Source organism: Sturnus vulgaris, chromosome 7 (genome assembly GCF_052056855.1).
Source record: "Sturnus vulgaris isolate bStuVul1 chromosome 7, bStuVul1.hap1, whole genome shotgun sequence".
Taxonomy (NCBI): Eukaryota; Metazoa; Chordata; class Aves; order Passeriformes; family Sturnidae; genus Sturnus; species Sturnus vulgaris.
Window position 1 is genome coordinate 3,073,245 of NC_142249.1, and position 144,179 is coordinate 3,217,423.

Below are 144,179 nucleotides of genomic sequence, written 5' to 3' on the forward strand. Positions count from 1 at the left end.
TGCTGCCCAGGCCACAGTTCTGTGTCTGAGACGGCCCTGAGACAGAGCTCTGACCCCACAGAGCTGCTATGGCCATGTGGAAGACGATCATGTCCTCGAGCAGGACTGTGGAGCCAGTGCTGGAGATACTCCTGGATGTGCTGGGGGACTGGCCAGAGCACAGCACATACACCTCTGATGGGGACAGAACGTGTGTCTTTGCCCTGGCTGTGAGTTTCTGGAACTCGCCTTTGCTCACCCCAAGGCCGCCTCTCCAGCAGCTCTCCACCCTCCTTCCCCCACTGCATCTCCCTGCCTCAGGCACTGCGCTGAATCCTGGCCTAGGGGCACCTTCAGGGTCATCAGGCCCGGTGCTCCCCCTGCATCTCCCCTGGCCTCTCCGTGCCACGCTCGGGCCCTGCCGCACCGACACCTGGGCACTGAGCGCTGTCTCGGGGTGCTTTGTCCTTTGCAGGCAACTCTGGTGATGTGGAAGATCCTCCAGGTGCCCTGCTGGCCAGATATACTGGTGATGTATTTCCCCTGTCTGTTTGTCCACCTGCTCTTCCAAGTGTTCTTCAGCACTCTGGATACACCAGAGGAGGTCGATAACTTCTGGAAGGGATGCCAGGAAGAACATGGCCTTGCCACCAGCCCCAACAGGTTCTCCATGCCAGTCCTTCTGTCCCTGACACATCCCCTGTCAAGGAGCCAGTGCTCCCAGTGTGACCTGAGCTTTGCTCTGCACACAGGTTTGCAGTGCAGACCCTGAAGTCTCTGCTCTGCTTTCTCCAGTGTGAGGATGTGGTGATGGCAATGGAGCGCAAGCGTGGCTGGGACACGCTGCTCTGTGTTGACACCCACCACTATGCCGTGGGTCTGTTGGCCAGGTGAGATTCCCTGCTCTCCACTGCCCCCAGCATTTGTGTTCTGTGCCCGGGGTGTGCCACACAGTCCCTGTGGTCATGGGCCAGAGGGCCTTGTCACTGAGAGATGGCCAATCAGACTGCAAATGGCTAGGAGAGGAGGTGCTCAGGAGCAGCCACCTTCCAATGGCCCAGCTCCCCTTGTATCATGGTGGGGAAAGAGCAGAGAGATTTACCCCCCAACTCAGGAACCTGGTTTCTTTTTCGGCCTGCTAGGGAGATGCGTCATGCTTCTATGTGGTTGTGTTCCAGTATTGCACTCCACCTACTCCAGGTGCTCACCATACAGGAAACATGCTGGGATCTGCCTGCCATGGCATTTCTTGTGGAGGTGAGCCTGATGGCCAGCGCTGCCTCACTGAGCTGCCTCCCAGCTCTCTGCCCTCTCATCACCACAGCTGCCTGGGACGGTGCCCGTGCCCCGTGCTGCTGTCTGGGCCCAGCCCTGTGCAGTTCTGGGCTCTTGCTGGCCGGGTCCCCTGTCATTGCCCTCTGCCTTTCAGGTCCTCAGGTGCCTGGACCCCCGTGAATGTGGTGGCAGTGTTGTAAAGGTCACATCAAGGTACCTGCAGAGCGAGTGCAGGGAGAAGCGTTGCCTGGCACTCAGGGCCCTTCTTGAGCTCATTGATGATCCCTCCATGGTGAGAAGGGGGCAGTGGCTGAAGCTGCACTGGGGAAAGCAGCCCCTTGGGCTTCGGGTGCTGGAGCAGCTGCTCCCAGCTCTCCTGCCTCCCTGTTCAGCTGCCCGAGTGCTTCAGGACAGGCCTTTGGCCTCTGCGGCCTGAGGCAGCAGGGTGGCGTTTCACAGACTTGTGTTCTGCATAGGCCGAAAAAATGTTCAGCCTGACTGAAGGCCTCATGGACCTACTGTGGGACAAGGATGCAGAGATAGTTGGGATGACACTCATCACCATCAACTTTATATTCATGCACAAATATTTCCTGATACCAAGCTCCATTGCACTGCAATTGGCTGAGGCGCTCTTGCCTTTCCTTGACGCGGTAAGGCTCTGTGCCCCAGGCCATGGCCCCTGGGTGCTTCTCAGAAGCTTGGTGCCCTATGGATTTTAAGGTGGGTGCTGGAATGGGCCTGGATCAGCCAAAGCTGAGGATTTTTTTTCCTTCCTTTCATACAGGATGATAGCCAGGTGCAGCTGCTCTCCATAAGGCTCTTCAAAGATATGCTGGAATATTTCATGGAAGAGAGAGAAAAGCTTTTGGAGAATCCAGTGCAGCAGAGTCTCCTCCCTCTCTTCTTCCACTGCCATGATGAGAATCTGCATGTGGCACAGGTGAGGACTGGTGGGCTGCTGGTGTCTCCCTGGGAGGGGGCTCGGCTGCCTCCTGCCCTGGCACCTCCCAGGCTACAGCCTCCTCCCAGGCTTGGCACAGGGACACGGCTCCTGTGCCCTGAGCTGCGGTGCCATCTGCACATCTCTGCTGCTCTCCAGGCCTCTCGGGAAACCCTGCTTTGTGTGGTCAAATTCCTGAAGAACAGGGATCTCAAAAAGCTGGTGAAGGAGGAGAAACTCTGGAAGTTCGCCGAGTGCCTGGTAAGGAGTGTCTGGAAGCGCCAGGCTCAGCCTGGAGAAGCCCCTGAGAGCGGTGCTCACTGTGTGCGCTTGGCAGCTGTGGCCCTGCCCAGGGCTGCACGCAGGAGCCGCACGGGCTCTTCTCCAGGCTCCTGTGGGCCCGAGCCGGGTGCCCACGGAGCCCCGGCCCAGCGGCTGCTGGCCGCGCCTCAGGGCTGTGCGGGCAGGGGAGGCCGGGGCCGGCCAAAGCGGGGAACGCCTGGCAAAGGGGCACAAAGCCCGGCCCGACCCTTCCCTCCCGCCGCTCTCTCCAGCTGGCAGACGACAGGAGCCGAGCGGCCGAGCACCTGCGCCAGGCCCTGCCGTACGTGCAGAGCCCACAGGAGCCCCTGCGAGAGGCGGCCATCAGGTTCATGGGTGAGCCCGGGCTCCCTCCCCGCCCCGCCCCGTCCCGCCGCAGCTCGGCCCCAGCCCCGCCTGCTGCCCCGGCAGCGGCATCCGGGCCCGGCGCCGTGGAGCCCCGGCTGCCCTCGGGGCTGCTGCCGCCCTGTCGCAGCCGTGCCCTTGGGCGTCAGGATGCGGCCAGGGCCCGGGCTGAGCCCTGCCGGGCCACGAGGGCGTGTGGCCACAGGGCTGGCAGCGCCGCTGGCAGGGAGCTGTGCCGCTGGCCAGAGGCATGACAGGCTATATGTACCCAGGGATCGCCGGACGGAGCTTTCGGAGGCAGCAGGAAGAGCTGCAGCTCATCTACAGAGGTGAGTGAGGGCAGCGGGCTGTCAGCGGGGGCTGGCAGGAGCAGCTGCAAGCCCTGGCCCGGCTGCGGAGGGCTCTGCTCCCTGTGCGGGCGGGGGTCGGCGTGGGCAGAGCACACCGAGATTTCAGGGGCACGTGGGGGATTTGTGGCCAGCAGCTTCGGGCTGATCCCAGTGGTCCCTGCTCCCTCCTGGCCATGGCAAGAGCGGGCTGGGTTGCCCCTGGCACGGGGGTCTCGTCATGTCCCCGCAGATCAAGGATCTGGCCATGGCTCTTTTCCTTTCTCTTCCAGCCCTGGATGACATGGCAGATGACATCAGCCTTGCCGTCGGAAGCCTGGCACTTCAAACTTCCTACATTCTTAGGGCAGTAGAGCAGCCTCGGATCTCCATGTTCCAGAGGCTGCAAGCTCAGCTCCGCCGGGCATGGAAGACGCGGCCTCGTCTGTCGAGCGTCGGCCGTCTGCGCTGCTGGAGCTCTGCAGAGAACTGATCTGGGAAGCTCTGTCTGCTGGGGCCACCTGAGCCAGCGAGAATTTTCTTTTTTGTCAAAATGGTTTTTTTTCTTTTTTATTGTTTTACTTCAGAAATATAGGATATGTTAGAATAGACAGACTCCCAGGAGCTTTCTTTTCCTGCCCAGGGTCTGCATGGCTACAGGGAAGAGGGGGAATAGGTGCTTGTGCTCAGCAAGCTGCGCAGCCGTGTAGTGTTGAAGGGAGAATGGCCAGAAGCCCCTTGGCCTTTGGTGGTTGTGCTGAATCCTTTGTGCTGGTGACAGAGCGGGTGGGCAGGGGCTGGAGCTTCAAGGATCCCTGCGAGACCGGTGCCTGGAGATGGCCACGACCCCTGTCCCAGCCAGGAACCGCCATCGGTGTCCTCCTGCTCAGGTGTTGCTGGCTGGATTACTGAGAGTTCCTGTGGTGTCTCTTGATCGGGCTTTTCTGGAGCTCCTGTGGGGCTGCAGTGCTGCTGCTGGGCAGGTTGGCCTGGCTGGGGGAGACCCTGAGGGGACAGGCACTGGGAGGCCATGAAGGGATGAGGGGCTGTGGAGGCCCGATGGGACCAGGCAGTGGGAAGGCACGAGGTGTACATGTGAGGGAGTGGGTGGCAGGAGGCTACAAGGTTACAGGAGGCACCTGAGGGACTGTGGTGGGGAGCCCTAAGGAAATGGGTGTCAGAGGCCATATATAGCCCCTGGGCAGCTGCCTTGTTCCTGTAACCTGTCTGCTCTGGTGCTTTCCCAAGGTATTTCACTCAGCAGGCTCTTTAAGGGGCTCCCTATAACCGGGAGTGTCACCCTGATGCTGGCCTTTCTGAGCTGCGGGCCCAGTCTGAGTTGTGGCACTGGGCGTGTGCCCACCCTGTCCTGGGCACTGGAGTCCCCTCCGCCTCAGGCCATGAGCTCGACTGCCTGGGTGCTGAGTCTTGTTCCTGTTGTCATGACGGAGGCCAAGATCCTTGGCTTTAGGCACGACTGAGTGAGACGAGCAGCGCCTTCGAGCCCAAGGGAGAACCCTGCAGAAAGGCCCTGTGGGCAAAGGGCTTTGCTGGCATTGCCAGGGCAGGCACACAGAGAGTGTGGTGAGCACCTTCAGGGTGCCACGGCTGGCTTGGGGCTGGGCGACCTCCCTGTGCGCAGGGCTGTCTCTCTGCTGTGCTGTCGTTGGCCTTTTGCTGTCGTGCTCCTCTGGCTGCCAGGAGACAAGGGCAGCCCTATAAGGAGAGTGCAAGCCCCTGTCTCCAAATCCTGAAGGGGGAAATGGAGCTTGGTTTAGAGGTTGGGGGTGATTTTAATTTCTGCATGAAGGTCCATGAATATGCAACAGGTGGATGCATTTAAGAAAATGTTCTCTGAGTTAAGGTGTGCTCTTGGCAGAATGCCAAGCACTGGGCCCTTGTAACCTTTGGCTTTATTGTCTGTTATTGTCTTTTATTAAACTTGTTAAAATCTACCAGGAAACTGGACCTCGTTTTTCACAATCAGGAGCCAGCCCAGAGCTTCCCAGGCCCCTCTGCAGGTTTGGTCACATCCATTCTGATCTGGCTCCCACAGCTTTACCCGAGCCCCTTGCAGTGCCCAGTTCCCTAAGGCAGAAGGGGATCCCAGGATACCATGGAAATAGTTCTGATCTGTGCTTCCTTCTAGATTGGGAACCTGACTTGGATTATTTGGAATTGCTGGTGAATGGTGCTTTGAAGATCGTCTGAGATGCTGGAGGCAAGTTCTCAATGTGCCTTTCCTGATAGAATATGCAGTGTCACTGAGGCAAGAGCTCCCTCATGTGCCATTTCCCTTAAGATCACCTCAAGGTTGAAGCATAGTGGAATCGTTGCCCTGCTCGCTTTTTGAGCCCTGATGATCCCACAGGATTGCTGTCAGTGGGAGGAAGGAGCATTTAACTGTCAATCCTCTTCCCATGTGCAATGCCAGTGTCTCCTTCCATGTGCTCTGTGCAGCCAGGGAGAAGAGCAGAGAGGGAAGGGAAGGGCCCAGGGCTGTGCCCCGGGGCTGTGCCTTGCTGGGCTCCTTTGCTGGCCCCAGTCTTGGGGGTTGAATTTTCCCCTTTTCTTTCTGTGGAATTTTTCCCGTTGTTATGCTAAGTATTTGGAGCTACACGCAGAAGGTCGGATAGCTAAGTTAACAGTTTCTCTCGAAGGGGGGACGAGAAGGGGCAGTAGCGGAAAAGGAGAGGTGGGGTAGGGGCTGTTCTCTGCCTCTCTCGCGGGTCTGGCTCGGAGGACGGTCGCTAGAAACTCAGCTCTGCCACGCTGACGCCGGGAGCTGCCTTCCTTGGCTGTGCGATTTCGCAACCTCCCTGCTTGGACGCTGTCCCGCATCTCCTACTGACTGCAGCACATCCTTTTGAAGCATCAGGACTGACACTGCCCTGCGACCTGTGAGCAGCGTCTCCCCTCCGCTCTTCCCATCTGGGATACAGAGGCCGTTCACCGCAGCGCCCCTCCAGCCACGTGGGATCACCGCATCTCCTCCCTGCTCACCAGGGGCTGGCAGGCAGCACCAGAACTGTAACTGGACCTCAGAGGAAAGGTGTCCACAACCGAGAGAACTGTTTGCTGGGTTTTCTGCTCGGTTGTTGTAGATCTCGCAGTTATTGTTGTTGTGTTTTGTTTCCCTGGTTACATATATATATATATCAGTTAAGAACTGTTATTCCTACCCCCATATCTTCGCCTGAGAATCTTTTAATTTCAAAATCGTAGTAGAGTGATGGGGGGTTATACTCTCCTTATCAAAAAAAAAAACAGGCCCCTGTCTCTTTTGGCAGATACCTGTCTTTCAAACCAAGACACCCAGGCAGCCTGAGGATTTCCTGTGGTGCTGGGAGTTGTTCTGTCCTGCCTTTCTTTGCCAATGAACCTGTTGGGGAAGGTGATCTGGCTTCCCAACCCTCGTTCAGGAATGAGTCTTTGGGAGATGGTGAGGCTAGGTCAAGGCGTTACCCCTGTGACAGCTGCCAGCTCAGAGCCCAAACGTCGGCCAGCAGTGCAGAGATGACAGAAGCCTCTGTGGCTGTTGAGTTACAGGTGTGTCTGCAGGGAGGATTTCTCCAACTCCTCTGCTGGTTGCTGCACACAAGCCCGGCTCCCATGGCAGGGGTGAGTTGTATGTCCCTGCTGACCCCACAGGCTGAGCACTGCTTTTGTGGGATCCGTTTCTGGGAAATGGAATTTTGTTGCTCTAAGGTCCTCCAAGAGGAAGGAACAAAGCTTCAGAACACAAGAAACTTCATGATTTATCCAAACTCAGGCAGCAAAAGCTGAAGGAAATGCGGCAGGGAAGACAAGGTGGGTGCATTTCCCTCAGCCTTCTCCTGACACTCAGCAGCCAGGGGCTTTCTCTGCACATCTGGACACATTGTGCCTGGCACAGCAGGAAGCCTCACTGCCCTGCTGCTGCTGTCACACCCTGCAGGGCTGTTTCCCAGCCTGGCCTGGCTGCAGCTTCTCCCCAGCCTCTGCAGGAAGGCATTTGGCATCAGCTGCCAGGGAGCCCAAAGTGCCCCACGGGCCATGCACACCCTGAGATCCCTGCCATTTCCCGGTCTCAGGGTAGGTCAGGAGAAGTGCTGCTTTGGACAAGAGAGAGCCCTGTCATAGCCCCAAGAGCCTGGGCCTTTTCCTCATCCTTATCCATGTCTTTGGCAAGTATTGCCTCCTGACGAGGCCAATTCCCTGATATGTAATGGTTTCATCAGATGCAGCTCTACCTCTTCCTTTCTCAAGGAATGGACAGAGAGGCTCTATGGAAGGAGGCATTTCCAGAAGGAAAGGAGGCAATGCCAGGCACGGGCACAGGCAGAGGAGGTAATTGCTGTGTCAGGCTCAGCCCTGGGCAGGGCTGTGTGGCAGCAGCTCTTCTCCCAGGGCCTGCCCTTGCATGGCCTGGCAGCAGCCAAAGCTGGAGGCGCTTTGGCTTCGAGGCCTCTGGAGCTCGTTCCCAGCCCCTGGGATACGGGAGTGGTGCACCAAGGTCCCTCCTGCTGCAGCTGCTCCTGGAGCTGCCCTGAGTGCCCAGAGGCCCAAGGCACAGGAGCAGCCCCGAGTGGGAGCCCTGCTGAGAGCCCAGGGCTCCCGACTGGGCAGGGGCTGCACTGGGTCCTGACAGGGCCTGACTCTGTCCCCTTGGGCTGGGGGAGCTGTCACGGGGCTGGGAGGGTCAGGGTTAGGGTTAGGGTTAGGGTTAGGGTTAGGGTTAGGGCTAGGGTTAGGGTTGCTGCTAGTGGCTGCTGAGGGATGGGTTTGGCCGTGTCCCTGGAAGGAGCAACTCCCCAAGCAGCTGCGCTGCCCCTGGGCTTTCCTCCCGGCCTTCTGGGCTTTGTTGTGTGGCACTGCCTGTGCCATGGGATGCCAAGGTGCCTGCAGGACCCAGCTGTGGGGGAAACAGAGAACGTCGTGGCCTTATCCAGCGAGCTGCCAGCTGAGCAGTGGAGCACAGCACAGGCTCACGGTCCCCATTGCTCCCACACATGCAGCCGGCACCTCAACACGTCTTCCTGATTCCCAGAAGGACATTGGAAAGGGTTTCTGTCAGGGAACACGCTGTTAGGTAGAGATAATGACAGGCCTCTTTGTTTTGGAGCTTGTCTTCATTTTGTGTGTCAGAATCTGGTATTGCTGGAAGAGAAAACAGTGAGTGTTTTGTTGCTCTCCCCCTCACACAGCTTCATTTGATGGCTGCTTGTAGAAAGGAAACATTCCTAGTGAGGCTGCTGTGGAGTTGTGGATGGTCAATGGTTGTCCGTATAACTCTGCTGAGGGTTCTGCTGCAGCCTAGTGCTTTAATTGGCCTCTTAATTGCTGGGCCTTGTCCGGGGGAGCCTACTGGGGCTGCAGCCAGTGCTGGCTCCCACTGAGGCTGCGTGGCCAAGAGCAGCCCCAGGAGCAGCGGGCAGAGACAAAGCAAGGTGGGGAGGAGAAAGAGCAGGGTCCAGGTTGCCCTTGGAAGGCAGATGCGCTCTGGGGCCCGCTCCTGGCCAGGGACCCTGCCCAGAGCCATGCCTTGCTCGCCGGGGCCCTGAGGGGCAGCTGTGCAGCTGGGCCAAGGTGTGCCAGCAGCTCCAGCCGTGCTGGGGAGCCTCGCCAGCTCTGGGCTCTGCTGTGCAGGAGGTTCCCTGTGTGCCAGTGGCAGCTGGGGCCTCAGACACTCCTCTCTCCACAGGAGCACTTCTCCCCCTTCTCAAGACCGGCCGACAACTTCAGTCTGGACAGACTGGATCTGTCATCTTGCATCTCCATGCACGTGTTCGTTTTCCATACCACAATTGCAATACCAGCTAAATGCTGTGTACAAGCTGCCACCAGCATGCTGAACAGGTCCCTCTGTCCCCAAAGGGACTGGCCCCACTCTCCAACCAGGGCAGGAAGTGGGGCCTTCCAGCCAAGACAGTGCTTGAGTCCAGCATCACCTTTGGGCTTCAGCTCTGGGGTCTGAGCGGTACCAGCAGCACTGGTGGAGCTCCTTGTCTGGCACAGCCAGGGCTGGGCAGGCAGCAGCTGGGCATGGGGCTCCTGATACATACAGACACCTCATGTTATCTTTGTTTTTCATTTTGAAACATTTAGGAATGTTTTTCATTTCCAGCAATTAAAAAGAGTTTTCATAGAACATAAATCTGAAATGTTTATTTCCCTTTCCCCCAACAGTCCTGTATTTGTCAAAGTAGTTTTACAGTTATGGAAACTGCGATAATTAATAAAAGTTTTGTGTTAATCACAAAAGTATTGGGGTTTGTATAAACCAGAATACTAAGCTCTGAAGTGAAGCATGGACACTAGATAAAGGAAATTATACGATTAAATAATTCTGTTTTAAATCACCATGTTATGTTATGTTATGTTATGTTTGTTATGTTATGTTATGTTATGTTATGTTATGTTATGTTATGTTATGTTATGTTTTCCAAGTAAGTTGAATCTACTACCAGCTTACAATAACAGACTTCCTGATAGTCTTTCCTGCCTCTGTTTGATCAATGCTGCCTATCTCAAGGACCAGACTTCCAGAACTTCGCTGGTGGTTATCTACAAGGACCAGATGATTATCTGTGAAACTGACTATCGCCAGAGACTTTGTGAATTTCTATAAGGATGTTTATTCGACCACCACTGCTTACCTAGCAAAATTATGACAGCTAAAATACAAAAATTATTGATTACGGAGAGAAACCATAGCATAAGAAAAGGCTGCAGGCCGGGGTTCGGTGGAGCATGGAGTGGGCAGTGACCCCTCACGTTCTCCAGGGCTGCATTGCTCGACCTATATCAAATAAAGCAATCTAAATTTTGCTGAATATTGAGACTTTTTTTCTCATTTATAACAAAACCTAGACTCTTTGGACTCTTCTGCAATAAATAATAAAATTGCATTAATTCTTAATGTTTACTCTTGCACAGGCTGGGCAAGGCCGGCACAGCCCAGAGGAATTATCCCAAACAGGCTCAGGGCACTCGGGTACTGAGCACTCCTGCTGGGGTCCCTCCATGGGAGACACCGCCCAAAAGCTGGGAGGGGCTGCAAGGGGTAACCATGGTGGGGAAAGGGCAGAGGGGGAGAGCAAGGCTCCAGTGTGTCCTGAGAGGGCCTGACTCTGTCCCCTTGGGCTGGGGGAGCTGTCACGGGGCTGGGCGGGTCAGGGCTGGCAGTGGCTGATCAGGGATGGGTTTGGATGGGTCCATGGAAGGAGTGACTGCCTAAGCAGTTGTGCTGCCCCTGGGCTCTCCTGCTGGCCTTCCGGGCTTTGTTGGGTGGCACAGCCTGTGCCAAGGGGTGCCAAGGTGCCTGCAGGTGCCAGCTGTGGTGGAAACAGAGAACGTCCTGGCTGTATCCACCAAGCTTCCAGCTCATCAGTGGAGCACAGCAAGGACTCATGCTCCCCACTGATGCTGGAGTCATGCACAGTGAGATAGGAACACATGCTCTAAATCCAATTTGATGGATGTTGACAACTCTTCCATGTTGTCATCACAACACAGCAGATGCCAGAGGAAGTTGATAACTTCTGGAGGGTGTGCTGGTAGGATCACCACCTTCCCAGCAAGCCCAACAGGTTCCGGCCCTCCTGTCCTTCCCATGCCCTCGTGACCAGCGCCAGTGCTCCCAGTGTGACCTGGGCTTTGCTCTGCACACAGGTTTGCAGTGCAGACCATGAAGGCTCTGCTCTTCTGTCTGCAGTATGACCCTGAGGTGATGGCCATGGAGCGCAAGCGTGGCTGGGACACGCTGCTCTGTGCTGACACCCAGCACTATGCCGTGGCTCTGCTAGACAGGTGAGACCCCCCCATTTCCCCTCTGCCCCCAACATTTGTGCTCAATGCCCGGGGTGCCCCACACAGTCCCTGTGGTCATGGGCCAGAGGGCCTTGTCACCGATGGACGGCCAAGCAGACTGGAAAAGGCTGGCAGAGGAGGTGTCCAGAAGGAACTGCCTCTCAAAGTGCCCACATGACCTCCAGGGATGCTGGGGAAAGACTGGATCTCGGTGAGTCAGTGCTGGGAGTGGTTTGCTTGCCCACCTCAGTGCCTTGGTGCCTTTTCACCCCCACCAGGGAGATGCGCCATATCTCCCTCTCCTTCTGATCTGGGATTTCCCCACCACCTGCTTGGGTGGCTCAGTAAGGAAGAGCCACACTGGGATATGCCCTTCCTGGCATTCCTTGTGGAGGTGAGCCTGATGGCCAGCGCTGACTCGCTGAGCTCCCTCCCAGCTCTCTGTCCTCTCGTCGCCACAGCTGCCTGGGACACTGCCCGTGCCTTGTGCTGCTCTCTGAGCCCAGCCCTGTGCGGTTCTGGGGTCCTGCCGACTGGATCCCCCTTTCACTACCCTGTGCCTTTCAGGTGCTGAACTGCTTGGATTTCACTAAATGTGGTGACAGCATCCTTGAGATCATGTCAAGGCACCTGCAGAACAAGTGCAGGGAGAGACGTCGTCTGGCGCTCAGAGGCCTTGTGGTGCTCAGCAAGGATCCCTCGATGGTGAGAAGGGGGCAGGGCTGAAGCTGTACTGGGGAAAGCTGCCCCTTGGGCTGCCTGGGCTTCAGGAGCTGCAGCAGATGCTCCCAGCTCTCCTGCCTCACCTCCCTGAGTTCTTCGGGACAGACCTTTGGCCTCTGGGCCCTGCAGCAGCAGGGTGAGGTTGCAGTGCCAGCGCGGTGTTGGTGCTGCAGCCGCTCATGGCTTCACAGCACAGCACAGCCTTGTGTTCCACACAGGCCAGAAAAATGTGCAGCCTGTCTCCAAGTCTTTTGGAGCTGCTGGGTGATGCAGATGGAGAGGTGATTGGCATGACCGTCCGTGTGTTCACTAATGTGCTCCAGGACAAAGACATCCTGATATCCAGCACCACACCCCCAAGCTGGCCAAGGCACTCCTGGAGCTCTTTGACCACGTAAGGTTCTGCGCCCCGAGCCACAGGCATTGGGTGCTTCCCAGAAATTTGTGCCCTCTGCGTTTTAAGGCCTTTGCCTTGGTGGGCCTGGAGTAGTAGGTGCTTAAGTTTTTCTCTTTCCTCTAGCACAACAGCCAAGTGCAGCTGCTCTCCATTCACCTCTTCTGTAAAGTGATGGAATTGGTAGTGGATGAGGGAAAAAAGTGCCTGAAGACAATTGTTCACAAGAGCCTGTACCCACTTCTAATCTACTGCCATGATGAGAACCTGCACCTGGCAAAGATGAGGATTTGTGTGATGCTGGTGGATCACTGGGAGGGGCTCACCTGCCTCCTGCCCTGGCACCTCCAAGGCTGCAGCCTCCTCCCAGCCTCGGCACAGGGACGCGATGGTCCTGTGCCCTGAACTGCGGTGCCATCTGCACATCTCTGCTACTCTCCAGGCCTCTCCGGAAACGCTTCTTTAACCTGACTGCAGCATTGGCCTGGCACATGAGTGGCCTAACAGCACCTGAGGTACCGTCAAGGTGACACCACTGATCAATTGCCTCTGGTCTAGGGACAAGGACACAAGACTGAGGCAGGAGAATGTATCCAAAGAAAGCCAAAGCCAGCAGCTCTCCTGAAAATCAGCTTGGGCCAGGCTGGGGCTGGGCAAGGCCGTGGCCCACAGGCTCATCTGCTGAGGCCACCTTTGCACACACTGCCCACAGCCAGCCAGGGAGGAGGAGAGTTCTGGGGCTGTGGGGAACCTCTGCTCACAAGCAGTGAACACCCATCCTCCCTCACACAAACTGCCTCAGCTGAAAATTCCCCACCCGGGAAGGCCACATCCATGGCACATTCCCATGAAGGACACCTGAGGAGGTGCCAGAATCCATCCAACGGCCCCAAAGCCCTGCCCAGACTCACTGCTGAGGCCTTGCAGCAGAGCACTGCTCCTGATGCAAAGGGATGCAGCAGAGCCAGAGGCTGCTGCCAGAGCCTGTGTCAGACTTGTCCCTGCCAGGGGAGGTACCTGGGCCTTCCCACTTGGCCCAAATGTGTATGGACCCCCAGAACTCTGTGTTTGTGGGGGACCCAGAGCACCAAGAAGAAAGAGATGTAGAGCATCCACAGGAAGCCATTGGGATCCACCAAGTGGTGAGGTTTTCCAATGAATCTTTCTCTGTCACTCTCTTGCTCTCCCCCTACCTCTATTCCATTTCTGTTTTTCTCTCTTTGTCATTTTGTCTCTCTCTCATTTACTGTTCAATAAAACTATTGACTTTGGCACATGGTCTCATTTGCACTGTAATGGAGGCAGAGCCATTTCTGATCATTTTAATCAGTGGATCAGAACAAGGGGCTAGAAGCCCTCCAGTCTGGCTGCTGCTCCATGCCTTTTCCACGGGGTTGGGCTGGTGAAGGGGTGCTGGGCTGTCCTGGTTTAGGGCAAATATGGGGGAAAACCTTCGGACGGAGCCCCCAGAAAGCAAACCCCCATGACTCCTCCCCCCACCACCAGGTTCGGGAAGAATCTCCTCAGAGAGGAGTGGAAAAAAAACCTGAAAACCTGTGTATTTAACAAACTAAACACTCCTTGGCACAAAGAAACAACACCAGATGATGGAAAACTCTTTCACAGCTCTGAATGGATGACAAACTCAGAAAGTCTCTCCTGCGCGTCGTCACTCAGTTACCGGTCTCTGGCATTGGGGGATGGCTGCTACACATCACAAAATGCAGACTCCCGGTGTTTCTTGGTGTTTCCCAGGTCCCCGTCTGGAACAGGTTCTGATGGTATTCAGGAAAGGGAGAGGAAAAAAAAAAAACAAAAACAGTCCAGGGAAAAAAAAGGACTGCCTAGCTGAACTAACTAATGAGCAAAAGCAAGGGCAAAAGCAAAAAAAGTAGGAACAAAAGGAAGCAAGCAAGAAAGCAAGCACGCGAGCAAGCCTCTCCTAAACAGAGACCATGGAGGAGGTGAGCTGACTGATAACGAGACAAAACAAACCTTCACTTTCAGATTCAGTCCTGAAAGCACAGAACATAATACCAAGCACAAACAGAACACACAATTGGGGATACAAGCACCATAACATCACCCTAGGACACCTTCTAAGTGTGACCTGAGGCATTCCCAACTCAAACAAATAAAGCCAAAGAAGTTGTCAACATTTTGTTAAACAACATAAGGCCCGGTTCAGAGTGCTTCTCGACATCTCCTCCCATCGAGTACCACATTCCCTAGCAAATATTGCACTGGACTTTTGCAACAATCTCCAAATCAACTGGCACCTACACATGCTGTATAGGCCCAGGCCAGCGACCAGGTGGAAAAGATGAATTATCTGATACAACAACAGATGGTTAAAACTGGACAAGAGGCCAACACACCTTGGCCCCAGAACCCACCTTTGGCTTTACTATGGATTTGAGTAAGATCAAGAACAAAAGACAAGCTGAATGCCTTCGAAATACTGTGTAGAATACCAGAGAAGCACAACTATCAAGGGGAAGCTACTGTACAAGTGGAGGAGGGGTATCTCCAGGACTATGTGGTCCAACTAACACAACAGCTGCAGAAAGCTAATCAACACATTTTGAGCACATGAGCAAGAGGACGCTCCTCTCCCCAAATCCAGCCTAGGGACCAGATATACGTAAAATCCCCTGAGGGAAACTGTCTTATGCCAAAATGGAAAGAACTCTATTTAGTACTTTTAATCACTTATACAGCCTTTAAAGCTGAAAGCATTAATCTCTTGGATACTTTATTCCAGAATCAAAAGGCTTCTGCAAAAGGCAAGGGGAGTCCAAAACTAGACCTGAGAAAGAACAGGAGAAACCAAGCTGTGTTTCACATGATCATCGTCTTCCTGATGCTTCTTATCAGAATTCAAGCCACACTTGATGACTGTCACTACCATCAAGATCTTCTTGGCCTGCAAGATCCTGGTGGATGGAACACTCAAAAATATTCAGGATCTAATGGGCTAAAAGGGATTAAAAAGGTAAAAAGGCTTGACGTCATTTTACGGATTAATGACAAGCAGTTGAAGATTGAGGAAAACCTGACTCCATGCCTGCCTTTCTTGTCCCACCTGAAAGTAAGATCTCTATGGCTTGTATATTTGAAACTCACAAATCCCTTGTAGATAAGATTACTACAGTGACCATGTGCGTCTGTGACCCTTGAACAAGTAGTGTGTGCATTCATTTTCATGTGATTTCTATCAGGATTTTTGCACTAAGCAAATAAAAATGGAAGGCTATAACCTAGTGCAAGATAGTCCTCTTCTTCTGTGACACATAGGTGGGGAGACCATCGTCATGTAGAGATATAGTAACTGAGCCCACCAGGAATCCCACCCAACAAATATTGTTTCCAAGAGCCAACTCTTGTGCAACTAGAATAATAAATCGTACTGGTCGTCTGCTTAATACATGGAACAGATCTCATAGAGGATGTGCGTTTGAGAATTGAATGTCATTCTTGGGGTATCGCAGGTCATCAGGGATATTAACCAATCAACTTGGAGGGGTAGCCAGGAACATCACCATCCTATGAGGGTATATCATGCCCAATTCCATGACCACGTGATGGTGACCCAGATATGCATGGAATCCTGATAGCACAACTACGTCCTTTGATGGGCTGAGCTACTCAGAATACTCAACTATTTGTACTGGGAACTTTCGTAAAGTAAGTAGCCTTTGTAATACTACCAGGGGCCAGTGTAAGGTTCCTGAAGGTATCAGAAATGGTTGCCTAAAGGCAGGCAATGTATCTGAGGAAACCACAGTTCCATGCCTTGGGTACTCGACAAAGAGCCAACCTTGTCCCATCCCCCAGCATGGGAGCCTTGCCCTGTTTGTCCCCAGCCGGCCCAGCCTGGGCACTTTGGCAGTGTCCCTACCCTCCTGCTGAGGCTTCTGCTGCAGGCTGGGGAAAGGCTTTGGGAAAGCACCAGAGCAGACAGGTTACACGAACAAGCCTGGGGGCTGCTTATGGCCTCTGACACCCAATTCCTCAGGGCTTCCCACCACAGTCCCTCAGGTGCCTCCTGTCCCCTTGTAGCCTCCTGCCACCGAATCCCACACAAATCCCCCTCGTGCCTTCCCACAGCCTTGTCCCATCAGGGTCTCCTCAGTCCCTCATCCCTTCATGGCCTCCCAGTGCCCTGTCCCCTCAGGGTCTCCCCCAGCCAGGCCAACCTGCCCAGCTCCAGAGGAACCCGATCAAGAGGCACCACGGAGCCCTCAGCAATCCAGCCAGCAACACCCGGGCAGGAGGACACCGATGGCGGTTCCTGGCAGGGACAGGGGTCGTGGCCATCTCCAGGCACCGGTCTCGCAGGGATCCCTGCAGCTCCAGCCCCTGCCCACCCGCTCTGTCACCAGCACAAAGGCTTCAGCACAACCACCAAAGGCCAAGGGGCTTCTGGCCATTTTCCTTGTAACACCGCATGCCTGGGCAGCTTGCAGAGCACAGGCACCCTTTCCCCCTCTTCCCCGATGCCATGCGGACCCTGGGCAGCAAAAGAAAGCTCCAGGGAGTCTGTTTATTATAACACATCCTATATTTATATAATAGAGTAAAACAGAAAGGAGAACAAACTGAAAGAAAATTCTCTGCTCATTCAGGTGGCCCCACCAGACACAGCCTACATACTCAGCTCTCTGCAGAGCTCCAGCAGCACAGCCAGGCACTGCCGCACAGACAACGCCGTCTCTTGCATGCCCTGCGGAATCGGTCTTGCAGCCTCCGCAATATGGAGTACGGAGCTCTCTGTAATGCACGCAGGACAAACGCTGTTTCACTTGCGAGGTTTCTAATGGCAGGGTTACTGTCATCTGCCGTGTCATCCAGAGCTGCAAGAGTGTGGAACAGAGCCACGGTAAGATCCCGGATCTGTGGGGACACCACGAGACCCCCGTGCCAGGGCTATCCCAGCCAGCTCCAGCCATGGCCAGGAGGGACCAGGGACCACTGGGATCAGCCCGAAGCTGATGGCCACAAATCCCCCACGTGCCCCTGAAATCTCGGTGTGCTCTGCCCACGCCGACCCCCGCCCGCACAGGGAGCAGAGCCCTCCGCAGCCGGGCCAGGGCTTGCAGCTGCTCCTGCCAGCCCCTGCTGACAGCCCGCTGCCCTCACTCACCCTCACAGATGAGCTGCAGCTCTTCCTTCTTCCCCCTCAGGTGCGGCCCGGCCATCCCTGGGAACGAGAGAGCCTGTCACAGCTCTGCCCAGCGGCAGAGCTCCCTGCCAGCGGCGCTGCCAGCCCTGTGGCCACACGCCCTCGTGGCCCGGCAGGGCTCAGCCCGGGCCCTGGCCGCATCCTGACGCCCAAGGGCACGGCTGCGACAGGGCGGCAGCAGCCCCGAGGGCAGCCGGGGCTCCACGGCGCCGGGCCCGGATGCCGCTGCCGGGGCAGCAGGCGGGGCTGGGGCCGAGCTGCGGCGGGACGGGGCGGGGCGGGGAGGGAGCCCGGGCTCACCCATGAACCTGATGGCCGCCTCTCGCAGGGGCTCCTGTGGGCTCTGCACGTACGGCAGGGCCTGGCGCAGGTGCTCGGCCGCTCGGCTCCTGTCGTCTGCCAGCTGGAGAGAGCGGCAGGAGGGAAGGGTCGGGCCGGGCTTTGTGCCCCTTTGCCAGGCGTTCCCCGCTTTGGCCGGCCCCGGCCTCCCCTGCCCGCACAGCCCTGAGGCGCGGCCAGCAGCCGCTGGGCCGGGGCTCCGTGGGCACCCGGCTCGGGCCCACAGGAGCCTGGAGAAGAGCCCGTGCGGCTCCTGCGTGCAGCCCTGGGCAGGGCCACAGCTGCCAAGCGCACACAGTGAGCACCGCGCTCAGGGGGCTTCTCCAGGCTGAGCCTGGCGCTTCCAGGCCCTCCTTACCAGGCACTCGCCAAATCTCCACGTCTTATCCACCTGCAGCATCTGTTCAATATCCCTCCTCTTCAGGAATCTTGCTGAACAATGCAGCGTTTCCCGAGAGGCCTGGAGAGTAGCAGAGATGTGCAGATGGCACCGCAGTTCAGGGCACAGGACCCGTGTCCCTGTGCCAAGGCTGGGAGGAGGCTGCAGCCCGGGAGGTGCCAGATCTGGAGGCAGCCGAGCCCCCTCCCAGGGGGACGCCAGCAGCCCACGAGTCCTCACCTCTGCCACTTGCGGATTCTCATCATGGCAGTGGAAAGAGAGTGGGACCAGACTCTGGCGCACATGTGGCTTCAGGGCCCTTCTTTCCTCTTCCACTAGTAAATCCATTATCTCTTGAAAGACAAGCATGGAACATAGTTGCACCTGGCTATCATCCTGTATGAAAGGAAGGAGAAGAAGCCTAAGCATTGGTTCTTTCAGGCCCACCTGGGCACCGGCATAGAAATGCACAGGGCACCAAGTGTCCAGGCTGCACCCAGTGGCTGTGGCTGGGGGCCCAGAGCCTTACATTGTCAAAGAGTTGCAGGAGCGCCTCAGCCAGCTGCAGGGCGATGGGGCTGGGTATGGGGACACCGTTATAGAGAAACAAATATCTGAGTAGAACGACAGCCATCCTGACCACGTCGCTATCATTTTCTTGCAGGAGCTGCACAAGACTTTCAGTCAGGCTCCATATTTTTTTTGCCTGTATGGAACACAAGTGTGTGAAAGGCCAGCCTGCTGCCACAGGGTCTAGAGGCCAAAGGCCTGTCCTAAAGAACTAGAGAGCTGGGAGCAGCTGCCTCAGCACCCGAAGCACAGCCATGCCCAAGCGACTGCATTCCCCAGCCTCACGCTGCTGGCAGGGCTTCAGCAACTGCCCCCTTCTCACCATGGGGGGATTCTTGCTGAGCACTACGAGGCCTCTGAGGGCCAGGCGACGCCTCTCCCTGCACTCGCTCTGCAGGTTTTTTGACATGATCTCAAGGAGGATGGCCCCATATTCAGTCACGTCCAAGCACTCAAGGACCTGAAAGGCACAGGGCAGTGACAGGGGACTGGGCCGGCAGGAGCCTGTAACCACATAGGGCTGGGCCCAGACAGCAGCACGGGGCACAGGCACCATCCCAGGCAACTGTGGCTACGAAAGGGCACAGAGCTGGCCATCAGGCTCACCTCCACAAAGAATGCCAGGGCATAGAAATCCCAGAATGGCATCTCCATGCTGATCAGCCTGAGCAGGTACAATGCAATCCCAGAACACAAGGGTATGGATGAATGGTGCATTACCCTGAAAGGAGGAAAAAGGAACCAAGGCCTGAGCCAGGGGGACAAACCTCTCCCAGGACTGACTCACACAGTTCTCGTCTTTGCCCACCATCCTGCAAGGGGGCCTGGGCCATTTGGGAGGTGGCTGCTTTTGGGGACCCTCCTCTCCCAGCCTTTTCCAGGCTGCTTGAGCATCCCACAGTGACAAGGCCCTCTGGTCCATGACCACAGGTACAGGTGTGAAGCAGACCAGGCACAGAGCACAAATGCTGGGGGCAGTGAGGAGAAGGGGATCTCACCTGGCCAGCAGACCCACGGCATAGTGCTGGGTGTCAACACAGAGCAGGGTGTCCCAGCCACGCCTGCGTTCCATTTCCATGACTACAGTCTCATACTGCATTTGGCAGAGCAGAGACTTCAGGGTCTGCACTGCAAATCTGTGTGCAGAGCAAAGCTCAGGTCATGCTGGGAGCACTGGCTCCATGCCTGAGGACATGGCAGGGACAGATGGACTGGCATGGAGAACCTGTTGGGGCTGGCGGCAAGGCCGTGCTCTTCCTGGCATCCCTTCCAGAAGGTGTCGACCTCCTCTGGCATATCCCGAGTATGGAAGAACACTTGGAAGAGCAGGTGGACAAATAGGCGGGTGAAATACACCGTCACTATATGTGGGCAGCTGGGCTGCTGGAGGATCTTCCACATCACCAGAGTTGCCTGCAAAGGACAAAGCACCCCGAGACAGCGCTCAGTGCCCAGGTGTCAGTGCGGCAGGGCCCGAGCGTGGCACGGAGAGGCCAGGGGAGATGCAGGGGGAGCACCGGGCCTGGTGCCCATGAAGCTGCCCCTAGGCCAGGATTCAGTGCAATGCCTGAGGCAGGGAGATGCAGTGGGGGAAGGAGGGTGGAGAGCTGCTGGAGAGGCGGCTTTGGAGTGAGCAAAGGCCACTTCCAGAAACTCACAGCCAGGGCAAAGACACGCATTCTGTCCCCATCAGAGGTGCATGTGCTGTGCTCTGGCCAGTTCCCCATCACATCGAGGAGTGTCAGCTGTGCCAGCTCCGAGGTCCTGCTCGAGGACATGATCGTCTTCCACATGGTCATAGCAGCTCTGTGGGGTCAGAGCTCTGTCTCAGGGCAGTCTCAGACACAGAACTGTGGCCTGGGCAGCAGTGGGGAGCTGAGCTGGCTGCCAGCTCTGCCTCTGCCCACTGCCCCTCGCTGGTGGCACCCAGGCAGCCCAGCCCTGTGGGGACAGGCCCCTGAGGGGCAGGGAGGGAGCATGGCAGCAGGCTCAGGGGCTGACATGCCAGGGCTGAGAAAGGGAGCAGCCAGAGGGCCCTGGAACTCTCTGTTGCTCAGACACCTGGAACAGGTTGTACAGGGTGATGGGCTGGTGAGCCCTGAGCCCTCTGGGCTGGTGAGCCCCATACCTGTCACACGATGGGGCCACATCCAGGAGAGTCACCACCACATCAGCAGGCTGTGCCTCAGTGAGATCCAGCAGGGTCTTCTCCATCCTGTGGTCAGCAGACTCATTGGTCATGAGCCACTGGTGGATGTACCTCACCATGCCAGGCACCTGCAGGAGGCACAGATAGACTTAGAAAGCTGCTAGAGGGAGTAATGTCCCCAGCTCCCGAGAGAAATGCTTCCCTTCCCACCACACTGGAATGGCCTCAAAGGCTTACAGTGACCAACATAGCCCAGTGGCTGGAGAGCCAAGCAATTCATAGGAGGATCAAACCCTGCCCACAGGCTGCTTACTTGCTTTGGAGTGGAAAAACTCTCTTCTACAAGCATATCCATCAGGGCAGCACTGGTGTTGGTGGTGTAGATGTCACAGTTTTCCATGGACCCAATGCCCACGGCGCTTGTCTCTTCCTGCCAAATGCATTTAATGAAATTGCAAGTCCAGCAGGAGAACAAAGGGCACGAATCGAGAGCTGTTCCATGGAGTGCTCCAAGCATGGTGCTTGGCTGAGCAGTGACAGCAGGCCCAGCCCAGCTGGGGATGGCTGCAGGTACCTGTGCTGTCCTGCGGAAGAGGCCACCAGTGGGTTCCTGCTTTTGTGTCGGCTCCATGGCTGCACCTGGCAAAGAGCGAGCAGAGCCAGAGCTGAGGGGCTGCGGGAGAGGCTGGAAAACACAGCCCAGCCCTTCATTCCCCAGGCAGGGACAGCCCCAAGATACCCCAGGGGATGGAGCTGGGCCACTATAAGCTGTCTGCCCGGCTTCCTCTTCCATCCTGTCCATGGGCATGTCCACAGTGGGTGGGGTGGGATGGGATGGGATGGGATGGGATGGGATGGGATGGGATGGGATGGGATGGGATGAGGTCAAGCTGTCTGCAGGCACCAGCCCTGAGGCCCAGATCTGCCACTCACCCTGCTGTTCTGGCTGCAGTGTCACCACCTGTTCTGTCTCCTGTGCTGAGGCAGCTCCAGGACTTTCTTCCTCCACATTCCCCCAGGCCAGCTTGGTCATTCTTGGGGTTCTCTGCTCCATGTCAGTGACTGGATTGATGGCTAATGGCAGGAGAGTTGCCTCAGAAAACCATGAGTCAGCAAGTCCTGCAGTCGTGCCTGCAAGGCACCTGCAACACAAATCTTCTGGGAAGGCCACAGGACAGCAGGTCCTGCACTCTGGTCTCAAAGGTTCTTACCAGAAGGACGAGAGACTCCTCGTCAGGGATCGTGATCAGCAAATCCCTCAGTCTGGTCTCAAGGTCACCTGCAGGAATCACTCTTCGGAAAAGCTCTGGTCAGGCACGAATGAGTGTGCTGTGCAGGGGCTCCTCACAGCACAGCTCTGGTGCGTCCTGTCCCGCAGTGTGCTCCGAGCACTGTGGTGTGGCCGTGGCACCACCAGCTCCTATGTCACCACATGTCACAAAGGGTCCTTGGACACCCTGTTCCGTTCCGTTCCGTTCCATGGTAACCATGTGTCACAAAGGGCCCTTGCACACGCTGCCACCTGGCCTGGGGCTGGCCCCAGCTCAGCCAAAGTGGCCCAGGTTGGAAGAAATCCCTTGGCCCAAGTGTCTAAGACATCCTGACAGGATCCTTAGGAACAGCTTAAGCCATCAGCAAACGCTGCCCTGCTCTGCAGGCTCAGGGCAGCAGAAGGAGCCCCGAGGGCTTCTGACACAGCTGTAATGGGAAGGGCACAGGGCCTTCCACAGAAGCTGGCTCAGCCTCCTTGGGACACGTCCCAGCTGGTGGCCAACTGAAAGACAGGTGTCTGCTAGAGAAGGCAGGTCCCTCCCTTGGAATGAGGCTGTAAACCCCCTCCTTCCAAATTCTTATAGTTTTCCCATTAAGAGGCTCTCAGGCAAATATATGAGGATAGGAACAACAGTTCTTTACTATTATGTATAACAAGGCAAACAAACAATAACAACTATGGAATTCGTAACAAACAGAACCAGAGACCCTTTGACATCCTTCTCGGCTGAGCCGGGAAAGGATGGAGGAGAGCTTTGCTTGCCTGGCTCCAAGCAGGGCAGGGAGAGGTGGTCTCAGGATTCCCAGGCACACAAGCAGATGCTGATAGATCCCTCTTTTAGTGAGGTAGGGTGATAATAAGGTCCCAGGTCAGTGGCTGCTCTCACGAGCAGTGGCTCACCACACAGAAGAAGCAGAAGAACAACAACAACAACAACAAGAGGAACAAGAAAAAGACAAGGAACAAGAAAAAGAAGAGGAACAAGAACAAGAACGTCTGGGCTGGGTTATGGCGAATCCCATTCCCCATGCAGCAGCAGCTCCGAGCGTCCTCCTCTGAAGCTGCAGAGCAAGAGAGCTCGCAGCTGCACCAGCCCTACTTTTCCTGCCCAAGATCCCACGGTATCTCTGTTCCCCCAAGAGAAATTCCCAGATGCGAGATAATGCAACCAGTTGCCCTCCTTCCCCCTGGGCTTTGCCACTTCTTTGTTTTCTTAGTTACTCATCAGTGCCAAGTAGTCAGTGTTTCTTAAGAGCTTATGGCCAAAATTCTATAGGAAAGAAAGAAAGAAAAAAGAAAAGAAACCTAACTGCCAAAACCATCCTAAACCCACGGGTGTGACACAGAGAAGGAACGTGTGGGTCAGGGCATGAATGCTGCTCTGACCCCTGGGGCCCTGCCAGCACTGAAATAAGCAGCTGTGGCAGAGTCCCAGCTCAAGCAGAGCTGCCACCCCTCTGAGCCTTGGCAGCGCTGGTGCCCGGCTCCTGCCCCAGAGACCTGTGCCCCTGGGGGCTTCTGTGCCAGAGGGAGCCAAAGCCCATGTGCACTGGGGGCTGTGCTCCTTCCTACAGGGGCTATTGGCAGGAGCACCTGGAGCAACTGCTGGCAACACTTGGCATCTGTCAGCAGGCAGAAGCTGTCCGTCCTGAAATTATTTTTTTCGGGGAAGGGATTGGCAGGAGCACCAGAACACCATCAGCTGCTGATGCACCAGGAAGGTTGCAGCTGGTGTTAATTCTCAGGGACTCGTTTCCACTATGTCTGTCAAGAAGACAGTTTTCTCACATTGGCTAAGTGACATTGACCCACTCAGTTGTGTTACTGGAAAAGTTGCCAAGATTTGCTCCAGAGTGGTTCAGCCCTGTGTATGCGACTGACTCGTTGATAGGCAGTAATTGGAGAAGGGGCTTGCCCAAGGAAGATCCTGCCTGTCTACACTGAGCACTAGTGCTGTGTAAGCTACAGGGCTTTAAATCTGACCAATTGCTTGATGGCACCCCTGTTAAGGAAGGTTCCATTGTTGCACCTTTCCACAAAGCCAGCAATCCCTGAGTCCTGTATAATTAGCTGTGGTTCCTATTAGTGTTACATGGCTGATAACTTTGAAGGCCAGTGACAGTATAAGCAATGAAGAAGACAGTGAAATGCAATATGAATTTAATGGTTTTTGAGTGAATTTCAATTTTAGTCCATGATCCCCAACAGATTTGATTGTCCAAGGTTTAATTGGTGATTTCTTCACTGGGATGCAGTGAATCCAGGTAGGTCTTTCCTTTACTCAAACGGATGTAAAGGTAGTCAGGAGCACTTGGATGGATCCATCCCACTTTACTTGCAGAGGATCACCTGTAACATTCTTGACCTACACCCAGTCACCAGGATCAATTGTATGTAATTTATGATCTGGCTGCTTCGCTTGATTCTCAAACACAGTATTAAACATCTGGTGCAATTGGTTGTTTATAGCCATTAAATATTCATAGACATATTGATTACCAACTTGAGCCAAATTTTCATCATGAGTAACATTTAATCCATAAGGTCTGCCACAAAGCATTTGTCCTGGGGTACAATGCAAAAATGTGTATTCTATCACCATCTGTTAAAATGTAGGAGGGGTGGTGATCCTTATCTCTGTGGGAGATATCCTCTGCTGCTGTGCCATCTGATAAGATCGGGGGATGATCATCGTTATCTTTTCACAACCCATCCTTCCTCCAGAAGATATATTCCGTTAATGGGCCATTAAGTCCTATTGTGTGACTGATAAGATTACATCATCCCATTGGGAGATGCCCCAGCTGGGGCAGGAGCCAAGCCTTTCCTACCTAGATTAAAAACTGGGGTTTGGGACACGAAGGCAGACCTTTCCACTGGATCCCAGAGGAAAGTCGGATCATTTCCACATCATCGCTGGATCTTCTGAGGAAAACTGCACCCTCTACAGGAGCACTGCTTCAACGGAACCACATCCGTCATCCAGGAGGACTGCAGCCACCATTTATAGGGACTGCTACCAACACCCTGACTGACAGCGTGTCAGGTTATATTTCTGACTGTGTCGATGGTTGTTTCTTTTATATTATTGCATGTATTTTATTTTTTCTCTTTTCTCCTATTAAATTGTATTACTGACTTGGAGTCTCGAACTGGTTTTACTTTCAAACCAACACAGCATTTCAAATGAACTAACTTTTTCTTTAGACCTAGGTTTTCTTCTGAGTCTGGTAAGGGCAATAGGTAAAGCTTGATAGCAATATAAATTAATTTCTTGACATATTTTAGCTATCTGTTTTTTGATCATATGATTGAGGTTTTCTACTTGACCACTAGCTTGTGATCTGTAGGGTGTGTGAAGCTGCCCTTGGATTCCTAATGCTTTGCTGAGAGCTTGCACAATTTCTGCACAGAAATGTGATCCTCTGTCAGGGGATATTTCTCTGGGTGCACCAAATCAAGGTATGATCTCATTCAACAACACTTTTATCACTTCTCTAGCTTTATTTGTCCTACAAGGGAACGCAGATTCTGGCCACCCAGAGAAAGTATCAGTAAGTACCAGCAAATATCAAAACCCCCCTTTGTTGGGAGTTCAGAAAAGTCTGTCTGCCACAGGGCTCCAGGAAAAGCTCCTCCACTAATAACTCCTTGTTCTAGCCTAAATCCTATAGGGTTTGGATTATTCTTCAAACAAGTCACACATTGTGATGTTACTTCTTTAACAATGTCCTGCATGCCTGGGCCTGCAATTCATTTTTTAGGTGGTGTTGTAGGGATTCTGCTCCTCTTACAAGTCTTACCACGTACAGATTTCACATTATGACCATGAACTTTTCTGGTATTATTAGTTGACCTGTTGTCTAATTGTCCCCAACCATTTTCTAAAAGTTTCCTTTTCTTTTCATTAATCCATTTATAATCAGAAGGTTGGTGTTTTACAGGCTGCTTAGTTGATACTGCAGTGGGTATTAGAGCTGCCACAAGTGGTTCATTTCTTTTGGCAGCGATTCCAGCTGCATCATCTGCAAATTTCCTGCTGCCTTCCGGGAGGGTGTTACCTTTAGAGTGCCCTCAGCAATGTACAGTTGCCACTTGCAATGGGAGTTCCACCTCCCTGGGGAGCCGGAGGATTTCAGTGGCATATTTGACGCTCTTCTTTTGTGCAGTCAGGAGTCTTCTTTCCCTCCATATGGCTCTGTGGGTATGAACAATTGCCATAAGCACATCTCCCATCAGTCCAAACATTAACTTTCCTTCCTTTTGCCAGTTGTGATGCTCGAGTGAGGGCTCTCAGCTCAGCCCTTTGTGCTCAGGTTCCTGCTGGCAATGGGCTTGACTTGATGACCTCCGAGACTGTAGTCACAGGCTACCCCACCCTTCACACTCGCTGTCTCACAAACTGCTGCCATCAGTGAACCAGTTCATGGCAGCTGGGAGCAGCTGTTCCTTTAGATTTGGCTGGCTGGAATACACAGCTTCCATGGTCTCTAGGCAATCGTGTACTACAGGTTCAGCTTCTGACTTCCTTTGCAGAAAAGAGGCTGGGTTAACGCTACTGCTCACTTGAATTTCAGTATCATCAGGTTCAGCCAAGACTGCTTGATATTTTAGGAGCCTTGAGGGAGACAGACATTGGGTCTCTTTTCTGATCTAAAACAGGTGACAGCGTGTGTGAGACTAAGACAGTCATCTTTTGTCCTGTTGTAAACTTCCTTGCTTCTTCAATGTTCATGATGGCTGCTGCTCCTGCCCTAAGGCAGGTGGGCCAGCCCTTGGGCACAGTATGGAGTTGTTTAGAAAAGCAGCCTACTGCCCTTTTGTAAGGCCCCAGGCATTGTGCCAGAACTGCTAAAGCTCTTCCCTGTCTCTCATGTGAGAATACCCAAAATAGCTTACTCACATCAGCGGCCCCAAAGCAAGGGCCCTCATGAGTTCACGCTTTGTTTCTTCAAAGGCCCTGTTCACTTCTGGGCTCCATATCAAGGTAGTTTTAGACATTTTCACCAATTCATAGAAAGGTTTCACAATCAATCCATTGCTCTATATCCCCAGTTGGCACCAACGTGTCATTCCAAGGACAGCACGGAGTTCTCTTATGGTTTGTGGTTGAGATGTCTGGGAAATTGCTTCCTTCTGGGCAGTTCTCAAGGACCGTTGTCACCTCCATGCCCTTTTCACATTTCTCCTCTAGGCCTGTGCAGTCTCTCGTTAACTGTTTCAGCAAGACCTGCTCTCCTGGAGCCTTCCTGAGGCTTCTCTCTTGCAGGTGCCTTCCAGGCATGACTGAAGGACATGCTGACTCAGAGCTTTTCCAAGGCATCTCTCCTGCCAGTAGCCATCAATCCAGGAACTGACATGGAGCAGAGACTCCCGAGAGTGCCCAAGCTAGCCTGGGTGACAGAGGAGGAAGAAAGCCCTGGAGCTGCCCCAGCACAGGAGACTGAAGAGGTGGTGCCGTTCCAGCCAGAACAGCAGGGTGAGTGGCAGAGCTGGGCCTCAGGGCTGGTGCCTGCATCCAGCTTGGCCCCATCCCATCCCATCCCATCCCATCCCATCCCATCCCATCCCATCCCATCCCATCCCATCCCAGGTGGTTCAAGGTTGAAATTGATAATCCAGGTTGGAGTTGAAGTCCAGTGTAGGAGTTGGTGGTCAAAGGTTGCATATGAATGTGCATAGTAAGATTTGAAGGTCCAGGGTTGTATTTCATGGGGAACGCTATGAATCCATGGAATAACTGTATTCCAGGTTCTAAGGATGTAGAATCCTCTTGCTGCCCTCCCAGATACCCACTTAAACTATGGAATTACAGCATTCCTGGCATTAGGAATTTAGAATTCTCCAGCTGCCCACATAAATTCCTCTGGAATAATGGTATAATGGGTGTTGGGAATCTTGAATCCTCCAGTTTCCTTTCAATACTCCCATGGAAAAATGGCATTCTAGTTGTCGAGAATTTGGCATCTCCAATAAAACGTCCCCAAATGACACGAAATTCCCAAGGAAAAACAGCATTCCAGGTGTCAGGAATTTAGAATATTCCAGTTGCCCAACCAAATCCCCATGGAAAAACAGCATTCCAGGTGTCAGGAATTGACAATTCTCCAGTTCTCCTCCTAATTTCCCCTGGAATAATGGCATTCCAGGTGTTGGGAATGAAAAATTCCCCCATACAGTTTCCCCAATTCCCACTCAATTCCCATGGAAAAACAGCATTCCAGGTTTCAGAATACTCCAGTTAGATGGCCATACTCGCATGGAATAGAGGCATTTTAGGCACTGAAAATTCAGAATCCTCCTGTTTTCCTCCCAGATTCCCACTAAAACCATGGAATTACAGCATTCCAAGAATTGGGAAATTAGAATAGTCCAGTGCCCCCCCTCAAATTCCCATGGAATAATCACAATTCAGGTGTTCTGGATTATGAATATTGAGGGTCCACTCTCAAATTCCCTCCAAACTGCCACAGAATACTGCCATTTCGGGAATTTGAGAATTTAAAATCTTCCACTTTGCCTTCCAAATTCCCAAAAAAAAACCATGGAAAAAGAGCAGTTCAAGCACTGGCAATTTCAACTCCTCCAGTCCCTCTCCCAAATTCCCAACAAACTCTAATGGAATAATGACATTTAGTGTGTTGGGAATTTAGAATGCAGCATCTCACCTCCCATATTCCCATGCAATATCTGCAGTCTGGGGTTGGGGATTTTCGAAACATCCATATGCCCACTTGAACACTCACGAAAACCTCGGAAAAACAGCATTCATGGTGTTGGGAATATGGTATCTGCCACTTGCACAATCCAATTCCCACCAAAACCATGGAATTACAGCACTCTGGGCATTGGGTGTTTGGAATCTTCCAGTTCCACTCCCAAATTCCAATGGAATAACAGCCTTCTAGGCTTCGGGAATTTGGAATCCTCTAGCTCCCTTCCAAAAAGCCCATGGGATAATGACATTCTGGGCAATGGGAATTGAGAATTTGCTAAATCCATTCCCAAATCCCTATGGAATAAGACAATTCTGGGTGTCAGATATTAGGAATCCTTCAGCTCGGCACCATAATCCCCATAGAATAACAGAATTCCAGGTGTTAGGTTTGAGCATTCTCCAGTTCCGCTTCAAATTACCCATCAAATCATGGCATTCCTGGTGCAGGCAATCTTGAGTCCTCCAGTTATCCTCCCAAATCCCCATGGAATAATGGCATTCTGGGTGTTGGGAATTAACAATCCCCCTAAAGCGTCCCGAAACCCCACCATATTAGCAAAGAAAAGCAACTTTCCAGATGTCTGCAATTTGGAATATTCCAGTTCGCCACCGATATTTCGATGGAACAACAGCATTCCAAGTGTCAGAAAATGAGAATCCTCCAGCTCCCCGAAAAAATTCACATGGAATCATGGCATTCTGCATGTCGGAACTTTAGAATCTCCCATACACCTTCCCAAATACCCACGAAATTCACAAGGCAGAACAGAATTCCAGGTATCAGGTATGGATTATCCGCCAGCTCTCAACATAATTCCCCATGGAATCATGGCATTCCTGGTGCAGGGAATCTTGACACCTCCAATTATCCTCCCAAATCCCCATAGAAAAACGGCATTCTGGGTGTTGGGAATTAACAATCCCCCATAAACCCACCCCAAATCCCACCACATTCCCAAAGAAAAGCAACTGTCCAGATGTCTGCAATTTGGAATATTCCAGTTCCCCACTCAAATTCCAATGAACAGCAAAATTCCAAGTGTCAGAAACTGAGAATCCTCCAGCTCCCCAAAAACGTCCCCACAGAATCATGGGATTCCAGGTGTGAGGAATTGAGAATGCCCCGTACAGGCTCCCAGATTCCCACCACATTCCCATGGAATAACAACATTCCAGATTTCAGGAACTGAGAATCATCCTCTTCCCCTCCCAAATTCCCATGGAAACATTGCATTCGGTTTTTCTGCAATTTGGAACCCCCCAGAAGCTGTCCCAAAATCCCACCAAATTCCCATGCAATAGCGGCATTCCAAGTATCAGGAATTTAGGATACCCCATTTCCGCATCCAAATTCCCATAGAATAACAGCCTTCCGGCTATCAGGAATTTTGAATCGTCCATACGATCTCCCAAATTCCCATGGAATAACGCATACCCAAGCATGGGGAATTGAGTTTCATCTAGTTCCATACCCCAATTCCCATGGAATAACAGCATTCTGGGAGCTGAGTTCTTGGAATCTGCCTGTTTCCCTCCCAAATGTTTAGGGAATAATGGCATTCTGGGCATTGGGAACGTTGAATCCTCATGTTGCCCTTGCAAATTCCCATGAAATAACCAATTTAATGAGTTGGGAATTTCGAATGCTCCAGTTCCTCGCCCAAATTCCAATCAACCTGTAACGAAATAATGACTCTATGTGTGTTGAGAATTTAGAATCCTCCACTTCCCCTTCCAAATTCCCAACCAAACCATGGAATAAGAGCAGTTCATTCATTGCTAATTTCACCTCCTCCTCTTCCTCTCCCAAATTTCCACCAAACTCTACAGTGATAACTGCATTATAAGGGTGGGAAATTTAGAATCCTCCACTTCCTCTTCCGTAATCCCATAGAATAGCTGCAGTCTGGGTTTGGGGATTTTCAAAACATCCATATGCCCACTTAAATTCCCACGAAAACCCCAGAAAAACAGAATTCATGGTCCTGGGAGTATGGTATCCGCCACTTCCACATTCCAATTCCCAGCAAAACCATGGAATTACAGCACTGTGGGAATTAGGAGTTTGGAATCCTCCAGTTCGATTCCCAAATTCCAATGGAATAACAGCCTTGCAGGCATGGGGATATTGGACTCCTCCAGTTCCCTTCCAAAAAACCCATGAAACAACGACATTCTGGGCATTGAGAATTGAGAATTTGCAAATTCCATTCCCAAATCCCCAGGGAATAAGACAATTCCGGGTGTCAGACATTTGGAATACTTCAGCTCCGCACCATAACCGCCGTGGAATAACAAAATTCCAGGTGTTAGGAATTGAGCATCCTCCAGTTCCCCTTCGAATTTCCCTTGGAATCATGGCATTCTGCGTGTCAGCACTTTAGAATCTCCCATACACCCTCCCAAATACCCCAAAATTCCCAAGGAAGAACAGAATTCCAGATATCAGGAATGGATTATCCACCAGCTCTCCACACAATTTCCCATGGAATCATGACATTCCGGGTGGTAGGAATTTTGACTCCTCCAGTTATCCTCCCAAATCCCCATGGAATAATGGCATTCTGGGTGTTGGGAATTTAACATGCCCATGAACCCACCCCAAATCCCACCACATTCCCAAAGAAAAGCAACTTTCCAGATGTCTGCAATTTTGGAATATTCCAGTTCGCCGCCCAAATTCCGATGGAACAACAGCATTCCAAATGTCAGAAATCCAGATTCCTCCAGCTTCCCGAAAAAGTCCCCGTGGAATCATGGGATTCCAGGTGTGAGGAATTGAGAATGCCCCGTACAGCCTCCCAGATTCCCACCGTATTCCCATAGAATAACAACATTCCAGATTTCAGGAACTGAGAATCATCCTCTTCCCCTCCCAAATTCCCATGGAAACATGGCATTCGGTTATTCCGGAATTTGGAACCCTCCATAACCTTTCCGAAAATCCCACCAAATTCCTATGCAATAGCAGCGTTCCGAGTGTCAGGAATTTAGGATACCCCATTTCCGCATCCAAATTCCCATAGAATAACGGCCTTCTGGCTATCAGGAATTTCAAATCGTCTATACGGTCTCCCATATTCCCATGGAATAACACATACCCAGGCATGGGGAATTGAGTTTCATCGAGTTCTCCACCTAAATTCCCATGGAATAACAGCATTCTGGGAGCTGAGTTCTTGGAAGCTGCCTGTTTCCCTCCCAAATATTTAGGGAATAATGGCATTCCGGGCATTGGGAAGGTAGAATTCTCATGTTCCCCTTGCAAATTCCCATGAAATAACCAATTTAATGTGTTGGGAATTTCGAATGCTCCACTTCCTCTTCCAAATTCCAATCAACCTGTAACAAAATAAATGGCACTATGTGTGTTGAGAATTTAGAATCCTCCACTTCCCCTTCCAAATTCCCAACAAAACCATGGAATAAGAGCAGTTCACTCATTGCTAATTTCAACTCCTCCTCTTCCTCTCCCAAATTTCCACCAAACTCGAATGGAAGAACGGCATTTTGTGTGTGCGAAATTTAGAATCCTCCACTTCCCCTTCCAAATTCCCATAGAATAGCTGCATTCCGGGTATGGGGATTTTCGAAACATCCATATGCCCACTTAAATTCCCACGAAAACCTCGGAAAAACAGCATTCATGGTCTTGGGAATATGGTATCCGCCACTTCCACTTTCCAATTCCCAGCAAAACCATGGAATTACAGCACTCTGGGAATTAGGAGTTTGGAATCCTCCAGTTCCGTTCCCAAATTCCAATGGAGTAACAGCCTTGCAGGCCTGGGGATATTGGAATCCTCTAGTTCCCTACCAAAAACCCCATGGAATAACGACATTCTGGGCATTGAGAATTTGCCCATTCCCTTCCCAGATCCCTAGGGAATAAGACAATTCCGGATGTCAGGTATTTTGAATCCTTCAATTCCGCACCCTAACCGCTGTGGAAAAACAAAATTCCAGGTGTCAGGAATTGAGCATCCTCCAGTCCCCCTACGAATTTCCCATGGAATCATGGCATTCTGGGTGTCGCACTTTAGAATCTCCCATACACCCTCCAAATATCCACCAAATTCACAAGGAATAACAGAATTCCATGTGTCAGGAATGGATTATCCACCAGCTCTCCACACAATTTCCTATGGAATCATGACATTCTGGGTGCTGGGATTCTTGACTCCTCCAGTTAACCTCCCAAATCCCCATGGAATAATGGCATTCTGGGTGTTGGGAATTTAACATGCCCATAAACCCACCCCAAATCCCACCACATTCCCAAAGAAAAGCAACTTTCCAGATGTCTGCAGTTTGGAATATTCCTGTTCTCCACTCAAATTCTGATGGAGTAACAGCATTCCAAGTGTCAGAAACTGAGAATCCTCCAGCTCTCCGAAAATATTCCCATGGAATCATGGGATTCCATGTGTGAGGAATTGAGAATGCCCCGTACAGGCTCCCAGATTCCCACCACATTCCCATGGAATAACAACATTCCAGATTTCAGGAACTGAGAATCATCCTCTTCCCCTCCCAAATTCCCATGGAAACATTGCATTCGGTTATTCCGGAATTTGGAACCCTCCATAACCTTTCCCAAAATCCCACCAAATTCCCATGCAATAGCGGCATTCTGAGTGTCGGGAATTTTGGATAGCCCATTTCCGCATCCATATTCCCACAGAATAATGGCATTCCGGCTATCAGGAATTTCAAATCGTCTATACGGTCTCCCATATTCCCATGGAATAACGCATACCCAAGCATGGGGAATTAAATTTCATCTAGTTCCATACCCCAATTCCCATGGAATAACAGCATTCTGGGAGCTGAGTTCTTGGAAGCTGCCTGTTTCCCTCCCAAATGCTTAGGGAATAATGGCATTCTGGGCATTGGGAACGTTGAATCCTCATGTTCCCCTTGCAAATTCCCACGAAATAACCACTTTTTACTCTGTTGGGAATTTTGAATGCTCCACTTCCTCTTCCAAATTCCAATCAACCTGTAACAAAATAAATGGCACTATGTGTGTTGAGAATTTAGAATCCTCCACTTCCCCTTCCAAATTCCCAACAAAACCATGGAATAAGAGCAGTTCACTCATTGCTAATTTCAACTCCTCCTCTTCCTCTCCCAAATTTCCACCAAACTCGAATGGAAGAACAGCATTTTGTGTGTGCGAAATTTAGAATCCTCCACTTCCCCTTTCAAATTCCCATAGAATAGCTGCATTCCGGGTATGGGGGATTTCGAAACATCCATATGCCCACTTAAATTCCCACGACAACCTCGGAAAAACAGCATTCATGGTCTTGGGAATATGGTATCCGCCACTTCCACTTTCCAATTCCCAGCAAAACCATGGAATTACAGCACTCTGGGAATTAGGAGTTTGGAATCCTCCAGTTCCGTTCCCAAATTCCAATGGAATAACAGCCTTGCAGGCATGGGGATATTGGAATCCTCTAGTTCCCTTCCAAAAAGCACATGGAATAATGATAGTCTGGGCATGGAGAATTGAGAATTTGCCCATTCCCTTCCCAGATCCCTAGGGAATAAGACACTTCTGGGTGTCACGTATTTCGAATCCTTCAAATCCGCACCATAATCGCCATGGAATAACAGAATTCCAGGTGTCAGGAATTGAGCATCCTCCAGTTCCCCTTGAATTTCCATTGGAATCATGGCATACCGGGTGGTGGGAATCTTGACTCCTCCACTTACCGTCCCAAATCCTCATGGAATAATGGCATTCTTGTTGTTGGGAATTTACAATCCCCCATTAAATGACCCAAAATCCCACCAAAACCCAAGGAAGAGGTACTTTTCAGACATCAGGAATTTGGAATATTCCAGTTCTCCAACCTTTTGCCCACAGAATTATCGCCTTCCGGTTATCAGAAATTTCAAATTGTCCATGTTTCCTCTCATATTCCCATGGAATAAGACATTTCCAAGCATGCAGTATTTAATATCTTCTAGTTCCCCACCAAATTCTCATGGAATAACAGGATTCTGGGTGCTGGGAATTTGGAATTTGCCAATTTCCCTCCAAAGTTCCCAAGGAATAGCAGCATTTCAGGTATTGGGAATCTATAATTGCCATGTTCCCCTACCAAATTCCCTTGGAATAAGTATTTCAGAGTATTGTGAATTTCAAATACTCCAATTCACCTCCCAAATTCCCAAGGAATAACAGCCTTCCAGGCATGTGGAATTTCGAACTGTCCATATGCCCTCCCAAATTCCCATGGAGTAAAACATTCCCAGGCATGGGGAATTTATAATCGTCTACTTCCTTACCCAAATTCCCCATGGAACAATGATATTCTGGGCATTGGATATTTAGAATTTGGCAGATCTCCTCCCAAATTCCCATGTAATAATGGCATTCTGGGTTTCAGGAATTTAGAATCCCCCCTACAACCTCCCAAATTCCCACCAAATTCCCATGAAATAGCACCATTCCCAGTGACAGGAAATTCGAATTCTTCACCAATTTCCCCATCGAATTTGCTTTGGTATAATGGCAATACTGGAGTAGGGAACTTTGCAACCTCCAATTCCCCTTACTAATACTCATGGAATAACAGCATTCCAGGCATTGAGAATTTAGAATCATCCTGCTTCCCTCCAACATTCCCACTAAAATGGTTGAATTACAGCATTCCAGGCAATGGGAATTTAGAATCCTCCGGCTCTCCTCCCAAATGACCATGGAATAACCACATTTAGTGTGTTGGGAATTTGGGATCCTCCACTTCCTCTTCCAAATTCCTACAAAAAACATGGAATAATGGCATTCCAGGTGTCAGGAATTTCTATATGCCCTGTCAAATTACCATGGAAGAACAGCTTTCCAACCATGGCGAATCTTGAATCCTCCACTTCCCCCCACCAAATTCCCATGGAATAATGGCTTTCCGGGTTTTTGGAATTCAGAATCCCCAATACATCCTCCAAAATTTGCACCAAATTTCTATGCAGTAGCAGCATTCCAGGTGTGAGGAATTTTGAAGACTCCAGTTCCTCACCAATTTGCTGAGAAATAATGGCATTCTCAGTGTTGGGAATTTTGAACCTTCCAATTCCCCTCACTAATTCCCATGGAATTACAGCATTCCTGGCATTGGGGATTTAGAATCTTCTAGCTATCCTCCTCAATTCCCACGAAAAACATGGAATTACACCATTCCTCTCAATGGGAATTTAGAATCCTCAAGTTCCAGTTCCAAATTCCCATGGAATAGCCACATTTCTGGAGTTGGGAGTTTCAAATACTCCATTTCCTGTCCCAAATTCCCACCAGAGTGCCACGAAATAATGATATTTTGTGTGTTGAGAATTTAGAATCCTCCACTTCCTCCTGCAAATTGCCAACAAAACCATGGAATAAGAGCAGTGCAGGCATTCAGAATTTTGAATCCTCCAGCGCCCCTCCCAAACTGTCACAGAATAGCTGCATTCCAGGTTTGGGGATTTTCGAGTTCTCCATACGACCTATTACACTCCCACAAAAATACTTGAAAAACCGTATTTGGGTGTTGGGAATACGGAATCCCCCCTTTTCACTCCCAAATTCCCACCAAAAGTATGGAATTACAGCATTCCGGGCACTGGGAATTTAGAACCCTGCAGTTCATCTCCCAAATTTCCATGGAATAATGGCATTTCAGGAGTCAGGAATTAGGAATAATCCATATGCCCCATAATTCCAATGGAAAACAGCCTACCGGGAATGGAGAACTTGGAATCCTCTAGTTCCCTTCCAAAAAACCCATGGAATAACGACATTCTGGGCATTGAGAATTGAGAATTTGCCAATTCCCTTCTCAAATTCCTAGGGAATAAGAGAATTCTGGGAGTCAAGAATTTGGAATCCTCCAGCTCCGCACCAAAATCTCCGTGGAATAACAGTATTCCAGGTGTCAGGAATTGAGAATCTTCCAGTTCCCCTTTGAATTTCCCCTGGAATAATGGCATTCCGGATTTGAAGAATTTACAGTCCCTCAAATGCCCCCTCAAATTCTTACCAAATTCCAACGGAAAACAGCATTCCAGGTGTCGGGAATTTTGAATACTCCAGTTCCCCACGGAAATTCCCATGGAATAAAGATATTCTAAGCATTGGGAATCTTGAATCCTCCATTTCTCCTCCCAATTTCTCATAGAATAATGGCATTCTGGCTGGTGGGAATTTACAATCTCCCATATGCCCTCAGAAATCTCCACCAAATTCCCATGGAATAAGTGAATTCCGGGTGTCAGGAATTTAGGATACTCCACTTTCCCACACAAATTCCCATGAAGGACATGCATTCTGGGTATCAGGATTTTCGAATCACCCATATGCCCTCCCAAATTCCCATGGAATAACACACTCCCAGGCATGGGGAATTTTAAATTGTCCATATGCCCTCCCATAATTCCAATGCAATAACAGCCTTCCAGGAATGGGGAATTTGGAATCCTCTAGTTCCCTTCCAAAAACCTCATGGAGTAGCAACATTCTGGACATTGGGAATTGAGAATTTGCCAGTTCCCTTCCCAAATTCCTAGGGAATGAGAGAATTCTGGGAGTCAAGAATTTGGAATCTTCCAGTTGTGCACCAAAATCCCCATGGAACAACAGAATTCCAAGTGTTAGGAATTGAGAATCCTCCATTTCTCCTCCCAATTTGCCATGGAATTATAGCATTCCGGGTTTGAAGAATTTACAGTCCCCCATATGCCCCCTCAAATTCCTACCAAATTCCTATGGAATAACAGCATTCCTGGTGACACAAAATTCGAATACTCCAGTTCCCCACCAAAATTCCCATGGAATAATGGCATTCTGGGTGTTAGGAATTTAGAATGTGCCAGATGCAGTCGCAAAATCACAGCAAATTCCCATGGAATAACTACATTCCTGTTTTCAGGAATTTAGACTATTCCATTTCCCCACACAAATTCCCATGGAATTATGGCATTTCTGCTGTTGGGAATTTTGAATCCTCCTGTTTCACTTCCAAATTCCCACCAAAACCAAATAAAGCACTAAACATTTACTCCCCAAAAAATCTACAAAGAAAAAATATTTAGAATCTTGTCAATTTTTTTTTTCAAATTTCAGTTGTTTGTTTGTTTTTTTAACATACTCAGAGTCTCCTACGATTTTATTTTATCATAAAGAGCACTAGACAAACAAAGCTTTATAACAAAAAGCCAGGCACTGATACATGGTAAAATTCTCATTTTTAATCTTTTTTTGGCGTTTCTTATCGTTTTTTTCTCTTCTTTTCACTGCAATTGCATCACAAGTAACAAGAATGAAAAAAGGCCACAATCCATCATCATTTTCACCATTTTATAGAAGTTTCTAAAAATATTGCAGAAGGAGGATGGGCAAAAGCAGCACTACACGAAAAGGAGACAACTTCCAGTCGCATCAGAAAGGAAAAGTGGGATTTTCATGGAAAAAAAAAATAAAATTTTAAACTCCAAAAAATTCCCAAATAAAACCAAAACTTTGGGCCCTTTCGGGCCCTGGTGCCCCGTTATACTGGAATTTCTGCTATTCCTCTCAGGAAAAATCCCAGGAATGATGCAGACGGTTGGTATTTCCTGGAAAAGAGGGTTTTATGGTTTCTTCCTTGGAATCCCGAGTGCTCTGATGCTGGCATATCCTGGCATTCTCACACCCCTCAGATAAACTTGCTCCAATTCCAGCTGTTTTCCTACCAAGTTTCAAATCCTCCAGCTGAATCCACCACCATATATGAGGAATTTCCTGCCAACTTCAAATGCGGGAAATTTGCTCATTCCCAGTTTCCAATTCTTGGCTCATCCAGGTAGAAATGGGCAATATTTTGGGGGTAAAATCTCAGTTCACCTGACTGCCTTGTCATGTGCCCCAGCAGAGGAGTCTTGTGCTCCTTGTCCCCAGCCAGCCCAGCCTGGGCACCTTGGGGATGTCCCCACCATCCTGCTGGGGGTGTCTCAGCCTCGAGGGATTTAGCTGCAGGGCTGGAAGAGGCTTGGGGGAAGCACCAGAGCAGCCGGATGTCAGGAAAAAGGCATCTGCCCGGGGGCTGCTTATGGAGCTGGATCAAGAGGCACCTCAGAGCCCTCAGCAATCCAGCCAGCAACACCCGGGCAGGAGGACACCGATGGTGGTTCCTGGCTGGGACAGGGGTCGTGGCCATCTCCAGGCACCGGTCTCACAGGGATCCCTGAAGCTCCGGCCCCTGCCCACCCGCTCTGTCACCAGCACAAAGGCTTCAGCACAACCACCAAAGGCCAAGGGGCTTCTGGCCATTTTCCCTGTAACACTGCATGCCTGGGCATCTTGCAGAGCACAAGCACCCTTTCCCCCTCTTCCCCGATGCCATGCAGGCCCTGATCAGCAAAAGAAGGATCCTGGCAGTCTGTGTATTATAACACATCCTATATTTCTAGACCAAAGTAAAACTAAAAGAAGAGAAGAACAGTCTTAAAGAAAAAGAAAATCCAACTGGCCCAGGTGGCCTCGGCAGACAGAGCCTCCCAGATCAGTTCTCTGCAGATGTCCAGCAGCACAGCCAGCCGAGATCTGACAGATGAGGCCGTGTCTTCCATGCCCTGCGGAACTGACCTTGCAGATTCTAGAAAATGAAATATTGAGTTCTCCGTATCTGCCTTGAGGATGTACCATGTTTGAATTGCCACGCTGCTGACGGCAGTGCTGCTCTCACATGCCACGACCTCCAGAGCTGGAAGAAGAGAGTCACGGTCAGATCCCAGATCTGTGGGGACATGACGAGACCCCCGTGCCAGGGCCATCTGAGACCGCTCTTGCCATGGCCAGGAGGGAGCAGGGACCACCGGGATCAGCCCGAAGCTGCTGGCCACAATTCCCCCACGTGCCCCTGAAATCTCGGTGTGCTCTGACCACGCCGACCCCCGTCCGCACAGGGAGCAGAGCCCTCCGCAGCCGAGCCAGGGCTTGCAGCTGCTCCTGCCAGCCCCTGCTGACAGCCCGCTGCCCTCACTCACCCTCACAGATGAGCTGCAGCTCTTCCTTCTTCCCCCTCAGGTGCGGCCCGGCCATCCCTGGGAACGAGAGAGCCTGTCACGGCTCTGCCCAGCGGCAGAGCTCCCTGCCAGCGGCGCTGCCAGCCCTGTGGCCACACGCCCTCGTGGCCCGGCAGGGCTCAGCCCGGGCCCTGGCCGCATCCTGACGCCCAAGGGCACGGCTGCGACACAGGGCGGCAGCAGCGCCGAGGGCAGCCGGGGCTCCACGGCGCCGGGCCCGGATGCCGCTGCCGGGGCAGCAGGCGGGGCTGGGGCCGAGCTGCGGCGGGACGGGGCGGGGAGGGAGCCCGGGCTCACCCATGAACCTGATGGCCGCCTCTCGCAGGGGCTCCTGTGGGCTCTGCACGTACGGCAGGGCCTGGCGCAGGTGCTCGGCCGCTCGGCTCCTGTCGTCTGCCAGCCGGAGAGAGCGGCGGGAGGGAAGGGTCGGGCCGGGCTTTGTGCCCCTTTGCCAGGCACTCCCCGCTTTGGCCGGCCCCGGCCTCCCCTGCCCGCACAGCCCTGAGGCGCGGCCAGCAGCCGCTGGGCCGGGGCTCCGTCGGCACCCGGCTCGGGCCCACAGGAGCCTGAAGAAGAGCCCGTGCGGCTCCTGCGTGCAGCCCTGGGCAGGGCCACAGCTGCCAAGCGCACACAGTGAGCACCGCGCTCAGGGGGCTTCTCCAGGCTGAGCCTGGCGCTTCCAGGCCCTTCTTGCCAGGCACTCGGCGAACTTCCAGAGTTTCTCCTCTTTCAGCAGCTTTTTGAGATCCGTGTTCTTCAGAAACTTGGCTGCGCAGAGCAGTGTTTCCCGAGAGGCCTGGAGAGCAGCAGAGATGTGCAGATGGCACCACAGCTCAGGGCACATCCCTGTGCCAAGGCTGGGAGGAGGCTGCACCCCGGGAGGTGCCAGAGCAGGAGGCAGCCGAGCCCCCTCCCAGGGAGACACCAGCAGCCCACCAGTCCTCACCTGTGCCACATGCAGATTCTCATCATGGCAGTGGAAGAAGAGTGGGAGGAGACTCTGCTGCACTGGATTCTCCAAAAGCTTTTCTCTCTTTTCCATGAAATATCCCAGCATATCTTGGAAGAGCCTTATGGAGAGCAACTGTACCTGGCTATCATCCTGTATGAAAGGAAGGAAAAAAACCCCTCAATTTTGGCTGATCCAGGCCCATTTCAGCACCTGCCTTAAAATCCATAGGGCACCAAGTTTCTGAGAAGCACCCAGGGGCCATGGCCTGGGGCACAGAGCCTTACAGTGTAAAAGAAAGGCAAGAATGTGCCTCAGCCAACTGCAGTGCGATGGGGCTTGGTATCAGGAAATATTTGTGCATGAATATAAAGTTGATGGTGATGAGTGTCATCCCAACTATCTCTGCATCCTTGTCCCACAGTAGGTCCATGAGGCCTTCAGTCAGGCTGAACATTTTTTTCGGCCTGTGCAGAACACAAGTCTGTGAAACGCCACCCTGCTGCCTCAGGCCGCAGAGGCCAAAGGCCTGTCCTGAAGCACTCGGGCAGCTGAACAGGGAGGCAGGAGAGCTGGGAGCAGCTGCTCCAGCACCCGAAGCCCAAGGGGCTGCTTTCCCCAGTGCAGCTTCAGCCACTGCCCCCTTCTCACCATGGAGGGATCATCAATGAGCTCAAGAAGGGCCCTGAGTGCCAGGCAACGCTTCTCCCTGCACTCGCTCTGCAGGTACCTTGATGAGACCTTTACAACACTGCCACCACATTCACGGGGGTCCAGGCACCTGAGGACCTGAAAGGCTCAGGGCAATGACAGGGGACCCTGCTGGCAGGAGCCCAGAACTGCACAGGGCTGGGCCCAGACAGCAGCATGGGGCACAGGCACGCCCACCTTTTCTGAACTCCTTTATTTTTCAAGGCTGCTTCCCAAGGAACTCTCTGAATAAGTCTCCTAAATAGGCCAAAGTCTGCCCTCCGGAAGTCTCATGTAAAAGTCTTATTGATGTTCCTCCTGATTTCACCAATATCCAAACTCTGTAACTTCATGATCACTGTGCCCCAAGCGGCCTCCAACCACCCCATCTCCCACCAGCCCATCTCTATTTACAAACAACAGATCTAACATAGTCCCTTCCCTGGTGGGCTGACTCACCAGGATAACAAGAAATTTTCCTCCAGACACTCTAAGAACTTCCTGGACTGCCTCTTTTCTGCTGTATTAAGTTCCCAGCAGATGTCTGGCAGCTTAAAGTCACCTACAAGAACAAGGGCTGATGATGCTGAAACATTCTCCAGCTGCTTATAGAATAAGTTGTCCGCCTCTCCTCCCTGGTTGGGTGGACGAAAACAGACTCCTAGTAGGATGTCAGCCTTAGTAGCCTTGCCCTGAATTCTTACCCATAGGCACTCGACTTGATCATCATTCATTTCAATACCCATGGCGTCAAAAGCCTCCCTAATATAAAGGGCCACCCCTCCACTTCTCCCTTTCCCTTTTTTTTTTTTTCTCTTCTGAAGAGCTTGTAGCCATCCAGTGCAGTGCTTCAGCTCTGTGATTCATCCCACCATGTTTCAGCGATGGCAGCTACATCATAGCTCTGCTCTTGCACCATGGCTTCCAGCTCTTCTTGTTTATTACCCATGCAGCGTGCATTGGGGTACATGCACCTCAGCTGGGCTACTGATTTCACCCCTAACTCAGGCTTACCACCCTTGGGCCTGCTTTCAGACAGCCCAGCTGCATCCCCTTCCTCCTTCAAACCTAGTTAAAAGCCCTCTCAACAAGGTCTGCAAGTTCATGAGCTAAAAGCCTTCTGCCCTTAAGTGAGAGATGGATCCCATCTGATTCCAGCAGGGCAGGTACTGTAAAAGTTGCCCCATGATCAAAAAATCCAAAATTTTGCCGATGACACCAACCCTTGATTGAGCCACTTGTTAATGATGTGAATTCTCCTGTTCCTTTCACTGTTTATCTCAGCCACCACGGGGACTGAGGAAAAGACTACCTGTGCCCCACTCCTATCAACCATTTGACCCAATGCCCTAAAGTCCCTTTTAATTGCCCTGACACTCCTCTTTTCAGTCTCATCACTGCCAGCCTGGACTATTGGCAGTGGGTAATAACCAGAGGGCTGAATCAGCCCACGAAGTCTCTCCGTGATATCCCATACCCAGGCCCCAGGGAGGCAGCAGACCTCCCTGTGGGATGGGTCTGGTCGACATATGGGGCCCTCAGTTCCCCTCAGAAGGGAGTCACCCACTACAACTACCCTTCTTTTCCTTTTCATGTCAGAGGTGGTGATCCCTTTGACAGATGAATCGTAATGGGGAGGCTCACTGTGCAGATAATTTTCTTCTAAATCATCTGAATCATCTGGCTGACTCTCTAAATCCAGGTCTTCATGCTTATTCTGGAGTGGCACCTGGCTAGGTGATGGGGGCCAGGAGGAATTTTTATTATTACCTCCCTGAGCAGGGAACCATTTCCAGTCCCCTTCATCTACCAGGTGCCCTTCTATTGCCTAACAGTGGGAGGCATAGGAGTCCTCTGACTCTTGTTGGACCCCTCTCAAAGATGGAAGGGCTGAACTCCACCAGTCTATTTCCCTTTCACTTTCCCTGATACTTCTTGTTCTTTCAACTTCCTCCCAAAGCTCGGCCACCAGTGAAAGGAGATCGTTCACCCGTTCACACCACAGGCAGGCTTCCTCCACAACACCCCCCTGAAACCACTGATAAACTCAAACATTCCACACAGGAATGGGTCCGTACAGACACATCCTTTTTTGAGGGTTCCACTTGGTTACATACACTTGTATTAACCGCAGTTTTTGATTGTGTGAAAACCATTACTAACAGAAACCCTAACCCCAACTAGCCAACAGAAACATTGCAGACAACACACAGGAAATCTTACTAGCAAGAAAACCCGCTCCCTGCCTGCTGGCCCTGCTGTGCACACTGCCTTGCCACGCCCCCAGAGATGTGCCACACTCCTGTCTGCCAGCTCCTGTTCCCCACGCTCCCCAGAGGCCTCTTAGAAGCAGCCACTCAAGGAGGAAGGAAGCCCCAACCCATTCCTGCCTGACTCACAAGTTATCCCTATCCTCTGCACTTCCCCACGTGTCTGCTTTGATGTTCACTGTGGAAATTCCCTTTTTTGTGGCCGTCCATTGCTGTGCTCAGCAGGGACACAGTTGTGATTGGAGATGAGCTGCCACAGCCAGACACGCAGCAACTGGAGCATAGAATGTCAGGTTGGGCAGATTCTTTATTTCCAGAATTCAAAACTGTCTGAAAAGCACAAGGAAGCATGACAGTATCTGTGTACATTCTAGTGGTCCTGGGAAACTCAGCTGCTGATGGTGGTTTTGTGCTACTGCCAATCCCTTCCATGACAAAAACTCATTCCTGGAGAGAGCAATATCATCAGACAGATACCAAGTGTTGCCAGCAGTTGCTCCAGGTGCTCCTGCCAACAGCCCCTGTAGGAAGGAGCACAGCCCCCAGTGCACGTGGGCTTTGGGTCCCTCTGGCAGAGAAGCCCCCTGGGACACAGGTCTCGGGGGCAGGAGCCGGGCACCAGCGCTGTGTGAGTTTAGGATGGCCACCCATGAGTTTAGGATAGCCACCAGCTGGGACGTGTCCCAAGGAGGCCAAGCCAGTTTCTCTGGAAGGCCCTGTGCCCTTCCCGCTGTGGCCGCGTTGGCAGCACTGGGGGCTCCTTCTGCTGCCCTGAGCCTGCAGAGCAGGGCAGCGTTTGCTGATGGTTTGAGCCCCTCCTAAATAGCCTGTTGGGCTGTCTTAGACATTTGGGGTGAGGGATTCCTGGCAACCTGGGCCACTTTAGGTGGGCTGGGGGTGTCCCCAGGGCAGGTGGCAGTGTGTGCAAGGGCCCTTTGTGACACAGTGCAGCATGGTCACCATGGAATAGAACGGTGTCAAAGGACCCTTTGTGACATGTGGTGACATAGGAGCAGGCGGTGACAAAGCCACACCACAGTGCTCGGAGCACGGAAGGGGAAAGGACGCGCCAGAGCTGTGCTGTGAGGAGCCCCTGCACAGCGCACTCGTTCGTGCCTGACCCGGAGCTTTTCCGAGGCTTTACTGCTGCAGGTGACCTCGTGGCAAGACTGCGGGACTTGGTGGCCCGTGGTCTTCCCGAGGACTTTCTTTTCCTGGTGCACTTGTGGCCAGACTGTGGGACTTTCTGACCTGAATCATTTGCGAGGAGTCTCCTGCCCTTGTGGCAGGAGCCCTCAAGACCAGAGCGCAGGACTTGCTGTCCTGCAGCTTTCCTGAGGCTCCTCTGTCGTGGGTGCCTTTAAGGCACAACTGCACGACTTGTTGCCTCACAACTTTCCCGAGGCATCTCTCTTGAAGGTGCCCTCAAGGCCAGACTCCGGCATGGCGGGCAGATTTCTCAGCCTGTTCAAAGTTTTCAGAGGGAAAAAAAAGAAAAGCCCTGGAGTTTCCCCAGCACAACAGCCTGAAGAGCTGGAGCCGTTTCAGCCAATGCAGGATGGTGAGTGGTAGAGCTGGGCCACAGGGCTGATGGCTGCTGCCAGCTTGCCCCCATCCCATCCCATCCCATCCCATCCCATCCCATCCCATCCCATCCCATCCCATCCCATCCCATCCCATCCCATCCCATCCCATCCCATCCCATCCCATCCCATCCCACCTACTGTGGACATGCCCATGGACAGGATGGAAGAGGGGCCGGGCAAACAGTTCACAGTGGCCATGCTCCATCCCCTGGGGCATCCCGGGGCTGTCCCTGCCTGGGGAATGCAGGGCTGGGCTGTGTTCTCCGGCCTCTCCTGCAGCCCCTCAGCTCTGGCTGTGCTCACTCCTTGCCAGGTGCAGCCATGGACCCAACACAAGAGCAGAAACCCACCCGTGGCCGCTTCCGCAGAACACTGAAGGTACCTGCAGCCATCCCCAGCTGGGCTGGGCCGGCTGCCACTGCTCAGCCCAGCACAGCACTTGGAGAATGCCATGGAACTTGCCTCTCTTCCCTGTCCTTTGTTCTCCTGCAGATGTTCTGCAAGTCTGTGCCAGTTGGGTGTAGAAAGACCAGCAGCACAGCAACAGAGAGCACAGCCGAGCCTGACTCCAGGCTGACCGAGCTCCAGGCAGAGCCCGATGTCAGCCCAGATTCGGCTGAGCGCTCAGACGACTCTGACACGGCAAGGAATGATGACAGGACAAAGGCTGACATGGCAGTGACTGAGGACGTGGCCATGACAAATGCTGACACCAGAGAGACTCAGGGCATCACAAATACTGACACCACTCCCACTCCCACTCCCACTCCCACTCTGAGCCAGGACCTCATAGTGGACTACTTCACGGACCCTTGCGTTTCTTCTCAGCAGCACGTAAGCAGCCTGAGGCCAGGGCTCGAGGCCTCACAGGATTGAGTGCCCACTCACGCCATGGTCACTGGGCTCCCTCCGTCTTTGAGGGAACCACAGTGTGGCAGAGAGGGAAGCACTTCTTGGGGGATGCTGGGGAGTTCCTCCCTTGGACAGCACTCCAAGCCTCCCCCACCCCCTCCAGGTGCCAGCCATGGTGAAAAGCATTCACCAGAGTCTCATGTCCAGTGCCACTGTGGGTGTCAGTCTGCGCACTGACATTCTGAGGCTGGCTGGAGAGCACCCTGCTGACGTGGTGCTGACCCTCCTGCACTGTGCCCCAACGTGTGACAGGTACTGGACCCACGTGCCTTGAGAGCTCAGGCCTCACCAGCCTTTAGGGCCCACCGCCCTGTACAGCCTGTCCAATGGGTTCTGCCAGACAGGCAGACAGGTCCAGCACCCTCAGGCCCCTCTGTCTCCTGAGACTGCACCATGCTCCCTGCCTGGCCCTCAGGGCACCGGGGCTCTGTCACCTGGGCCCCACAGCTGCACAGGGCACTCTACTGTGACTGAGACACCCCTGACACAGAGCTCCAATCTCACAGAGCTGCTGCAAGGATGTGGACAGCCATAGGCTCATCGGGACCAACAGTGGAGAAGGTGCTGCCAACTCTGCTGTGTGTGATGGAGGATTGGCCTCTGCACAGCATGTGCACCTCTGATGGAGACAAAAAAGATGTTTTTGCCCTGGCTGTGAGTTTCTGGAACTGGCCTTTGCCCGCCCCCAGGTCGCCTCTCCAGCAGCTCTCCATCCTCTCTGTGCCTCAGGCGCTGGGCTGAGACCTGGGCTAGGGACAGGCTCAGGAGGCACCAGGCCTGCTGCTCCCCGTGCCTCTGCCCTCGGGCCCTGCCCCATGGACAGCTCAGCACTGAGTGCTGTCTCGGGCTGCTTCTTTTGCAGGCAACTCTGGTGATCTGGCTAATTGTGCCTCAGTGCCCCAAGGCAATGATGATTTATTCCTCCCGCCTGTTTGTGGCTCTGCTCTCCCATATTGTCATCAGCACACAGCAGACACCAGAGGAAGTTGATAACTTCTGGAGAGCGTGCCGGGAGGATCACCGCCTTCCCATCCAGCCCAACAGGTCCTGGTCCTCCTGTCCTTCCCATGCCCTTGTGGCCCGTGCCAGTGCTCCCAGTGTGACCTGGGCTTTTCTCTCCACACAGGTTTGCAGTGCAGACCATGAAGGCTCTGCTCTTCTGTCTGCAGTATGACCCTGAGGTGATGGCCATGGAGCGCAAGCGTGGCTGGGACACGCTGCTCTGTGCTGACACCCAGCACTATGCCGTGGGTCTGCTGGCCAGGTGAGACCCCCATTTCCCCTCTTCCCCTGACATTTGTGCTCTGTGCCTGGTGTGCCCCACACAGTCCCTGTGGTCGTGGGCCAGAGGGCCTTGTCACCGAGGGATGGCCAAGCAGACTGGAAAAGGGTGGGAGAGGAGGTGTCCAGAGGGGCAGCTTCCCAAAGTGCCCACATCACATCCAGGGATACTGGGGAAAGACTGGATCTCTGTGAGACAGTCCTGAGAGAGGTTTGCCTGCCCACCTCAGTGTCTTGGTGCTTTCTCCTCCCACCAGGGAGATGCGCCGTGCCTCCCTCTTGTTGTGTTCTGGGATTGCCCGCCGCCTGCTTGGGCGGCTCAGCAGGGAAGAGCCACACTGGGATCTGCCCTTCCTGGCATTCCTTGTGGAGGTGAGCCTGATGGCCAGCGCTGCCTCGCTGAGGCTGCCTCCCAGCTCTCTGTCCTCTCGTCGCCACAGCTGCCTGGGACAGTACCCGTGCCCTGTGCTGATCTCTGAGCTCAGCCCTGTGCGGTTCCGGGCTCCTGCCAGCAGGATCCCCTTTCACTACCCCGTGCCTTTCAGGTGCTGGACTGCTTGGATTTCAATAAATGTGGTGACAGCATCCTTGAGATCATGTCAAGGCACCTGCAGAACAAGTGCAGGGAGAGACGTCGCTTGGCTCTCAGAGGCCTCGTGGTTCTCAGCAAGGATCCCTCGATGGTGAGAAGGGGGCAGGGCTGAAGCTGTGCTGGGGAAAGCTGCCCCTTGGGCTGCCTGGGCTTCAGGAGCTGCAGCAGATGCTCCCAGCTCTCCTGCCTCATCTCCCGGAGTTCTTCGGGACAGGCCTTTTGTCTCTGGGCCCTGTGGCAGCAGGGTGGGGTTGCAGTGCCAGCGTGGTGTTGGTGCTGCCACCGTTCATGGCTTCACAGCACAGCCTTGTGTTCCACATAGGCCAGAAAAATGTGCAGCCTGTCTCCAAGTCTTTTGGAGCTGCTGGGTGATGCAGATGGAGAGGTGGTTGCCATGACCCTCCGTGTGTTCACGAATGTCCTCCAGGACAAAACCATCCTGATATCCAGCACCACTGCCCCAAAGCTGGCCGAGGCACTCCTCGTGCTCTTTGACAACGTAAGGCTCTGTGTCCCCAGGCACTGGCACTGGATGCCCAGAAACATTTTGCCCCATTGATTCTGGGACCTTTGACCTGGTGAGCCTGGAGTAATTGCTCTTACAATCCTCTCTTCTTCTTATCTTCCAGGACAACAGCCATGTGCAGGTGCTTGCCCTTGACCTCTTCTTCAGGATGATGGAATTGGTAGTAGACAAGGGAAAAAAGGTGCTGATGAAGATTTTGAGCCAGAGCCTACTCCCACTGTTCTTCCACTGCCATGAGGAGCATGAGCACGTGGCGAAGGTGAGGTTTTGTGTGATGCTGGTGGATCTCTGGAAGGGGCTCGGCTGCCTCCTGCCCTGGCACCTCCCGAGCTGCAGCCTCCTCCCAGCCTTGGCACAGGGATGTGCCCTGAGCTGTGGTGCCATCTGCACATCTCTGGTGCTCTCCAGGCCTCTCGGGAAACACTGCTTCGTGTGCTCGACTTCCTGAAGAGAAGGAATCTCGAGAAGCTGCTGAAGAAGGAGCAGTTGTTGCAGTTTGCCGAGTGCCTGGTAAGGAGGGCCTGGAAGCGCCAGGCTCAGCCTGGAGAAGCCCCCTGAGCGCGGTGCTCACTGTGTGCGCTTGGCAGCTGTGGCCCTGCCCAGGGCTGCACGCAGGAGCCGCACGGGTTCTTCTCCAGGCTCCTGTGGGCCCGAGCCGGGTGCCGACGGAGCCCCGGCCCAGCGGCTGCTGGCCGCGCCTCAGGGCTGTGCGGGCAGGGGAGGCCGGGGCCGGCCAAAGCGGGGAGCGCCTGGCAAAGGGGCACAAAGCCCGGCCCGACCCTTCCCTCCCGCCGCTCTCTCCAGCTGGCAGACGACAGGAGCCGAGCGGCCGAGCACCTGCGCCAGGCCCTGCCGTACGTGCAGAGCCCACAGGAGTCCCTGCAAGTAGCTGCCATCAGGTTCATCGGTGAGTCCGGGCTCCCTCCCCGCCCCGTCCCGCCGCAGCTCGGCCCCAAGCCCCGCCTGCTGCCCCGGCAGCGGCGTCCGGGCCCGGCGCCGTGGAGCCCCGGCTGCCCTCGGCGCTGCTGCCGCCCTGTGTCGCAGCCGTGCCCTTGGGCGTCAGGATGCGGCCAGGGCCCGGGCTGAGCCCTGCCGGGCCACGAGGGCGTGTGGCCACAGGGCTGGCAGCGCCGCTGGCAGGGAGCTCTGCCGCTGGGCAGAGCTGTGACAGGCTCTGTGTTCCCAGGGATCGCTGGGCGGCACCTGAGGGGTCAGCCAGGAGACCTTGACATTCTCAGTGAGGGTGAGTGAGGGCAGCGGGCTGTCAACGAGGACTGGCAGGGGGAGCTGCAATCCCTGCCCCGGATGCGGCGGGCTTCGCTGCATGTGTGGACGGGGGGTGGCGTGGGCAGAGCTCAGAGAGATTTCAGGGACGCGGGCGGGGGGATTTGTGGCCAGCACCTTGCAGCTGACCCCGTTGGCCCCCCTTCTCTTTTGGCCATGGCAAGAGCTGGCTGGGATGGCCCTGTCAGGAAGTTCTCCTTGGATTCCCACAGATCCCGGCTCTGACTGTGGCTCTGTTCCTCTCTCTTCCAGCCCTTCAAGCCTTGAGGAGATACGGCCGCCCTTTCCAGACATCGTAGTGCAAGAGATATTCAATGAAAGACCAGCAGAACCATACTCATCTGCTGGCTCAGTAGAACCGGCGTCCCTTTAAGACCTCCAGATGCCGTGGAAGATGAGGCTCCCTTGAGACCAGAAGACACCAGCTGGAGCTCCAGGCACAGCTGATGATTAGCACAGCTGAGCCTGTGGGAAGCTCGCATGGCTTCAGCCTTCTCCCTGCCTGTAGAGAGCTCTCACCCTCCAGCCTTCAGATACTGCCCATCCTCTCTTCTTCCCTCCATTTCCACTATTCCTCCCTTTTGCCTGCTCCCTCCCTCCATCCCTCAGACCCTGCCCATCCCCTATTTCCTCCTCCAGCTCATCCCTGTGCTTCGCCTTCCATCAATAAACAGTTTGGCTTCTTCACTTTGCCTGCATCTCTGTGGAGATCAAGTGGCACAAATCCAGAGCCCTGGGACACACAGGCCCCTCCTGCCGTTCTCTTCCACGCCGTGTTTTGTGCAGAGACACACAGGAACGAGGGCAGAACATGCTGGAAAAGTCTCTGTGCTGAAGGTCCAGTTCCACAACACTCTGGAGTTAAAGGACTTGCTGAGCACCGTGAAGCCCCTGGGTTTTAGATGAGCCGCTCCACCTGCGTATGCTCTGAACGCAGCTGGGAGGGATTCCATGGCAAGCATGCACAGAGGGCAAAGGAGCTTGGAATGCTGGAAGGTTTCAAGAACAGCTTCCTGAAAGCACAGCAGTGCTCCATCACTGCACAGGGTCAGGAAGAGGGCAGAAGCAGAAACCGTCAGGGCTTATCAGGGAGCTTTGGGTGTGCCAAAGAGCAAATGAAGCAGCAGCACAGTGCCTGAGACTCGGACGCGTGACCATGCCAGTGTCCAGAGTGCTGTGAGGCAGTGCCGGGATCCTGGGTGCGGTTCTGGTCCCCACAAGTGAGGAATCGCAGCCCCTCCCTCAGAGCCAGTCAGAAAGGCAAGTGAGTGAGACCAGGAGGAGGGCACCCTTCCAGTCTCTCTTGGGCATGGCTGCAAAACAGCTCCTGCTTCTTCTCTGGGGAAGCACCAGAGCGGGCAGGTGTCAGAACAAGGTGGCTGCCTGGGGGCTGCCTATGGCCTCTGACACCCAGCTCCTCAGGGCTTCCCACCGCCCCAGCCTTTCGGGTGCCTCTTCTGCCCTTGTAGCCTCCTGGCACGACTCAAACATCCCCCTCGTGCATTCCCACTGCCTTGTCCCATCAGGGCCTCCACAGCCCCTCATGTCTTTGTGGATCCGTCCCCTCAGGGTCTCCCCCAGCCCGGCCAATCTGCCCGGCAGCAGTGCTGCAGCCTCACAGGAGCTCCAGAGGAGCCTGATCAAGAGGTACATCGGAGCCCTCAGCAATCCAGCCAGCAACACCCGGGCAGGAGGACACTGATGGCGGTTCCTGGCTGGGACAGGGGTTGTGACCATCTCCAGGCACCGGTCTCACAGGGATCCCCAAAGCTCCAGCCCCTGTCCACCCGCTCTGTCACCAGCACAAAGGCTTCAGCAGAACCACCAAAGGCCAAGGGGCTTCTGGCCATTTTCCCTTCAACACTACATGCCTGGGCAGCTTGCTGAGCACTAGCACCCTTCTCCCCCTCTTCCTCGATGCCCTGCAGACCCTGGACAGCAAAAGAAAGCTCCTGGGAATCTGTTTATCCTAACACATCGTATATTTCTATACTAAAGAAAAACAAAAAGCAGAAATGAACAGTCTTGAAGAAAAAGAAAATCCCCGCTGGCTCAGGTGGCCCCAGCAGACAGAGACTGTCAGATCAGCTCTCCACAGAGCTCCAGCAGCGCAGCCGGCCAAGGCCTGACAGACGAGACCGTGTATTCCATGCCCGGCGGAGCTGATCTCGCAGCCTCTGGAACATGGAGATCCGAGTCCACTCCACTGCCCTGAGGATACACCAGGTTTGAATTCCCAGATTTCCAGCCCACTATGGAAACACTGGCAGTCACCTCCAGGCTCCGAGTTGCACACAGCACCACGGTAAGTGCCGCGCAGAAGAGGTATACAGAGTGCAGCGAGGAGCTGGACGTGGCTTTCATGCAATAAGTAGAAGGTGAACCTAGGCACTGCCTCTTCAATCTGGCCCCGTCTGCTCTGGTAGCAACTTTTCCAAGTCGGCAGAGGGAGCTGCAAATATGTAGAATGGAGGGTAGCGAGACGCCGTGTGTTATGCACCCTTTCAGGGCTGCTGCCAGGGGGCTACTTTAAGAACGCCTTCTTCTTCCTCGCGTCCTTCTCGCTTCGCTCTAGCTGCATGGAGTACAGCACAGCGAAGGTGTGAGGAAGGGCACTGCCCCAGCTTTTGCCCTGGCCTGCCTGTGCTGCGCCTTTAGCTGCACACCAGAACAACGGCATTTCTTACCCGCAAGGCAAAAAAAGGCGTTAGTGTAGCCTCAGGAATGGCAAGTGCCTAGGCATTAAGTTGAGCGACCACGTATGAGGGAGTCTTTAGAGGTTTCCTCCCCCATGGCGCAGGTGTATTCTCATTCTCGTGCTGAACTGAAAAGTCCGGGCATGGCAAGACTGGCCTGCCTTGTGCAGAGACGAACACAAATGTGGGGCTATGATCCTCTGTGTTCGGAGCTCTGCTTCCGGGTGTGTGGGCCGCCATGAGCCCGCAGCAGCCGCCGAGGACAGTGTGGATTGTGGATGAGTCTGGGCTGGCCCCTCGCCCCCGCGTTGGTCTGACAGCGGCAGGAGTGGCGTCGGAGCGGCATCGCCTGAGGGCCCCATGGGGGGCGGGAAGAGAGCCGGGAGTGACTCCGAGCGACACCGGAAGCGATATCCGTAGGGCCCGGAAGGCCAGCGTTGCCATCGAGTTCGGCCGGTAGGAGGCGTCTAAGGTGCTTTCAAAGGTGGAGCTTCTTTGCTCTAGGACAGTCTGGGAGAGCTGAGGGTGTCCAATCTGGAGAACAGAAGGCTCCAGGGAGATCTTCGAGCCCCTTGCAGTGCCTGCTGGGGCTCCAGGATAGCTGGGAAGGGACTTTGGAAAAGGGTCTGGACTCGCAGGACAAGGGGGAATAGCTTCAAACTGCCAGAGGGCTGGGATAGATGGGATATTGGAAAGGAATTCTTCCTTGGGTGGATGCTGAGGCCTGGCACATGTTGCTCAAAGCGGCTGTGTAGGAGCCCCATGGCAGGAAGCGTCCAGGGCCAGGCTGGAGCGGACATGGAGCAACCTGGACTAGTGGAAAAGTGTCCCTGCCCGTGTCAGGATGTGGGAAGAAGATAATCTGTCCCTAAGGTCGCTTCCAGTCCAAACCATTCTGGGATTCTAGGATTCATGAAAGGCCCTTTTCCAAGTGAAGTGTTGTATCTCTTGGCTCCCAGCTTGTAGTTGCCAGTTCTTCTGGAAGCAGGCGTGGCAAAGCAGCTGTGATGAGCCATGGGTTCTCAATAGGACGAGTGTGATATATTTGCAGAGAGGAAGGCTGCAGACAGATCTTCAAGGTAAAACAAGCAAAGGATTGAATAAAAGCCAAAGGTTGGTTGTGTTAGTCAGTTTGCTAGCTGTTGAAATGGCCCCAGGTCATTTTCAACATTTCTAATTTGGATTTGTTTGAGTAAAAAATGAATGTGTTACCTCCAGCGTAGGCTCTCCAATGCATCTCCATGTGCTCCCATATCTTTGTTGTATATCGGGTTCTATTAACTGAAGACAGAATCATAACACAGTAGTAAAACATTTAGAGGTGTAGTTAGCCAGCTTCAGGAGTTTTCAACTCTGCTGTTGACTTTTCTGGTAACTGTAAGCAAGGCAACACAATCCAGTTACTCCACTTTTCCTCTCTGAGGAAAAGATGATCTTTTTTTTTTTTCCTCATTTTGAAAATAGCTTTGAATGAAGAGAGTTATGCACGTGGCATGTAGGATTCATTATTTTACCTTTCTCTTCTGCTGTCTTTCGCGTACTAGTCTTTTTAAAATTTTTTTGTTGCTGTTCTCCATTCAGTAGGTTTGAAAGACTTCTAATTGTTGAGATGATGGTTCTTTGAAGGCTCACTTAGCCCACCTTTTGGGTGAAGGAAAGAAGAAGACAAGGTCCTCTAAGAAGAGTAAAAAGCATACTTTCAAGAGACATTCAGAGATGTCTGCTGATGCCATGCAATTACCGTGTAATCAGCAGAAATGTGTTGGAAAAACACCCATCAGTGACTTCACAAGAAAGCCACACTCAAGACAGGTAAAGAACAGAAGCATAAAACCCCAAAGGTATGAAATGGACAGATTTTCATTGGGAATGAGCAACTCCTGAATTCTTGGTTCTAGAACTAGGGGCTTGTAATAAATAGACTGTCTCCTTGCCAAACGTAAATTTGGTGTCATGAACTGCTCACTGCCCGTTGAAGTGCTGGGCTAGTAGACTAATATTTGCCATGGCAGGCATATTGTATGGCTTTCCTGTTAAAAAGAAATTGGTTTTGCTCATGGCAATCTAGATATGTACCCAGTCTGACACCTATTTTTTAGGCTATATTTCCAAGTAAATGGCTTCCATGATGATGCAGTAAGTTTATGTCATGAACAGGAATGAAGTGATTGCATGCGTCCTTTTTTACCCTAAGCCAGCTGCTGAGTAATGAGACAGAGACTCTCACTGACGCCAAGGAGTGCCCGTGCTTTTGGGAAAAGCACCAGGCAGATAAAGCCTATTTCCACATTTCTTGCTAGCATCTCCTTCGAAGTTCATGGGTTTGTTCATCTTTTAGAGCTGTTCTAGATGTCTTTGTAGTTTACATGTACTAAATGTAGCAGGTATTGCTTTCATGCCGTCCTACTAGATTTGAAGTTGGGATCTACTCAGGCTTCAATGTCTCAGAAGAAGCAACGTCGATTCTTTGAATTCTACTCTTGAACGTGAGAATGCTACTTATGTAGTTAATGAATTAATTAAATCGAATTCACTTGAATGGAAAAATTGTCTTGTTCATGTAGATTTTAACTTGGGAAATTGATATTTGAGTTCTACTTTTCATTGTTGTTGCTTTTCTGTATTCTTTGATTGCACAGATAGCAGATATACTGACCAAGTATTGTGTGAAACTGGAGGAAATGTCCTTCCTCTTGGCAGCTGATGTTCACAAGCTCATTAACGCTAAGGCCATGGTAAATGTTTTACCTGGGGCAAGATAGCAGTCGGAATATTCCTAGAATGTCTTTCTTTCCCCAGATGAAATTCATTTTTTCTGCTTATCAATCACTGAAATATGGAAGAAATTTCGACTTGGCAGGGTATTGGTTATCATTTGTGTTCTTTTCTCCCCTCATTTTCTGTAGAAGAGACAATTTTGGGTTTGTTTTTGCATGTTGTATGCTGCTTCTACTTCTGGTTTTGTTTTTTAATACACAGAATATAAACAGAGCACTGCTGGATAATGAGAGGGCAAGTGCCAAGCTACTCTTGAATCGAATGCAATCAGAGCTTGAGAAAGAAAAATGGCATCAACTGAAATGGCAAGGGAGAGTCAAGGACTGGAAGCTCATGCAAAAGAAATGTGTAGCTCAGAGTTTCAGGTCAGAAATTTGGCAGTCTTCTTTTGGACAATGAGCAACACCAAGAGGCTAGTGTTCACTTTTGGTTTCTATCAAAGTAATACTTGATCATTTTTTCTTTCTATGTGATACCACGTATGATATCACATATATCATGTGATTCCATTCTACATATCTACTTTCCATCCTGCAGAGAATTTATGGCAAGTGGAGAAATACAGAATCCCCCAACTGTGAATATGGAAATGGAAAAGTTGATAAAGGAGCAGATGGTACTCAGTGAAGAGAGACTGAAGGTTTTGCAATATATCGGGTATGGCAAAAGAGGGTATAGCATAAAGGAAAACAATTGTTGCTGGAGTTAATGAAGGACTTGGCTACAAAATGCACTTTGCTTCCTGTCAATGTGTGATTGTTAAATGCAGCAGTAAGGCAGGGTCTACATCTATTTCTGTACAGCTCTTTTGAATGGAAAAAATGCATTCCTGATTTTCAGTGCCCCAGCTACACTTAATAGGTGGCGATCAGGCTCTAAAAATGGAGGAATGCAGAAGTAAATCTTGAAACATAGTAGAAATGGGCAAAGATGGGTGGAGAGCTAGAACTTGGTGTTTTTGTCAAGGCATTTTTTTCTCCATGGCGTGGGATTTTATTTGCGGAATAAATGAAGAGAGGAGTCTGGATAGAAATCTAACGTTGCTACGTTTGAATATCCATCCTGAACACAAGACACATTGGTGTGGGTGCAATGCATTACGATCTTTACAGGGAGGTTTTTTACGGTGGATGGAGGAACAAGGTAGATGACAGTTAGTTCCTTATCGGGCAGTAAACAATTGGCCTCGAACAACAACAATCTCAGGTTTATTTTCATTGCCAAGATGGCTGTAAATAAAAGAACGCCCAGTAGTATGGATATTCGGATTCATAATTTTATATTTGAAGTACTGACTGGTTTGTATTTTAGGATACCCGACTCTTGTTTCCTACTTTGATAGCACCTTGTTGCCTCCAACACGTGCCAAATCTGATGGAAACGAATGGTGCAGAACTCTGAAGAATTGAAACAAAAGTCTAGGTAGGTCGGGAAATCCTAAGAACAGTCTGGAATTCAAGCAATATTTTCTTTTCTCCTGGGCAACGATGAGGCAGACGGTTGCTTTGAGAGTGCATGTTTGCTCTATTCTTTGTTCTGTGTGTTCCCACATACCTTCTCAGTTGTTTGGAGGTGGCAGTAAGAGCCAAAGAAGCTGCCTGTGGCATGGCTTTCCTTTGGCCAGTACAAACACCTGTGCATGGGGAGATCTAGCAGGAACTGGCTCGGTTAGAATGAATCTGGGGGAAATCAAAAGTTAATTTTGACATGGATCCCTTCTCAGTCATACAAAAATACTCCTTTTTAACTCTTGGAGAAGAAGAGGGGAAGTATTGGAGATACTTCCTTTCTCTGTGTCCTTGCAGCATGCCTTCCCTCTCTGTGTCTGCCTTCTCTTGCTCCAGAGCACATCCTGTTGGGATGTTTGTAGCCTGTATGGTAGCAAAGAAGTTGGTAGTGATTTTAAGTACCTTGCTACTTTGAAGCATAATGATAAACAGCTGTGTATGAAAATGTCTTGATTTCTTTGGCTGGTAATGTCTGGTGTCTGTAGGCACTGCTGGCATCTGTTCCGTGTGCTGAGATTCAGCACATGGCCTCTGTCATGTTTCCATGTCACACTGCACTGTGAAAGATGGGAATTTTGACTGTGGTCTGTTCCGTATCATTCAGACAGCCCTAATGTGGAGTGCGTGGAGAAAATGAGCATCCAGTATGAGCTGGTCGAGGGCAAATGTCAGGAGAAAGGGCAGATGTGCAAGTTGAGTGCCACAGCTTTTGGCTGTGATAGCCGTGGTCCAATGTGTCATTAGAGTAAAGTGCGTCTGAGGATGCACCAGACACTGAGATAACAAGTGGAATTCCTTTTTAACCTCCGCCTTACTCTGTTCAAAAAGTAAGCCATCCGTTTGGTTTCACAGTAGTAGTTGGTATTTGTGCTTGAAATGTGGAAAAGCCGTAACAAATGCCAGTAATGAAGGGAGTGCTGTCCTACATGAATGTGGAAGATGCAAGGAGCCTCAGCCCTTGTGCTAAATCTGTCTTATCTTGGGAAAGAAATTCCACCTCTGCCTCAATTTCTCCCTTTGTGTCCAACCAGATGGTATTGTTTAGTAATCTAATATGGCATGTAGGAGGCTGAATCTATCTCTGTCCATCACAAGAAAAGAAACACTACGTTTAGCCAGGCTCTCTGAAAGCCACACAGTATTTCTTCTGTGCATGTCAATAATTTGTTCTTCTTTTCCTTCAGATGACCCTGTTGGATATGAACATTTGCAGAAGATGCTGAAGTTGTGCACTCCAACATACTTCAGATGACTGAGAAACGAAAATGTAGGTTTGAAGAAGAAGTGGAGCACGTGGATGTACGTTTCTTTTATTTGATGACATACATCTTCATCACTCCTTGGGATTAGTCTGTTCTTCCTGTGCTCCCACCTGCAATGCCTTCTGCGTGGTAGGCTATTGATGTCACCTTAGAAAGAGGTCCATAGTGTGACAAAACACTCCAGAGAAACAGTTTGGTGTGGAAGAGTTTCATGTGGAAGTGTTCCTAATTATTGTGTTTATTATTTGTAATAGAAATAGATTGTATTTTTATGATCATTTCTATCTGAAATACATATGATAGCGATGAATGACATATGGCCCAGTCTGCTTAAGATCAGACTTCAGGAATAGCTGGAAATGATCTCCCAAATGTCTTCCAATCTTTTCTATACATAAAAAAAGTCGGGCAGTTGTTTCTAAAGGGATAAATTATAGAAGGTGATTTGGTGCTTTATGGTGCCAGAATAAACAGAAGTTTTGAGAATCCGCATTCTTACCAGTTTACTTGGAGACTGATTTTTTTTTACTCTCCAGATAGAAGACGCCATGTTGGATACCAGTCGTAAAATTCCAGGCAGCCTTTTATCATGTTACATATCCTCTTACTCATTCATTTCACCTTCCAGCAGTTTAGAAAGAACTTGTTCACTTGAATGTTTTTCTTTGGAGTGATTTGAAGGAGACGGCTAAATGGCCGTAATCCAGGTAGAAACATAAAAACAAGGGTGTGCTATAAAGACAGGACTTCTTAATGCAAAGAGCCCTCTGAAATTCAAAATACCTGCTATAAAATGAAAAATGTAGTCTTTGACTTTTAGATGGGAATTTCTACTCTTCAGTTTCATTCTGTCAGGTGCATTTTTGCTAACTGCTTGATTCACGCTGAATGGACAGTCCTGTCTTATTGTTGGTATGGCAACAGCGATAGAGATCACTGCTGCTTTCTGTAGAAAGTGGCTGCAAGTTGCTATGACGAGATCTTGTGCAGGTCTAGAGTCTGATTGGATGTGAGGTTCTCATTGTTTCAGAACACCAACTTGGGGTGGCAGTGTCAGAGGTGTTCATTATCTAGGAAGATTTTCATAGGCGATGAGTTTTGCTGAGGTAGCTTTCTCTTCTGGGTGTAGAAGATATGTGCATAATTAACTTCCTTGAATCCTAAATAGTTGGGGAGATTTTAGTATCTACGAAACCATTTTACTAGCCTTTTTATGTGGCCTTAGATGATGAAAGTGATCTGGATACAATTTTAGAAAAAAGGCAAACGGTGAGCTGTGAGGAAGAGCTGAAGGAGTATTTGGAGAACACCCTTTCTTCTTGAGATCAAATTAGAACAAGGTATGAATTTTGTATGTTTTGTAAACTTAAAAGGTAGAGCATCTTTGAACATTGGTTGTACTACCTAGGCCTTGTTTTAATGCTGTTGTGTGAAGGTATGGAAAAAGAGTGCTTTTCACTTCATGTAAGAATATAGAATAATGTCCCTACTGAACAAGGTTAAGGCAAATAATGCCCACGGTTTAGGAATGGGACAAAGGAAGACTGCTATCATTCAAAAACCATAGCACATCAGTATTACTGTGCATACCATCACATCCATGCCTTATTCAGAAGGTAAAAGTAGTAGTGCAGATTCTTAGATCACTGGAATCAGAAGTTGGTCTGCACCATCATCTCTTCACTCATAGATTTGATCTCATTCAAAGTTCTAGGAACTCAGACGTTTAAGACAGCCAAGCACTGGCAACTTTAAAAACCATCTAAAAATGGGTACAATACCGCTCTCCTTCCTGAAGATCTTAGCAGCAGCTCTGAAGCCATAGAGGAAGCAGCACTGCTGCCCGAAACCCCAAGTAAAACACAAACTAACAGAGTGTCAGTTTATGCGGTGCTTTATTCAGGGCCCGGGGACCTGGGGACTCGCGTCCCAAGTCAGGATCCCACCGGTTCCCTTTTTAGAGGGTTTTTTATACCCTTTTTACAAATGGTTTATGTGCAGAAGTACACATTCTTCTATAGATACATTCACCTTGTAGATAGCATTTTGCGTCATAAATCTTACACGGTTGCTTATCTTAGGACTATAGTGTTCTCCCCCTCAATCTCTCTCTTACGCCACTGCCCACCACCAGTACTTTATTTATGATTATACTTTAACCTTATCACTAACGGTTCTGCATGCTCTCAGCACAGCACATTCCTAAGTTAGTTTCCCAGGGCCTACTCTTGGAACTGCAGTCTCCAAGCCTTAGCATTACTACTACTATTATGGTTTATACACTTTATATTCTAATATTCAGGATTTCTAGTCCATACGGTAACAGCACTGTTCACACACCCAGGAGGTCTTTCCTACCTGCTCGATCAGAGGCACATTAGAAGAGCAGTATGGACCTGAGGGGCAGATGCACATACCTTCACACACCTCGCAGTGGGACTGTGGTTAGAGCTGGAGGTTTGATACTCTTCCTAATAATTTGAGCCGTTAAAACAAGGCCAGAGGTAACAGACCAAGTGAAAATACAATGCCAGGTTGCGGAAAGAGAATGTTACCTATCTGAACACCTACATAAATTCCCCATCATTCTCTTTGTTTAGGAGACCAAGCCAATGTCCGTGTAAATGAAAACAAATGTGAATATTGATTTTTCTTGAATCAAGACTCAGCTTTATGTCCAAGTCAAAGGCAAATAAACCAGAAGGCTCCACTGAGCACAGTGCAGAACTAACATGGAAGACAGTCATTTGACCTCTTATGTAAGCAGTGTTGGAATGGTTCCCCATCCAAAAGGAAGGATGTCAAATGCTTCTTTGGAAATATTTTAACTTCTGTGCATTTCTTTCTTTGTAATGAACTAATCTCTAACAAGCTAGGACGTGATTGTGTTCAGTAGAAACAGATCAATGGCAACATTTAGCCTAAAGGTTTTATGAGATTGATCAGGAAGTTCGATTTAGATTTAAAGGCACTGTAATCATATTTAATTTTATTTCTCTCCGTACTTGAGTCTCTTAAACAGGGACCTTCAATTGGACAGGAACGGGACACTGAAGCAAATTGTAATGGATGACGTAATGGCTTACCCAGAAGCATTTTGTGGGAATTGATTTCTTCTAGGTATCCATCAGCCAGCATTTTAGTGTGAAGGGAATCTTCAAACAGGTAAAACAAAAATTCCCGTTGGTTTCAAACCTGACTGCTAGATTAATTTTTCACTTTGGAGAAAATTTTCATGACCTTTAAAATTCAGACTATATCAAGTATTGTTTCAGCCATTGAAGAAAGTGCTTTTGATAGAGATAGGAGAGGGAAACCAAAACATTTCTCAGAGCCACACTTTGAGCTCTGTCCTTGTTACAAACGGCACTTGAGCAAATTCATTTGCCTTTGGAACAGAAAACGACAAGGTAACAGGCTTATCATTACGGATTTGAGTGTTCCAGGTTCTTTAGATAGTAAGTGATCTATTCAAGATGATCTCTTACTGAAATAGATCCATTTTGAGAAAGGATATGGATTTCTTAGAAGAAAGCAAATCCCTATGTTAAAACGGTGTGGTGGGTGTTTTTTGTTGTTGTTTTGCTTTTAGAACTTGCAAGGCACAATCGACTTCATAGTTCGAGATGCAGGTAAGACCACGACATTCCAAACAGGTGTTTCTTTTTGGTTGTTTTTCAATCTGTCTATCTTTGGATTGTAACCAGTAGAACTGTGCTTGAACTGGAAAGAAGTAGCGGAGGTTTCAGAAGTGGAACATACGGTGGAACAGTAAGCTGAGAGCATTGTGCAAGGAGAGGAAAGAGGGGAAAATGGTAAGAGTTTCGTGAGTCGGAAGGGACCCCTAGGGATCGTCGAAGTCCAACTCCTGGCCCTGCACAGACACTCCAACAGTCCCACCCTCTGCATCCCTGAGAGCATTGGCCAAACGCTCCTGGATCTCTGGCAGCCTTGGGGCTGTGCCCATTGCCTGGAGAACCTATTCAGTGCCCGACCAGCCTCTGAGGAAAAAAACCTTTCCCTGATAGCCAGCCTAATCGTCCCCTGACACAGCTCCTGGCATTCCCTTGGCTCCTGTCCCTGGTCGCAGAGAGCAGAGAGCAAAGCTGTCCCTGTGCTGCCCTTGGGAGGAGCTGAGAGGTCCCAAGTGAGGTGTGAGCTCAGTGTCCTCTCTGCAGCTGAACCAAATGCCCTCAGCCACTCTTTGTATGGCTTTCCCTCCAGCCTCTTCGCTATCCCTGTGTCCCTCCTTTGGACATTTCTCCAATAGCCTGAGGTCTTTCTGACGCTGTGGCATCCAAAATTGCCCCCAGGGCTTGAAGAGAGCGCAGTCCCAGCCCAGAGCAGAGCGGGACAATCGCCTCTCTCGAGCGAGCGGTGCCAGAAGATAGGGACAGTTGTCAAAAAATCAGCTGGAGAAAGAAATCTAACAGAGAAACAGGTGATCTTGGCACAGGAAATGGAAGAAGCAGAGGAAGAAGAAGATGAGGAGAGGATTCCTTGTAAAAGTGAAGAAAATGAGCATGCAGAACAGGGACTAAGCATTATGCAGGTAAGTGAGCAAGAGAATAAGTTTGAAAGTGAAGGCAGTTTTGTCCAAAAGAAGGAGGAATAGGAAGTCTTTTTGCTGAGAATGAATAGAAAGGTTGTTTCCATTTAGTTTGTATACGAAGCGCACAGGGCTCTAGATCCTTTTGTGGGAAAATGGAGTGTGTAAAGTTGCCAATCATTTTGGAGCGAATTTGGAGGTTTTGGGGGTCCCAGGTGAATTGGGGGGGGGGGGGGGGGGCGGGGATTTGGGGATATCCAGGTGAGTTTTGAGGGTTCCCAGGTTGATTTTGGGGGAGAATTTGTGGAATTTTGGGAGATCCCGGGTAGTGAGGTTTGGGGTAAATTTGTGGAATGTGGGGAGTCCCAGTTGAATTTTAGGGGGAATTTGTGGAATTCTAGGGATCTCAGGGGAATTTTGGGGTGAATTTGGTGAATTTTAGGGTATACATGTGAATTTTAGGGTTCTCAGGTGAGTTTTGGGGATGCCAGGCGTATTTTGGGGTGAATTCTGTCGATTTTGGGGTATCCAGGTGAGCATTTGGGAGTCGTGGGAGAATTTTGGGATGACTTTGGGGGGATGCAGGTGGATTTTCCGGGGAATTTTAGTGATTTTTGGGAGTCCCAGATGGGTCTTGGAGTGAATTTGGTGGATTTGGGGGTATCTGGGCGGGTTTTGAGGGGGATTGGAGACATTTTGGGGTGAATTTGGGAGGTGTTGGGGGAACTGGGTCTTGGGGGTGATTTGAGGGATTTTGGGGGTTGCAGGTGGGATTTTGGGGTGAAGCCCTGGGATTTGGGGGTCCCCCGTGAATTTTGGGGTGAATTTGTGGAATTTTGGGAGTTGCCAGGTGAGTGCTGAGCATCCCAGGGGGGACTTCGGGGTGAATTTTGGGGATTTGGGGTTTCCCAGGTGAATTTCTGAGGTGAAAAGGTTCAAAAAGGTTTTTTTTGAAAACAAGTTAAAGCCAGAAGGTTATTGAACATCAATAGATGTGATGCAAGTAGGTAATATGCAGACAATACACAGCGAGACAAATCATGGGAAAAATACAGTGGTAACACATGAGTGTGTGAGGATGGGATCAGTATAGCTAAGGCTCAGTTGAAGCTGAATTTGGAAAAGCATGCCAAAACTAAGAATAATAAAGGCACCTACGGGTATTTCAGCAGGAAAAGGAAGATGGAAAGAAACCTATCACACCTCCCCTATTCCCCCCCCCCCCCCCACCCCCATAAGCCAGACAGGACTAGTGACAACAGACAAGGAGAAGGCTGAGGTACTCAACAAGTGTTGGTCTCAATTTTTACTGCCAGTCACTATTTCCACATCTCTCAGGTTATTGGACTGGTGGACTTGATTCTAACCCATAGTAGCAGGTCAGCTTTCAGACCACTTGAGGAACCTGAGCATGCAAGACCATGGGACCCACCCACAGGCATGTCAGGGCCCTGAGAGAACTGGCAGCTGTAGTTGCTAAGGTGCTTTCTCCATCATATTTGAGAAATCAAGGCAACCAGCTGAAGTCTCCAGACACTGTGTTGTATTGACTCCAGTCCTCTTGGTCTTTTTTGTAAATCTTAGAGCTCTGAGTCAATTTCTGCAGAGGATTCCCAATGCAGTTTCAAAAATGGAATCTTTGTTACTGGTCCTCATGTTGATCTTGGATATTTCCATTTTCTGCACTCCTTTATTTTCGAAACATTTGTAATGACTGAAAAGAAAGCTGAGACGAGGCATTATGCTCTTTCCAGTGATAGAAATGGAGCAGTATTCTTTTCAGACAAATATATTTTTGCTGTGTCTAAGCACATGTGCATACCTGTGTTTGATTTATGTGTCCAGGTTTTGGCAATGGGGCAGCCACAGGGCCGTCCTGTGACAATGGCCCAGGTGCTGCCCTGTCCCACTTTCTTCCAACTGGCTCCACTTCAGGATGTCCTCCCTGCTGAGAGAAGAGGCTGGGACAGCACCTTTAGAAATGTGACTTTCTGGGTTCTTTTTGTTTTGTTTTGTTATTTTTAAAGTTACTAAAATCCTTCACCCTGATTTTTTGATGTGTTGGGTTTGGGGTTTTTTTTCAGTTTTGGGTGGGGTTTTTTGTGGGCTTTTTTTGTCTCTTTGGGGATTATTGGTTGGGGTTTTTTGTGTGTTTGTTTGGTCTGCTTTTTTTGTTTGTTTGGTTTTTTATTACGGTTTTGTAGAGTTTTTTAAGCAAATTGATTGGAAAACTGAATAGTCCTCCATTATAGTCTCCTGGATTCACCTGAGACTCTTCCTAGGCATCTCCCTGATCCTTTTTGCAATGAGTCTCACATCATTCTCCTGAAGAAACTATCTGCTTATGGTTTGCATGGGTGGGCTGTTTGCTGGGTGACAAACTGGGTGATGGCCAGGCCCACAGAGTGGTGGGAAATAGAGTTCATCCAGCTGGTCTCCAAGGCTCAGTCTTGGGCCCAGTCCTGTTTAATATCTTGCTCAGTGATCTGGACAAGGGGACAGAGTACACGCCCAGGAAGTTCACAGATGATGCAAAGTTGGCTGGTAGTGTTTTTTTCTTCTGGAGGACAGCAGGCTCTGCTTCTTCTTCCTCCTGTTCTGAGGTTGCTGCTCCCTCTTCATCCCTCATTAAGTGTGCTGATTTTGTCACTTGGATGAGAAAACAAACAATTTTAGCAACAATACTAGTGGCAGGGTACAAGAAAGGAAGAGTTCACACGAATCCCCCCCCCCAACAACAGAAAATACCTGATGGCTCCTCTGCCCAGCTTACTGACTACACCGGAACCCATTGTCCCCCAAAGATACTCCCTTCTCCCTGCCCCCAGCCATGATGTGAGATGGAATAGAATAACTAAGATTAAGATTCTCCCTACGGAACTCCATCATACTTCGATTCTGGGAAAAAAAATTTCTTGAAGTTCTATCATTTCAGATAATTTGAATTTGCATACTAAAAAGTCTAGCCAGAAACTCATGACAATATTAATAGCCCATTCTAGAATGTCCGAGATGATAGACACTTCTTTCAAGAGAATGTGATACCTCACGTGACTTCTCCAGAATTTAAATGAACAGCAGGAGTAGTCTACAAGATTCTTGCTGCCATCTGGATTTCCTGGTATTTGGCTGGTCTATGTAAGCCAACCAGCTATTCAGCAGAGGGAATATTAGTGTGATACTTGATGGTATGTGAGATGGAACACAGTAATTTATGGCTTTTTGCATAGTGATGAAGCTGTAAAGAAAGCTCCATAATGCTCAGACAAGGAGGCTGCTGGACTTCAAGTAGCAAAGGCCCAAAACGAACCAGTGAAAAGGTGTCATTGAAAAAAAAAAAAAAGCCAGGTGGGGAGCAAAGTGATACTTAAGGGCAGTTTACTGAAAGAGGGAATCTAGTGAAAAAAAAAGTCCAAGAGTGAAGGAATAACAAGGAAAATGAAACTAAGGAAGGAACTCAATCTCAGCTAATCATTTCAGAAGCTAACAAGTTGTCATTGCAATGATGCATAAAGTGAGAAATAATAAATATGTCTGCACCAAAATCTGAAATATGAACTTTATTGCATTCTGTCTTTCACAGAATCATACAACAGTCTGTGATTAAAGATCATCTAGTCCAACTTCCTTGCCAGGTAGATCTTACAGTAGATCAAATTGCTCAAGACTAGCCAAACTGATAAGGAGCACTCTCAATGATGGGGCATCCACAACTTCTCTGGAACACCCCTTTGAGTGTCTCACCAGCTTCATTGTAGAAAAGTTTTTCCTTTTAGCCAATCTAAACCTAGTCTCAGTTTGAAAGCATGGCCCCTTGTCCTGTCTCTGCAAACCTTCCTCAAAAGTCTTTCTCCATTTGTCTTATGCCCTCTTTACATATTCAAAGGGCACAATACTGTCTCTCCAGAAACCTCTCTTCTCCAGGCTAAAAGATCCTACTTTTCACAAGAACTAGGTCATAAACTGAGATGGAAGACATCTCAGGAGATCAGATCATCCAACAGCTCAGTGTAAGAATAGCTCTGAAGTCAGATCAACTAGCTTAGGGCTGTGTCTGTTTGAATTTTGAAAATTAGCAGGACTTGAAATGCTTCAAGGAAGAGAACTCTGGGTGGCTCCAGAAACAGCCTGAGAAACTCGAGCAAACTCGAAACCTCAGAAACTACCACTGCTTTCTCTCCCTCAGCCCAAGCAGTCCCAAAGAAGAAGTGTTCCCAGCAGGCTGGGATAGCACACATATACACTACATATACGTGACAGGCATCGCCAGCAGCCACATCCTGCTCCTTTCTGTGGCTGGCAAGAGTGAGACTGGATGTTTACATGTGGGCAACCTGGGTCCCTCCAGCAGCTCAGACACTCAGCCTGCCCAGTGACCCCACTGAATTCCAGTATTCGCAGTGTCCCAAGGCCACAGCACTACTCCGCTTGCTGGCACAGACCATCACACGCCTCCTAAATCAGTCAGGACTCCCCTGGTCCCACAGCCAGCACCCCACTTGCCCTCCGCCAGGCCACTGCCATTGTTCACCAACTTCTCCACTTTGATCTTTGCTGGTGCTCTCAACACTGGCACACCCAGATGTTCTGCAGCTGTTGTCTCCTGGTGGAAAGGACTTGTAAAGCCATGTTTCCTAACAGGACTTCCACAACCTTTCAAAGCAACCTTTACTGGAGTATGAACAATCTCATTCAAATGTCAACCTTTCTTTTCCCATATGTGAAATCAGAATTTCCTTCTTCTGGGCATGCCCAAAACAAGGCACAAACTACATTGTGCCTTCTGTTTCACATGCTGAGTCGTTTGTAAACAATGCTAGGAGAATACCTGTTTTGATCCAAGCTAATCTCTGGCCCTTATAGTGCTTTCGGTAGTTAGTTTTGCTTTGCTATTTACTTGATGTCCCACTGAATTGTTGAATCATAAACAGACTACCTGCCTGTATAGCAGCATAGCAGTGATGAATAAATGCAAGAGAAGGAGCAAGGTGATTGTTTGCTAGACTCTTCCTAGAAACTGAGAAATCTGTTACTTAATGCTGACCACAGCAGATGGAGGAAGCATCCTACATGATGTCAAAGCAATGAAACTGTAATCACTTTTATGATTACAGTCAAGGCACTGCTTTTGCCACCATAAGTGGAATGCAGGGAATCTTAAAAGACGACACTCTAACTGTTGTCCATGCTCACTGAGAAAATAATGCTTTTACAGCAGAGCAGGTCTCACCGCAGCTAAATCATGGCTTCAACTGTACACCGCCTTCAAAAAAGCCCACAAAAACACAAATGAAAGGGAATCTCGGATTGTGACATCAGCTCACTTTGGATTCTTTCCAAATTCTCAATTCCATTTTCTTCCGAGCCAATTATCCCACCTAACCTGAGATATAATTTATGGATTTCCAACACATCTAGTTACCTTAGAATTAGATTGCCACTAGGCAAAAAGACAGAAACAAGCAGTTAATTTCAGACTGAAACCAAGGGTGTTTAGAACAGCAATACTTGGACGTAACTATTCTTAATAAAACCAAAACTTTTAGGACTTACCCATGTATTTTTGGAGGTGGAAAAAGTTTTACATCCAAAAGTCCCTAGGGAGCTCTCACTCAGTGCCTGGAGAGCCGCTGTCACTCGTCTTTCAAGGAATGATTCGTCACAGCAGAGGCAGCAGAGCACAAGATGGCCGACGAGAAGGGGCAGTGTAGAACTCTCTGTCTGTCTGTGTCTCTACTCAGTGTAGAACGTCTCTGTCCTGGCACATTTTCGTGTGCGATACTTCCCTCCGGGTCTTCGGTCCTTGCGAAGCTCTATGTACTGCGAGCGCTGCTACTTGCAGGTGAGAAGGACCATGGAGCTAGCGGCGAATTCGGAGAGCGCTGAGCACGAAGTCAAGAAGCGAGACGTGTCCCTGCAATGCGGTCCTAATAGCAGCTTCCTCGCAGCGGGGGCGAGCTCCGGCCACAAAGCATTCTCGTCCTGGCAACGGATCTCTGTGACGGGCGTAGGCGAAAAGCTTTCGTTTTCCATTCGAACTGCGAGAGAGGCAGACTGTTGCACGGAGCTCTGAGACCAAAGGTGCACGCCCTAGGCGGGCTTGGGCAGAAGCAGCGTTCTCGAGCTCTTGGCTGCCGGCACACTGCTGGCTGTGTGGCGCCCTTGCAGCGTCTTCTGGCCACCGGCAAGTGAAAGCGGCGTCAGGCGTGGGCGAGGGCGGTGAACGAAGCAGAACTAGTCCCGTGCCTGTGTGCACCACGTTACAGGCTACTAGGAGAGGAAGGTGGTTGACTCTCGCTTGCCTTCCCAAATGCCCTCAGCAGTCGGAAGGAGCAAGCTGAAGCACTGCTGCTTGTGCTGCTCCTTGGTTCCCTTGCAACCCGCTGTGGAAGCATTGGCGGTCGCTTCTAGGCGCCGAGTTGCACACAGCACCACGGTAAGTGCCGCGGAGAAGGGAAATACAGAGTGCAGCGAGGAGCCGGATGTGGCTTACATGCAGTAAGTAGAAGGTGAACCTAGGCACTGCCTCTTCAATCTGGCCGCCTCTGCTCTGGTAGCAACTTCTGGAAGTCGGCAAAGGGAGCTGCGAGTATGTAGAATGGAGGGCAGTGAGACGCCGTGTGTTATGCACCCTTTCAAGGGCTGCTGACAGGGGGCTACTTTAAGAACGCCTTCTTCTTCCTCCTGTCCCTCTCGCTTTGCTCTAGCTTCATGGGGTACAGCACAGCGAAGGTGTGAGGAAGGGCACTGCCCCAGCTTTTGCCGTGGCGTGCAACGGCTGTGTGCTGCTTTTCCAAGCAGCAAGAGCACTGAGAAGTGAAAGAAATTATGAAAGAGCTCTTTGGCTGCTCCTGTCCTATTCGCTGTACTGCGCTTGCAAGCGGCTTCGTTCCTCGCCTTCTGCCGTGTATGTGTGTTGAGAATTTAGAATCCTCCACTTCCCCTTCCATAACCCCATAGAATAGCTGCATTCCGGGTTTGGGGATTTTTAAAACATTCATATGCCCACTTAAATTCCCACGACAACCTCGGAAAAACAGCATTCATGGTGTCGGGAATATGGTATCCACCATTTGCACTATCCAATTCCCAGCAAAACCATGCAATTACAGCACTCTGGGCATTGGGAATTTGGAATCCTCCGGTTCCACTCCCAAATTCCAATAGAATAACAGCCTTGCAGGCATGGGGATATTGGAATCCTCGAGTTCCCTTCCAAAAAGCCCATGGAATAACGACATTCTGGGTATTGAGAATTGACAATTTGCCCATTTCCCTCCCAGATCCCTAGGGAGTAAGACACTTCCGGGTGTCACGTATTTCGAATCCTTCAAATCCGCACCATAACAGCCATGGAATAACAGAATTCCAGGTGTCAGGAATTGAGCATCCTCCACTTCCCCTTCGAATTTCCCATGGAATCATGGCATTCTGGGTGTTGGCACTTTAGAATCTCCCATACACCCTCCCAAATAACCACGAAATTCACAAGGAATAACAGAATTCCAGATATCAGGAATCTATTATCCGCCAGCTCTCCACACAGTTTCCCATGGAATCATGGCATTCCTGGTGCAGGGAATCTTGACTCCTCCAGTTACCCTCCCAAATCCCCATGGAAAAATGGCATTCTGGGTGTCGGGAATTTAACATGCCCATGAACCCACCCCAAATCCAAACACATTCCCAAAGAAGAGCAACTTTCCAGATGTCTGCAATTTGGAATATTCCAGTTCCCCACCCAAATTCCGATGGAACAACAGCATTCCAAGTGTCAGAAATCCAGAATCCTCCATCTCCCGGAAAAAGTTCTTGTGGAATCATGGGATTCCAGGTGTGAGGAATTGAGAATGCCCCGTACAGCGTCCCAGATTCCCACCACATTCCCATGGAATAACAACATTCCAGATTTCAGGAACTGAGAATCATCCTCTTCCCCACCCAAACTCCCATGGAAACATGGCATTCGGTTATCCGGCATTTGGAACCCGCCATAACCTTTTGCAAAATCCCACCAAATTCCCATGCAAAAGTGGCATTCCGAGTGTCAGGAATTTAGGATAGCCCATGTCCGCATCCAAATTCCCACAGAATAACGGCCTTCCGGCTATCAGGAATTTCAAATCATCCATACGTTCTCCCATATTCCCATGGAATAACACATTCCCAAGCATGGGGAATTGAGTTTCATCGAGTTCTCCAACCAACTTCCCATGGAATAACAGCATTCTGGGAGCGGAGGACTTGGAATCTGCCTGTTTCCCTCGCAAAAGTTTAAGGAATAACGGCATTCCGGGCATTGGGAATGTAGAATCCTCATGTTCCCCTTGCAAATTCCCATTAAATAACCATTTTAGTGTGTTGGGAATTTCAAATGCTCCACTTCCTCTCCCAAATTAAAATCAACCTGTAACGAAATAATGACACAATGGGTGTTGAGAATTTAGAATCCTCCACTTCCCCTTCCAAATTCCAAACAAAACCATGGAATAAGAGCAGTTCACTCATTGCTAATTTCAACTCCTCCTCTTCCTCTCCCAAATTTCCACCAAACTCGAATGGAAGAACGGCATTATAAGTGTGGGAAATTTAGAATCCTCCACTTCCCCTTCCATAATCCCATAGAATAGCTGCAGGCTGGTTTTGGGGATTTTTAAAACATTCATATGCCCACATAAATTCCCACGACAACCTAGGAAAAACAGCATTCATGGTGTTGGGAATATGGTATCCACCATTTGCACTATCCAATTCCCAGCAAAACCATGCAATTACAGCACTCTGGGAATTAGGGGTTTGGAATCCTCCGGTTCCACTCCCAAATTCCAATAGAATAACAGCCTTGCAGGCATGGGGATATTGGAATCCTTAACTTCCCTTCCAAAAACCCCATGAAATAACGGCATTCTGGGTATTGAGAATTTGCGAATTCCATTCCCAAATCCCCAGGAAATAAGACAATTCCGGGTGTCAGGCATTTGGAATACCTCAGCTCCGCACCATAACTGCCATGGAATAACAGAATTCCAGGTGTCAGGAATTGAGCATCCTCCAGTTCCCCTTCGAATTTCCCATGGAATCATGGCATTCTGGGTGTCAGCACTTTAGAATCTCCCATACACCCTCCCAAATAACCACGAAATTCACAAGGAATAACAGAATTCCAGATATCAGGAATGTATTCTCCGCCAGCTCTCCACGCAATTTCCCTTGGAATCATGGCATTCCAGGTGCAGGGAATCTTGACTCCTCCAGTTATCCTCCCAAATCCCCATAGAAAAATGGCATTCTGCGTGTTGGGAATTAACAATCCCCCAGAAACCCACCCCAAATCCCACCACATTCCCAAAGAAAAGCAACTTTCCAGATGTCTGCAATTTGAAATATTCCAGTTCCCCACTCAAATTCCGATGGAACAACAGCATCCCAAGTGTCAGGAATTGGGAATCCTCCAGCTCCCTGAAAAAAATTCCCATGGAATCATGGGATTCCAGGTGTGAGCAATTGAGAATGCCCCGTACAGCCTCCCAGATTCCCACCACATTCCCATGGAATAACAACATTCCAGATTTCAGGAACTGAGAATCATCCTCTTCCCCACCCAAATTCCCATGGAAACATGGCATTCGGTTATCCGGCATTTGGAACCCGCCATAACCTTTTGCAAAATCCCACCAAATTCCCATGCAATAGCGACATTCCGAGTGTCAGGAATTTAGGATAGCCCATGTGCGCATCCAAATTCCCACAGAATAACGGCCTTCCGGCTATCAGGAATTTCAAATCATCCTTACGGCCTCCCATATTCCCATGGAATAACACATTCCCAAGCATGGGGAATTGAGTTTCATCGAGTTCTCCAACCAAATTCCCATGGAATAACAGCATTCTGGGAGCTGAGTACTTGGAATCTGCCTGTTTACCTCCCAAATGTTTAAGGAATAACGGCATTCCGGGAATTGGGAATGTAGAATCCTCATGTTCCCCTTGCAAATTCCCATGAAATAACCATTTTAGTGCGTTGGGAATTTCAAATGCTCCACTTCCTCTCCCAAATTGAAATCAACCTGTAACGAAATAATGACACTATGTGTGTTGAGAATTTAGAATCCTCCACTTCCCCTTCCAAATTCCCAACAAAACCATGGAATAAGAGCAGTTCACTCATTGCTAATTTCAACTCCTCCTCTTCCTCTCCCAAATTTCCACCAAACTCGAATGGAAGAACGGCATTATAAGTGTGGGAAATTTAGAATCCTCCACTTCCCCTTCCATAATCCCATAGAATAGCTGCAGGCTGGTTTTGGGGATTTTTAAAACATTCATATGCCCACATAAATTCCCACGACAACCTCGGAAAAACAGCATTCATGGTGTTGGGAGTATGGTATCCGCCATTTGCACTATCCAATTCCCAGCAAAACCATGCAATTACAGCACTCTGGGAATTAGGGGTTTGGAATCCTCCAGTTCCATTCCCAAATTCCAATGGAATAACAGCCTTGCAGGCATGGGGATATTGGAATCCTCTAGTTCCCTGCCAAAAAACCCCATGAAATAACGGCATTCTGGGTATTGAGAATTTGCGAATTCCATTCCCAAATCCCCAGGAAATAAGACAATTCCGGGTGTCAGGCATTTGAAATACCTCAGCTCCGCACCATAACCACCGTGGAATAACAAAATTCCAGGTGTCAGGAATTGAGCATCCTCCAGTTTCCCTATGAATTTCCCATGGAATCATGGCATTCTGGCTGTTGGCACTTTAGAATCTCCCATACACCCTCTCAAATACCCAGGAAATTCACAAGGAATAACAGAATTCCAGATATCAGGAATGTATTATCCGCCAGCTCTCCACACAATTTACCATGGAATCATGGCAGTCCTGGTGCAGGGAATCTTGACTCCTCCAGTTATCCTCCCAAATCCCCATAGAAAAATGGCATTCTGCGTGTTGGGAATTAACAATCCCCCAGAAACCCACCCCAAATCCCACCACATTCCCAAAGAAAAGCAACTTTCCAGATGTCTGCAATTTGAAATATTCCAGTTCCCCACTCAAATTCCGATGGAACAACAGCATCCCTAGTGTCAGGAATTGGGAATCCTCCAGCTCCCTGAAAAAAATTCCCATGGAATCATGGGATTCCAGGTGTGAGCAATTGAGAATGCCCCGTACAGCCTCCCAGATTCCCACCACATTCCCATGGAATAACAACATTCCAGATTTCAGGAACTGAGAATCATCCTCTTCCCCTCCCAAATTCCCATGGAAACATTGCATTCGGTTTTTCCGCAATTTGGAACCCCCCAGAAGCTGTCCCAAAATCCCACCAAATTCCCATGCAATAGCGGCATTCCAAGTATCAGGACTTTAGGATACCCCATTTCCGCATCCAAATTCCCATAGAATAACGGCCTTCCGGCTATCAGGAATTTCGAATCGTCCATACGGTCTCCCAAATTCCCATGGAATAACGCATACCCAAGCATGGGGAATTGAGTTTCATCTAGTTCCATACCCCAATTCCCATGGAATAACAGCATTCTGGGAGCTGAGGACTTGGAATCTGCCTGTTTCCCTCCCAAATGTTTAGGGAATAATGGCATTCTGGGCATTGGGAACGTTGAATCCTCATGTTCCCCTTGCAAATTCCCATGAAATAACCAATTTAATGTGTTGGGAATTTCGAATGCTCCAGTTCCTCGCCCAAATTCCAATCAACCTGTAACGAAATAATGACCCTATGTGTGTTGAGAATTTAGAATCCTCCACTTCCCCTTCCAAATTCCCAACAAAACCATGGAATAAGAGCAGTTCACTCATTGCTAATTTCAACTCCTCCTCTTCCTCTCCCAAATTTCCACCAAACTCGAATGGAAGAACGGCATTTTGTGTGTGCGAAATTTAGAATCCTCCACTTCCCCTTCCAAATTCCCATAGAAGAGCTGCATTCCGGGTATGGGGATTTCCAAAACATCCATATGCCCACTTAAATTCCCATGACAACCTCGGAAAAACAGCATTCATGGTGTTGGGAATATGGTATCCGCCATTTGCACTATCCAATTCCCAGCAAATCCATGCAATTACAGCACTCTGGGCATTGGGAATTTGGAATCCTCCAGTTCCACTCCCAAATTCCAATAGAATAACAGCCTTGCAGGCATGGGGATATTGGAATCCTCGAGTTCCCTTCCAAAAAGCCCATGGAATAACGACATTCTGGGTATTGAGAATTGACAATTTGCCCATTTCCCTCCCACATCCCTAGGGAATAAGACAATTCCGGGTGTCAGGCATTTGGAATCCTTCAGCTCCGGACCATAACTGCCATGGAATAACAGAATTCCAGGTGTCAGGAATTGAGCATCCTCCACTTCCCCTTCGAATTTCCCATGGAATCATGGCATTCTGGGTGTCAGCACTTTAGAATCTCCCATACACCCTCCCAAATAACCACGAAATTCACAAGGAATAACTGAATTCCAGATATCAGGAATGTATTAACTGCCAGCTCTCCACGCAATTTCCCATGGAATCATGGCATTCCTGGTGCAGGGAATCTTGATTCCTCCAGTTATCCTCCCAAATCCCCATAGAAAAATGGCATTCTGCGTGTTGGGAATTAACAATCCCCCAGAAACCCACCCCAAATCCCACCACATTCCCAAAGAAAAGCAACTTTCCAGATGTCTGCAATTTGAAATATTCCAGTTCCCCACTCAAATCCCGATGGAACAACAGCATCCCAAGTGTCAGGAATTGGGAATCCTCCAGCTCCCTGAAAAAAAATTCCCATGGAATCATGGGATTCCAGGTGTGAGGAATTGAGAATGCCCCGTACAGCCTCCCAGATTCCCACCACATTCCCATGGAATAACAACATTCCAGATTTCAGGAACTGAGAATCATCTTCTTCCCCTCCCAAATTCTCAAGGAATAATGGCATTCTGTTACTTTCTAATTTGGAACCCCCCAGAAGCTGTCCCAAAATCCCACCAAATTCCCATGCAATAGCAGCATTCCGACTGTCAGCACTTTCGGATACCCCATTTCCGCATCCAAATTCCCACAGAATAACGGCCTTCCGGCTATCAGGAATTTCAAATCGTCCATACGGTCTCCCATATTCCCATGGAATAACGCATACCCAAGCATGGGGAATTGAGTTTCATCTAGTTCCATACCCCAATTCCCATGGAATAACAGCATTCTGGGAGCTGAGGACTTGGAATCTGCCTATTTCACTCCCAAATGTTTAGGGAATAACGGCATTCTGGGCATTGGGAACGTAGAATCCGCATGTTGCCCTTGCAAATTCCCATGAAATAACCATTTTAGTGTGTTGGGAATTTCAAAGTCTCCAGTTCCTCTCCCAAATTCCAATCAACCTGTAACGAAATAATGACACTATGTGTGTTGAGAATTTAGAATCCTCCACTTTCCCCTACATATTGCCATAGAATAGCTGCATTCCGGGTTTGGGGATCTCCAAAACATCTATATGCCTCCTTAAATTCCCACGAAAACCTCAGAACCACAGCATTCATGGTGTTGGGAATATGGTATCCGTCTCTTGCACTACCCAATTCCCAGCAAAACCATGGGATTACAGCACTCTGGGAATTGGGAATTTGAAATCCTCCAGTTCTGTTCCCAAATTCCAATAGAATAACAGCCTTGCAGTCATGGGGATATTGGAATCCTCTAGTTCCCTTCCAAAAACCCCATGGAATAATGAGAGTCTGGGCATGGCGAATTGAGAATTTGCCCATTACCTTCCCCAATTTCTAGGGAACAAGACAATTCCGGGTGTCAGGCATTTGGAATCCTTCAAATCCGTGCCATAAGCAGTATGGAATAACAGAATTCCAGGTGTCAGGAATTGAGTATCCTTCAGTTCCCCTCGAATTTCCATTGGAATCATGGTATACCGGGTGGTGGGAATGTTGACTCCTCCACTTACCCTCCCAAACCCCCATGGAATAATGGCATTCTGGGTGTTGGGAATTTACAATCCCCCATTAAACGACCCATAATCTCACCAAAATCACAAGGAAGAGATACTTTTCAGATATCAGGAATTTGGAATATTCCAGTTCCCCAAGCGTTTGCCCACAGAATTATTGACTTCCGGTTGTCAGAAATTTCAAATTGTCCATGTTGCCTCTCATATTCCCATGGAATAACACATTACCAGGCATGGGGTATTTAAAATCTTCTAGTTCCTCACCAAATTCTCATGGAATAACAGGATTCTGGGCGCTGGGAATTTGGAATTTGCCAATTTCCCTCCAAAATTCCCAAGGAATAGCAGCATTCCAGGTATTGGGAATCTAGAATCGTCATGTTCCCCTTCCAAATTCCCTTGGAATAAGCATTTCAGAGTATTTTGAATTTCAAATACTCCAGTTCACCTCCCAAATTCCCAAGGAATAACAGCCTTCCAGGCATGGGGAATTTCGAACTGTCCATATGCCCTCCCAAATTCCCATGGAGTAAAACAGTCCCAGGCATGGGGAATTTATAATCGTCTACTTCCTTACCCAAATTCCCCATGGAACAATGATATTCTGGGCATTGGATATTTAGAATTTGGCAGTTCTCCTCCCAAATTCCCATGTAATAATGGCATTCTGGGTTTCAGGAATTTAGAATCCCCCGTATAACCTCCCAAATTCCCACCAAATTCCCATGAAATAGCACCATTCCCAGTGACAGGAAATTCGAATTCTTCACCAATTTCCCCATCGAATTTGCTTTGGTATAATGGCAATACTGGAGTAGGGAACTTTGCAACCTCCAATTCCCCTTACTAATACCCATTGAATAACAGCATTCCAGGCATTGAGAATTTAGAATCGTCCTGCTTCCCTCCAACATTCCCACTAAAACGATTGAATTACAGCATTCTAGGCAATGGGAATTTAGAATCCTCCGGCTCTCCTCCCAAATGACCATGGAATAACCACATTTGGTGTGTTGGGAATTTGGGATCCTCCACTTCCTCTTCCAAATTCCTACAAAAAACATGGAATAATGGCATTCCAGGTGTCAGGAATTTCTATATGCCCTGTCAAATTACCATGGAAGAACAGCTTTCCAACCATGGGGAATCTTGAATCCTCCACTTCCCCCCACCAAATTCCCATGGAATAATGGCTTTCCGGGTTTTTGGAATTCAGAATCCCCAATACATCCTCCAAAATTTGCACCAAATTTCTATGCAGTAGCAGCATTCCAGGTGTGAGGAATTTTGAAGACTCCAGTTCCTCACCAATTTGCTGAGAAATAATGGCATTCTCGGTGTTGGGAATTTTGAACCTTCCAATTCCCCTCACTAATTCCCATGGAATTACAGCATTCCTGGCATTGGGGATTTAGAATCTTCTAGCTATCCTCCTCAATTCCCACGAAAAACATGGAATTACACCATTCCTCTCAATGGGAATTTAGAATCCTCAAGTTCCAGTTCCAAATTCCCATGGAATAGCCACATTTCTGGAGTTGGGAGTTTCAAATACTCCATTTCCTGTCCCAAATTCCCACCAGAGTGCCACGAAATAATGATATTTTGTGTGTTGAGAATTTAGAATCCTCCACTTCCTCCTGCAAATTGCCAACAAAACCATGGAATAAGAGCAGTGCAGGCATTCAGAATTTTGAATCCTCCAGCGCCCCTCCCAAACTGTCACAGAATAGCTGCATTCCAGGTTTGGGGATTTTCGAGTTCTCCATACGACCTATTACACTCCCACAAAAATACTTGAAAAACCGTATTTGGGTGTTGGGAATACGGAATCCCCCCTTCTCACTCCCAAATTCCCACCAAAAGTATGGAATTACAGCATTCCGGGCACTGGGAATTTAGAACCCTGCAGTTCATCTCCCAAATTTCCATGGAATAATGGCATTTCAGGAGTCAGGAATTAGGAATAATCCATATGCCCCATAATTCCAATGGAAAACAGCCTACCGGGAATGGAGAACTTGGAATCCTCTAGTTTCCTTCCAAAAAGCCCATGGAATAACGACATTCTGGGCATTGAGAATTGAGAATTTGCCAATTCCCTTCTCAAATTCCTAGGGAATAAGAGAATTCTGGGAGTCAAGAATTTGGAATCCTCCAGCTCCGCACCAAAATCTCCATAGAATAACAGTATTCCAGGTGTCAGGAATTGAGAATCTTCCAGTTCCCCTTTGAATTTCCCCTGGAATAATGGCATTCCGGATTTGAAGAATTTACAGTCCCTCAAATGCCCCCTCAAATTCTTACCAAATTCCAATGGAAAAACAGCATTCCAGGTGTCGGGAATTTTGAATACTCCAGTTCCCCACAGAAATTCCCATGCAATAAAGTTATTCTAAGCATTGGGAATCTTGAATCCTCCAGTTCGCCTCCCAATTTCCCATGGAATTATGGCATCCCGGGTTTGAAGAATTTACAGTTCCCCATATGCCCCCTCAAATTCCTACCAAATTCCTATGGAATAACAGCATTCCTGGTGACATAAAATTCGAATACTCCAGTTCCCCACCAAAATTCCCATGGAATAATGGCATTCTGGGTGTTCTGCCAGAGGCAGTCACAAAATCACAGCAAATTCCCATGGAATAACTGCATTCCTGTTGTCAGGAATTTAGACTATTCCATTTCCCCACACAAATTCCCATGGAATTACGGCATTTCTGCTGTTGGGAATTTTGAATCCTCCTGTTTCACTTCCAAATTCCCACCAAAACCAAATAAAGCACTAAACATTTACTCCCCAAAAAATCTACAAAGAAAAAATATTCAGAATCTTGTCAATTTTTTTTTTCAAATTTCAGTTGTTTGTTTGTTTTTTTAACATACTCAGAGTCTCCTACGATTTTATTTTATCATAAAGAGCACTAGACAAACAAAGCTTTATAACAAAAAGCCAGGCACTGATACATGGTAAAATTCTCATTTTTAATCTTTTTTTGGCGTTTCTTATCGTTTTTTTCTCTTCTTTTCACTGCAATTGCATCACAAGTAACAAGAATGAAAAAAGGCCACAATCCAACATCATTTTCACCATTTTATAGAAGTTTCTAAAAATATTGCAGAAGGAGGATGGGCAAAAGCAGCACTACATGAAAAGGGACAACTTCCAGTCGCATCAGAAAGGAAAAGTGGGATTTTCATGGAAAAAAAATAAATTTTAAACTCCAAAAAATTCCCAAATAAAACCAAAACTTTGGGCCCTTTCAGGCCCTGGTGCCCCGTTATATTGGAATTTCTGCTATTCCTCTCAGGAAAAATCCCAGGAATGATGCAGACGGTTGGTATTTCCTGGAAAAGAGGGTTTTATGGTTTCTTCCTTGGAATCCCGAGTGCTCTGATGCTGGCATATCCTGGCATTCTCACACCCCTCAGATAAACTTGCTCCAATTCCAGCTGTTTTCCTACCAAGTTTCAAATCCTCCAGCTGAATCCACCACCACATATGAGGAATTTCCTGCCAACTTCAAATGTGGGAAATTTGCTCATTCCCAGTTTCCAATTCTTGGCTCATCCAGGTAGAAATGGGCAATATTTTGGGGGTAAAATCTCAGTTCATCTGACTGCCCACTACCTTGTCATGTGCCCCAGCAGAGGAGCCTTGTGCTCCTTGTCCCCAGCCAGCCCAGCCTGGGCACCTTGGGGATGTCCCCACCATCCTGCTGGGGGTGTCTCAGCCTCGAGGGATTTAGCTGCAGGGCTGGAAGAGGCTTTGGGGAAGCACCAGAGCAGCCGGGTGTCAGGAAAAAGGCATCTCCCCTGGGGCTGCTTATGGAGCTGGATCAAGAGGCACCTCAGAGCCCTCAGCAATCCAGCCAGCAACACCCGGGCAGGAGGACACCGATGGTGGTTCCTGGCTGGGACAGGGGTCGTGGCCATCTCCAGGCACCGGTCTCGCAGGGATCCCTGAAGCTCTGGCCCCTGCCCACCCGCTCTGTCACCAGCACAAAGGCTTCAGCACAACCACCAAAGGCCAAGGGGCTTCTGGCCATTTTCTTTGTAACACCGCATGCCTGGGCAGCTTGCAGAGCACAAGCACCCTTTTCCCCTCTTCCCCGATGCCATGCAGACCCTGATCAGCAAAAGAAGGATCCTGGCAGTCTGTGTATTATAACACATCCTATATTTCTAGACCAAAGTAAAACTAAAAGAAGAAAAGAACAGTCTTAAAGAAAAAGAAAATCTAACTGGCCCAGGTGGCCTCGGCAGACAGAGCCTCCCAGATCAGTTCTCTGCAGATGTCCAGCAGCACAGCCAGCCGAGATCTGACAGATGAGGCCGTGTCTTACATGCCCTGCGGAACTGATCTTGCAGATTCTAGAAAATGAAATATTGAGTTCTCCGAATCTGCCTTGAGGATGTACCATGTTTGAATTGCCACGCTGCTGACGGCAGTGCTGCTCTCACATGCCACGACCTCCAGAGCTGGAAGAAGAGAGTCACAGTCAGATCCCAGATCTGTGGGGACATGACGAGACCCCCATGCCAGGGGCATCTGAGACCGCTCCAGCCATGGCCAGGAGGGAGCAGGGAGCACCGGGATCAGCCCGAAGCTGCTGGCCACAAATCCCCCACGTGCCCCTGAAATCTCGGTGTGCTCTGCCCACGCCGGCCCCCGACCGCACAGGGAGCAGAGCCCTCCGCAGCCGGGCCAGGGCTTGCAGCTCCTCCTGACAGCCCCCGCTGACAGCCCGCTGCCCTCACTCACCTCTGTAGATGAGCTGCAGCTCTTCCTGCTGCCTCCGAAAGCTCCGTCCGGCGATCCCTGGGTACATATAGCCTGTCATGCATCTGCCCAGCGGCACAGCTCCCTGCCAGCGGCGCTGCCAGCCCTGTGGCCACACGCCCTCGTGGCCCGGCAGGGCTCAGCCCGGGCCCTTGCCGCATCCTGACGCTCAAGGGCACGGCTGCGACAGGGCGGCAGCAGCGCCGAGGGCAGCCGGGGCTCCACGGCGCCGGGCCCGGATGCCGCTGCCGGGGCAGCAGGCGGGGCTGGGGCCGAGCTGCGGCGGGACGGGGCGGGGAGGGAGCCCGGGCTCACCCATGAACCTGATGGCCGCCTCTCGCAGGGGCTCCTGTGGGCTCTGCAGGTACGGCAGGGCCTGGCGCAGGTGCTCGGCCGCTCGGCTCCTGTCGTCTGCCAGCTGGAGAGAGCGGCGGGAGGGAAGGGTCGGGCCGGGCTTTGTGCCCCTTTGGCAGGCGCTCCCCGCTTTGGCCGGCCCCGGCCTCCCCTGCCCGCACAGCCCTGAGGCGCGGCCAGCAGCCGCTGGGCCGGGGCTCCGTGGGCACCCGGCTCGGGCCCACAGGAGCCTGGAGAAGAGCCCGTGCGGCTCCTGCGTGCAGCCCTGGGCAGGGCCACAGCTGCCAAGCGCACACAGTGAGCACCGCGCTCAGGGGGCTTCTCCAGGCTCAGCCTGGCGCTTCCAGGCCCTCCTTACCACGCACTCTGCAAACATCCACAGCTTCTTCTTTTTCACCAGTTTTTCAAGGTCGCTTCTCCTTAGGAACTTGGCCACACAAACCAGTGTTTTCCGAGAGGCCTGGAGAGCAGCAGAGATGCAGAGATGGCTTCACAGCCCAGAGCACAGGACTCGTCTCCCTGTGCCAAGGCTGGGAGGAGGCTGCACCCCGGGAGGTGCCAGAGCAGGAGGCAGCCGAGCCCCCTCCCAGGGGGACACCAGCAGCCCACCAGTCCTCACCTCTGCCACATGTCGATTCTTATCCTGGCAGTGGAAGAAGAGTGGAAGCAGGCTCTTCTGCACCTGTGGCTTCAGGGCCTTTTTTTCCATTAGAAGAGTCACCATTGTCTGGAAGAGCAATATGGACACCAGCTGCACCTGGCTATTCTCCTGTATGAAAGGAAGAAAGAGAACATTTCAGCATTGGCTGCACTGGGCTCAGCTGGCTGCTAGCCTGCAAATTCACAGGGCACAAAGTGTTTGAGCCGCTGCCAGTGGCTGTGGCTGGGGGCGCAAAGCCTTACGTGGTCAAAGAGTGGCAGGAGGGACTCAGCCAGCTGCAGGGCGATGGGGCTGGGTATCAGCATGTCCTTCTCCAACACGATAAAGCTGAGTACCATGACTGTCATTGTAACTATTTCTCCATCTCTGTCCTGCAGGAGCTCCACAAGTCTTCCAATGAGGCTGCACATTTTTTGGTCTGTGCGGAACACAAGTCTGTTAAATGCACAGCAATGGACGGCAACAAAAAAGGGAATTTCCTCAGTGAACATCAAAGCAGACACGTGGGGAAGTGCAGAGGATAGGGATAAGTTGTGTGTCAGGCAGGAATGGGTTGGGGCTTCCTTCCTCCGTGAGTGGCTGCTTCTAAGAGGCCTATGGGGAGCGTGGGGAACAGGAGCTGGCAGACAGGAGCGTGGCACATCCCTGGGGGCGTGGCACGGCAGTGTGCACAGCAGGGCCAGCAGGCAGGGAGCAGGTTTTCTTGCTAGTAAGATTTCCTGTGTGTTGTCTGCTGTGTTTCTGTTGGCTGGCTGGTGTTAGGGTTTCTGTTACAAGATCAAAACCTGCAGTTAGTACAAGTGTATGTAACCAAGTGGAACCCTCAAAAAAGGATGTGCTTGTTGTAAGGCTCGGTCCGAAGTTCCCCTTGATTTTGCCTCCCGACCGTCACAAGGAGACCTCGAGGACCCCCACCCAGGCTGACTCCCAACAATGGTTTCCTGGCCGGGCCAGGTGGATGCTCGTGACTGTGTGCTGGTGTATTGTGTTCACTTGGACTGTGCTGTTGTGACACCAACCAGAGGTTGTGTTGTGTCAACTGAGGACTGCTTGTCCATACCTGTCTCCTGCAGCACCACACAATGGTCCATAAATCTTCCCACCTCTTGGCCAGAGGCCACTCGCTTTGGAGAAGGACTATAAAGAGCAACCCTCTGGGAAAGACCCTTTGAGATCTCTCCACTGATGAAGACCCCCTGGAGAAGACCCCTGAGATCTCCCCACGGACGAAGACTCGTCTATCGGATGACCCGTGAGGACGCCCGTCTCGTCTGTTGGTAGCTATTTTCCCATCCCTTCCTTTCCTTCCCCTTTCCCTATACTTTGTTTCCTATACCTCTCCCCTTTACCGTAACTGAGTTGTTGGCATTTGATGAAATGCATTGCTGTTGTTGAATAAACTGATTTTCTGCTGTTGAATAAACTGATTTTGTCCCCTGCATTTTGCCTGTTTGCACCTTTAAGATCAAAAGAACCATCACGACCCCGCTCTGCATTAATAGCGGATCGTGACATGAAACTGGTGTCATGGACAGGATTTTCTGGCAGACAGAAGGGATGCAAGGTTGTCTGTAGTCTGTATCAGGGGAAGGAAGTCTTACTCCAGCCGCACCTAGCTGGCCACCTTGGATGGGTGAGCCTGAGAAAGCAAGGGGGGTTTTTCTGATTTCCCGCAGACTGCAGACACCTTGGTGTGGAGCATCCCCAGACTCGCTTGAGGGTTCTGTCGTCAGAATTTCACAAAAGATCTACTGGTGCAAAAGGCGGGACACTGTTGTTGTTGTTGTTGTTGTTGTTTTTTATGATGTTTGACTACTTGGTGTAGTGAAGAGACAACCTGGTGTTTTGTAACTAAGGAGTGCCTCCCAAGTAGTTTGGTCTCTTCACCCGCACAGGGAAGCAAAGGGAGGCACACAGCGGAAGCTGTTTCGTTGTGTGTGGTAACTTAAGCAATAGATCTCCCTGTTGTGGTTTTTACTTATCCCTTCACAAAATGACTGAGAATTCCACTGTAACAGATAAAGCTGCATTTTATGCTCTATTAGCTAAGTATAGCGCCAGACCGTCCCAAGGTGGGGAGGAATGGGCTAACAATAATCGGTTTAATCTGGAGAATGTGATTGATAGAATATATTCTTTGCAACATGAGTCAAAGTTCAAACTGGGCAAAAATAAAACCATACTCTGCTCAGTTTTGGGAGCTTGTCTTACAGCAGCCATAGAAACTCGCTCTAAGCGAGTGAGTGAAGAAAGCACAATTCTAGATTCTTTACAAAATCTTGTTCAAATTTTGTAAAAACAATTAGATCAAGAAAGGCATGAGAACCATTTGTTGCTAGATGAAAATAATTTGTTAAAAGCTGCCTTAAGAGAAGAATGGGACAAAAATTCAACGCAGGGTATAACACCAAAAGAAACACAGGAGAAGGAAGCTGTTCACATTAATCCAATACACTCTCAAAAAGACCTAATTTTGATGAAAAATTGTGGGCAACACTGCTGCCCCAACTTAAAACCTGTGATTAAAATAGAATATGATTATATCAGTGATGCACCCCCCGAGCAACCTTCTCCACAGGTTCTGGGCAGTGTACCAGAGCAAACTTCTCCACAAGTTCTGAACAATGAACCAAATCAATCTCCTCCACAGGCTCTGGGAGCTGAGCCAAAGCAGTACACCTGCACTGGGCTTTCCCAAGGGTCTGAACATTCCCCCACTTCGGCCCACCACACTTTAGCCCAGGAATTAGAAAAGATACCCAAACGTGACAATACAGCTGTCTATCAATACATTGATGATATTCTGGTGGGAAGGGATGAAATAAAAGTAGTGGGGGATACCCAACAAAAAATAATCTCTCATTTGGAAAACCCTGATTTGCAAATTTCCTCAGAGAAAATTCAAAAACCTTCTCAGGAGGTGAAGTTGTTGGGAATTTGGGGGAAAGGAAGTATGACATGTATTCCACCTGATACTCTAACCTCCCTGGATCAAATTAAATTGCCTGAATCCAGGAAAGAGATCCAACAGGCTCTAGAATTATTAGTGTTCTGGAGAAAAGACATCACAGTCACTATTGAGACCCCTCCCCCTGACTGGGTGGCCCAGAGATCCTCAGTTGGGAAGTGGTATGCCCAGATCAAACATTACTGTAACATCTTCTCAGTGATAGAAAGAGCTGTAAAAAATCTGGCAATACAAGAAACTGAGAGCTTGGCAAATAGCCATGACAAACCTGCCTTGGTAAGTAAAGTAGCCACTCCTTTCTCCCCTGAACAATCAGCAAATTCTTGGTTCACTGATGCTTCTGCCAAACGAGAGGGAAAGGTGGGGAGATACAGGGCAGTAGCCCTCCCCACTTCTGTGGTGAACAAATTATTACTGAGGGAGAAGGCAGCTCTCAGGCTGGGGAGCTGACAGTTGTTTGGAGTGTTTTCCAACTTGAGGTACAGAATATCTCTCTTGTTTACATCTACACTGACTCCTATGATGTGTTTAAAGGAGGTACAGAGTGGCCTCCTTTTGCTGTGTTTAAAGGAGGTACAGAGTGGCTTCCTTTTCAGCAGCAAAATGATTGGGAAGTTAACAGAATTCCAGTCCACGCTACACACTGGATAGTTCCATCATTTTAATCTCCTGCCTCCTGGAGGCAGACTCTGTTTGTGTTTACTTTTCACAGAAGAACACCGAGGGACATGAAGAAGCACCCCCCCTTAGTGTTGGATGACAAAAACAAGGTTTTTCCTCCTTCCATGGTGACACAAGGTGATGGTGTCACAATAACTTGTAAATTAGTGGCTGGATCCCTCACCGAACCTGCATACAGTTATGGCACAGGACTTTATGGCCGTGTTTTATATTGTGAAATTCATAATTAGGACTGTTGGCTAAACTTAACTGCTATACAACTTTCCTACAAAATCATGTGTGGAAAAAATGATACAAAATACTGGGGGGAACTTGATGTTAATGTTGTAACACCTACTACCCAACCACCGCTTGTGCTGAGCCCTACGATTTTTCAATTTGGACCATATGTAATTAGAAAAACTGGCCAACAACAAATATTATTTAATCCGGCATGGTCTCTCAAACAGATCAAATTGCTGATGCAAAATAATGTCTCAGAAGTTCAGCCAGCTTGTTCACCCTTTCTACAGACTTCTTTTGAGGGATGGACAACCTGGCTGCAGAAACGGAATCCTTCTAAAAAAACGAATGGCAAGAGACATAACCGGTGTTGTGGGAACAGGATTGGGAATTTTGAATGGCATCGATTCAGAAGTACTAATGAATAAATTGGCTACCACAGCTGGAGATGTAACCAAATTACAGCAGCCCCTGCAATCATCCTTAACAGCTTTGGGGACCCAACAGTGGTTGTTATCAAACATATTACCAAGTTGGGAAAAGGTAAACGTAAATGACCACAAATTGATAATCGATGCACTTGGTACTACCAAATAACATCTCTTTGGCTCTCAGTTGTATCCAGGCCCAGTTGTGGATGCAGTCGGTTGCTGCTTTAATTATAAGAGAAGGTGAGGAAGGCACTTTTCCCACTGAAATTCGAAAAATAGTCTGGGACAGTGCCACTGATTTTGAAAAAGAATTCCAGTCCTGGTGGAACTTAGTAACTTTTACCTATGATCCCAGCACAAACACAGCCACAGCCTTTGTACTGACAATTTGTAATGCTTCAGTGCATTCAATATTCCCCATCATTGAACCATGATGGAGCTATTCTCTATCCTTTCGAGCATAGGGAATGGGCCCGTCAAATTGGTGGGAGGTGGCAAACTGTCAATTTGGAAACTTGCATTGTCCGGGAACAAGAAGTGTTTATCTGTGAAAGGAATGCAATCAGAGCTCAAGATATTTGCTTGGATACAGAACAGAATGTTTGCAATTTTGAAATTCATCCAAACAAGGTTCCTGAAACAGTACTGGTATATGTAGGCAATGGATGTGCATGTTTAGAACTGCTTGTGATAGTGTTTTCATAGAAAATTTAGTAGTGAATACCAAAAATCATTCAAACTTTTGTGTCTGTAATTTTACTAGGATTTCAGGATGTGATTTTTTCCTATGTAGCCCCAGTTACTTCTCACCACCTTTTGCAGTCAAATTACACACTGATCCACCATCTATTGCCCACTCCAATTGGAATGAACCTTTCTCTGGTGAAGCAATTGTTGCTCCACCAAGATCTGATCGAAATTTTGGAGAAGATCAAGAAAAACGGACAGAAAACTCTAATAGCTGTTCATCACAATGTGGAAAAAATACATCATGTTTTGGAAAGGGTAAAGACAGATGCTGAACACAGGTGGTGGGATACTCTATTTGGGTGGTCACCTACTGCTACAGGTGTCCTGAACAAATTGTGTCATCCCACCATTGTTCTTTTGATTTTGGTTTTAATTGGTTTTGTTTTATCAGCAATTCTATACATTATGACTTGGAGAATAATGAAACGGTTAGCACAATTGGCATCTGTGACAGATGTATCCAGATCGGTTACTGTCGACACCCCTAGGGTTATTGACACAAGGTTTTAAATAGGATAAAATATGATTTTTAACTAGAATTGATTATCTTCTAATTGCAATTAGAATTGTTTAATCAAAAACTTGCTTTAAAAATTGATTTATTTCTAATCAAAATTGAAAAATTTAAAGAATTGAACAAATTGTTTGAAATTGTTCACAATCAAAAAAATTGAATATAATTAATCTGTTTTGTTTTCCCTTTTCTCCTTTTCCTTATCCTGTCCCTTATCTTTTTCCTACTCTCCTGTCTCTGTTTTCCGGGATATGCTACCAACTTGGACGAGTCCTGAAGACACCACAACTGAAGATGTCACTACAACTCTACAAAGGGGGTGCTCTTGACGACGATAGTGAGTCACAGGGTGGTGTAAGGGTCGGTCCGAAGTTCCCCTCGATTTTGCCTCCCGACCGTCGCAAGGAGACCTCGAGGACCCCCACCCAGGCTGACTCCCAACAATGGTTTCCTGGCCGGGCCAGGTGGATGCTCGTGACTGTGTGCTGGTGTATTGTGTTCACTTGGACTGTGCTGTTGTGACACCAACCAGAGGTTGTGTTGTACCAACTGAGGACTGCTTGTCCGTACCTGTCTCCTGCAGCACCACACAATGGTCCATAAATCTTCCCACCTCTTGGCCAGAGGCCACTCGCTTTGGAGAAGGACTATAAAAGAGCAACCCTCTGGGAAAGACCCTTTGAGATCTCTCCACTGATGAAGACCCCCTGGAGAAGACCCCTGAGATCTCCCCACGGACGAAGACTCGTCTATCGGATGACCCGTGAGGACGCCCGTCTCGTCTGTTGGTAGCTATTTTCCCATCCCTTCCTTTCCTTCCCCTTTCCCTATACTTTGTTTCCTATACCTCTCCCCTTTACCGTAACTGAGTTGTTGGCATTTGATGAAATGCATTGCTGTTGTTGAATAAACTGATTTTCTGCTGTTGAATAAACTGATTTTGTCCCCTGCATTTTGCCTGTTTGCACCTTTAAGATCAAAAGAACCATCACGACCCCCGCTCTGCATTAATAGCAGATCGTGACACCGTACAGACCCATTCCTTTTTGGAATGTTTGAGCTTATCAGTGGTTTCTGGGGGCGTTCTGGAGGAATCCTGCCTGTGGTGTGAACGGGTGAATGATCTCCTTTCACTGGTGGCCGAGCTTTGGGAGGAGGTTGAAAGAACAAGAAGTATCAGGGAAAGTGAAAGGGAAATAGACTGGTGGAGTTCAGCCCTTCCATCTTTGAGAGGAGTCCAACAAGAGTCAGAGGACTCCTATGCCTCCCACTGTTAGGCAATAGAAGGGCACCTGGTAGATGAAGGGGACTGGAAATGGTTCCCTGCTCAGGGAGGTAATAATAAAAATTCCTCCTGGCCCCCATCACCTAGCCAGGTGCCACTCCAGAATAAGTATGAAGGCCTGGATTTAGAGAGTCAGCCAGATGATTCAGATGATTTAGAAGAAAATTATCTGCACAGTGAGCCTCCCCATTACAATTCATCTGTCAAAGGGATCACCACCTCTGACATGAAAAGGAAAAGAAGGGTAGTTGTAGTGGGTGACTCCCTTCTAAGGGGAACTGAGGGCCCCACATGTCGACCGGACCTATGTCACAGGGAGGTCTGCTGCCTCCCTGGGGCCTGGGTATGGGATATCACGGAGAGACTTCGTGGGCTGATTCAGCCCTCTGGTTGTTACCCACTGCCAATAGTCCAGGCTGGCAGTGATGAGACTGAAAAGAGGAGTGTCAGGGCAATTAAAAGGGACTTTAGGGCATTGGGTCAAGTGGTTGGTAGGAGTGGGGCACAGGTAGTCTTTTCCTCAGTCCCCGTGGTGGCTGAGATAAACAGTGAAAGGAATAGGAGAATTCCCATCATTAACAAGTGGCTCAATCAAGGGTTGGTGTCATCGGCAAAATTTTGGATTTTTTGATCATGGGGCAACTTTTACAGGACCTCCCTGCTGGAATCAGATGGGATCCATCTCTCAGTTAAAGGCAAAAGGCATTTAGCTCATGAACTTGCAGACCTTGTTGAGAGGGCTTTTAACTAGGTTTGAAGGAGGAAGGGGATGCAGCTGGGCTGTCTGAAAGCAGGCCCAAGGGTGGTAAGCCTGAGTTAGGGGTGAAATCAGTAGCCCAGCTGAGGTGCATGTACCCCAATGCACGCTGCATGGGTAATAAACAAGAAGAGCTGGAAGCCATGGTGCAAGAGCAGAGCTATGATGTAGCTGCCATCGCTGAAACATGGTGGGATGAATCACAGAGCTGGAGCACTGCACTGGATGGCTACAAGCTCTTCAGAAGAGACAGGAAAGGGAGAAGTGGAGGGGTGGCCCTTTATATTAGGGAGGCTTTTGACACCATGGGTATTGAAATGAATGATGATCAAGTCGAGTGCCTATGGGTAAGAATTCAGGGCAAGGCTACTAAGGCTGACATCCTACTAGGAGTCTGTTTTCGTCCACCCAACCAGGGAGGAGAGGTGGACAACTTATTCTATAAGCAGCTGGAGAATGTTTCAGCATCATCAGCCCTTGTTCTTGTAGGTGACTTTAAGCTGCCAGACATCTGCTGGAAACTCAATACAGCAGAAAAGAGGAAGTTCTTAGAGTGTCTGGAGGAAAATTTCTTGTTATCCTGGTGAGTCAGCCCACCAGGGAAGGGACTATATTAAATCCGTAGTTTGTAAATAGAGATGGGCTGGTGGCAGATGGGGTGGTTGGAGGCCGCTTGGGGCACAGTGATCATGAAGTTACAGAGTTCTCGATATTTGGTGAAATCAGGAGGAACATCAATAAGACTTTTACATGAGACTTCCGGAGGGCAGACTTTGGCATATTTAGGAAACTTATTCAGAGAGTTCCTTGGGAAGCAGCCCTTAAAAATAATGGAGTTCAGGAAAGGTGGGCATGCTTCCAAACAGAGATCTTGAGGGCACAGGAGCAGACTGTCTCTGTGTGCTGAAAGGTGAGTCAACGAGGGAAACGTCCAGCCTGGATGGGCAAGGAGGTTTTGAAGGAACTTCGAAATAAAAAGAGGATGTATCATCTTTGGAAGGAGAGTCAGGTCTCTCAAGAAGTATTTAAGGGGGCAACTAGAGAGTGTAGGAAAAAAATTAGGGAGGCCAAAGCTGTGTTTGAACTACAAATGGCAACTTCTATAAAAGAGAATAAAAAATGTTTTTACAAATATATTAATGGTAAAAGGAAGGGTAAGTCCAGCCTTTGTTCTCTATTGGATGAGAGAGGGAATTTAGTAACTGCAGATGCGGAGAAGGCAGAAGTCCTTAACACCTTCTTTGCCTCAATCTTTAGTGGGAAGAAGGCTTGTCCTCTGGACAAGTGTACTCCTGGATTGTAGATGCTATCAAGGAGCAGAATGGTCCCCCTGTTATCCAGGAGGAGGCAGTCAGAGAACCGCTGAGCAGCTTAGATGTTCATAAATGTATGGGACCAGATGGGATCCACGCCAGGCCGATGAGGGAGCTGGCAGATGTGCTGGCAAAGCCCCTCTGCATCATTTACCAGCAGTCCTGGCTCACTGGTGAGGTTCCAAATGACTGGAAGCTGGCCAATGTGACACTCACTCACAAAACGGGTGGGAAGGAGGATCCTGGCCAGTTATTATAGGCCAGTTAGCCTGAGCTCAGTACCAGGTAAGGTAATGACACAGTTTCTACTGAGTGTTCTCATGCAGCACTTACAGGATGGTCAGGGTATCAGACCCAGCCAGCATAGGTTTAGGAGAGGTAGGTCGTGTTTGAGCAACCTGATCTCCTTTTATGACCAAGTGACCCACCTGGTGGGTGTGGGAAGGGCTGTGGATGTTGTGTATTTGGAGTCCAGCAAGGCCTTTGACACTGTCTCACACAGCATTCCCTGGAAAAGCTGCAGCCCACGGCTTGGACAGGAGCACTCTGGATGGCTGGCCCAGAGAGTGGTGGTGAATGGTGCTGCATCCAGCTGGGGATCAGTCACCAGTGGTGTCCCTCAGGGCTCTGTGCTGGAGCCAGTCCTGTTCAATATTTTTATTGACGACATGGATGAGGGTATTGAGTCTTTCATTAGTAAAGTTACAGAAAACACAAAGCTGGGAGCATGTGTAGATCTGCTGGAAGGTAGGAGGGCTCTGCAGAAAGACCTGGAATGGTTGGATGGACAGGCAGAGTCCAATAAAATGAAGTTTAATACATCCAAGTGCTGAGTCCTGCATTTTGGCCTCCATAACCCCCTGCAACGTTATAGGCTGGGAATGCTGTGGCTGGACAGTGCCCAGGCCAGAAGGGCCTGGGGGTGCTGGTCAACAGCCGACTGAACATGAGCCAGCAGTGTGCCCTGGTGGCCAAGAAGGTCAATGGCCCCTGGCCTGGATCAGGAAGAGTGTGGCCTGCAGGAGCAGGAGGGTCATTCTTCCCCTGTACTCAGCACTGGTGAGGCCACGCCTTCAGTGCTGTGTCCAGTTCTGGGCCCCTCTGTTTTGGAAGGTCCTTGAGACACTTGAGCATGTCCAGAGGAGAGCAACAAGGCTGGGGAGGGGCTTGGAATACAAAGCCTGTGAGGAATGACTGAGGGAGCTGGGGTTGTTTAGCCTGGAGAAAAGGAGACTCAGGGGTGACCTTATCTCTCTCTACAACTCCCTGAAAGGTGGCTGTAGTCAGGTGGGGTTGGTCTCTTTCTCCAAGCAGCACTGACAGAATGAGAAGACAGAGTCTTAAGCTGCGCCAAGGGAAATACAGGTTGGATATTAGGAAAAAGTGATCAAGTACCGGATTGTCTGCCCAGGGAGGTGGTGGAGTCTCCATCCCTGGATGCACATAAGAAAAGACTGGATGTGGCACTCAGTGCCATGGCTTAGTTGAAGTGTTAGGGCATGGATTGGACTCGATGATTTGAAGGTCTCTTCTAACCCAGTGATTCTTTCATTCTGTGAAAAGACCAGCAATAATTCTGCCTTGCCAGCGTTTCTTAAGAGTGTGTTGGTGTTCTTAAGGAAAGCTACACATTTGGGGAAACACCTTTGGAGGAAAGGGGCTTACTTCTTCAGGGAAGTGCTTCCCAAGGAGATCCCAGTGCCGTAGGTGCCAGTGTCCCCCTTTGGCTCCCTGTGGTCCTTTCAGTCCTTGAGGCCCGCTGTCTTTGGCACAGGGGCAGGGGAAGGGCGAAGGCTGTGAAGAGCAGGTTTGGCATCTTCCTGGAGCTGTGGAGACCAACCCAGGCAACTGCAGCAGGGTGTGTTACCCCCCTTTGAACGGAGGTGTGAGCAGGAGCATCTCTGTGCAGCTGCGAGCCCCAAAGCTCTCTTTGAGAGCTGTGAATTAAAAGGCCTTTACGCACACACTGTTCACATCTCACCTGCCTGCTGTGTTTCAGCTCTTGGCAATATGCAATTGCCTCTCGCTTGGAGGAAGCTGCTGTGGGCTAGGGCCAGCAAAGAGCTGGGTTGTGTGGGCCAGGCTACGTGCAGAGTCTTGGCTGATCCTGGTGTGTCCCCGGCCTCACCAAAGGCTGGGAAGGTTTTCCTCCTAAGGCATCCTGCTGATTGGCTCTTCCTGTGCGCCTTGGAGAGGAGAAGGTCGGCATTTCTGGCATCTTGGCATTAGCAGGCCTTAAAATGAGGGCGTGTTGTGGAGCAAGCCCAGCTGAAATAGCCTGAGAGGAGCCAGCCCAGTTCTCCTTGCTCCTCTCTGCTGACACCAGATCTTTTGTCTGCTTTAGGGATGACCCTGGCTCTGTCAGGGGGTGCTGGGTGGACACGAGACAGCCGCTCCTGGCCCGCTGGGTCCCAGCAGTGCCCCGCAGCAGTCCTGCGTGCACACCAGGATGCTGGCCAAGAGAGGTCCTGGAAGCTGAGGCAGCTGATTTTAAGCTTTTGCAGGTGCCTACAGGTCAAGGCCAACGGTGTTCCCTCAGGATATAGCTGTCCTGAGGATTCCCCCCACAGCTGTCTGATGTCATCCACTCCTTGTGGTACCAGGTGCTTTCCTGTGGAATGTTCTGCCTCCTTCAAGAGTCAAGAGGGAGCTGGAAAAAGAGCTTGCCAGGCCACTCTCCATCCTTTCCCAGCACTGCTGCTCAAGTGCAGAAATCCAAGGTGAGTACCAATGTGCAAATGTAACAGCTGTGCACAGGGAGGGGTGGTGGGAAGGATGGTCCAGGGACCATAGACCTGGCAGCCTGAGCTTGCTACCAGGGAATCCCTTAGAGCAGATCCTCCTGAGTGCCATCCCACGGCACGTGCAGGGAACCAGGGGGTCTGCTGGAGGCTGGGAAAGCTCTGCGGAGGGATGGGGATAGCTGGGGATCTTGGCAGGCTGTTGGGGGCTCGTGTGTGGCTGTTTAGGGGGGTTGGTGTTGGTGGGTGTCTTGGGGAAGGAGTTGTCTGGGAGGTGAGAGGTGAAATTGGAGTCAGCTTGAAGGCAGCATCTGTGCTTTGGCACAGCTTAGGTTATGGAGGGCAGAAGGAATAGCTGTGATTTTTTCTGTTAGTGGCCCTGATTCTCCTGCAGGGAGGAAGAGAGGACATCTGGACTTCATGAGCCACTTAGCTATCTGTACCAGGAGGAGGATTAGCCATTTTGCAATCTACTCATTTGTTTGGGCTAATTTTGTGACACTGAGTGGACTTCGATTCCTTGCGAGCTTTTATTCTTTCATAGAATTAGGATGTTCTCATCTCTTCACTGAAAACCATTTGCAAAGTAAAGAATGGCCTTTTTTTGCCTCTGTGTAGTGTTCTTTTGTAAAGTGACTCTCAATGGATGATGTTAAGGGAAACGAGTTGCCGTTTTGAGATGGGAAGCAAACTTCCAAATCTATCACACTCTCAGGCCATGCCAATGAATTTAGGAAGTTTGCAACTTTTTGGAATTACTTGAGTTGAGAAATTGGGAAGGAAAGCTTTCCTGATTTGAGGATTTTTAAATGCCCTGTGCCCGTGGAGCCGGATATCGCCGGATATGATTTGAGCCATTCCTAACATTCCTGTCGGGCTGTCTTAGACATTTGGGCCAAGGGATTCCTGGGCCACTTTGCGTGGTCTCAGGGTGTCCCCAGGCCAGGTGGCAGCGTGTGCAAGGGCCCTTTGTGACACGGTGCAGCATGGTCACTGTGGCTTGGAACGCTGTCAAAGGACCCTTTGTGACATGTGGTGACATAGGAGCTGGTGGTGACACGGCCACACCACAGTGCTCAGAGCACGCGACGGGACAGGACGCGCCAGAGCTGTGCTGTGAGGAGTCCCTGCACAGCACACTCCTTTGTGCCTGACCCGGAGCTTTTCTGAGTCATTATTCCTGCAGGTGACCTCGAGGCCAGACCACAGGACTTGGTGACCTGCGGCCTTCCCAAGTCTGGTATTCTCCAGGTGCCCTGCAGAGGGATAGATCGTGGGACTTGGTGCCGAGGTTTCTGAGGCATCTCCCATTCCTGCAGCAGTTGCCCTCAAGACCACACTGAGGGATTTTCTGACCACAGTCGTTGACGAGGAGTGTCCCATCCTTGTGGAAGGAGCCCTCGAGACCAGAGTGCAGGACCTGCTGTCCTGTACTCTTACCAGGAGAGCAGTCTTGTCTTCCAGGCACGACTACAAGACTTGCTAACTCAGAGGTTTTCCAAGGCATCTCTCCTGCCAGTAGCCATCAATCCAGGCACTGACATGGAGCAGAGACCCCCGAGAGTGCCCAAGCTGGCCTGGGTGATAGAAGAGGAAGAAAACCCTGGATCTTCCCCAGCACAGGAGACTGAAGAGGTGGTGCCGTTCCAGCCAGAACAGGAGGGTGAGCTGGGCTTCAGGGCTGCTGCCAGCATCCAGCTTGGCCCCATCCCATCCCATCCCATCCCATCCCATCCCATCCCATCCCATCCCATCCCATCCCATCCCATCCCATCCCATCCCATCCCATCCCATCCCCTGTGGACACACCCATGGACAGGACAGAAGAGGGGCCGGGCAGACAGCTCACAGTGGCCGTGCTCCATCCCCTGGGGCATCCCGGGGCTGTCCCTGCCTGGGGAATGAAGGCCTGGCTGTGTTCTCCAGCCTCTCCCGCAGCCCCTCAGCTCTGGCTCTGCTCGCTCTTTGCCAGGTGCAGCCGTGGAGCCGACACAAAAGCAGGAACCCACTGGTGGCCTCTTCCGCAGGACAGCACAGGTACCTGCAGCCATCCCCAGCTGGGCTGGGCCTGCTGTCACTGCTCAGCCAAGCGCCATGCTTGGAGCACTCCATGGAAAAGCCCTGGCTTCTTCCCCTTTGTTATCCTGCCAGACGTGCAAATTCACCACATGCATTTTGCAGGAAGAGACCAGTGTCATGGGCCTTGAGATTATTGAAAACGGTGACGTCTACACCACTGACACCAGTGCTGCCATGATGGATTTGCTTGTGGAGAAGGGTGTTTTCATTCCAGAGCAGGTAAGCAGCCTGTGGCCAGGGTTTAATTCCTCCATGAGTCATATGGCCTCTCAAGCCACTGGGGCCTGCTGGTCCCTGTAAGCCTTTGAGGCCATTCCAGTGTGGTGGGAAGGGAAACACTTCTCTGGGGACATTACTCCCTCTAGCAGGTTTCCAAGTCTCCCCACGCCTCCTTCAGGTGCCTGGCATGGTGAGGTACATCTACCAGTGGCTCATGACCAATGAGTCTGCTGACCACACGATGGAGAACACTCTGCTGGATCTCACTGAGGCACAGCCCGCTGATGTGGTGGTGACACTCCTGCGTGTGGCCCCATCGTGTGACAGGTATGGGGCCCACCAGCCCAGAGGGCTCAGGGCTCACCAGCCCATCACCCTGTACAACCTGTTCCAGGTGTCTGAGCAACAGAGAGTTCCAGGGCCCTCTGGCTGCTCCCTTTCCCAGCCCTGGCATGTCAGCCCCTGGGCCTGCTGCCATGCTCCCTCCCTGCCCCTCAGGGGCCTGTCCCCATAGGGCTGGGCTGCCTGGATGCCACCAGCAAGGGGCAGTGGGCAGAGGCAGAGCTGACAGCCAGCTCAGCTCCCTGCTGCTGCCCAGGCCACATTTCTGTGTCTGAGACTGCCCTGAGACAGAGCTCTGACCCCACAGAGCTGCTATTGCCATGTGGAAGACGATCATGTCCTCGAGCAGGACTGTGGAGCCAGTGCTGGAGATACTCCTGGATGTGCTGGGGGACTGGCCAGAGCACAGCACATGCACCTCTGATGGGGACAGAACGGGTGTCTTTGCCCTGGCTGTGAGTTTCTGGAAGTGGCCTTTGCTCACCCCAAGGCCGCCTCTCCAGCAGCTCTCCACCCTCCTTACCCCACTGCATCTCCCTGCCTCAGGCACTGTGCTGAATCCTGGCCTAGGGTCACCTTCAGGGGCATCAGGCCCGGTGCTCCCCCTGCATCTCCCCTGGCCTCTCTCCGTGCCACGCTCGGGCCCTGCCGCACCGACACCTGGGCACTGAGCGCTGTCTCGGGGTGCTTTGTCCTTTGCAGGCAACTCTGGTGATGTGGAAGATCCTCCAGGTGCCCTGCTGGCCAGATATACTGGTGATGTATTTCCCCTGTCTGTTTGTCCACCTGCTCTTCCAAGTGTTCTTCAGCACTCTGGATACACCAGAGGAGGTCGATGACTTCTGGAAGGGATGCCAGGAAGAACACGGCCTTGCCACCAGCCCCAACAGGTTCTCCATGCCAGTCCACCTGTCCCTGACACATCCCCTGTCAAGGAGCCAGTGCTCCCAGTGTGACCTGAGCTTTGCTCTGCACACAGGTTTGCAGTGCAGACCCTGAAGTCTCTGCTCTGCTTTCTCCAGTGTGAGGATGTGGTGATGGCAATGGAGCGCAAGCGTGGCTGGGACACGCTGCTCTGTGTTGACACCCACCACTATGCCGTGGGTCTGTTGGCCAGGTGAGATTCCCTGCTCTCCACTGCCCCCAGCATTTGTGTTTTGTGCCCGGGGTGTGCCACACAGTCCCTGTGGTCATGGGCCAGAGGGCCTTGTCACTGAGAGATGGCCAATCAGACTGCAAATGGCTGGGAGAGGAGGTGCTCAGGAGCAGCCACCTTCCAATGGCCCTGCTCCCCTTGTATCATGGTGGGGAAAGACCAGAGAGATTTACCCCCCAACTCAGGAACCTGGTTTCTTTTTCGGCCTGCTAGGGAGATGCGTCATGCTTCTATGTGGTTGTGTTCCAGTATTGCACTCCACCTACTCCAGGTGCTCACCATACAGGAAACATGCTGGGATCTGCCTGCCATGGCATTTCTTGTGGAGGTGAGCCTGATGGCCAGCGCTGCCTCACTGAGCTGCCTCCCAGCTCTCTGCCCTCTCATCACCACAGCTGCCTGGGACGGTGCCCGTGCCCCGTGCTGCTGTCTGGGCCCAGCCCTGTGCAGTTCTGGGCTCTTGCTGGCCGGGTCCCCTGTCATTATCCTCTGCCTTTCAGGTCCTCAGGTGCCTGGACCCCCGTGAATGTGGTGGCAGTGTTGTAAAGGTCTCATCAAGGTACCTGCAGAGCGAGTGCAGGGAGAAGCGTTGCCTGGCACTCAGGGCCCTTCTTGAGCTCATTGATGATCCCTCCATGGTGAGAAGGGGGCAGTGGCTGAAGCTGCACTGGGGAAAGCAGCCCCTTGGGCTTCGGGTGCTGGAGCAGCTGCTCCCAGCTCTCCTGCCTCCCTGTTCAGCTGCCCGAGTGCTTCAGGACAGGCCTTTGGCCTCTGCGGCCTGAGGCAGCAGGGTGGCGTTTCACAGACTTGTGTTCTGCATAGGCCGAAAAAATGTTCAGCCTGACTGAAGGCCTCATGGACCTACTGTGGGACAAGGATGCAGAGATAGTTGGGATGACACTCATCACCATCAACTTTATATTCATGCACAAATATTTCCTGATACCAAGCTCCATTGCACTGCAATTGGCTGAGGCGCTCTTGCCTTTCCTTGACGCGGTAAGGCTCTGTGCCCCAGGCCATGGCCCCTGGGTGCTTCTCAGAAGCTTGGTGCCCTATGGATTTTAAGGTGGGTGCTGGAATGGGCCTGGATCAGCCAAAGCTGAGGATTTTTTTTCCTTCCTTTCATAAAGGATGATAGCCAGGTGCAGCTGCTCTCCATAAGGCTCTTCAAAGATATGCTGGAATATTTCATGGAAGAGAGAGAAAAGCTTTTGGAGAATCCAGTGCAGCAGAGTCTCCTCCCTCTCTTCTTCCACTGCCATGATGAGAATCTGCATGTGGCACAGGTGAGGACTGGTGGGCTGCTGGTGTCTCCCTGGGAGGGGGCTCGGCTGCCTCCTGCCCTGGCACCTCCCGGGCTGCAGCCTCCTCTCAGCCTTGGCACAGGGACACGGCTCCTGTGCCCTGAGCTGCGGTGCCGTCTGCACATCTCTGCTGCTCTCCAGGCCTCTCGGGAAACCCTGCTTTGTGTGGTCAAATTCCTGAAGAACAGGGATCTCAAAAAGCTGGTGAAGGAGGAGAAATTCTGGAAGTTCGCCGAGTGCCTGGTAAGGAGGGCCTGGAAGCGCCAGGCTCAGCCTGGACAAGCCCCTGAGCGCGGTGCTCACTGTGTGCGCTTGGCAGCTGTGGCCCTGCCCAGGGCTGCACGCAGGAGCCGCACGGGCTCTTCTCCAGGCTCCTGTGGGCCCGAGCCGGGTGCCCACGGAGCCCCGGCCCAGCGGCTGCTGGCCGCGCCTCAGGGCTGTGCGGGCAGGGGAGGCCGGGGCCGGCCAAAGCGGGGAGCGCCTGGCAAAGGGGCACAAAGCCCGGCCCGACCCTTCCCTCCCGCCGCTCTCTCCAGCTGGCAGACGACAGGAGCCGAGCGGCCGAGCACCTGCGCCAGGCCCTGCCGTACGTGCAGAGCCCACAGGAGCCCCTGCGAGAGGCGGCCATCAGGTTCATGGGTGAGCCCGGGCTCCCTCCCCGCCCCGTCCCGCCGCAGCTCGGCCCCAGCCCCGCCTGCTGCCCCGGTAGCGGCATCCGGGCCCGGCGCCGTGGAGCCCCGGCTGCCCTCGGGGCTGCTGCCGCCCTGTCGCAGCCGTGCCCTTGGGCGTCAGGATGCGGCAAGGGCCCGGGCTGAGCCCTGCCGGGCCACGAGGGCGTGTGGCCACAGGGCTGGCAGCGCCGCTGGCAGGGAGCTGTGCCGCTGGGCAGATGCATGACAGGCTATATGTACCCAGGGATCGCCGGACGGAGCTTTCGGAGGCAGCAGGAAGAGCTGCAGCTCATCTACAGAGGTGAGTGAGGGCAGCGGGCTGTCAGCCGGGGCTGGGGCTGGCAGGAGGAGCTGCAAGCCCTGGCCCGGCTGCGGAGGGCTCTGCTCCCTGTGCGGACGGGGGTCGGCGTGGGCAGAGCACACCGAGATTTCAGGGGCACGTGGGGGATTCGTGGCCAGCAGCTTCGGGCTGATCCCAGTGGTCCCTGCTCCCTCCTGGCCATGGCAAGAGCGGGCTGGGTTGCCCCTGGCACGGGGGTCTCGTCATGTCCCCGCAGATCAAGGATCTGGCCATGGCTCTTTTCCTTTCTCTTCCAGCCCTGGAGGACATGGCAGATGACACCAGCCTTGCCGTCGGAAGCCTGGCACTTCAAACTTCGTATATTCTTAGGGCAGTAGAGCAGCCTCGGATCTCCATGTTCCAGAGGCTGCAAGCTCAGCTCCGCCGGGCATGGAAGACGCGGCCTCGTCTGTCGAGCGTCGGCCGTCTGCGCTGCTGGAGCTCTGCAGAGAACTGATCTGGGAAGCTCTGTCTGCTGGGGCCACCTGAGCCAGCGAGAATTTTCTTTTTTTTCAAAATTGTTTTTTTTCTTTTTTATTGTTTTACTTTAGAAATATAGGATATGTTAGAATAGACAGACTCCCAGGAGCTTTCTTTTCCTGCCCAGGGTCTGCATGGCTACAGGGAAGAGGGGGAAAGGGTGCCTGTGCTCTGCAAGCTGCCCAGGCATGCAGTGTTACAAAGAAAATGGCCAGAAGCCCCTTGGCCTTTGGTGGTTGTGCTGAAGCCTTTGTGCTGGTGACAGAGCGGGTGGGCAGAGGCTGGAGCTGCAGGGATCCCTGTGAGACCGGTGCCTGGAGATGGCCACGACCCCTGTCCCAGCCAGGAACCGCCATCGGTGTCCTCCTGCTCAGGTGTTGCTGGCTGGATTACTGAGAGTTCCTGTGGTGTCTCTTGATCGGGCTTTTCTGGAGCTCCTGTGGGGCTGCAGTGCTGCTGCTGGGCAGGTTGGCCTGGCTGGGGGAGACCCTGAGGGGATAGGCACTGGGAGGCCATGAAGGGATGAGGGGCTGTGGAGGCCCGATGGGACCAGGCAGTGGGAAGGCACGAGGTGTACATGTGAGGGAGTGGGTGGCAGGAGGCTACAAGGTTACAGGAGGCACCTGAGGGACTGTGGTGGGGAGCCCTAAGGAAATGGGTGTCAGAGGCCATATATAGCCCCTGGGTAGCTGCCTTGTTCCTGTAACCTGTCTGCTCTGGTGCTTTCCCAAGGTATTTCACTCAGCAGGCTCTTTAAGGGGCTCCCTATAACCGGGAGTGTCACCCTGATGCTGGCCTTTCTGAGCTGCGGGCCCAGTCTGAGTTGTGGCACTGGGCGTGTGCCCACCCTGTCCTGGGCACTGGAGTCCCCTCCGCCTCAGGCCATGAGCTCGACTGCCTGGGTGCTGAGTCTTGTTCCTGTTGTCATGACGGAGGCCAAGATCCTTGGCTTTAGGCACGACTGAGTGAGACGAGCAGAGCCTTCGAGCCCAAGGGAGAGCCCTGCAGAAAGGCCCTGTGGGCAAAGGGCTTTGCTGGCATTGCCAGGGCAGGCACACAGAGAGTGTGGTGAGCACCTTCAGGGTGCCACGGCTGGCTTGGGGCTGGGCGACCTCCCTGTGCGCAGGGCTGTCTCTCTGCTGTGCTGTCGTTGGCCTTTTGCTGTCGAGCTCCTCTGGCTGCCAGGAGACAAGAGCAGCCCTATAAGGAGAGTGCAAGCCCCTGTCTCCAAATCCTGAAGGGGGAAATGGAGCTGTCCCGGCCCGTGGCCAAGGCTGTAAGCAGAGCAGAGCCTTTTCCCCACCCCTGACGGCTTTCTGCCTGCTGCTGGCCTTGGGCCAGCATGACCCGCTCTGCTGGGGCTGTGTCACTGCGGGGGTGGCTGCTGCCCCTGGGTTTGCTGATGGGACGTGAGGGTCACTGAGGAAAAGGTGGGTGTCCCAGGTGATGCTGAGGGGGCATTTGGTCGCTGAGAGGATATTAGGGTCCCAGAGGAGGCTGCAGGTGAAAGGAATGAGAGAGATTTGTCTTTACAAATAAACTGTGGGTAAAGCTAGAGAATGAGAGATGAAAGAAGCAATGGATGGAACCATCAATTCCATAGGAAAAGAAAAAGTGCGGGTCTACATTAGAAGGGGTCTGTATTAGTACCTGTATTAGCCAATGGGGTTAGAGAGAGGGAAATGCGGCCAGGAAATGAGGATAAAAAGGAGGCTGCATCCTCTAAAAATGTGAAACTCCCCAGGGGAATGTCCCATGGCCTGTCCCTTTATTCAGAGAAAGTAACAGGACTCCTCTGTCTCTGATTTGGACATAAACCTCTGGTGTTTGTGGATTAATTTTCCTGACACAAGTGCCTCATGCATCACTCAAGGGAGGCGGATTTTCCGTGTGTCACTGACGTGTCATGATGGTCTTTGAATGCCAGGCACCTGCATGCCACTGAGGTGACAGGGGGGTCACTGAGGGGGAAGTGGGTGGCGGGTGCCCTACATGCCACTGAGGTGACATGAGTGTCATAAGTACATCTTATAGTATTGGTTTTCACAAATATTAAAATGAATGCTCTATGCAGAATGTTGGAAAGCTTTGCTGAATGAATATAGTTTCTTTTAGTTCTGCTATTAGCAAAACTTAGACATAATAGTGTGATAAATATATTTCTTGGACTGTAAAATGTTGATATGAAAAGCTTCTTTTCATGTAACTAACTCAGAGATTGGTAAAAAGATAATCAGGAAATTCTTCACATTCTTGGATTATCCTTTCTGGATGAAGGCGGGCTGAGGAACAGCAGAACTCTAAGGAAAGGATCCTTTGATCTCCAATATCAGAGAGTGCACTGACAAGAAGGATCCACAAGGAAAAAAAAAAAAAAAAAAGAAGTAAAGATGTTGGTTTAGAGGTTGGGGGTGATTTTGATTTCTGCATGAAGGTCCATGAATATGCAACAGGTGGATGCATTTAAGAAAATGTTCTCTGAGTTAAGGTGTGCTCTTGGCAGAATGCCAAGCACTGGGCCCTTGTAACCTTTGGCTTTATTGTCTGTTATTGTCTTTTATTAAACTTGTTAAAATCTACCAGGAAACTGGACCTCGTTTTTCACAATCAGGAGCCAGCCCAGAGCTTCCCAGGCCCCTCTGCAGGTTTGGTCACATCCATTCTGATCTGGCTCCCACAGCTTTACCCGAGCCCCTTGCAGTGCCCAGTTCCCTAAGGCAGAAGGGGATCCCAGGATACCATGGAAATAGTTCTGATCTGTGCTTCCTTCTAGATTGGGAACCTGACTTGGATTATTTGGAATTGCTGGTGAATGGTGCTTTGAAGATCGTCTGAGATGCTGGAGGCAAGTTCTCAATGTGCCTTTCCTGATAGAATATGCAGTGTCACTGAGACAAGAGCTCACTCATGTGCCATTTCCCTTAAGATCACCTCAAGGTTGAAGCATAGTGGAATCGTTGCCCTGCTCGCTTTTTGAGCCCTGATGATCCCACAGGATTGCTGTCAGTGGGAGGAAGGAGCATTTAACTGTCAATCCTCTTCCCATGTGCAATGCCAGTGTCTCCTTCCATGTGCTCTGTGCAGCCAGGGAGAAGAGCAGAGAGGGAAGGGAAGGGCCCAGGGCTGTGCCCCGGGGCTGTGCCTTGCTGGGCTCCTTTGCTGGCCCCAGTCTTGGGGGTTGAATTTTCCCCTTTTCTTTCTGTGGAATTTTTCCCGTTGTTATGCTAAGTATTTGGAGCTACACGCAGAAGGTCGGATAGCTAAGTTAACAGTTTCTCTCGAAGGGGGGACGAGAAGGGGCAGTAGCGGAAAAGGAGAGGTGGGGTAGGGGCTGTTCTCTGCTTCTCTCGCGGGTCTGGCTCGGAGAAGGACGGTCGCTAGAAACTCAGCTCTGCCGGGAGCTGCCTTCCTTGGCTGTGCGATTTCGCAACCTCCCTGCTTGGACGCTGTCCCGCATCTCCTACTGATTGCAGCACATCCTTTTGAAGCATCAGGACTGACACTGCCCTGCGACCTGTGAGCAGCATCTCCCCTCCGCTCTTCCCATCTGGGATACAGAGGCCGTTCACAGCAGCGCCCCTCCAGCCACGTGGGATCACCGCATCTCCTCCCTGCTCACCAGGGGCTGGCAGGCAGCACCAGAACTGTAACTGGACCTCAGAGGAAAGGTGTCCACAACCGAGAGAACTGTTTGCTGGGTTTTCTGCTCGGTTGTTGTTGATCTCGCAGTTATTGTTGTTGTGTTTTGTTTCCCTAGTTACATATATATATATATCAGTTAAGAACTGTTATTCCTACCCCCATATCTTCGCCTGAGAATCCTTTAATTTCAAAATCGTAGTAGAGTGATGGGGGGTTATACTCTCCTTATCAAAAAAAAAGAGGCCCCTGTCTCTTTTGGCAGATACCTGTCTTTCAAACCAAGACACCCAGGCAGCCTGAGGATTTCCTGTGGTGCTGGGAGTTGTTCTGTCCTGCCTTTCTTTGCCGATGAACCTGTTGGGGAAGGTGATCTGGCTTCCCAACCCTCGTTCAGGAATGAGTCTTTGGGAGATGGTGAGGCTAGGTCAAGGCGTTACCCCTGTGACAGCTGCCAGGTCAGAGCCCAAACGTCGGCCAGCAGTGCAGAGATGACAGAAGCCTCTGTGGCTGTTGAGTTACAGGTGTGTCTGCAGGGAGGATTTCTCCAACTCCTCTGCTGGTTGCTGCACACAAGCCCGGCTCCCATGGCAGGGGTGAGTTGTGTGTCCCTGCTGACCCCACAGGCTGAGCACTGCTTTTGTGGGATCCGTTTCTGGGAAATGGAATTTTGTTGCTCTAAGGTCCTCCAAGAGGAAGGAACAAAGCTTCAGAACACAAGAAACTTCATGATTTATCCAAACTCAGGCAGCAAAAGCTGAAGGAAATGCGGCAGGGAAGACAAGGTGGGTGCATTTCCCTCAGCCTTCTCCTGACACTCAGCAGCCAGGGGCTTTCTCTGCACATCTGGACACACTGTGCCTGGCACAGCAGGAAGTCTCACTGCCCTGCTGCTGCTGTCACACCCTGCAGGGCTGTTTCCCAGCCTGGCCTGGCTGCAGCTTCTCCCCAGCCTCTGCAGGAAGGCATTTGGCATCAGCTGCCAGGGAGCCCAAAGTGCCCCACGGGCCATGCACACCCTGAGATCCCTGCCATTTCCCGGTCTCAGGGTAGGTCAGGAGAGGTGCTGCTTTGGACAAGAGAGAGCCCTGTCATAGCCCCAAGAGCCTGGGCCTTTTCCTCATCCTTATCCATGTCTTTGGCAAGTATTGCCTCCTGACGAGGCCAATTCCCTGATATGTAATGGTTTCATCAGATGCAGCTCTACCTCTTCCTTTCTCAAGGAATGGACAGAGAGGCTCTATGGAAGGAGGCATTTCCAGAAGGAAAGGAGGCAATGCCAGGCACGGGCACAGGCAGAGGAGGTAATTGCTGTGTCAGGCTCAGCCCTGGGCAGGGCTGTGTGGCAGCAGCTCTTCTCCCAGGGCCTGCCCTTGCATGGCCTGGCAGTAGCCAAAGCTGGAGGCGCTTTGGCTTCGAGGCCTCTGGAGCTCGTTCCCAGCCCCTGGGATACGGGAGTGGTGCACCAAGGTCCCTCCTGCTGCAGCTGCTCCTGGAGCTGCCCTGAGTGCCCAGAGGCCCAAGGCACAGGAGCAGCCCCGAGTGGGAGCCCTGCTGAGAGCCCAGGGCTCCCGACTGGGCAGGGGCTGCACTGGGTCCTGACAGGGCCTGACTCTGTCCCCTTGGGCTGGGGGAGCTGTCACGGGGCTGGGAGGGTTAGGGTTAGGGTTAGGGTTAGGGTTAGGGTTAGGGTTAGGTTTAGGGTTAGGGTTAGGGTTAGGGTTAGGGTTAGGGTTGCTGCTAGTGGCTGCTGAGGGATGGGTTTGGCCGTGTCCCTGGAAGGAGCAACTCCCCAAGCAGCTGCGCTGCCCCTGGGCTTTCCTCCCGGCCTTCTGGGCTTTGTTGTGTGGCACTGCCTGTGCCATGGGATGCCAAGGTGCCTGCAGGACCCAGCTGTGGGGGAAACAGAGAACGTCGTGGCCGTATCCAGCGAGCTGCCAGCTGAGCAGTGGAGCACAGCACAGGCTCACGGTCCCCATTGCTCCCACACATGCAGCTGGCACCTCAACACGTCTTCCTGATTCCCAGAAGGACTTTGGAAAGGGTTTCTGTCAGGGAACACGCTGTTAGGTAGAGATAATGACAGGCCTCTTTGTTTTGGAGCTTGTCTTCATTTTGTGTGTCAGAATCTGGTATTGCTGGAAGAGAAAACAGTGAGTGTTTTGTTGCTCTCCCCCTCACACAGCTTCATTTGATGGCTGCTTGTAGAAAGGAAACATTCCTAGTGAGGCTGCTGTGGAGTTGTGGATGGTCAATGGTTGTCCGTATAACTCTGCTGAGGGTTCTGCTGCAGCCTAGTGCTTTAATTGGCCTCTTAATTGCTGGGCCTTGTCCGGGGGAGCCTACTGGGGCTGCAGCCAGTGCTGGCTCCCACTGAGGCTGCGTGGCCAAGAGCAGCCCCAGGAGCAGCGGGCAGAGACAAAGCAAGGTGGGGAGGAGAAAGAGCAGGGTCCAGGTTGCCCTTGGAAGGCAGATGCGCTCTGGGGCCCGCTCCTGGCCAGGGACCCTGCCCAGAGCCATGCCTTGCTCGCCGGGGCCCTGAGGGGCAGCTGTGCAGCTGGGCCAAGGTGTGCCAGCAGCTCCAGCCGTGCTGGGGAGCCTCGCCAGCTCTGGGCTCTGCTGTGCAGGAGGTTCCCTGTGTGCCAGTGGCAGCTGGGGCCTCAGACACTCCTCTCTCCACAGGAGCACTTCTCCCCCTTCTCAAGACAGGCCGACTACTTCAGTCTGGACAGACTAGATCTGTCATCTTGCATCTCCATGCACGTGTTCGTTTTCCATACCACAATTGCAATACCAGCTAAATGCTGTGTACAAGCTGCCACCAGCATGCTGAACAGGTCCCTCTGTCCCCAAAGGGACTGGCCCCACTCTCCAACCAGGGCAGGAAGTGGGGCCTTCCAGCCAAGACAGTGCTTGAGTCCAGCATCACCTTTGGGCTTCAGCTCTGGGGTCTGAGCGGTACCAGCAGCACTGGTGGAGCTCCTTGTCTGGCACAGCCAGGGCTGGGCAGGTAGCAGCTGGGCATGGGGCTCCTGGTACATACAGACACCTCATGTTATCTTTGTTTTTCATTTTGAAACATTTAGGAATGTTTTTCATTTCCAGCAATTAAAAAGAGTTTTCATAGAACATAAATCTGAAATGTTTCTTTCCCTTTCCCCCAACAGTCCTGTATTTGTCAAAGTAGTTTTGCAGTTATGGAAACTGCAATAATTAATAAAAGTTTTGTGTTAATCACAAAAGTATTGGGGTTTGTATAAACCAGAATACTAAGCTCTGAAGTGAAGCATGGACACTAGATAAAGGAAATTATACGATTAAATAATTCTGTTTTAAATCACCATGTTATGTTATGTTATGTTATGTTATGTTATGTTATGTTATGTTATGTTATGTTATGTTATGTTTTCCAAGTAAGTTGAATCTACTACCAGCTTACAATAACAGACTTCCTGATAGTCTTTCCTGCCTCTGTTTGATCAATGCTGCCTATCTCAAGGACCAGACTTCCAGAACTTCGCTGGTGGTTATCTACAAGGACCAGATGATTATCTGTGAAACTGACTATCGCCAGAGACTTTGTGAATTTCTATAAGGATGTTTATTCGACCACCACTGCTTACCTGGCAAAATTATGACAGCTAAAAACCAAAAATTATTGATTACGGAGAGAAACCATAGCATAAGAAAAGGCTGCAGGCCGGGGTTCGGTGGAGCATGGAGTGGGCAGTGACCCCTCACGTTCTCCAGGGCTGCATTGCTCGACCTATATCAAATAAAGCAATCTAAATTTTGCTGAATATTGAGACTTTTTTTCTCATTTATAACAAAACCTAGAATCTTTGGACTCTTCTGCAATAAATAATAAAATTGCATTAATTCTTAATGTTTACTCTTGCACAGGCTGGGCAAGGCCGGCACAGCCCAGAGGAATTATCCCGAACAGGCTCAGGGCACTTGGGTACTGAGCACTCCTGCTGGGGTCCCTCCATGGGAGACACCGCCCAAAAGCTGGGAGGGGCTGCAAGGGGTAACCATGGTGGGGAAAGGGCAGAGGGGGAGAGCAAGGCTCCAGTGTGTCCTGAGAGGGCCTGACTCTGTCCCCTTGGGCTGGGGGAGCTGTCACGGGGCTGGGAGGGTCAGGGCTGGCAGTGGCTGATCAGGGATGGGTTTGGCTGGGTCCATGGAAGGAGTGACTGCCTAAGCAGTTGTGCTGCCCCCGGGCTCTCCTGCTGGCCTTCCGGGCTTTGTTGGGTGGCACAGCCTGTGCCAAGGGGTGCCAAGGTGCCTGCAGGTGCCAGCTGTGGTTGAAACAGAGAACGTCCTGGCTGTATCCACCAAGCTTCCAGCTCACCAGTGGAGCACAGCAAGGACTCATGCTCCCCACTGATGCTGGAGTCATGCACAGTGAGATAGGAACACATGCTCTAAATCCAATTTGATGGATGTTGACAACTCTTCCATGTTGTCATCACAACACAGCAGATGCCAGAGGAAGTTGATAACTTCTGGAGGGTGTGCTGGTAGGATCACCACCTTCCCAGCAAGCCCAACAGGTTCCGGCCCTCCTGTCCTTCCCATGCCCTCGTGACCAGCGCCAGTGCTCCCAGTGTGACCTGGGCTTTGCTCTGCACACAGGTTTGCAGTGCAGACCATGAAGGCTCTGCTCTTCTGTCTGCAGTATGACCCTGAGGTGATGGCCATGGAGCGCAAGCGTGGCTGGGACACGCTGCTCTCTGCTGACACCCAGCACTATGCCGTGGCTCTGCTGGACAGGTGAGACCCCCCCATTTCCCCTCTGCCCCCAACATTTGTGCTCAATGCCCGGGGTGCCCCACACAGTCCCTGTGGTCATGGGCCAGAGGGCCTTGTCACCGATGGACGGCCAAGCAGACTGGAAAAGGCTGGGAGAGGAGGTGTCCAGAAGGAACTGCCTCCCAAGGTGCCCATATGACCTCCAGGGATGCTGGGGAAAGACTGGATCTCGGTGAGTCAGTGCTGGGAGTGGTTTGCTTGCCCACCTCAGTGCCTTGGTGCCTTTTCCCCCCCACCAGGGAGATGCACCATATCTCCCTCTCCTTCTGATCTGGGATTTCCCCACCACCTGCTTGGGTGGCTCAGTAAGGAAGAGCCACACTGGGATCTGCCCTTCCTGGCATTCCTTGTGGAGGTGAGCCTGATGGCCAGCGCTGCCTCGCTGAGCTCCCTCCCAGCTCTCTGTCCTCTCGTCGCCACAGCTGCCTGGGACACTGCCCGTGCCCTGTGCTGCTCTCTGAGCCCAGCCCTGTGCGGTTCTGGGGTCCTGCCGACTGGATCCCCTTTCACTACCCTGTGCCTTTCAGGTGCTGAACTGCTTGGATTTCACTAAATGTGGTGACAGCATCCTTGAGATCATGTCAAGGCACCTGCAGAACAAGTGCAGGGAGAGACGTCGTCTGGCGCTCAGAGGCCTTGTGGTGCTCAGCAAGGATCCCTCGATGGTGAGAAGGGGGCAGGGCTGAAGCTGTACTGGGGAAAGCTGCCCCTTGGGCTGCCTGGGCTTCAGGAGCTGCAGCAGATGCTCCCAGCTCTCCTGCCTCACCTCCCTGAGTTCTTCGGGACAGACCTTTGGCCTCTGGGCCCTGCAGCAGCAGGGTGAGGTTGCAGTGCCAGCGCGGTGTTGGTGCTGCAGCCGCTCATGGCTTCACAGCACAGCACAGCCTTGTGTTCCACACAGGCCAGAAAAATGTGCAGCCTGTCTCCAAGTCTTTTGGAGCTGCTGGGTGATGCAGATGGAGGGGTGATTGGCATGACCGTCCGTGTGTTCACTAATGTGCTCCAGGACAAAGACATCCTGATGTCCAGCACCACACCCCCAAGCTGGCCGAGGCACTCCTGGAGCTCTTTGACCACGTAAGGTTCTGCGTCCCGAGCCACAGGCATTGGGTGCTTCCCAGAAATTTGTGCCCTCTGCGTTTTAAGGCCTTTGCCTTGGTGGGCCTGGAGTAGTAGGTGCTTAAGTTTTTCTCTTTCCTCTAGCACAACAGCCAAGTGCAGCTGCTCTCCATTCACCTCTTCTGTAAAGTGATGGAATTGGTAGTGGATGAGGGAAAAAAGTGCCTGAAGACAATTGTTCACAAGAGCCTGTACCCACTTCTAATCTACTGCCATGATGAGAACCTGCATCTGGCAAAGATGAGGATTTGTGTGATGCTGGTGGATCACTGGGAGGGGCTCACCTGCCTCCTGCCCTGGCACCTCCAAGGCTGCAGCCTCCTCCCAGCCTCGGCACAGGGACGCGATGGTCCTGTGCCCTGAACTGCGGTGCCATCTGCACATCTCTGCTACTCTCCGGGCCTCTCCAGAAACGCTTCTTTAACCTGCCTGCAGCATTGGCCTGGCACATGAGTGGCCTAACAGCACCTGAGGTACCGTCAAGGTGACACCATTGATCAATTGCCTCTGGTCTAGGGACAAGGACACAAGACTGAGGCAGGAGAATGTATCCAAAGAAAGCCAAAGCCAGCAGCTCTCCTGAAAATCAGCTTGGGCCAGGCTGGGGCTGGGCAAGGCCGTGGCCCACAGGCTCATCTGCTGAGGCCACCTTTGCACACACTGCCCACAGCCAGCCAGGGAGGAGGAGAGTTCTGGGGCTGTGGGGAACCTCTGCTCACAAGCAGTGAACACCCATCCTCCCTCACACAAACTGCCTCAGCTGAAAATTCCCCACCCGGGAAGGCCACATCCATGGCACATTCCCATGAAGGACACCTGAGGAGGTGCCAGAATCCATCCAATGGCCCCAAAGCCCTGCCCAGACTCACTGCTGAGGCCTTGCAGCAGAGCACTGCTCCTGATGCAAAGGGATGCAGCAGAGCCAGAGGCTGCTGCCAGAGCCTGTGTCAGACTTGTCCCTGCCAGGGGAGGTACCTGGGCCTTCCCACTTGGCCCAAATGTGTATGGACCCCCAGAACTCCGTGTTTGTGGGGGACCCAGAGCACCAAGAAGAAAGAGATGTAGAGCATCCACAGGAAGCCATTGGGATCCACCAAGTGGTGAGGTTTTCTACTGAATCTCTCTGTCACTCTCTTGCTCTCCCCCTGCCTCTATTCCATTTCTGTTTTTCTCTCTTTGTCATTTTGTCTCTCTCTCATTTACTGTTCAATAAAACTATTGACTTTGGCACATGGTCTCATTTGCACCGTAATGGAGGCAGAGCCATTTCTGATCATTTTAATCAGTGGATCAGAACAAGGGGCTAGAAGCCCTCCAGTCTGGCTGCTGCTCCATGCCATTTCCACGGGGTTGGGCTGGTGAAGGGGTGCTGGGCTGTCCTGGTTTAGGGCAAATATGGGGGAAAACCTTCGGAAGGAGCCCCCAGAAAGCAAACCCCCACGACTCCTCCCCCCACCACCAGGTTCGGGAAGAATTTCCTCAGAGAGGAGTGGAAAAAAAACCTGAAAACCTGTGTATTTAACAAACTAAACACTCCTTGACACAAAGAAACAACACCAGATGATGGAAAACTCTTTCACAGCTCTGAATGGATGACAAACTCAGAAAGTCTCTCCTGCGCGTGGTCACTCAGTTACTGGTCTCTGGCACTGGGGGATGGCTGCTACACATCACAAAATGCAGACTCCCGGTGTTTCTTGGTGTTTCCCAGGTCCCCGTCTGGAACAGGTTCTGATGGTATTCAGGAAAGGGAGAGGAAAAAAAAAAAAACAAAAACAGTCCAGGGAAAAAAAAGGACTGCCTAGCTGAACTAACTAATGAGCAAAAGCAAGGGCAAAAGCAAAAAAAGTAGGAACAAAAGGAAGCAAGCAAGAAAGCAAGCACGCGAGCAAGCCTCTCCTAAACAGAGACCATGGAGGAGGTGAGCTGACTGATAACGAGACAAAACAAACCTTCACTTTCAGATTCAGTCCTGAAAGCACAGAACATAATACCAAGCACAAACAGAACACACAATTGGGGATACAAGCACCATAACATCACCCTAGGACACCTTCTAAGTGTGACCTGAGGCATTCCCAACTCAAACAAATAAAGCCAAAGAAGTTGTCAACATTTTGTTAAACAACATAAGGCCCGGTTCAGAGTGCTTCTCGACATCTCCTCCCATCGAGTACCACATTCCCTAGCAAATATTGCACTGGACTTTTGCAACAATCTCCAAATCAACTGGCACCTACACATGCTGTATAGGCCCAGGCCAGCGACCAGGTGGAAAAGATGAATTATCTGATACAACAACAGATGGTTAAAACTGGACAAGAGGCCAACACACCTTGGCCCCAGAACCCACCTTTGGCTTTACTATGGATTTGAGTAAGATCAAGAACAAAAGACAAGCTGAATGCCTTCGAAATACTGTGTAGAATACCAGAGAAGCACAACTATCAAGGGGAAGCTACTGTACAAGTGGAGGAGGGGCATCTCCAGGACTATGTGGTCCAACTAACACAACAGCTGCAGAAAGCTAATCAACACATTTTGAGCACATGAGCAAGAGGACGCTCCTCTCCCCAAATCCAGCCTAGGGACCATTTATACGTAAAATCCCCTGAGGGAAACTGTCTTATGCCAAAATGGAAAGAACTCTATTTAGTACTTTTAATCACTTATACAGCCTTTAAAGCTGAAAGCATTAATCTCTTGGATACTTTATTCCAGAATCAAAAGGCTTCTGCAAAAGGCAAGGGGAGTCCAAAACTAGACCTGAGAAAGAACAGGAGAAACCAAGCTGTGTTTCACATGATCATCGTCTTCCTGATGCTTCTTATCAGAATTCAAGCCACACTTGATGACTGTCACTACCATCAAGATCTTCTTGGCCTGCAAGATCCTGGTGGATGGAACACTCAAAAATATTCAGGATCTAATGGGCTAAAAGGGATTAAAAAGGTAAAAAGGCTTGACGTCATTTTACGGATTAATGACAAGCAGCTGAAGATTGAGGAAAACCTGACTCCATGCCTGCCTTTCTTGTCCCACCTGAAAGTAAGATCTCTATGGCTTGTATATTTGAAACTCACAAATCCCTTGTAGATAAGATTACTACAGTGACCATGTGCGTCTGTGACCCTTGAACAAGTAGTGTGTGCATTCATTTTCATGTGATTTCTATCAGGATTTTTGCACTAAGCAAATAAAAATGGAAGGCTATAACCTAGTGCAAGATAGTCCTCTTCTTCTGTGACACATAGGTGGGGAGACCATCGTCATGTAGAGATATAGTAACTGAGCCCACCAGGAATCCCACCCAACAAATATTGTTTCCAAGAGCCAACTCTTGTGCAACTGGAATAATAAATCGTACTGGTCGTCTGCTTAATACATGGAACAGATCTCATAGAGGATGTGCGTTTGAGAATTGAATGTCATTCTTGGGGTATTGCAGGTCATCAGGGATATTAACCAATCAACTTGGAGGGGTAGCCAGGAACATCACCATCCTATGAGGGTATATCGTGCCCAATTCCATGACCACGTGATGGTGACCCAGATATGCATGGAATCCTGATAGCACAACTACGTCCTTTGATGGGCTGAGCTACTCAGAATACTCAACTATTTGTACCGGGAACTTTCGTAAAGTAAGTAGCCTTTGTAATACTACCAGGGGCCAGTGTAAGGTTCCTGAAGGTATCAGAAATGGTTGCCTAAAGGCAGGCAATGTATCTGAGGAAACCACAGTTACATGCCTTGGGTACTCGACAAAGAGCCAACCTTGTCCCATCCCCCAGCATGGGAGCCTTGCCCTGTTTGTCCCCAGCCGGCCCAGCCTGGGCACTTTGGCAGTGTCCCTACCCTCCTGCTGAGGCTTCTGCTGCAGGCTGTGGAAAGGCTTTGGGAAAGCACCAGAGCAGACAGGTTACACGAACAAGCCTGGGGGCTGCTTATGGCCTCTGACACCCAATTCCTCAGGGCTTCCCACCACAGTCCCTCAGGTGCCTCCTGTCCCCTTGTAGCCTCCTGCCACCGAATCCCACACAAATCCCCCTCGTGCCTTCCCACAGCCTTGTCCCATCAGGGTCTCCTCAGTCCCTCATCCCTTCATGGCCTCCCAGTGCCCTGTCCACTCAGGGTCTCCCCCAGCCTGGACAACCTGCCCAGCTCCAGAGGAACCCGATCAAGAGGCACCACAGAGCCCTCAGCAATCCAGCCAGCAACACCCGGGCAGGAGGACACCGATGGCGGTTCCTGGCTGGGACAGGGGTCGTGGCCATCTCCAGGCACGGGTCTCGCAGGGATCCCTGCAGCTCCAGCCCCTGCCCACCCGCTCTGTCACCAGCACAAAGGCTTCAGCACAACCACCAAAGGCCAAGGGGCTTCTGGCCATTTTCCTTGTAACACCGCATGCCTGGGCAGCTTGCAGAGCACAGGCACCCTTTCCCCCTCTTCCCCGATGCCATGCGGACCCTGGGCAGCAAAAGAAAGCTCCAGGGAGTCTGTTTATTATAACACATCCCATATTTATATAATAGAGTAAAACAGAAAGGAGAACAAACTGAAAGAAAATTCTCTGCTCGTTCAGGTGGCCCCACCAGACACAGCCTACATGCTCAGCTCTCTGCAGAGCTCCAGCAGCACAGCCAGGCACTGCCGCACAGACAACGCCGTCTCTTGCATGCCCTGCGGAATCGGTCTTGCAGCCTCCGCAATATGGAGTACGGAGCTCTCTCTAATGCACGCAGGACAAACGCTGTTTCACTTGCGAGGTTTCTAATGGCAGGGTTACTGTCATCTGCCGTGTCATCCAGAGCTGCAAGAGTGTGGAACAGAGCCACGGTAAGATCCCGGATCTGTGGGGACACCACGAGACCCCCGTGCCAGGGCTATCCCAGCCAGCTCCAGCCATGGCCAGGAGGGAGCAGGGACCACCGGGATCAGCCCGAAGCTGCTGGCCACAATTCCCCCACGTGCCCCTGAAATCTCGGTGTGCTCTGCCCACGCCGACCCCCGCCCGCACAGGGAGCAGAGCCCTCCGCAGCCGGGCCAGGGCTTGCAGCTGCTCCTGCCAGCCCCCGCTGACAGCCCGCTGCCCTCACTCACCCTCACAGATGAGCTGCAGCTCTTCCTTCTTCCCCCTCAGGTGCGGCCCGGCCATCCCTGGGAACGAGAGAGCCTGTCACGGCTCTGCCCAGCGGCACAGCTCCCTGCCAGCGGCGCTGCCAGCCCTGTGGCCACACGCCCTCGTGGCCCGGCAGGGCTCAGCCCGGGCCCTGGCCGCATCCTGACGCTCAAGGGCACGGCTGCGACACAGGGCGGCAGCAGCCCCGAGGGCAGCCGGGGCTCCACGGCGCCGGGCCCGGATGCCGCTGCCGGGGCAGCAGGCGGGGCTGGGGCCGAGCTGCAGCGGGACGGGGCGGGGAGGGAGCCCGGGCTCACCCATGAACCTGATGGCCGCCTCTCGCAGGGGCTCCTGTGGGCTCTGCACGTACGGCAGGGCCTGGCGCAGGTGCTCGGCTGCTCGGCTCCTGTCGTCTGCCAGCTGGAGAGAGCGGCGGGAGGGAAGGGTCGGGCCGGGCTTTGTGCCCCTTTGCCAGGCGCTCCCCGCTTTGGCCGGCCCCGGCCTCCCCTGCCCGCACAGCCCTGAGGCGCGGCCAGCAGCCGCTGGGCCGGGGCTCCGTGGGCACCCGGCTCGGGCCCACAGGAGCCTGGAGAAGAGCCCGTGCGGCTCCTGCGTGCAGCCCTGGGCAGGGCCACAGCTGCCAAGCGCACACAGTGAGCACCGCGCTCAGGGGGCTTCTCCAGGCTGAGCCTGGCGCTTCCAGGCCCTCCTTACCAGGCACTCGCCAAATCTCCACGTCTTATCCACCTGCAGCATCTGTTCAATATCCCTCCTCTTCAGGAATCTTGCTGAACAATGCAGCGTTTCCCGAGAGGCCTGGAGAGTAGCAGAGATGTGCAGATGGCCCCGCAGTTCAGGGCACAGGACCCGTGTCCCTGTGCCAAGGCTGGGAGGAGGCTGCAGCCCGGGAGGTGCCAGATCTGGAGGCAGCCGAGCCCCCTCCCAGGGGGACGCCAGCAGCCCACGAGTCCTCACCTCTGCCACTTGCGGATTCTCATCATGGCAGTGGAAAGAGAGTGGGACCAGACTCTGGCGCACATGTGGCTTCAGGGCCCTTCTTTCCTCTTCCACTAGTAAATCCATTATCTCTTGAAAGACAAGCATGGAACATAGTTGCACCTGGCTATCATCCTGTATGAAAGGAAGGAGAAGAAGCCTAAGCATTGGTTCTTTCAGGCCCACCTGGGCACCGGCATAGAAATGCACAGGGCACCAAGTGTCCAGGCTGCACCCAGTGGCTGTGGCTGGGGGCCCAGAGCCTTACATTGTCAAAGAGTGGCAGGAGCGCCTCAGCCAGCTGCAGGGCGATGGGGCTGGGTATGGGGACACCGTTATAGAGAAACAAATATCTGAGTAGAACGACAGCCATCCTGACCACGTCGCTATCATTTTCCTGCAGGAGCTGCACAAGACTTTCAGTCAGGCTCCATATTTTTTTTGCCTGTATGGAACACAAGTGTGTGAAAGGCCAGCCTGCTGCCACAGGGTCTAGAGGCCAAAGGCCTGTCCTAAAGAACTAGGGCAAAGAACTAGAGAGCTGGGAGCAGCTGCCTCAGCACCCGAAGCACAGCCATGCCCAAGCGACTGCATTCCCCAGCCTCACGCTGCTGGCAGGGCTTCAGCAACTGCCCCCTTCTCACCATGGGGGGATTCTTGCTGAGCACTACGAGGCCTCTGAGGGCCAGGCGACGCCTCTCCCTGCACTCGCTCTGCAGGTTTTTTGACATGATCTCAAGGAGGATGGCCCCATATTCAGTCACGTCCAAGCACTCAAGGACCTGAAAGGCACAGGGCAGTGACAGGGGACTGGGCCGGCAGGAGCCTGTAACCACATAGGGCTGGGCCCAGACAGCAGCACGGGGCACAGGCACCATCCCAGGCAACTGTGGCTACGAAAGGGCACAGAGCTGGCCATCAGGCTCACCTCCACAAAGAATGCCAGGGCATAGAAATCCCAGAATGGCATCTCCATGCTGATCAGCCTGAGCAGGTACAATGCAATCCCAGAACACAAGGGTATGGATGAATGGTGCATTACCCTGAAAGGAGGAAAAAGGAACCAAGGCGTGAGCCAGGGGGACAAACCTCTCCCAGGACTGACTCACACAGTTCTCGTCTTTGCCCACCATCCTGCAAGGGGGCCTGGGCCATTTGGGAGGTGGCTGCTTTTGGGCACCCTCCTCTCCCAGCCTTTTCCAGTCTGCTTGAGCATTCCACAGTGACAAGGCCCTCTGGTCCATGACCACAGGTACAGGTGTGAAGCAGACCAGGCACAGAGCACAAATGCTGGGGGCAGTGAGGAGAAGGGGATCTCACCTGGCCAGCAGACCCACGGCATAGTGCTGGGTGTCAACACAGAGCAGCGTGTCCCAGCCACGCCTGCGTTCCATTTCCATGACTACAGTCTCATACTGCATTTGGCAGAGCAGAGACTTCAGGGTCTGCACTGCAAACCTGTGTGCAGAGCAAAGCTCAGGTCATGCTGGGAGCACTGGCTCCATCCCTGAGGACATGGCAGGGACAGATGGACTGGCATGGAGAACCTGTTGGGGCTGGCAGCAAGGCCGTGCTCTTCCTGGCATCCCTTCCAGAAGGTGTCGACCTCCTCTGGCATATTCCGAGTATGGAAGAACACTTGGAAGAGCAGGTGGACAAATAGGCGGGTGAAATACACCGTCACTATATGTGGGCAGCTGGGCTCCTGGAGGATCTTCCACATCACCAGAGTTGCCTGCAAAGGACAAAGCACCCCGAGACAGAGCTCAGTGCCCAGGTGTCGGTGCGGCAGGGCCCGAGAGTGGCACGGAGAGGCCAGGGGAGATGCAGGGGGAGCACCGGGCCTGGTGCCCATGAAGCTGCCCCTAGGCCAGGATTCAGCGCAGTGCCTGAGGCAGGGAGATGCGGTGGGGAAAGGAGGGTGGAGAGCTGCTGGAGAGGCAGCCTTGGGGTGAGCAAAGGCCAGTTCCAGAAACTCACAGCCAGGGCAAAGACACCCGTTCTGTCCCCATCAGAGGTGCATGTGCTGTGCTCTGGCCAGTCCCCCAGCACATCGAGGAGTGTCAGCTGTGCCAGCTCCGAGGTCCTGCTTGAGCACAGGATCGTCTTCCACATGGCCATAGCAGCTCTATGGGGTCAGAGCTCTGTCTCAGGGCAGTCTCAGACACAGAAATGTGGCCTCGGCAGCAGTGGGGAGCTGAGCTGGCTGCCAGCTCTGCCTCTGCCCACTGCCCCTCGCTGGTGGCACCCAGGCAGCCCAGCCCTGTGGGGACAGGCCCTTGAGGGGCAGGGAGGGAGCATGGCAGCAGGCTCAGGGGCTGACATGCCAGGGCTGGGAAAGGGAGCAGCCAGAGGGCCCTGGAACTCTCTGTTGCTCAGACACCTGGAACAGGTTGTACAGGGTGATGGGCTGGTGAGCCCTGAGCCCTCTGGGCTGGTGAGCCCCATACCTGTCACACGATGGGGCCACATCCAGGAGAGTTACCACCACATCAGCGGGCTGTGCCTCAGTGAGATCCAGCAGGGTCTTCTCCATCCTGTGGTCAGCAGACTCATTGGTCATGAGCCACTGGTGGATGTACCTCACCATGCCAGGCACCTGCAGGAGGCACAGAGAGACTTAGAAAGCTGCTAGAGGGAGTAATGTCCCCAGCTCCCCAGAGAAATGCTTCCCTTCCCACCACACTGCAATGGCCTCAAAGGCTTACAGTGACCAACATAGCCCCGTGGCTGGAGAGCCAAGCAATTCATAGGAGGATCAAACCCTGCCCACAGGCTGCTTACTTGCTTTGGAGTGGAAAAACTCTCTTCTACAAGCATATCCATCAGGGCAGCACTGGTGTTGGTGGTGTAGATGTCACAGTTTTCCATGGACCCAATGCCCACGGCGCTTGTCTCTTCCTGCCAAATGCATTTAATGAAATTGCAAGTCCAGCAGGATAACAAAGGGCACGAATCGAGAGCTGTTCCATGGAGTGCTCCAAGCATGGCGCTTGGCTGAGCAGTGACAGCAGGCCCAGCCCAGCTGGGGATGGCTGCAGGTACCTGTGCTGTCCTGCGGAAGAGGCCACCAGTGGGTTCCTGCTCTTGTGTCGGCTCCGTGGCTGCACCTGGCAAAGAGCAAGCAGAGCCAGAGCTGAGGGGCTGCGGGAGAGGCTGGAGAACACAGCCAGGCCTTCATTCCCCAGGCAGGGACAGCCCCATGATACCCCAGGGGATGGAGCACGGCCACTATAAGCTGTCTGGCCGGCTTTCTCTTCCATCCTGTCCATGGGCATGTCCACAGTGGGTGGGATGGGATGGGATGGGATGGGATGGGATGGGATGGGATGGGATGGGATGAGGTCAAGCTGTCTGCAGGCACCAGCCCTGAGGCCCAGATCTGCCACTCACCCTGCTGTTCTGGCTGCAGTGTCACCACCTGTTCTGTCTCCTGTGCTGAGGCAGCTCCAGGACTTTCTTCCTCCACATTCCCCCAGGCCAGCTTGGTCATTCTTGGGGTTCTCTGCTCCATGTCAGTGACTGGATTGATGGCTAATGGCAGGAGAGGTGCCTCAGAAAACCATGAGTCAGCAAGTCCTGCAGTCGTGCCTGCAAGGCACCTGCAACACAAATCTTCTGGGAAGGCCACAGGACAGCAGGTCCTGCACTCTGGTCTCAAAGGTTCTTACCAGAAGGACGAGAGACTCCTCGTCAGGGATCGTGATCAGCAAATCCCTCAGTCTGGTCTCAAGGTCACCTGCAGGAATCACTCTTCGGAAAAGCTCCGGTCAGGCACGAATGAGTGTGCTGTGCAGGGGCTCCTCACAGCACAGCTCTGGTGCGTCCTGTCCCGCAGTGTGCTCCGAGCACTGTGGTGTGGCCGTGGCACCACCAGCTCCTATGTCACCATACATCACAAAGGGTCCTTGGACACCCTGTTCCGTTCCGTTCCGTTCCATGGTAACCATGTGTCACAAAGGGCCCTTGCACACGCTGCCACCTGGCCTGGGGCTGACCCCAGCTCACCCCAAGTGGCCCAGGTTGGAAGAAATCCCTTGGCCCAAGTGTCTAAGACAGCCTGACAGGATCCTTAGGAACAGCTTAAGCCATCAGCAAACGCTGCCCTGCTCTGCAGGCTCAGGGCAGCAGAAGGAGCCCCGAGGGCTTCTGACACAGCTGTAGTGGGAAGGGCACAGGGCCTTCCACAGAAGCTGGCTCAGCCTTCTTGGGACACGTCCCAGCTAGTGGCCATCTGAAAGACAGGTGTCTGCTAGAGAAGGCAGGTCCTTCCCTTGGAATGAGGCTGTAAACCCCCTCTTTCCAAATTCTTATAGTTTTCCCATTAAGAGGCTCTCAGGCAAATATATGAGGATAGGAACAACAGTTCTTTACTATTATGTATAACAAGGCAAACAAACAATAACAACTATGGAATTCGTAACAAACAGAACCAGAGATCCTTTGACATCCTTCTCGGCTGAGCCGGGAAAGGATGGAGGAGAGCTTTGCTTGCCTGGCTCCAAGCAGGGCAGGGAGAGGTGGTCTCAGGATTCCCAGGCACACAAGCAGATGCTGATAGATCCCTCTTTTAGTGAGGTAGGGTGATAATAAGGTCCCAGGTCAGTGGCTGCTCTCACGAGCAGAGGCTCACCACACAGAAGAAGCAGAAGAACAACAACAAGAGGAACAAGAAAAAGACAAGGAACAAGAAAAAGAAGAGGAACAAGAACAAGAACGTCTGGGCTGGGTTATGGCGAATCCCCTTCCCCATGCAGCAGCAGCTCCGAGCGTCCTCCTCTGAAGCCGCAGAGCAAGAGAGCTCGCAGCTGCACCAGCCCTACTTTTCCTGCCCAAGATCCCACGGTATCTCTGTTCCCCCAAGAGAAATTCCCAGATGAGAGATAATGCAACCAGTTGCCCTCCTTCCCCCTGGGCTTTGCCACTTCTTTGTTTTCTTAGTTACTCATCAGTGCCAAGTAGTCAGTGTTTCTTAAGAGCTTATGGCCAAAATTCTATAGGAAAGAAAGAAAGAAAAAAGAAAAGAAACCTAACTGCCAAAACCATCCTAAACCCACGGGTGTGACACAGAGAAGGAACGTGTGGGTCAGGGCATGAATGCTGCTCTGACCCCTGGGGCCCTGCCAGCACTGAAATAAGCAGCTGTGGCAGAGTCCCAGCTCAAGCAGAGCTGCCACCCCTCTGAGCCTTGGCAGCGCTGGTGCCCGGCTCCTGCCCCAGAGACCTGTGCCCCTGGGGGCTTCTGTGCCAGAGGGAGCCAAAGCCCATGTGCACTGGGGGCTGTGCTCCTTCCTACAGGGGCTATTGGCAGGAGCACCTGGAGCAACTGCTGGCAACACTTGGCATCTGTCAGCAGGCAGAAGCTGTCCGTCCTGAAATTATTTTTTTCGGGGAAGGGATTGGCAGGAGCACCAGAACACCATCAGCTGCTGATGCACCAGGAAGGTTGCAGCTGGTGTTAATTCTCAGGGACTCGTTTCCACTATGTCTGTCAAGAAGACAGTTTTCTCACATTGGCTAAGTGACATTGACCCACTCAATTGTGTTACTGGAAAAGTTGCCAAGATTTGCTCCAGAGTGGTTCAGCCCTGTGTATGCGACTGACTCGTTGATAGGCAGTAATTGGAGAAGGGGCTTGCCCAAGGAAGATCCTGCCTGTCTACACTGAGCACTAGTGCTGTGTAAGCTACAGGGCTTTAAATCTGACCAATTGCTTGATGGTACCCCTGTTAAGGGAAGGTTCCATTGTTGCACCTCTCCACAAAGCCAGCAATCCCTGAGTCCTGTATAATTAGCTGTGGTTCCTATTAGTGTTACATGGCTGATAACTTTGAAGGCCAGTGACAGTATAAGCAATGAAGAAGACAGTGAAATGCAATATGAATTTAATGGTTTTTGAGTGAATTTCAATTTTAGTCCATGATCCCCAACAGATTTGGTTGTCCAAGGTTTAATTGGTGATTTCTTCACTGGGATGCAGTGAATCCAGGTAGGTCTTTCCTTTACTCAAACCGATGTAAAGGTAGTCAGGAGCACTTGGATGGATCCGTCCCACTTTACTTGCAGAGGATCACCTGTAACATTCTTGACCTACACCCAGTCACCAGGATCAATTGTATGTAATTTATGATCTGGCTGCTTCGCTTGATTCTCAAACACAGTATTAAACATCTGGTGCAATTGGTTGTTTATAGCCATTAAATATTCATAGACATATTGATTACCAACTTGAGCCAAATTTTCATCATGAGTAACATTTAATCCATAAGGTCTGCCACAAAGCATTTGTCCTGGGGTACAATGCAAAAATGTGTATTCTATCACCATCTGTTAAAATGTAGGAGGGGTGGTGATCCTTATCTCTGTGGGAGATATCCTCTGCTGATGTGCCATCTGATAAGATCGGGGGATGTTCATCGTTATCTTTTCACAACCCATCCTTCCTCCAGAAGATATATTCCGTTAATGGGCCATTAAGTCCTATTGTGTGACTGATAAGATTACATCATCCCATTGGGAGATGCCCCAGCTGGGGCAGGAGCCAAGCCTTTCCTACCTAGATAAAAAAACTGGGGTTTGGGATGCGAAGGCAGACCTTTCCACTGGATCCCAGAGGAAAGTCGGAACATTTCCACATCATCGCTGGATCTTCTGAGGAAAACTGCACCCTCTACAGGAGCACTGCTTCAACGGAACCACATCCGTCATCCAGGAGGACTGCAGCCACCATTTATAGGGACTGCTACCAACACCCTGACTGACAGCGTGTCAGGTTGTATTTCTGACTGTGTCGGTGGTTGTTTCTTTTATATTATTGCATGTATTTTATTTTTTCTCTTTTCTCCTATTAAATTGTATTACTGACTTGGAGTCTCGAACTGGTTTTACTTTCAAACCAACACAGCATTTCAAATGAACTAACTTTTTCTTTAGACCTAGGTTTTCTTCTGAGTCTGGTAAGGGCAATAGGTAAAGCTTGATAGCAATATAAATTAATTTCTTGACATATTTTAGCTATCTGTTTTTTGATCATATGATTGAGGTTTTCTACTTGACCACTAGCTTGTGATCTGTAGGGTGTGTGAAGCTGTCCTTGGATTCCTAATGCTTTGCTGAGAGCTTGCACAATTTCTGCACAGAAATGTGATCCTCTGTCAGGGGATATTTCTCTGGGTGCACCAAACCAAGGTATGACCTCATTCAACAACACTTTTATCACTTCTCTAGCTTTATTTGTCCTACAAGGGAACGCAGATTCTGGCCACCCAGAGAAAGTATCAGTAAGTACCAGCAAATATCAAAACCCCCCTTTGTTGGGAGTTCAGAAAAGTCTGTCTGCCACAGGGCTCCAGGAAAAGCTCCTCCACTAATAACTCCTTGTTCTAGCCTAAATCCTATAGGGTTTGGATTATTCTTCAAACAAGTCACACATTGTGATGTTACTTCTTTAACAATGTCCTGCATGCCTGGGCCTGCAATTCATTTTTTAGGTGGTGTTGTAGGGATTCTGCTCCTCTTACAAGTCTTACCACGTACAGATTTCACATTATGACCATGAACTTTTCTGGTATTATTAGTTGACCTGTTGTCTAGTTGTCCCCAACCATTTTCTAAAAGTTTCCTTTTCTTTTCATTAATCCATTTATAATCAGAAGGTTGGTGTTTTACAGGCTGCTTAGTTGATACTGCAGTGGGTATTAGAGCTGCCACAAGTGGTTCATTTCTTTTGGCAGCGATTCCAGCTGCATCATCTGCAAATTTCCTGCTGCCTTCCGGGAGGGTGTTACCTTTAGAGTGCCCTCAGCAATGTACAATTGCCACTTGCAATGGGAGTTCCACCTCCCTGGGGAGCCGGAGGATTTCAGTGGCATATTTGACGCTCTTCTTTTGTGCAGTCAGGAGTCTTCTTTCCCTCCATATGGCTCTGTGGGTATGAACAATTGCCATAAGCACATCTCCCATCAGTCCAAACATTAACTTTCCTTCCTTTTGCCAGTTGTGATGCTCGAGTGAGGGCTCTCAGCTCAGCCCTTTGTGCTCAGGTTCCTGCTGGCAATGGGCTTGACTTGATGACCTCCGAGACTGTAGTCACAGGCTACCCCACCCTTCACACTCCTTGTCTCACAAACTGCTGCCATCAGTGAACCAGTTCATGGCAGCTGGGAGCAGCTGTTCCTTTAGATTTGGCTGGCTGGAATACACAGCTTCCATGGTCTCTAGGCAATCGTGTACTACAGGTTCAGCTTCTGACTTCCTTTGCAGAAAAGAGGCTGGGTTAACGCTACTGCTCACTTGAATTTCAGTATCATCAGGTTCAGCCAAGACTGCTTGGTATTTTAGGAGCCTTGAGGGAGACAGACATTGGGTCTCTTTTCTGATCTAAAACAGGTGACAGCGTGTGTGAGACTAAGACAGTCATCTTTTGTCCTGTTGTAAACTTCCTTGCTTCTTCAATGTTCATGATGGCTGCTGCTCCTGCCCTAAGGCAGGCGGGCCAGCCCTTGGGCACAGTATGGAGTTGTTTAGAAAAGCAGCCTACTGCCCTTTTGTAAGGCCCCAGGCATTGTGCCAGAACTGCTAAAGCTCTTCCCTGTCTCTCATGTGAGAATACCCAAAATAGCTTACTCACATCAGCAGCCCCAAAGCAAGGGCCCTCATGAGTTCACGCTTTGTTTCTTCAAAGGCCCTGTTCACTTCTGGGCTCCATATCAAGGTAGTTTTAGACATTTTCACCAATTCATAGAAAGGTTTCACAATCAATCCATTGCTCTATATCCCCAGTTGGCACCAACGTGTCATTCCAAGGACAGCACGGAATTCTCTTATGGTTTGTGGTTGAGATGTCTGGGAAATTGCTTCCTTCTGGGCAGTTCTCAAGGACCGTTGTCACCTCCATGCCCTTTTCACATTTCTCCTCTAGGCCTGTGCAGTCTCTCGTTAACTGTTTCAGCAGGACCTGCTCTCCTGGAGCCTTCCTGAGGCTTCTCTCTTGCAGGTTCCTTCCAGGCATGACTGAAGGACATGCTGACTCAGAGCTTTTCCAAGGCATCACTCCTGCCAGTAGCCATCAATCCAGGAACTGACATGGAGCAGAGACTCCCGAGAGTGCCCAAGCTGGCCTGGGTGACAGAGGAGGAAGAAAGCCCTGGAGCTGCCCCAGCACAGGAGACTGAAGAGGTGGTGCCGTTCCAGCCAGAACAGCAGGGTGAGTGGCAGATCTGGGCCTCAGGGCTGGTGCCTGCATCCAGCTTGGACCCATCCCATCCCATCCCATCCCATCCCATCCCATCCCATCCCATCCCATCCCATCCCATCCCATCCCAGGTGGTTCAAGGTTGAAATTGATAATCCAGGTTGGAGTTGAAGTCCAGTGTAGGAGTTGGTGGTCAAAGGTTGCATATGAATGTGCATAGTAAGATTTGAAGGTCCAGGGCTGTATTTCATGGGGAACGCTATGAATCCATGGAATAACTGTATTCCAGGTGCTAAGGATGTAGAATCCTCTTGCTGCCCTCCCAGATACCCACTTAAACTATGGAATTACAGCATTCCTGGCATTAGGAATTTAGAATTCTCCAGCTGCCCACATAAATTCCTCTGGAATAATGGTATAATGGGTGTTGGGAATCTTGAATCCTCCAGTTTCTTTTCAATACTCCCATGGAAAAATGGCATTCTAGTTGTCGAGAATTTGGCATCTCCAATAAAACGTCCCCAAATGACACGAAATTCCCAAGGAAAAACAGCATTCCAGGTGTCAGGAATTGACAATTCTCCAGTTCTCCTCCTAATTTCCCCTGGAATAATGGCATTCCAGGTGTTGGGAATGAAGAGTTCCCCCATACAGTTTCCCAAATTCCCACTCAATTCCCATGGAAAAACAGCATTCCAGGTTTCAGAATACTCCAGTTAGACTGCCATACTCGCATGGAATAGAGGCATTTTAGGCACTGAGAATTAAGAATCCTCCTGTTTCCCTCCAATATTCCCACTAAAACCATGGAATTACAGCATTCCAGGAATTGGGAAATTAGAATTGCCCAGTTCCCCCCTCAAATTCCCATGGAATAATCACAAATCAGGTGTTATGAATTATGAATATTGAGGGTCCACTCTCAAAATGCCCCCAAACTGCCACAGAATACTGCCTTTCCGGATTTGAGAATTTAATATCCTCCACTTTCCCTTCATAATTCCCCCACAAAAATGGAAAAAGAGCAGTTCAGGCACTGGCAATTTCAACTCCTCCAGTCCCTCTCCCAAATTCCGAACAAACTCTAATGGAATACTGACATTTAGTGTGTTGGGAATTTAGAATGCAGCACCTCCTCTCCCACATTCCCATGGAATATCTGCAGTCTGGGGATGAGGATTTTCAAAACATCCATATGCCCACTTGAACACTCACGAAAACCTCAGAAAAACAGCATTCATGGTGTTGGGAATATGGTATCTGCCACTTGCACAATCCAAATCCCAGCAAAACCATGGAATTACAGCACTCTGGGCATTGGGTGTTTGGAATTCTCCAGTTTGTCTCCCAAATTCAAATGAAATAACAACTTTCTAGGCTTCGGGAATTTGGAATCCTCTAGTTCCCTTCCAAAAAACCCATGGGATAATGACATTCTGGATATTGGGAATTGAGAATTTCCCAAATCAATTCCCAAATACCCAGGGACTAACACAACTCTGGGTGTCAGATATTTGGAATCCTTCAGCTCGGCACCATAATCCCCATGGAATAACAGAATTCCAGTTGTTAGGATTTGAGCATCGTCCAGTTCCCCTTCGAATTTCCCATCGAATCATGGAATTACTGCTGCAGGGAATATTGACTCCTCCAGTTATGCTCCCAAATCCCCATAGAAAAATGGCATTCTGCGTGTTAGGAATTAACAATCCCCCAGAAACCCAGCCAAAAGCCAACCACATTTCCAAAGAAAAGCAACTGTCCAGATGTCTGCAATTTGGAATATTCCAGTTCCCCACTCAAATTCCGATGGAACAACAGCATTCCAATTGCCAAAAATTGAGAATACTCCAGCTCCCCGAAAAAATTCCCAAGTAATTATGGGATTCCAGGTGTGAGGAATTGAGAATGCCCCGTACAGCCTCCCAGATTCCCACCACATTCCCATGGAATAACAACATTCCAGATTTCAGGAACTGAGAATCATCCTCTTCCCCTCCCAAATTCCCATGGAAACATTGCATTCGGTTTTTCCGCAATTTGGAACCCCCCAGAAGCTGTCCCAAAATCCCACCAAATTCCCATGCAATAGCGGCATTCCAAGTATCAGGACTTTAGGATACCCCATTTCCTCATCCAAATTCCCATAGAATAACGGCCTTCCGGCTATCAGGAATTTCGAATCATCCATACGGTCTCCCATATTCCCATGGAATAACGCATACCCAAGCATGGGGAATTGAGTTTCATCTAGTTCCATACCCCAATTCCCATGGAATAACAGCATTCTGGGAGCTGAGGACTTGGAATCTGCCTATTTCACTCCCAAATGCTTAGGGAATAATGGCATTCTGGGCATTGGGAACGTTGAATCCTCATGTTCCCCTTGCAAATTCCCATGAAATAACCAATTTAATGTGTTGGGAATTTCGAATGCTCCAGTTCCTCGCCCAAATTCCAATCAACCTGTAACGCAATCATGACACTATGTGTGTTGAGAATTTAGAATCCTGCACTTCCCCTTCCAAATTCCCAACAAAACCATGGAATAAGAGCAGTTCACTCATTGCTAATTTCAACTCCTCCTCTTCCTCTCCCAAATTTCCACCAAACTCGAATGGAAGAACGGCATTTTGTGTGTGCGAAATTTCGAATCCTCCACTTCCCCTTCCAAATTCCCATAGAATAGCTGCATTCCGGGTATGGGGATTTTCAAAACATCCATATGCCCACTTAAATTCCCACGACAACCTCGGAAAAACAGCATTCATGGTGTTGGGAATATGGTATCCGCCAGTTGCACTATCCAATTCCCAGCAAAACCATGCAATGACAGCACTCTGGGCATTGGGAATTTGGAATCCTCCAGTTCCACTCCCAAATACCAATAGAATAACAGCTTTGCAGGCATGGGGATATTGGAATCCTCGAGTTCCCTTCCAAAAAGCCCATGGAATAACGACATTCTGGGTATTGAGAATTGAGAATTTGCCCATTTCCCTCCCAGATCCCTAGGGAATAAGGCACTTCTGGGTGTCACGTATTTCGAATCCTTCAAATCCGCACCATAACAGCCATGGAATAACAGAATTCTAGCTGTTAGGAATTGAGCATCCTCCAGTTCCCCTTCGAATTTCCCATGGAATCATGGCATTCTGGGTGTTGGCACTTTAGAATCTCCCATACACCCTCCCAAATAACCACGAAATTCACAAGGAATAACAGAATTCCAGATATCAGGAATGTATTATCCGCCAGTTCTCCACGCAATTTCCCATGGAATCATGGCATTCCTGGTGCAGGGAATCTTGACTCCTGCAGTTATCCTCCCAAATCGCCATAGAAAAATGGCATTCTGTGTGTTGGGAATTAACAATCCCCCAGAAACCCACCCCAAATCCCACCACATTCCCAAAGAAAAGCAACTTTCCAGATGTCTGCAATTTGAAATATTCCAGTTCCCCACTCAAATTCCGATGGAACAACAGCATCCCAAGTGTCAGGAATTGGGAATCCTCCAGCTCCCTGAAAAAAATTCCCATGGAATCATGGGATTCCAGGTGTGAGGAATAGAGAATGCCCCGTACAGCCTCCCAGATTCCCTCCACATTCCCATGGAATAACAACATTCCAGATTTCACGAACTGAGAATCATCCTCTTCCCCTCCCAAATTCCCATGGAAACATTGCATTCGGTTTTTCCGCAATTTGGAACCCCCCAGGAGCTGTCCCAAAATCCCACCAAATTCCCATGCAATAGCGGCATTCCAAGTATCAGGACTTTAGGATACCCCATTTCCTCATCCAAATTCCCATAGAATAACGGCCTTCCGGCTATCAGGAATTTCGAATCATCCATACGGTCTCCCATATTCCCATGGAATAACGCATACCCAAGCATGGGGAATTGAGTTTCATCTAGTTCCATACCCCAATTCCCATGGAATAACAGCATTCTGGGAGCTGAGGACTTGGAATCTGCCTATTTCACTCCCAAATGTTTAGGGAATAATGGCATTCTGGGCATTGGGAACGTTGAATCCTCATGTTCCCCTTGCAAATTCCCATGAAATAACCAATTTAATATGTTGGGAATTTCGAATGCTCCAGTTCCTCTCCCAAATTCCAATCAACCTGTAACAAAATCATGACACTATGTGTGTTGAGAATTTAGAATCCTGCACTTCCCCTTCCAAATTCCCAACAAAACCATGGAATAAGAGAAGTTCACTCATTGCTAATTTCAACTCCTCCTCTTCCTCTCCCAAATTTCCACCAAACTCGAATGGAAGAACGGCATTTTGTGTGTGCGAAATTTAGAATCCTCCACTTCCCCTTCCAAATTCCCATAGAATAGCTGCATTCCGGGTATGGGGATTTTCAAAACATCCATATGCCCACTTAAATTCCCACGACAACCTCGGAAAAACAGCATTCATGGTGTTGGGAATATGGTATCCGCCATTTGCACTATCCAATTCCCAGCAAAACCATGCAATGACAGCACTCTGGGCATTGGGAATTTGGAATCCTCCAGTTCCACTCCCAAATTCCAATAGAATAACAGCTTTGCAGGCATGGGGATATTGGAATCCTCGAGTTCCCTTCCAAAAAGCCCATGGAATAACGACATTCTGGGTATTGAGAATTGAGAATTTGCCCATTTCCCTCCCAGATCCCTAGGGAATAAGACACGTCTGGGTGTCACGTATTTCGAATCCTTCAAATCCGCACCATAACAGCCATGGAATAACAGAATTCTAGCTGTTAGGAATTGAGCATCCTCCAGTTCCCCTTCGAATTTCCCATGGAATCATGGCATTCTGGGTGTTGGCACTTTAGAATCTCCCATACACCCTCCCAAATAACCACGAAATTCACAAGGAATAACAGAATTCCAGATATCAGGAATGTATTATCCGCCAGTTCTCCACGCAATTTCCCATGGAATCATGGCATTCCTGGTGCAGGGAATCTTGACTCCTGCAGTTATCCTCCCAAATCGCCATAGAAAAATGGCATTCTGTGTGTTGGGAATTAACAATCCCCCAGAAACCCACCCCAAATCCCACCACATTCCCAAAGAAAAGCAACTTTCCAGATGTCTGCAATTTGAAATATTCCAGTTCCCCACTCAAATTCCGATGGAACAACAGCATCCCAAGTGTCAGGAATTGGGAATCCTCCAGCTCCCTGAAAAAAATTCCCATGGAATCATGGGATTCCAGGTGTGAGGAATAGAGAATGCCCCGTACAGCCTCCCAGATTCCCTCCACATTCCCATGGAATAACAACATTCCAGATTTCACGAACTGAGAATCATCCTCTTCCCCTCCCAAATTCCCATGGAAACATTGCATTCTGTTACTTTGTAATTTGGAACCCCCCAGAAGCTGTCCCAAAATCCCACCAAATTCCCATGCAATAGCGGCATTCCAAGTATCAGGACTTTAGGATACCCCATTTCCTCATCCAAATTCCCATAGAATAACGGCCTTCCGGCTATCAGGAATTTCGAATCATCCATAAGGCCTCCCATATTCCCATGGAATAACGCATACCCAAGCATGGGGAATTGAGTTTCATCTAGTTCCATACCCCAATTCCCATGGAATAACAGCATTCTGGGAGCTGAGGACTTGGAATCTGCCTATTTCACTCCCAAATGCTTAGGGAATAATGGCATTCTGGGCATTGGGAACGTTGAATCCTCATGTTCCCCTTGCAAATTCCCATGAAATAACCAATTTAATGTGTTGGGAATTTCGAATGCTCCAGTTCCTCGCCCAAATTCCAATCAACCTGTAACGAAATCATGACACGATGTGTGTTGAGAATTTAGAATCCTGCACTTCCCCTTCCAAATTCCCAACAAAACCATGGAATAAGAGCAGTTCACTCATTGCTAATTTCAACTCCTCCTCTTCCTCTCCCAAATTTCCACCAAACTCGAATGGAAGAACGGCATTTTGTGTGTGCGAAATTTAGAATCCTCCACTTCCCCTTCCAAATTCCCATAGAATAGCTGCATTCCGGGTATGGGGATTTTCAAAACATCCATATGCCCACTTAAATTCCCACGACAACCTCGGAAAAACAGCATTCATGGTGTTGGGAATATGGTATCCGCCATTTGCACTATCCAATTCCCAGCAAAACCATGCAATTACAGCACTCTGGGCATTGGGAATTTGGAATCCTCCAGTTCCACTCCCAAATACCAATAGAATAACAGCTTTGCAGGCATGGGGATATTGGAATCCTCGAGTTCCCTTCCAAAAAGCCCATGGAATAACGACATTCTGGGTATTGAGAATTGAGAATTTGCCCATTTCCCTCCCAGATCCCTAGGGAATAAGGCACGTCTGGGTGTCACGTATTTCGAATTCTTCAAATCCGCACCATAACAGCCATGGAATAACAGAATTCTAGCTGTTAGGAATTGAGCATCCTCCAGTTCCCCTTCGAATTTCCCATGGAATCATGGCATTCTGGGTGTTGGCACTTTAGAATCTCCCATACACCCTCCCAAATAACCACGAAATTCACAAGGAATAACAGAATTCCAGATATCAGGAATCTATTATCCGCCAGCTCTCCACGCAATTTCCCATGGAATCATGGCATTCCTGGTGCAGGGAATCTTGACTCCTGCAGTTATCCTCCCAAATCGCCATAGAAAAATGGCATTCTGTGTGTTGGGAATTAACAATCCCCCAGAAACCCACCCCAAATCCCACCACATTCCCAAAGAAAAGCAACTTTCCAGATGTCTGCAATTTGAAATATTCCAGTTCCCCACTCAAATTCCGATGGAACAACAGCATCCCAAGTGTCAGGAATTGGGAATCCTCCAGCTCCCTGAAAAAAATTCCCATGGAATCATGGGATTCCAGGTGTGAGCAATTGAGAATGCCCCGTACAGCCTCCCAGATTCCCTCCACATTCCCATGGAATAACAACATTCCAGATTTCACGAACTGAGAATCATCCTCTTCCCCTCCCAAATTCCCATGGAAACATTGCATTCGGTTTTTCCGCAATTTGGAACCCCCCAGAAGCTGTCCCAAAATCCCACCAAATTCCCATGCAATAGCGGCATTCCAAGTATCAGGACTTTAGGATACCCCATTTCCTCATCCAAATTCCCATAGAATAACGGCCTTCCGGCTATCAGGAATTTCGAATCATCCATACGGTCTCCCATATTCCCATGGAATAACGCATACCCAAGCATGGGGAAATGAGTTTCATCTAGTTCCATACCCCAATTCCCATGGAATAACAGCATTCTGGGAGCTGAGTACTTGGAATCTGCCTATTTCACTCCCAAATGCTTAGGGAATAATGGCATTCTGGGCATTGGGAACGTTGAATCCTCATGTTCCCCTTGCAAATTCCCATGAAATAACCAATTTAATATGTTGGGAATTTCGAATGCTCCAGTTCCTCGCCCAAATTCCAATCAACCTGTAACAAAATCATGACACTATGTGTGTTGAGAATTTAGAATCCTGCACTTCCCCTTCCAAATTCCCAACAAAACCATGGAATAAGAGCAGTTCACTCATTGCTAATTTCAACTCCTCCTCTTCCTCTCCCAAATTTCCACCAAACTCGAATGGAAGAACGGCATTTTGTGTGTGCGAAATTTAGAATCCTCCACTTCCCCTTCCAAATTCCCATAGAATAGCTGCATTCCGGGTATGGGGATTTTCAAAACATCCATATGCCCACTTAAATTCCCACGACAACCTCGGAAAAACAGCATTCATGGTGTTGGGAATATGGTATCCGCCATTTGCACTATCCAATTCCCAGCAAAACCATGCAATGACAGCACTCTGGGCATTGGGAATTTGGAATCCTCCAGTTCCACTCCCAAATACCAATAGAATAACAGCTTTGCAGGCATGGGGATATTGGAATCCTCGAGTTCCCTTCCAAAAAGCCCATGGAATAACGACATTCTGGGTATTGAGAATTGAGAATTTGCCCATTTCCCTCCCAGATCCCTAGGGAATAAGACACGTCTGGGTGTCACGTATTTCGAATCCTTCAAATCCGCACCATAACAGCCATGGAATAACAGAATTCTAGCTGTTAGGAATTGAGCATCCTCCAGTTCCCCTTCGAATTTCCCATGGAATCATGGCATTCTGGGTGTTGGCACTTTAGAATCTCCCATACACCCTCCCAAATAACCACGAAATTCACAAGGAATAACAGAATTCCAGATATCAGGAATGTATTATCCGCCAGTTCTCCACGCAATTTCCCATGGAATCATGGCATTCCTGGTGCAGGGAATCTTGACTCCTGCAGTTATCCTCCCAAATCGCCATAGAAAAATGGCATTCTGTGTGTTGGGAATTAACAATCCCCCAGAAACCCACCCCAAATCCCACCACATTCCCAAAGAAAAGCAACTTTCCAGATGTCTGCAATTTGAAATATTCCAGTTCCCCACTCAAATTCCGATGGAACAACAGCATCCCAAGTGTCAGGAATTGGGAATCCTCCAGCTCCCTGAAAAAAATTCCCATGGAATCATGGGATTCCAGGTGTGAGCAATTGAGAATGCCCCGTACAGCCTCCCAGATTCCCACCACATTCCCATGGAATAACAACATTCCAGATTTCACGAACTGAGAATCATCCTCTTCCCCTCCCAAATTCCCATGGAAACATTGCATTCTGTTACTTTGTAATTTGGAACCCCCCAGAAGCTGTCCCAAAATCCCACCAAATTCCCATGCAATAGCAGCATTCCAAGTATCAGGACTTTAGGATACCCCATTTCCTCATCCAAATTCCCATAGAATAACGGCCTTCCGGCTATCAGGAATTTCGAATCATCCATACGGTCTCCCATATTCCCATGGAATAACGCATACCCAAGCATGGGGAATTGAGTTTCATCTAGTTCCATACCCCAATTCCCATGGAATAACAGCATTCTGGGAGCTGAGGACTTGGAATCTGCCTATTTCACTCCCAAATGTTTAGGGAATAATGGCATTCTGGGCATTGGGAACGTTGAATCCTCATGTTCCCCTTGCAAATTCCCATGAAATAACCAATTTAATATGTTGGGAATTTCGAATGCTCCAGTTCCTCGCCCAAATTCCAATCAACCTGTAACAAAATCATGACACTATGTGTGTTGAGAATTTAGAATCCTGCACTTCCCCTTCCAAATTCCCAACAAAACCATGGAATAAGAGAAGTTCACTCATTGCTAATTTCAACTCCTCCTCTTCCTCTCCCAAATTTCCACCAAACTCGAATGGAAGAACGGCATTTTGTGTGTGCGAAATTTAGAATCCTCCACTTCCCCTTCCAAATTCCCATAGAATAGCTGCATTCCGGGTATGGGGATTTTCAAAACATCCATATGCCCACTTAAATTCCCACGACAACCTCGGAAAAACAGCATTCATGGTGTTGGGAATATGGTATCCGCCATTTGCACTATCCAATTCCCAGCAAAACCATCCAATGACAGCACTCTGGGCATTGGGAATTTGGAATCCTCCAGTTCCACTCCCAAATTCCAATAGAATAACAGCTTTGCAGGCATGGGGATATTGGAATCCTCGAGTTCCCTTCCAAAAAGCCCATGGAATAACGACATTCTGGGTATTGAGAATTGAGAATTTGCCCATTTCCCTCCCAGATCCCTAGGGAATAAGACACGTCTGGGTGTCACGTATTTCGAATCCTTCAAATCCGCACCATAACAGCCATGGAATAACAGAATTCTAGCTGTTAGGAATTGAGCATCCTCCAGTTCCCCTTCGAATTTCCCATGGAATCATGGCATTCTGGGTGTTGGCACTTTAGAATCTCCCATACACCCTCCCAAATAACCACGAAATTCACAAGGAATAACAGAATTCCAGATATCAGGAATGTATTATCCGCCAGTTCTCCACGCAATTTCCCATGGAATCATGGCATTCCTGGTGCAGGGAATCTTGACTCCTGCAGTTATCCTCCCAAATCGCCATAGAAAAATGGCATTCTGTGTGTTGGGAATTAACAATCCCCCAGAAACCCACCCCAAATCCCACCACATTCCCAAAGAAAAGCAACTTTCCAGATGTCTGCAATTTGAAATATTCCAGTTCCCCACTCAAATTCCGATGGAACAACAGCATCCCAAGTGTCAGGAATTGGGAATCCTCCAGCTCCCTGAAAAAAATTCCCATGGAATCATGGGATTCCAGGTGTGAGCAATTGAGAATGCCCCGTACAGCCTCCCAGATTCCCTCCACATTCCCATGGAATAACAACATTCCAGATTTCAGGAACTGAGAATCATCCTCTTCCCCTCCCAAATTCCCATGGAAACATTGCATTCGGTTTTTCCGCAATTTGGAACCCCCCAGAAGCTGTCCCAAAATCCCACCAAATTCCCATGCAATAGCGGCATTCCAAGTATCAGGACTTTAGGATACCCCATTTCCTCATCCAAATTCCCATAGAATAACGGCCTTCTGGCTATCAGGAATTTCGAATCATCCATACGGTCTCCCATATTCCCATGGAATAACGCATACCCAAGCATGGGGAATTGAGTTTCATCTAGTTCCATACCCCAATTCCCATGGAATAACAGCATTCTGGGAGCTGAGGACTTGGAATCTGCCTATTTCACTCCCAAATGCTTAGGGAATAATGGCATTCTGGGCATTGGGAACGTTGAATCCTCATGTTCCCCTTGCAAATTCCCATGAAATAACCAATTTAATGTGTTGGGAATTTCGAATGCTCCAGTTCCTCGCCCAAATTCCAATCAACCTGTAACAAAATCATGACACTATGTGTGTTGAGAATTTAGAATCCTGCACTTCCCCTTCCAAATTCCCAACAAAACCATGGAATAAGAGCAGTTCACTCATTGCTAATTTCAACTCCTCCTCTTCCTCTCCCAAATTTCCACCAAACTCGAATGGAAGAACGGCATTTTGTGTGTGCGAAATTTCGAATCCTCCACTTCCCCTTCCAAATTCCCATAGAATAGCTGCATTCCGGGTATGGGGATTTTCAAAACATCCATATGCCCACTTAAATTCCCACGACAACCTCGGAAAAACAGCATTCATGGTGTTGGGAATATGGTATCCGCCAGTTGCACTATCCAATTCCCAGCAAAACCATGCAATGACAGCACTCTGGGCATTGGGAATTTGGAATCCTCCAGTTCCACTCCCAAATACCAATAGAATAACAGCTTTGCAGGCATGGGGATATTGGAATCCTCGAGTTCCCTTCCAAAAAGCCCATGGAATAACGACATTCTGGGTATTGAGAATTGAGAATTTGCCCATTTCCCTCCCAGATCCCTAGGGAATAAGGCACTTCTGGGTGTCACGTATTTCGAATCCTTCAAATCCGCACCATAACAGCCATGGAATAACAGAATTCTAGCTGTTAGGAATTGAGCATCCTCCAGTTCCCCTTCGAATTTCCCATGGAATCATGGCATTCTGGGTGTTGGCACTTTAGAATCTCCCATACACCCTCCCAAATAACCACGAAATTCACAAGGAATAACAGAATTCCAGATATCAGGAATGTATTATCCGCCAGTTCTCCACGCAATTTCCCATGGAATCATGGCATTCCTGGTGCAGGGAATCTTGACTCCTGCAGTTATCCTCCCAAATCGCCATAGAAAAATGGCATTCTGTGTGTTGGGAATTAACAATCCCCCAGAAACCCACCCCAAATCCCACCACATTCCCAAAGAAAAGCAACTTTCCAGATGTCTGCAATTTGAAATATTCCAGTTCCCCACTCAAATTCCGATGGAACAACAGCATCCCAAGTGTCAGGAATTGGGAATCCTCCAGCTCCCTGAAAAAAATTCCCATGGAATCATGGGATTCCAGGTGTGAGCAATTGAGAATGCCCCGTACAGCCTCCCAGATTCCCTCCACATTCCCATGGAATAACAACATTCCAGATTTCAGGAACTGAGAATCATCCTCTTCCCCTCCCAAATTCCCATGGAAACATTGCATTCGGTTTTTCCGCAATTTGGAACCCCCCAGAAGCTGTCCCAAAATCCCACCAAATTCCCATGCAATAGCGGCATTCCAAGTATCAGGACTTTAGGATACCCCATTTCCTCATCCAAATTCCCATAGAATAACGGCCTTCCGGCTATCAGGAATTTCGAATCATCCATACGGTCTCCCATATTCCCATGGAATAACGCATACCCAAGCATGGGGAATTGAGTTTCATCTAGTTCCATACCCCAATTCCCATGGAATAACAGCATTCTGGGAGCTGAGGACTTGGAATCTGCCTATTTCACTCCCAAATGTTTAGGGAATAATGGCATTCTGGGCATTGGGAACGTTGAATCCTCATGTTCCCCTTGCAAATTCCCATGAAATAACCAATTTAATATGTTGGGAATTTCGAATGCTCCAGTTCCTCGCCCAAATTCCAATCAACCTGTAACGCAATCATGACACTATGTGTGTTGAGAATTTAGAATCCTGCACTTCCCCTTCCAAATTCCCAACAAAACCATGGAATAAGAGCAGTTCACTCATTGCTAATTTCAACTCCTCCTCTTCCTCTCCCAAATTTCCACCAAACTCGAATGGAAGAACGGCATTTTGTGTGTGCGAAATTTCGAATCCTCCACTTCCCCTTCCAAATTCCCATAGAATAGCTGCATTCCGGGTATGGGGATTTTCAAAACATCCATATGCCCACTTAAATTCCCACGACAACCTCGGAAAAACAGCATTCATGGTGTTGGGAATATGGTATCCGCCAGTTGCACTATCCAATTCCCAGCAAAACCATGCAATGACAGCACTCTGGGCATTGGGAATTTGGAATCCTCCAGTTCCACTCCCAAATACCAATAGAATAACAGCTTTGCAGGCATGGGGATATTGGAATCCTCGAGTTCCCTTCCAAAAAGCCCATGGAATAACGACATTCTGGGTATTGAGAATTGAGAATTTGCCCATTTCCCTCCCAGATCCCTAGGGAATAAGGCACTTCTGGGTGTCACGTATTTCGAATCCTTCAAATCCGCACCATAACAGCCATGGAATAACAGAATTCTAGCTGTTAGGAATTGAGCATCCTCCAGTTCCCCTTCGAATTTCCCATGGAATCATGGCATTCTGGGTGTTGGCACTTTAGAATCTCCCATACACCCTCCCAAATAACCACGAAATTCACAAGGAATAACAGAATTCCAGATATCAGGAATGTATTATCCGCCAGTTCTCCACGCAATTTCCCATGGAATCATGGCATTCCTGGTGCAGGGAATCTTGACTCCTGCAGTTATCCTCCCAAATCGCCATAGAAAAATGGCATTCTGTGTGTTGGGAATTAACAATCCCCCAGAAACCCACCCCAAATCCCACCACATTCCCAAAGAAAAGCAACTTTCCAGATGTCTGCAATTTGAAATATTCCAGTTCCCCACTCAAATTCCGATGGAACAACAGCATCCCAAGTGTCAGGAATTGGGAATCCTCCAGCTCCCTGAAAAAAATTCCCATGGAATCATGGGATTCCAGGTGTGAGCAATTGAGAATGCCCCGTACAGCCTCCCAGATTCCCTCCACATTCCCATGGAATAACAACATTCCAGATTTCACGAACTGAGAATCATCCTCTTCCCCTCCCAAATTCCCATGGAAACATTGCATTCGGTTTTTCCGCAATTTGGAACCCCCCAGAAGCTGTCCCAAAATCCCACCAAATTCCCATGCAATAGCGGCATTCCAAGTATCAGGACTTTAGGATACCCCATTTCCTCATCCAAATTCCCATAGAATAACGGCCTTCCGGCTATCAGGAATTTCGAATCATCCATACGGTCTCCCATATTCCCATGGAATAACGCATACCCAAGCATGGGGAATTGAGTTTCATCTAGTTCCATACCCCAATTCCCATGGAATAACAGCATTCTGGGAGCTGAGGACTTGGAATCTGCCTATTTCACTCCCAAATGTTTAGGGAATAATGGCATTCTGGGCATTGGGAACGTTGAATCCTCATGTTCCCCTTGCAAATTCCCATGAAATAACCAATTTAATATGTTGGGAATTTCGAATGCTCCAGTTCCTCGCCCAAATTCCAATCAACCTGTAACGCAATCATGACACTATGTGTGTTGAGAATTTAGAATCCTGCACTTCCCCTTCCAAATTCCCAACAAAACCATGGAATAAGAGCAGTTCACTCATTGCTAATTTCAACTCCTCCTCTTCCTCTCCCAAATTTCCACCAAACTCGAATGGAAGAACGGCATTTTGTGTGTGCGAAATTTAGAATCCTCCACTTCCCCTTCCAAATTCCCATAGAATAGCTGCATTCCGGGTATGGGGATTTTCAAAACATCCATATGCCCACTTAAATTCCCACGACAACCTCGGAAAAACAGCATTCATGGTGTTGGGAATATGGTATCCGCCATTTGCACTATCCAATTCCCAGCAAAACCATGCAATTACAGCACTCTGGGCATTGGGAATTTGGAATCCTCCAGTTCCACTCCCAAATTCCAATAGAATAACAGCTTTGCAGGCATGGGGATATTGGAATCCTCGAGTTCCCTTCCAAAAAGCCCATGGAATAACGACATTCTGGGTATTGAGAATTGAGAATTTGCCCATTTCCCTCCCAGATCCCTAGGGAATAAGACACGCCTGGGTGTCACGTATTTCGAATCCTTCAAATCCGCACCATAACAGCCATGGAATAACAGAATTCTAGCTGTTAGGAATTGAGCATCCTCCACTTCCCCTTCGAATTTCCCATGGAATCATGGCATTCTGGGTGTTGGCACTTTAGAATCTCCCATACACCCTCCCAAATAACCACGAAATTCACAAGGAATAACAGAATTCCAGATATCAGGAATGTATTATCCGCCAGTTCTCCACGCAATTTCCCATGGAATCATGGCATTCCTGGTGCAGGGAATCTTGACTCCTGCAGTTATCCTCCCAAATCGCCATAGAAAAATGGAATTCTGTGTGTTGGGAATTAACAATCCCCCAGAAACCCACCCCAAATCCCACCACATTCCCAAAGAAAAGCAACTTTCCAGATGTCTGCAATTTGAAATATTCCAGTTCCCCACTCAAATTCCGATGGAACAACAGCATCCCAAGTGTCAGGAATTGGGAATCCTCCAGCTCCCTGAAAAAAATTCCCATGGAATCATGGGATTCCAGGTGTGAGCAATTGAGAATGCCCCGTACAGCCTCCCAGATTCCCACCACATTCCCATGGAATAACAACATTCCAGATTTCACGAACTGAGAATCATCCTCTTCCCCTCCCAAATTCCCATGGAAACATTGCATTCGGTTTTTCCGCAATTTGGAACCCCCCAGAAGCTGTCCCAAAATCCCACCAAATTCCCATGCAATAGCGGCATTCCAAGTATCAGGACTTTAGGATACCCCATTTCCTCATCCAAATTCCCATAGAATAACGGCCTTCCGGCTATCAGGAATTTCGAATCATCCATACGGTCTCCCATATTCCCATGGAATAACGCATACCCAAGCATGGGGAATTGAGTTTCATCTAGTTCCATACCCCAATTCCCATGGAATAACAGCATTCTGGGAGCTGAGGACTTGGAATCTGCCTATTTCACTCCCAAATGTTTAGGGAATAATGGCATTCTGGGCATTGGGAACGTTGAATCCTCATGTTCCCCTTGCAAATTCCCATGAAATAACCAATTTAATGTGTTGGGAATTTCGAATGCTCCAGTTCCTCGCCCAAATTCCAATCAACCTGTAACAAAATCATGACACTATGTGTGTTGAGAATTTAGAATCCTGCACTTCCCCTTCCAAATTCCCAACAAAACCATGGAATAAGAGAAGTTCACTCATTGCTAATTTCAACTCCTCCTCTTCCTCTCCCAAATTTCCACCAAACTCGAATGGAAGAACGGCATTTTGTGTGTGCGAAATTTCGAATCCTCCACTTCCCCTTCCAAATTCCCATAGAATAGCTGCATTCCGGGTATGGGGATTTTCAAAACATCCATATGCCCACTTAAATTCCCACGACAACCTCGGAAAAACAGCATTCATGGTGTTGGGAATATGGTATCCGCCAGTTGCACTATCCAATTCCCAGCAAAACCATGCAATGACAGCACTCTGGGCATTGGGAATTTGGAATCCTCCAGTTCCACTCCCAAATACCAATAGAATAACAGCTTTGCAGGCATGGGGATATTGGAATCCTCGAGTTCCCTTCCAAAAAGCCCATGGAATAACGACATTCTGGGTATTGAGAATTGAGAATTTGCCCATTTCCCTCCCAGATCCCTAGGGAATAAGACACGTCTGGGTGTCACGTATTTCGAATCCTTCAAATCCGCACCATAACAGCCATGGAATAACAGAATTCTAGCTGTTAGGAATTGAGCATCCTCCAGTTCCCCTTCGAATTTCCCATGGAATCATGGCATTCTGGGTGTTGGCACTTTAGAATCTCCCATACACCCTCCCAAATAACCACGAAATTCACAAGGAATAACAGAATTCCAGATATCAGGAATCTATTATCCGCCAGCTCTCCACGCAATTTCCCATGGAATCATGGCATTCCTGGTGCAGGGAATCTTGACTCCTGCAGTTATCCTCCCAAATCGCCATAGAAAAATGGCATTCTGTGTGTTGGGAATTAACAATCCCCCAGAAACCCACCCCAAATCCCACCACATTCCCAAAGAAAAGCAACTTTCCAGATGTCTGCAATTTGAAATATTCCAGTTCCCCACTCAAATTCCGATGGAACAACAGCATCCCAAGTGTCAGGAATTGGGAATCCTCCAGCTCCCTGAAAAAAATTCCCATGGAATCATGGGATTCCAGGTGTGAGCAATTGAGAATGCCCCGTACAGCCTCCCAGATTCCCTCCACATTCCCATGGAATAACAACATTCCAGATTTCACGAACTGAGAATCATCCTCTTCCCCTCCCAAATTCCCATGGAAACATTGCATTCGGTTTTTCCGCAATTTGGAACCCCCCAGAAGCTGTCCCAAAATCCCACCAAATTCCCATGCAATAGCGGCATTCCAAGTATCAGGACTTTAGGATACCCCATTTCCTCATCCAAATTCCCATAGAATAACGGCCTTCCGGCTATCAGGAATTTCGAATCATCCATACGGTCTCCCATATTCCCATGGAATAACGCATACCCAAGCATGGGGAATTGAGTTTCATCTAGTTCCATACCCCAATTCCCATGGAATAACAGCATTCTGGGAGCTGAGGACTTGGAATCTGCCTATTTCACTCCCAAATGTTTAGGGAATAATGGCATTCTGGGCATTGGGAACGTTGAATCCTCATGTTCCCCTTGCAAATTCCCATGAAATAACCAATTTAATGTGTTGGGAATTTCGAATGCTCCAGTTCCTCGCCCAAATTCCAATCAACCTGTAACAAAATCATGACACTATGTGTGTTGAGAATTTAGAATCCTGCACTTCCCCTTCCAAATTCCCAACAAAACCATGGAATAAGAGCAGTTCACTCATTGCTAATTTCAACTCCTCCTCTTCCTCTCCCAAATTTCCACCAAACTCGAATGGAAGAACGGCATTTTGTGTGTGCGAAATTTAGAATCCTCCACTTCCCCTTCCAAATTCCCATAGAATAGCTGCATTCCGGGTATGGGGATTTTCAAAACATCCATATGCCCACTTAAATTCCCACGACAACCTCGGAAAAACAGCATTCATGGTGTTGGGAATATGGTATCCGCCAGTTGCACTATCCAATTCCCAGCAAAACCATGCAATGACAGCACTCTGGGCATTGGGAATTTGGAATCCTCCAGTTCCACTCCCAAATTCCAATAGAATAACAGCTTTGCAGGCATGGGGATATTGGAATCCTCGAGTTCCCTTCCAAAAAGCCCATGGAATAACGACATTCTGGGTATTGAGAATTGAGAATTTGCCCATTTCCCTCCCAGATCCCTAGGGAATAAGACACGCCTGGGTGTCACGTATTTCGAATCCTTCAAATCCGCACCATAACAGCCATGGAATAACAGAATTCTAGCTGTTAGGAATTGAGCATCCTCCAGTTCCCCTTCGAATTTCCCATGGAATCATGGCATTCTGGGTGTTGGCACTTTAGAATCTCCCATACACCCTCCCAAATAACCACGAAATTCACAAGGAATAACAGAATTCCAGATATCAGGAATCTATTATCCGCCAGCTCTCCACGCAATTTCCCATGGAATCATGGCATTCCTGGTGCAGGGAATCTTGACTCCTGCAGTTATCCTCCCAAATCGCCATAGAAAAATGGCATTCTGTGTGTTGGGAATTAACAATCCCCCAGAAACCCACCCCAAATCCCACCACATTCCCAAAGAAAAGCAACTTTCCAGATGTCTGCAATTTGAAATATTCCAGTTCCCCACTCAAATTCCGATGGAACAACAGCATCCCAAGTGTCAGGAATTGGGAATCCTCCAGCTCCCTGAAAAAAATTCCCATGGAATCATGGGATTCCAGGTGTGAGCAATTGAGAATGCCCCGTACAGCCTCCCAGATTCCCTC